This window comes from Neoarius graeffei, chromosome 21 (genome assembly GCF_027579695.1).
Source record: "Neoarius graeffei isolate fNeoGra1 chromosome 21, fNeoGra1.pri, whole genome shotgun sequence".
NCBI lineage: Eukaryota > Metazoa > Chordata > Actinopteri > Siluriformes > Ariidae > Neoarius > Neoarius graeffei.
Window position 1 is genome coordinate 40,539,970 of NC_083589.1, and position 144,179 is coordinate 40,684,148.

The following is a 144,179-nucleotide window of genomic DNA, read 5'->3' on the forward strand; positions in this document are numbered from 1 at the left end:
CTGATATATTACATAGCATATTTCACACACTCATAACTTGCTATAGCAGTGACAAAATAGCTATCAAAAATACATTCCTATATTTAATAAAATGAGAAATAGAATTTTGATAATAAAAAGTTTGCCTTCAGTCCTCCTTTAAAGGAAAAGGGGATTCACTTGTATGAACATAGAGTATGTAAACACACAGATTGCAACAGTTGCAACACACAGTATGCAAACAAAACACACCAGGCTCATGCAAACTTGTAAACTATATAGAAATAAATCAAAACCAGAATGTCCATCAGAACAAAAGACTTAGTATAGTTCCTATACAAGACTGTTCTCTGTCTTGGTTCCCCGTCGGTGGAATGACCTTCCAATCAAGGCCAGAACTGCCGACTCCCTGACCACCTTTAAGCGCAGACTGAAGACCCACCTCTTCAGGCTGCACCTCTCCCCTGCTTCCTTGGCCACTGTGTAATCACGTAACTATCTTGACCAACCCAGTCTGTGTACTGTTTAGCCTGGTCATGATGACTCAGTGTTAGTCGTTGGGGTTTTATTTTACTCTATTGAGTTGTAGTTTGTCAGCTCATTTGTATGGTTGAATTGTTTTCCTTGGCTGTTTGCTTATTGTCACTTTAACAGAATTACACTATGTGCTGTTCTGTCACTTGTTTATTCGGTACTAGAATTTCTTGTCAAGAAGTTCAGCACTTCTCATACCTGATTTTTGCACTATTCATACTGCATATAGTTCATATTCATACTATTCATACTACAGACAGTTGTACATCGTTCTGGATAAGAGTGTCTGCTAAATTCCTGTAATGTAATTTAATGTAATGTAATGTGTCACTGACAAAAAGTATGAATGAGATTTTGTGAAGATCTCTTAAGAACCTGGGTTATTTATAGTACATGTGTGATTGTGAACAGGTAAATGTGTGGGCTGCACAGTATTAGTTGGCTGAGGATCTTGGGGTGTGGAGTCTGTGTTTTTGACTAATGCAGATCGTGGTTATTTGCTGGGGATACTGCGAAACTGAATTTCTATTTTCATCTGTGGCTCATCATGATGATACAATGAGAAAGCTAGGCAAACAAACAAGGTTGTGCACAAGAACACCGGTGTATTTGATTAATTTGAAAAAAGATGCATCAAAGTTGTTTTTTTTTAATCCATTGCTTTAAACCAGGGTTGTTGTTAAGTGATGCCATTAGAATTGTATGAGTGGCAATAACATCAAGAACCCCACATCAGGCCAGTGGCGCCACCAGGGGGTGGCCAGGGGGGGCTGTGGCCACCCCTACAAATTTACTGGCCACCCCACTGGCCAGTATAGATTGTAGTAGCCTCAGTTATGCAGTTCATCCCAAATGCACAGCCAGCCAGGCAAGACGCTCTTGATCTTCGGTGAGTGAGGGAAGATCATCTTCCCTCACTCACAGCAGCCCCTCCCCTCCCCCCCGCCGCTTTTGCGCGCTCCTACAGCAACTGCTCAGCGTGTGCGCGTGACCGCCGCTTGTACCTACACAGGTAAATAATGACCTCAAAAGGAGTTAAGCGAGAAGACAGAGAAGACTACCAGTAAGTAAATAAGTCAAAATATTCTTTAGTAAAAGAAGAGGGGGAAGTATGCGTCGTAACGTGTGCTTTTTAAGTGCTAAATAGTGCTGTTACAGCAGCTTTTTGACGGATTTTTGACATGTATAACTGAGTTACGTAGCTAACGTTAGCTGCTGATTGTATGTTATGTCAGTCATTTTCAGACAATGAAGAGAAAGTCCACAGACATCTCTTCTTATTTTAAGAAGAATATTAGAACAGGAGAGAAAGAGACAGCAGGGGAGCAACAGAGGCTTAGTGAGGAGGAGAAGGAGGAGGAGGAGGACAGAGTAGAGGAAAAGACAGAGCAGGATACACAGCCAGCATCAATAACAGAGCCAGAAGCCAGGCAGGACTCAACAAAAGCAGCTGTTCGACCTGTTCCTGGACCAACAGGTGAAATTATGACTGTGTGGCCTTAATAATGAAATTGATGACTAACCTAGATAGTAACGCCATCTGAAGAAATGTATGTTTTGTTTAGTGTGTGTTTCCATTAAATTACAAATCATGACATAGTCATTTAAAGCTTTTTGATTCATGTTTATTGGTAGTTGAGTTTCATTTGTCTGAATAGAAATTCCTACAGGTTATTATTACAGCTATAATTGATAATTATAATTATGGCTGTCTGTTGTTGCCCAAATGAGGATTGGTTCCCTTTTGGGTCTGGTTCCTCTCGAGGTTTCTTCCTCATGTCGTCTGAGGGAGTTTTTCCTTGCCACCGTTGCCACAGGCTTGCTCATTGGGGATAGATTAGGGATAAAATTAGCTCATGTTTTAAGTCGTTCAAATTCTGTAAAGCTGCTTTGCGACAATGTTTATTGTTAAAAGTGCTATACAAATAAACTTGATTTGATTTGATAATTACAATGGAGAGGGGCTAAATATTATTATTATTATTATTACCACTATTATTATTATTGTAATGTCAGAATAACTGATTTTGCTTCTGGTTTATCATAGATATCTCCCAGTCAAGAGCAGAGCAGCCCAAGCAGCCACAACTAAAAATCTTCCCTCGAACCTATCAAGGGGACAGAAGACGTTGCTTCTCAAAAGACTGGTACAACACACATAAATGGCTGGAATACTCTCAGAGTAAAGACTCTGCCTACTGTTATGCCTGCCGGCACTTCGGTCTCCCCTCCTCAGGTGATACAGTATTTACATCTGAAGAGGGGTTCAAAAATTGGAAAAAGGCAACCTTCAAAGATGGGGGACTTTTAGGCCATGCCAAATCTGAAGCACATACTAATGCAATGTTAGCATGGGCAGAGTATGAAAAGTCCACTATTGATCCCTGTTGGGAAATTCCTGTTAAATAAAGCAAATATATGATTGTTTCTGTCTCCAGTAGTTGTTTTGTTTACAATAAATGTACACCTTATGCCTTATATATTCATTACACAATGAAACATAATTATTGTGGAACTCAAAATGTTAACTGTACTGTTATTAGTCTGTGCACATTAGATCATTAGTAACATTAAATATAACACAATAAACCAAAGTATATCAGTAGGCATTTCCTTAAGTCTTTCTGATAGTTTTCTACTGGCCGGTTTACTACAACAGTATAATGATATCCTGAAATTATGGCTTTTAGTTTTGGTGTGCCACCCCAAGATTTTAAGTGTCCCCATCTGGCCACCCCTATGAAATATTTCTGGAGGCGCCACTGCATCAGGCCTGACTAGCAATCATGATCACAGAATCGCTGTTGGTTGAGAATTTATACAATACCTGCTTATGTCCTGATACAAAAGTCAGAGAAGACTATAGAATGGGGGCAGCCATGACCTGAAGGTTAGAGAAGCAGCCTTGGGCCCAAAGGGTTGCTGGTTTGATTCCTGGGACTGGCAGGAAAAATGTGAGGGGAGTTGAGTGAATGAACAGTGCTTTCTCCTCCCTTTGTATCATGGCTGACGTGCCCTTGAGCAAGGCACCAAACCCTTAACTACTCCCCAGGCGCTGTAGCATAGCTGCCTACTGCTCTGGGTATGTGTGTGTGCTCATTGCTCACTTGTGTGTGCACGTGTGTGTTCACTGATTCAGATGGATTGAATGCAGAGGAGGAATTTCACTGTGCTTGAGTGTACGTGTGACAAATAAAGGCTTCTTCTCTCGAGAAGCTAATGGAGCCAACAGCTATAGACCCAAAATGGAAGATGGTTTCCTTTAGAACAGTCTTTCTGTAAACAAGTCGTACTTCACCATTTAGACACAACATCCTGCCTTTCAGTGCTCAGGAGTAGCCATAAACTTCACTGTGAATCCAATACTGCTCATCAGCTAAAGAGTCCTTTACAACCTGTGAAAAATTCAATCCACACTCAACGTGTTATGGGAGTTTTTGGAGGCATTCAATAAGGCCAAACCATGTGCTCATCACCCTTTCACAAATATTATGGCTGTGACATTGATTTCTACTCTGATACCACCCTTCCAATATTACTATCAGTAAGGACAAACATAAAGATTGAAAGCAAAGTAATGGAAGAGTACATTGGTAGCGAAAGATACAGCAGGCACACCAAATCTCCTGCATGATTTCCTGCAGGATTCTGCTTTGTTTAAAAGAAAAAGATAAGGTCCCAGACTGTGTATATATTTTATGGCCTTGACCAAATCATAGTCAAGTATCATTATTCACTCTCTCTCATGTCCTCAATCTTAGAACAGCTCAGATCTACTTTTCTAATTTTTTTTGTACTAAACCTGACATGGTGCATATAATTTCGTCATGATCAGAAAAGAAGGTAGAATTCATTATCACTTCTGGTCACTATGGCTTTTTAGTAATGCCACAAGGCTTGGTCAATGCCCCCCTCAGTGTTCCAGGCATTTGCAAATTATGTTCTCCAGGACTAATCTGGATATATTCCAATTCTCTGGAGAACCATACAAAACCACATGCCCAGAGATGGGGTCCACTATGACACACATTGTAAAACATCCACAATCAAGCTTGACCTTTATAGTCTACGTCAGGGGTCACCAAACTTTTTTCTCTGGGGGCCACATTGTCGTTCCTGACTGTGATGGGGGCCGGGGTCGGGTCAGCTATATCACATAGAATTGTATGACCCAGACAAATATGACCACCAGCAGGCCTCATTGTGTAGTAGAGATTACTAGCCTGGCACGGCCATCCCCACTACTATATCAACACTTGATTCCTGGCACATATTTGTTTATCTTTACTAGTGGTTTGCAAAAGTAGTAATCAAGTCTTCACACTTTGTTTTAATTTGAAATACCACTGATATTCCATTTATTTATTTTCTAATAAAAATAATATCAAAGCTGTCAAGGTAAGAAACATCTGCCTATTTGAGGTGATTGACACTGGCAAAGGTGAGTGGAAAATTATAAATTGTAGGTAGGCCTGTTGATATTATTAATAATATAAATAATAATTGTATGCAGCACTTAATAAAGGTCAAATAAATAGGCCTATAAAATAAATACATTTAAAAAAACAGTGAAATTATAATAATATGAGCAATAGATCAATAGATCACAGCAGTTGTGCTGTGTCCTGCACGTCATTGCTCTCATCCATGGCCAAAGCAAAAAAACTCGAATTCTGATGCTTTCTCATTCAGCTGGTCATACACGTTGTCCCCCAAATCTTCGGTTCGCCTGGTCATAGTAGGTGCGGAGAGACTCACCGCGTTGAGCGCATCCTTCTTGTCGGGACACGCCTCCTCGGCCACAGCAAGCATGCATACTTTAACAAAGTCCCCATCAGTAAACGGCTTTCCATGGGTAGCTAGTAGGTGAGCTACCTTATAGCTAGCTCGGACAGCAGCCTGGTTGATCTGGGTTTGGTGAAGGAATACATTCTGTTGTGCAGCCAGTCTGCATTTCATCCTCCGAATCCTGTCTTCTCTTGTTTGCCCTCGCAAACTAGCATACTCTTTGTGGCGGGTTTCATAGTGACGACACAGATTATATTCTTTGAAAACTGGCACACTTTCTTTACATACAAGATAAACTGCACGGTCCTTACACTGAACGAAAAAATAATTGGTGGTCCACTGTTCTTTAAAAACTCTGCACTCTCTGTCAGCTTTTCGCTTACCACTAGCCATTTTGCTGTCCTGAACACTGACAGTTCTCTGCGCATGCGCTGCCTGTCACTGCTTGATCGCGAGCATATGACGAAAATTCGGAAAATATGAATAGTTCATTTTATAACTAAATATCAATTTTAATTGATAAAATCAACAAAATACAAGATGCAGACACGTTATTATTTGCCAAAAAGCAATTTAAAAAAATAGGCCATGACCACTTTTGGGGATTGCCTCATAGGGCCGGTTCAAGTGATGGGGGGCAGAGGGGCTGGGGGGCCGGTCAAAGGGGGGTGGCGGGCCGGATCTGGCCCGCGGGCCGTAGTTTGGTGACCCCTGGTCTACGTAGATACCCCATAACAAGGGGTGGGGACTATTCTATATCAACATCATGGCTCTTCAAGATGCATCCCATTGCATTCATTTCTAAAAAGAAAAAAGCAGAAAGAGAGGAACTATGACACTGGCAACCCAGTGTATCTGTGAGTATAGCTGTGGATCACCTTGCATTATTGTACTGTATGACCATCAAATCAAGAACAAAAAACCCAAATTAAGATAATTTTATTATCAAAATAGACATATTCATTTTAACAACGTTGTTATGGGGTTTTCACTGGCTCAGAGGAACCGCTTGCAGCTCTTCGCTATTGCCATAACGTTGTTTTCATCATAGTATACAACAATACAGCATGATATTATGGAGAAACGATTTGATTATCTTGAATAATTATAACTATCAAAAGGAATATAAATAATCTGTCTGTTTCTGTCCTATTCGTTGCATGTATGAACACTGGCTTTATTTTGTAGTTAGCTTTCTTCAGGTACATTTTTCAACAAAGCAATGAAATATTTGTCCATTTTAGGCTTACTCAATTTCTTTTCAGACCTTTGCTGCCTTTGATGCACTGTATTTTGATCTTGTTGATGTTGGGATATTGAATCTACAATTTTATATTTTGGCCTTTTCTTTTCCACTTTACATTTCAGCATTAAAGGTGCTATGTGTAAGAATTTGAATTTAAAACATGCAGGACAATTTACAAAAATAATCAACAGAATGTGAAGATGTATCACCTTTGACCCTGTGTCAAAAATGTCTCCGTACTGCATTGCAGAGATATCTATTTAAGTTAGTATGCTAACCAGCTAGCCCCCTGACAGGATATACCATCTATCCTGTAATACCACTTTGTACCTCAAGAAGCAACAGTGAGTCACTGTTCAGTCTTCACTCAGCGCAAAATGAGAGGAAAAGAAGTCGTACATTATTGGCAACTACATACATGTTAGTCGCTGACCTTGGACTGCCGAAAATTAAAAGAAAGAAAAGCCAATATCTCATCTCATTATCTCTAGCCGCTTTATCCTGTTAAACAGGGTCGCAGGCAAGCTGGAGCCTATCCCAGCTGACTACGGGCGAAAGGCGGGGTACACCCTGGACAAGTCGCCAGGTCATCACAGGGCTGACACATAGACACAGACAACCATTCACACTCACATTCACACCTACGGTCAATTTAGAGTCACCAGTTAACCTAACCTGCATGTCTTTGGACTGTGGGGGAAACCGGAGCACCCGGAGGAAACCCACGCGGACATGGGGAGAACATGCAAACTCCGCACAGAAAGGCCCTCGCCGGCCACGGGGCTCGAACCCGGACCTTCTTGCTGTGAGGCGACAGCGCTAACCACTACATCACCGTGCCGCCAGAAAAGCCAATATGTTGCTGAAATTCACCGAAGCTACTGGAAATCAGGCACCAAAATATAGATTTGCAGTTACTATTTTGTGTGTAGGGATGTTATATTTTTGGTGCAGAGAAAAGAGAAAGAAAAGAGACCCGAATGAGAGAAACTGAATTACAATGCTAAACACTAAACAACAATGAAAGACTGGATTACAGCGCCTCCACTCAAATCCCTGTACCTTGACATTTTAATCTCATTGATGGGCCAAGTCCATACAACTTTGCATGAGTTTAAATGTTACAGATCCCTAGAAGCCTGTGAGCAGTTTTTTTTTATGGTTTTGTGGAAGATCTGCTAATTCACAAGTCAGTAACTGCAAGAGCACATTCTCATAAAGGTAAGGTGGCATTCCTCTTTTTGGCTCACTTATAAAACCAAACATAAAACACATTCAGCTATGTGGTTATTTTATTGAGTCATAGGCAGTGTGTTTAATCAATTGCATTATTAATAAAAAAGGTTACATATCTGCTGTTGTCGAGAGTCGTATGGTCTCAGACATTACTGATGCGCAAGTTGCTGTAGCTGTGTTCTTGCTAAAAACTAAGCTATTGCCCTACTGATGTGGGAGTTGATGTCGCTGTCTTGTAGCTATTCTTGTTGTGGATGTTTTCTTGCTTAAACTGAGCTAAGCAGGCTATGACATAAACTATAGCCTGATGTCACAGTTGAGGATTATAAGATAACAGTGTTATCTTGACTGGTTCTTAGAGTTTCAGCAAGTTGGTCAAACTCTGTCTTGTGTGTTTTTATCCTACTCTTAGTTAGTAGTTGTTTTTATATAACTGATGACTGCCCAGGTCAGACGGTAGAAAGACATATGCTGCGACCTGTGATCAGTCGGGTGGCGACTGATCGCAGGTGGATGCAGGTGTTTTGCGTCAAATCCTTCATTGTGGTCAGACGTATTGCAAAACGCAGAGTTTTTAAGCTGTTACAACAGGATGCAACCAGTCAGAAGTGGACACAGCTAGAAAACCTTTAAGGCCATAAGACTGTTTGCAGGTTGTTGTAAACTATTTGAAGGTGCAGTCTGCGTCTACCTGCGATGCATCGCAGCCATCTCTAAAGACTTGCCTTCCCCTGCGTCAGCCTGCATCTAACTGCCACTACCTGCTTCAATGTGCGATTGGTCGCTCAAGCGTTGCACGACCGCCTGCCTCTACATGCGTCAACCTGCTATTTGCACCGACTGGAAGTGAATCGCAGCTGAAATGCAAACAGATCGTGATCCACTTGCCTCAATCTGCCTCTACTAAAGACCCTCTGCAACACTCTGCCATTATCTGCATCGCCGTGCATCGACGCAAGACCAGTCTTGCATCTACCTGCGATTTTGTTATCGCAGGTAGACGCAAGTAGTTGAAAACTAGTTGCAGCCTGCCGTCTGACCTGGGCATTATTGTATGATCCCAGTAGTGGATCGATGAAAGAAATATATTTATCTTGAGTGAGTGATAATTCTATAAGAATGGTGGTGGTGTGTTTGAGGGGAAGAGGAGGAGGGACTGTGAATTTTTTTTCTTTCTTACAATAGGGGTGGACACTCCAACTTTCTGGTGATATACTGCCCCCTATTTGTTTGGAATGTGACGTATGAATTCACCAGGTAGCCAAATTCTTACACATTGCACCTTTAAATATTGCGACATTTGCAGCCGATATCTTTTCACCTATTCCAGTCTAACTCATCCTAGATTAATTGTACATAATTGCATTCTGTAATACCTTTAAAAAATATTTATTTATCTATTAAGGTGATTCTTTGAAAACAATGGCATTTTTAATCTTTCCAAACAACCTAAAAGATGACTCCTTAAAAGTAAAACAAAATTAAATAGTTTTTGAAGTTGTTCTGTTACCATAATTCGTGCTGAGGTAAAAACAGGAAGAAACCTAGAAAAAAAAATACATTTCAAAGGATTAAATTTGCAGTTTAGGTACTGGACTATCCATCTAGCCAAAGGTCTGTAGGGAGATATGGACATAAAATTAATTTACTTTTTCTTCTAAAGTCCATTTTTTATGAGCGTACCAGCCGCTCTGTGTTTTGAAGATTTTTATGTCCGTCACTTACAACTGTTACAACCATTTCTGCCATTGTGTTACTCTAAAGCAGTTCTGTCCATCTCACATGCAGAATTTCAGTATGGCAGAGGTGCTAGCTGTTATTTTCCGCAGTCATGTATTTAAGCGCAGCAAATCCATAGCGGCGGGACATGTTTTGCTGAAACTCCTCTTTAAGTGTCTTGAGGCAAACACGGTACTGCTCATTTGAGCGGAACTTGGTGATGTCAAAGCTCGGTGCATGAGGCATGTGTATCATATAGGCATTGGGAAGGACCACAAACTCGTATTCCTGCAAAGGAAAGATGAATGTAATAAAAATGGTAGAAATAAAACTATATAAGCCTTAGAAGACAGTATACTATCATACAATATGCCAAGTGTTATGCAAGAACTATTACTTCACAACAACAACAACAACAACAGTAAATATTGACTGTAGAAGCATAGAAAACAGAAATATATTAAACACTGTGTGGATTTTTGATTCACATTCAACATTTCTTGATTTCAATTAATTATATAAATAATTTCAGCCCACTTCATTCACCCACATGTTCTCATACAAGGAATGTAATTTCATTAAAGGAGAAGCTTCTTTTTTAGTAATTAATATTATTTGGCCTTTATATATAGGTATATAATGGGTTTACTGATACTTAATGTACAGTATTAGATGTGGGTGAAACCAGTAAAAGATCCTTAATATCAGTGCATTCTGTACACCATAATGTATTACATTAATCCATCACATGGCATCTGTTTTTACCCGTCCTTCAGTTCATTAAACATATCACATTAACACATCAAATTCAGGCCAGGTGGCTTCTTCAAGAGCATTAAATCTGTAGGGAAATTTCTAAATATACAGTATGTTTAGCGGGAACAGACAATTCATATTAGTCTGTTTACCTGTGCATCAAGCTCCATAATGTGAGCCACTTTGTTCCAGCCGAATCCCACAAACCTGCGGTCATATTCTGGACTGTCCCTCCTTACCATCACATAAGGCTCAAAGTCGGCCTCCCACTGCACTCTGTATGGTGTTGTGGCTGTCCGCCATTTTGCAAAGTTGGTCGGAGCATGACCTTTTGTCCAAACATGATATCTGAAGAATGGAAAGGCTTGTTGTGAAATTACAACAGACTTAATAATGCATGAATAAAAACAGAATTCAGACCCATTTAACCTTTTAAAGTTCAACACATTTAAAAATACACTAACTCAGCTAAGTTGTGTCAATTGTCTTTCATATGAAAACAGAGACCATAAATCACACTGTATGCTCATGAGAGATGATGTTCTGAGCCTGAGCCTTCAAGGACTTGCCCTAGATACAAACCTATAGATGGCTACTAAATTCATCATGCATCCATGTTATTCTTAGATCAGGAAACAGGGCACATATAAACTATTTGGGGAGTCTCGAGTCAAGCATCGAGAGAAATGAAGAGTAATAAACTTATCTTAGTGCACAGATGACCTGGTGACTCATCTCAAACTTTAATATTGTGACATATACAAGTCGCCTCATAGCAAGAAAGTTCTGGGTTCAAGCCCAGCAGCCGACAGGGGCCTTTCTGTGTGGAGTTTGCATGTTCTCCCTGTGTCTGTGTGGGCTTCCTCCGGGTGCTCTGGTTTCCCCCACAGTCCAAAGACACGCAGGTTAGGTTAATTGGTGGCTCTAAATTGACCGTAGATGTGAATGTGAGTGTGAATTGTTGTTTGTCTCTGTGTGTCAGCCCTGCGATGATCTGGCGACTTGTCCAGGGTGTACCCGGCCTCTCGCCCATAGTCAACTGGGATAGGCTCCAGCTTACCCGCGACCCTGTACAGGATAAGCGGTTATGGATAATGGATGGATGGATGGATGGATGGATATATACAAGTCATATTTCTAACTCATTCTGCCAGACCTACTGCTGAAATGCTGTTCACTAAGGGACATATTCAGATTCATACTCAATTAGTGACCAGTTAATATAGAAATTGCATACCTCAAACCAAAGACTTACTGTATGTGCTACTTGGATATTTGTGTGGAAGTTGCATGTGCAGGATGGAGTTTGCAGAAAACAGAAGTACCATGTCTCCTCTACATGACATTCTGACCTTCAACTTGAATAGATTTTAAGCAGCATGCAGTATTAATTCCAGTGCCACTGTCTGATAGATTGTTGTAACCACAATATATAACCATATATAATACATAAATGTCTCATCTCATCTCATTATCTGTAGCCACTTTATCCTGTTCTACAGGGTCGCAGGCAAGCCGGAGCCCATCCCAGCCAACTACAGGCGAAAGGCGGGGTACACCCTGGACAAGTCGCCAGGTCATCACAGGGCTGACACATAGACACAGACAACCATTCACACTCACATTCACACCTACGGTCAATTTAGAGTCACCAGTTAACCTAACCTGCATGTCTTTGGACTGTGGGGGAAACCGGAGCACCCGGAGGAAACCCACGCGGACATGGGGAGAAAATGCAAACTCCACACAGAAAGGCCCTCGTCGGCCACGGGGCTCGAACCCGGACCTTCTTGCTGTGAGGCGACAGCGCTAACCACTACACCACCGTGCCACCCATACATAAATGTAACATAATTAATTAAGCTTATCTTCCCTGCAAAGTCCACAGGAATGTTTTTTTTCCTCATAGGAGATCAGATGAGATACTTTATCAGAGACATTGTAAATCTTAAGGACTGAATTTTATATGAATATAATTATTAACTGAATTATTAACACTTATGTAAGTGTGGTTATATAAATTATATTATATTTAATTATATAATTTGTTATATAAATTATATGTTCCTTCACTTCTTAAGCTACCGACTCCTCCTTCACTATCCTCCCTGACTGGTGATGACTTTGTCATCTTTTTTTTTTTAATGGAAAGACTGAAAAAAAATCTGCCAGACCTTCTCTCCTACCCTGACTCCTACACTACATAAGATTACCCTTTTCTTTCTCTAGCACATTTTTCAACAGAAAAATCTTGTCATCTTATCTTGCAATCCCATCAGCTGCCATCCTATCCTATCCCATCCTATCCATACATAATACTCCAGACCATCTCACAAGACCTCCTCCCCTTCATCTCTCCAACAATGAATAACTCCATAACATCTGGTCATGTACCTATTGTATTCAAGACAGCAAGGATTATTCCCATCCTGAAGAAACCCACTCTGGATCTCTCAAACATCAGCAACTACTAACCAGTATCATTTCTCTTATTTATTTCTAAGGTTCTTAAATGCACTACCTACAATCTACTGTCTCTCTATCTCAACAAGAATTATCTCCAAGCTTCTAACCAGTCTGACTTCAAAGCAGCACATTCAACAACAACAAAAAAAAAACAGCGTTTGTGGCCATCATTGAGAAGCTCTATGCCGCTAGATCAGCCAAACTATCACCAATCCTGAGTCTTGGAATTTGTGGCACAGAATAGTAATAGTTTATTCCTACATGGAGGGACAGTCATATCAGCTGACATGGTGAGAATCCACATCTGCTCCATGCAGACTCTGCTATGCAGATGGCACTTAACTCATTCTCTCCTTTATTCCCTTAGACACTCATGTTTCTGCTGAGATCTCTGTATGTCTGGCAGATATTTCATCATGCATGGCGGCTCATCAGCTGAAACTTAACCACAGCAAAACTGAACTGCTGTTCATCCCAGGAGATACATCTCCATGTCAGAATCTTGATTACGCATGATCACCTTGGACAACTCTCAGATTTCACCTTCTGTCATGACACCTTGGGGTAACCATGGACAATCAAATGTTTTTCTCACCTCACATTGCTAAACTGACATGCTCATGCTGATTCCTCCTTTACAACATCAGAAAAATTCACCCATTTCTATTCACAGAAGTAACTCAGGCGGTGTTTTAGTCCCTTGTCATTTTGAGACTGGACTTTTGCAACTCTCTTCTGGCAGCTTTGCCTCTGAGCATGCTGAAACCTCTGCAACTGCTCCATAATGAAGCTTCATGACTTGTTTTCTACTTTCCCAAGTTCTCCCACACCACCACATTGCTTCTACCACTGGCTCCTGTAGCTGCCCACATCAGATTTGAAACACTGATTCTTGCCTTCAAAGCCAAAAATAGACCAGAACTCATCTACCTTAAGGACTTATCACCCCGCACTGCATCCCACTCCTTCTGACCCTCTAGCACTGCTCTAGCACCATCTCTCAGTGTACAATGGAGGCATACATCAATGCTATTCTCTGTTCTGGTGCCTAGGTGGTTGAAAGAATTTCCCCGAGATGTCAGAACACATTAGTATTCTTTTATTAATTCCTCAAATGAAAATAGTGGATTAAAGGTATAGTAAAATAGCCTACGTATATCGATATTCTCATCTCATTATCTCTAGCCGCTTTATCCTTCTACAGGGTCGCAGGCAAGCTGGAGCCTATCCCAGCTGACTACGGGCGAAAGGCGGGGTACACCCTGGACAAGTTGCCAGGTCATCACAGGGCTGACACATAGACACAGACAACCATTCACACTCACGGTCAATTTAGAGTCACCAGTTAACCTAACCTGCATGTCTTTGGACTGTGGGGGAAACCGGAGCACCCGGAGGAAACCCATGCGGACATGGGGAGAACATGCAAACTCCGCACAGAAAGGCCCTCGCCGGCCCCGGGGCTCGAACCCAGGACCTTCTTGCTGTGAGGCGACAGCGCTAACCACTACACCACCGTGCCACCCTATATTGATATTGATTGACTTAATATAGTTGAAACTATTTTCAGAGTAACAATTAAAGTGCACTTATCTGCTTTCTTTATTGTCATCTTCACTGTTTTTTTTCCACCTCCCACTAGCTGCCAGCTTCCCACAGCAGTAACTTGTGAATGTTTTAGTGGATTAGTCTATGCAACTGCTAGCACACCTAGAACCCCTGGGACAAACTTCTTCCTGCATGAAAATGCCCTTGTGTACAAAATGAGGTCCATGAAGAAAGACATGGATTGCCAATGTTTGTGTGGAAGAACAAGTGGCCTGCACAGAACCCTAACCTCAACCCCACAGAACACCTGAACTGGAACACTGACTGCACAGTCCAAAGTCAAGTGAAAAGCCTTCCCAGAAGTATAGAGGTTATTATAACAGCAAAAGGGAGACTAAATCTGGTATGGTATTTTCAAAAAGCACATATGGGTGTGATAGCATCCACAAAGTTCTGGCCATATAGTGTAAATTGTAAGAGTCTTTATTTTCATTTGCTTATTTGTAAATTGTCTCTTGCTTTTATATCAACTTAAACACCTGTACAGGCTAATTCTGAATAAAGAAAACCTTCCTCGTGGAAGTAAGTATTGATGTACCTTTTGAACATGATTTATGCTGACAACGGACTTCTGAATTGGCCCCAAATACTCAAACATTATTCACCTTCTTTGTTTAGTATTGACTAAAGTTTTTTCACCTGAAGGTGAAGAGAGTGCCCATGTCCAGTTGGGACAGAAGCTCAGCCTTGGATTTGGGAAATGACAGCCGGTAACGCAGTGTTTCAAATGCAGGCACCACTAGTGCCTTTTTAGCGTGTGCCATATCCAGCTGTACAACAGATTTCCTGCAAGACAAACATCATACTATCTGTCAGATTCTATCATGCCCACAAAAGAGTCTCATATATATATATATATATATATATATATATATATATATATATATATATATATATATATATATATATATATAAACAAAATGTGTGTGTGTGTGTGTGTGTGTGTGTGTGTATTTATGAGTATATACTACCCCAAATCAGAAAAGTTGGGACAGTAGGTGGTAGGGAAAATGCAAATAAAAAACCCCAAAGCAGTCATTTTTAAATCTACTTTGACTTGTACATGTTCCATAATGAAACTACCAAGGCATTCCTTCTTGGGGTCCGTGTGGACCCCACTGCTGCAATAAGCACAGGCTGCAAAACAAAAGCCCTAAATTATTTTACAATTACTTTTTTGTTTTAAATTCTGTAAGAAAAGACCTAAGTTGTAATCCAGAATGTTTTACAGCTGCATGAGCTGCAAAAATCATGTATATAATGCCAATTTTTTTTGTGGCGCTATAATTTGCTACATGTATGCTAGTTATTGCAATATTATTGCAATGTTATTGCATTTATAATACATCATTGATATTCAGCCATAGTGGATTTTGTTCTTCAATAAAGTTATGTCTGTTTGCTGCATTGAATTGGTTCTTACTGCATTGATTTCAAGGTATTCCCTCCTGGGGTCCATACGGACCCCGCCTGGTAGTTTGTGTATGTAAAATTGGCTGGTAGGATGAAGGTTAAGTGTGTTCTTTATGCCTTGGGCCCTTTAGTGTATTGCTGTTATTAATACAAGATGTTCTGAACAAAACTTATCTGGTGATTTTGTCTTTATAAGCTTTAATTTTAAAGAAAAGTATTGGGGTCCAAACGGACCCCACATGGTAAGATTAAGGTGTAAAATAGCATGGTAGGATGAGGGTTAAGGGTACTGTTATTGAGAGCTCTTGCTGTAAGAAGCATCTTACCTGAGGTATTCGTAGAGTCCATACATGGGCAGGAAGTCAATGTCAGACAGGAACATGTAGGGTGTGTTGACCTGTTTCATGGCAACATTGCGCAGCAGGTTGACGGGGTAGAACTGGCCCTCTTTGTAGACGATATGGTATCCCACATTGCTTCTGCTCATGAGCACTTCAGAACCCTGAGCATAGCGCAGGAACTGCTGGGCCTCAGCATCAGACAGGTAGAGAGCCAGACTGATTGGTCCTTCCCAGTGTTTACAGATGGCCTCTAACATCTGCAGCCTGAGGCATGCAAATAGCAAAAATACACTTGTGTAAAGGTATAAATGAAATACTTTGCTCTTCAGGGGTTTCTTCAACCACCAAGATTTAAGCAACATTGTACTACACATACATTGTTCTGACAGCTTTCAGCAGGTTTCTATTTTCCCGAGGTATAACAGTTGTTTTAATGTTAAACCTTCTTCCAAATATTGAAACAGTGTATATAAAAAACGAGAGCCATTTTTACAGCACTAAGTTTAGAGGACTGAAACTTCAGTGAAGTAAGGAAGCCACTTATCCCCTAAATGTATACGTTAAAGAAAACTCACTATGATCCTCACAGTATTCATATGATATTTCTTAAATATTACATAATGCACGTGTGTTTTCTGAAGCTCAATATTAAATTCTCATCTCATCTCATTATCTGTAGCCGCTTTATCCTTCTACAGGGTCGCAGGCAAGCTGGAGCCTATCCCAGCTGACTACGGGCGAAAGGCGGGGTACACCCTGGACAAGTCGCCAGGTCATCACAGGGCTGACACATAGACACAGACAACCATTCACACTCACATTCACACCTACGGTCAATTTAGAGTCACCAGTTAACCTAACCTGCATGTCTTTGGACTGTGGGGGAAACCGGAGCACCCGGAGGAAACCCATGCGAACACAGGGAGAACATGCAAACTCCGCACAGAAAGGCCCTCGCCGGCCACGGGGCTCGAACCCGGACCTTCTTGCTGTGAGGCGACAGCGCTAACCACTACACCAACCGTGCCGCCCCAATATTAAATTTACATACATATTAGCAACTTCAGTAGCTCAATCTATCTATCTATCTATCTATCTATCTATCTATCTATCTATCTATCTATCTATCTATCTATCTATCTATCTATCTATCTTTATTTATTTCCACAGCTCAATATGGTCATGGATGCCCCTGGTTACATACATTCAGCCACAATATCCTCACTGAACACCTTAATACAGAATGCCTAGCAGTCGAACAAATTTTCCTTCCAAGATATGTGCCAAAAGGCCCTGGAACAGAGAGTGCATGCTTCAAAATCACAAAACCAGCAGTTCCAAACAAACCAGAGCCACATTGCTTTAGGTTGCCACAAACAAGTTCTGCATTCCAACCAGGGTTGCATGAGGTCCTGTCCACCTCGTGCAAGCCCGACACAGGGAACATCACCGTCACACCCTCAGAGTACCTGAACTCTTCCTATGTACCCTGGAGGGTGGGCCCTAAGCAGCAACCCCGCAGCAAAGGGCCCCATACACCCAGAAACTACAACATATTAATAGGTCCTAATAATTTTGCTGTAGTAAAAGCTCCAGTTCTGCCATCAACCCTTAACATACTTGGGGCTCAGAGACTCATCAATATCAGACCCTAATAAGATTACTGCTGTGATCCAGTTTGCTCCCTCTTTGACAGAGGCAGGATTAATTTGAGAGGGCTGAACTGGTAAAAGCCCTCACCTTCAACATGTTAAACTTGTGCGATGTAATTCATGTCATGCAAACATTGGACTAGTTCATGTTTGTAGATTTGCGTGACATTTATATTTATAGTTTTTTATTATTATGAAACTTATTTCATCATTTCCTGTTGCTTTTTTTGAGATGTGCCAAAGGCAGGCATTCCAATACAAAGTTGTACCCTTTAGACTCTGTCTGGTGCCATGGTTGTTTTCAAGCTGTATGCAGGTGGCCCTGTCTCCTCTGGTGGCCAGCAGTGTCAGAATACTGCCATATTTGGACAGCTGACTCCTATGCATACCCATGAAGGGGAATTCAGGACATGTCCACCTTCTTGGCCCATGTTACTGCTGTGTGTGTCATGTTAAAACCTGAAAAGAGCTTGATTTATTGAGAATGTTACCTACTCTCTCACCACAACATGTGGTAGACATTGTTTCACTCACCAGTCAAACTTAACCAAGCTAATATATGTGATACCATCTCAGGCTGCAGATTCTAGGACTGTTAATGGCAACCACAATGGTAATTTCCTTGGGCCTGCTGAAACTAAGAGACTATCAGAAGTGTGCTATTGGCCTTCAGTTGGACGCCAAATATTGTACCAAAGGCAGAGACAAATCCTTGTCTCTATGAGAACGGCACAGACACTTATTTGCTGCTAACGCAAGACCTCCTTCACACTTGTTCTGAGATGGCCAGTAAGGCCTTTGATCCCACTGCTGCTTTCACTAGTGGATGGTACCCCCAGTTGTTTCCTTCCAAAGCAGAATATGGCTATCCTAACTGGATCTTCTGCAAACACATTGCCAAAAAGAATGGGAGAACTGTATGCTTTGGCAGCTGCCTTTCAGGTGAGTCATAAGGTGGTTCAGTTACTCATGTCATTGTTATTGCACTTTATCCATCCACTCATATCGTTAGAGTTTCACATTTTAAGCTGAGCATTTTAAAAGCTTGAATTATATTTGACACAGGTAAGAAATTATTTGACTGACTACCAGAAATATCAGAAATTCACAAAATAAAAACACTTCAGATATTCAAAATATGAATAGCTTGCTCATGCCTGTCCATGGAGAGCTGGGCCACAAGTGTAACATCAGTCTGGTCTGTACTGGGCTCGTACTCATAGTGCAGGAAGTAGAGGTGAGTGCGATGCACAGTGAAACGCTCTCTCCGGAACTCGTAACATGGGTCATCCTCATCAAGTTCCAGCAGAGTCTTCTGGAGCTGAAACACCACAAACACATAAATAAGACAGCACTGAAATATATTATATATCTCACACTATCCATGCAACAAACCCTAGACATTCCGGTGCCAATGTTATCAATATAGATAAAAACAGAGCAATTTACAACTTGAGGAACAGGCTAATGCTAGACATCCTGGCACCTTCCCAGCAGATGGACCCTGCGAGACAATGATTTACTTGAAAACTGACCGCACACCAAGACTGGGCATTTTGTTGAGAAACAGTGAGAAACCTCACATCTGTAAAGCCTGAGAACAATGAAGGATTTTATGAACTTTCCACCTAACTGTTTTTTTTTTTTTTTTTGCATTTTCCATACCGTCCCAACTTTGGGTTGTATTTTATAACAGGTAAACAAAACAAGATTTACTAAATAAGCAAACCACACACTTGGAGAAGAAGGCATGAAGCACATATCAAACAACAGAGACTTAGGCACCAAACAAAGAACAAGCAGGGTTTAAATAGAAGCACTAATTAAAGGTAAACACAAGCACACCAAAATATAATTTCAAGACACAGACAAAATAAAGCAGTTTCCTGGAAAAAGTTTACACTTCAGGTGCCAAATGCTTAGTCACTGGAGCAATGTGTGAGGCAATGGAAAGAGATGAGCATCCCTGGCTCAATTTAGATGGTATCTTCAGTTACTGATTTGGTAACGATTTGTATTTTGGTGGACGAATCGTCAAATCCAGGTGTTTTAATAATTCTGTGGTATCATTTAAAAGTCCTTGTTTGATCTTAATTTCCCTACACTTCATTAAGATCCTCTATGTTTCAAGTGTTCTACATCATTTTCAATCAGTCAGTCAATATCTATACACATAAACACGTGTCTATACACACACACACACACACACACACACACACACACACACACACCACTTTGGTGTAGCTTGCTGAGACAGACATACCCAAAATGAATCAAAATAGTTCCATAATTATTGGGTCAATATTCATAATCTTCGTCTCTGTGGATATGTCTAAAATGTATTCTAAATTAGACTTAGAATTAATATATATATATATATATATATATATATATATATATATATATATATATATATATATATATATATATAGTATAACACCATGATAGCAATGGTCCCATGCACAAAGATGCCACTTTTTTTATGTAGCAACTCCTTGACTATAACTGGACAAAAAGCATAGAAATACCACAAAATACATAGATACTACGAAAGTTTTAGTAAGTCCCAAACTTACTAAAACAGCATTTTTTGAACTTTTTACCGGAAGTCAATTATAGTCACATTCTATTGGACCCGATACCGGGTCTGCAGGGTTTATGAAATTAACGCAGTTCCATATATGTTCTATATTATTTCAGAGTTTTGATGTCTTCAGTCTTGTCATACAATGTAGAAAAATAGACACAATATAGAAAAACCTATGACTGAGTAGGTCTCTTCAAACTTTTGACTGGTGTATATATACACAGTAGATGTCATTCTTTTCTTGTGAGTTTTTTTTGTTGTTGCTCTATTTTCACTGCTGTGCCGTTTTTGTGTGTGCGTCTCTCACTCTCACTCTTGTGGCTTATTCGGTTTGTACCTACATTCTCACTATTGTGATCAGTTTCACTTGGACAGCCAAAGAGTTCCCTCCTCAGCAGGTTGCCATCATACTCCAGGAAGGTCAGATAAAGGTTCCTGAAAAACTCCACGTGCTTGTTCTTCACCCGTAGCTTCTTAGGAGAGTTCCAGTGGATCACCTAGACATTGAGACAGTGAAAAAAAATTATCACCAATATGTTTAGGCATAAACTTTAGAATTTTTCTTGCTGCCTGAAATGATGCTAGTGCCTATCCTGACACATTTCTAGCCCTGTGGATCCGTTCACCCTCCGGACCCACCTGATTCACCCTGATGCTATTATTGCCTGTAGCTTCTACATTTGTGACTCACCACTTGCTGTTGTGGCTCATCCCACATAGATACCCTAAAGATTTGCACTTTCCAAAAACAGTTTATGTCCACGTCTCACTCTTGTGGATATTCTCACCTGGATACGAAATATTTGCACCTTTTAGGAACTGCTGCTATAATTATCAAGCTCGCCCCAGGACTCTTATTAACACTATCCTTTCAACACACCTAGTACTGTTAGCCTTAACTGTTCTACAGCCAGATACTGTAATGATATATCATCTCACTAGTAGAACTAATGGAAAAGATGAAGTGTTGCATTTTGCATTTGCATTTATGCATTTCCTGCACAAACCTTCATTTTTACAAACACATTTTTTATCTCACTTGCTCCTCACCTTGAGGTCAGAGACATCTCTATAGCACTTCTCAGAGCGTGTGTGATCAGAAAGCTGAACATTCCAGAAACAGGGCAGCTGGTGCACCAGGAAAGGGTTTTGTTTGATCACAGCGTTGAAGATATCCTGCAAAGCACCAAACTACACTTAACATTCCATCAGCTACAAACAGCCCCAAACATCTGTGGACACTACTGAATTGGACTCATCTCTTTCAATATGAAAATCTGTTGTATAAAAGGCCCCCCAGACATCATATCACTTCGTCTCACACATTCAATTGGCTACATTAAAGGCTATAATCCAGATAATGTAGAAAGTGATAAAAGAGTGATGAATAGGGCTAGTGAAAGGCTATCCGATGAGATTTTGTAGGCAGAAGGAACATCGCGGAAGACTGACAGAACAGATTATAGGCTTTCAAAATCTATATAGTATTACACAGTCACAAATTATTTCTTTTTATTGAGTGAATAGATGAATTTGAATGCTTTATTAGCAAGCACTTAATTGATGTGTTTTGGTATTATAAACAAGCTTTAAATGGAAATGACGGACAGTGTGAAAGACACTCTAAGTACTAGTTGAATTCATGATGTAAATAATATGTTTAGCAGCATGAAGTGTCTGTGTATGTGTGTGCACCTGATCTGCTAGTGATGTCGACAGCATGCTCATCAGCTCTCTCTCTGCTGTCAGTCGCCACATCTGCTCCCATCTGAGCTTCCTCAAATGATCCAACAGCAGGAGAATCACACCTGTAACACATAAAAACACACAAACCATATTATATCCTAAATTCATCCATCCATTATCTGTAGCTGCTTATCCTGTGCAGGGTCGCAGGTAAGCTGGAGCCTATCCCAGCTGACTATGGGCGAGAGGTGAGGTAAACCCTGGACAAGTCACCAGATCATCGCAGGGCTGACACATAGAGACAAACAACCATTCATACTCACATTTACGGTCAATTTAGAGCCACCAATTAACCTAACCTGCATGTCTTTGGACTGTGGGGGAAACCGGAGCAACCAAAGGAAACCCACATGGGGAGAACATGCAAACTCCACACAGAAAGGCCCCCGTCAGCCACTGGGCTTGAACCCAGAACCTTCTTGCTGTGAGGTGACCGTGCTTACCACTGTGCCACCTCTGAAAAAATAATTTCATTATATATTTCATTATATGTACATGCACAATAAAAATTCATACCAATCCAAGTTTTTGTTTGTTTGTTTTTTTACATATATGAGCTCATACCAAACAAAATTGCTCCAGGACTTTAAAAATGCAGGACTACAGAGTTAAGAACAATCCAGCTTTTAGCAACTGCTGAAAGTTATTGAATGGTAGCTACATTAGATTCTCAAATAAACAGAGTGAAATGCGATGATACAAGCTATTTAAGTCTTGTAGGCATGTTCCATTGCTTGACTGGCCAACGATTAAACAATGTACTTTCACAGAAAGAGATCATTTTACTGACCTTAGACCATTGTTTTGAAGGGGAATGAGTTTGTGAAAATCTCATCTCATCTCATTATCTGTAGCCGCTTTATCCTGTTCTACAGGGTCGCAGGCAAGCTGGAGCCTATCCCAGCTGATGCCTATCCCAGCTGACTACGGGAAAAAGGCGGGGTACACCCTGGACAAGTCGCCAGGTCATCACAGGGCTGACACATAGACACACAACCATTCACACTCACATCTACGGTCAATTTAGAGTTACCAGTTAACCTAACCTGCATGTCTTTGGACTGTGGGGGAAACTGGAGCACCCGGAGGAAACCCACGCGGACACGGGGAGAACATGCAAACTCCACACAAAAAGGCCCTCGCTAGACCCGGGGCTCGAACCCAGGATCTTCTTGCTGTGAGGCGACAGCGCTAACCACTAGACCACCGTGCCGCCCAGTTTGTGAAAATGACACTATTAAAAAAAAAATTCCAGAAAGGCTGAGGTTTAGCATAGTCTTGCAAGCCAGACCTCTAAGATTGACACTGGGATGCTGTGAAACTCATAATCCAGTGTCCATATCTTTTTTTGTAACACTAATTGTTGTCACTGCATTTAAACTTTATTTTCCCCTTGGACTGATTAAATCAGTGCAGCAAAGTGTTAACACGTACCAGTATTGAAGCCTCTGCCTAGAGCTGGCCATGGTCGATGGTTCTTCCACAGGTTCCCTAAATACCAGTCACTCTGATTCTCTACTAACCCAAGCACCTGCTGACCTGAGAAAAAAGACATACACACGGAGAAACTTGAATCATCAAAGCTCTTATGCAATTTTAGTAACTGACACCTAATGAGGATCTGTTGAGTATTATGCAGGTCATGATTTTGCCTCCGGTCCTCAATGAAATTCTGTTCCATTGAAGCCTTCCATTAACTTTTACTGAGTATTCCCTTATATACCTCGTCATAAGTCAGTACTTATGACCTGCTAGCCATTAATACCAGACATTAAGCTATCTAACTACCAATAAATATATACAGTACAATCAAGGGTGAAATCACAGCTTTGTGTCGGTGTAATGTCTAGCATGGCTTCACTTATCGGGGGAAAAAGAAGCCCACTCTTACTGCGTATTTTTTGAGTTTTAACTTATAGCAGCATTCTCTGATATTTCAATGCAGAGCTCCTCAACAAAAGGTCTGTAACTATTGCTTCTTGACATTAGCATTCATGCTACTATTAACCAGAAAGCATAATTGAATAAAAAACAGCAACTCTGTTTTGATCTACTTTGAAGGCATTATTCATTGGGTATTTTTCCCCCTCTTCTACTGTGTTTGACAAGGGCTTGAAAAAAACATGCTCAAAGGCAATGCTCATATGGACAGACTTGTTTTATAGTCTGAGGAATGGGTTCAAAGTGTGTGCTCACAAAATTCAAAATGGATTATTTACTATCGGTGCCATTATTCACACCAATGACCTTTCTGCTTACTCTGTAGATTTATTAATTTCCATATGCTTTTGTCAAAGCACTCATGTGCTGATGAAACTGATGTACATCTGTAATTGTCCTTGGGAGAGAAAATCTGCTGAGACAATCAAAAATTCAGAGCTGTTACACTGAGAGCTACAGGAGGTGTAAAATCTCCAAGTACAGATTTCATACTGTACCTGGAGGCTGGTAGAGAAACATACTCATGATAGTGTTTCTCAAGGCCTCTTCTAAATTGTTTACCTGTTGTTGTTTTTTTTTTTATCTGCATGTGTAAGACTGACGCACTGGCCAGCCTACCACAATCTGACGAGTATTTTTAATGAGACATCTACTGTATGTGTAGAGGCTATGTGTATTAAGGGGTTGATATCCCAGTGGTTGAGAATTATCTAGAAATTAGAGTTTTTGTTTGTTTGTTTGTTTGTTTAGATTTTAATTGTCAGGGCTTCAAGGACACAAGGCAGGATTGTCAATTTCATAAAATATCTTTTACAAATCACTATTACTTTCTGCGGTAGCATGGTGGTGTAGTGGTTAGTGCTGTTGCCTTGCAATTGGTGACTCTAAAGTGAGTGTGAATGGTTGTTTGTCTTTATGTGTCAGCCCTGCAATCACCTGGCGACTTGTCCAGGGTGTACCCCGCCTCTCACCCATAGTTAGCTGAGATAGGCTCCAACTTGCCTGCGACCCTGTAGGACAGGATAAGTGGCTACAGATACTTTCTGCCTCATTTTTCACAACAAGGACAAATTTCCCAGTGGTAAGTACAAAGGAAGACCTCTATCTCCCTTTAATTTTTCAATGCATGGCCAGAATATATCCTTATAAGATGAGACAAATCTGCTGACTGTATAAATCCTCAAAGCAAATCTTCAGTGAATGTTGTATGGAAGTGTTTGACTGTCTGTGATGACCTTGTCATTGGATCATTAATGTGTGTCAGTGGCAGATATTCTGTATTAGAGTGACAGACTGATAGATGCTCCTCAGGCTTAGGCTCTGATAATTACATGCATATGATACAGTATGTTGCTTTTCAACATACATATATATAAATAGATGTTCCTAACAGGCAGAAACCTAAATATGGCTTCAGTTTGTACAGTATGTGCCTGTGAGGCAGTGTCAGTGGTGCATGGAAGGTTTTACTGTTTTGTGACTGTTATAAATCTCTAAATTGCCTGTATTGGTTTTAGTCTGAGAGGCCAGACCTCTAGTGAATACAGTGTTGATCTGAGGATCAATAAGCAGAGAAGCAAACAGAGAAAGTTAATTAGCCATTTCAAGGCCAGGGCAGTTACTGTTTGAGGTACAACCCCGATTCCAAAAAAGTTGGGACAAAGTACAAATTGTAAATAAAAATGGAATGCAATGATGTGGAAGTTTCAAAATTCCATATTTTATTCAGAATAGAACATAGATGACATATTAAATGTTTAAACTGAGAAAATGTATCATTTAAAGAGAAAAATTAGGTGATTTTAAATTTCATGACAACAACACATCTCAAAAAAGTTGGGACAAGGCCATGTTTACCACTGTGAGACATCCCCTTTTCTCTTTACAACAGTCTGTAAATGTCTGGGGACTGAGGAGACAAGTTGCTCAAGTTTAGGGATAGGAATGTTAACCCATTCTTGTCTAATGTAGGATTCTAGCTGCTCAACTGTCTTAGGTCTTTTTTGTCGTATCTTCCGTTTTATGATGCGCCAAATGTTTTCTATGGGTGAAAGATCTGGACTGCAGGCTGGCCAGTTCAGTACCCGGACCCTTCTTCTACGCAGCCATGATGCTGTAATTGATGCAGTATGTGGTTTGGCATTGTCATGTTGGAAAATGCAAGGTCTTCCCTGAAAGAGACGTCGTCTGGATGGGAGCATATGTTGCTCTAGAACCTGGATATACCTTTCAGCATTGATGGTGTCTTTCCAGATGTGTAAGCTGCCCATGCCACATGCACTAATGCAACCCCATACCATCAGAGATGCAGGCTTCTGAACTGAGCGCTGATAACAACTCGGGTCGTCCTTCTCCTCTTTAGTCCGAATGACACGGCATCCCTGATTTCCATAAAGAACTTCAAATTTTGATTCGTCTGACCACAGAACAGTTTTCCACTTTGCCACAGTCCATTTTAAATGAGCCTTGGCCCAGAGAAGACGTCTGCGCTTCTGGATCATGTTTAGATACGGCTTCTTCTTTGAACTATAGAGTTTTAGCTGGCAACGGCGGATGGCACGGTGAATTGTGTTCACAGATAATGTTCTCTGGAAATATTCCTGAGCCCATTTTGTGATTTCCAATACAGAAGCATGCCTGTATCTGATGCAGTGCCGTCTAAGGGCCCGAAGATCACGGGCACCCAGTATGGTTTTCCGGCCTTGACCCTTACGCACAGAGATTCTTCCAGATTCTCTGAATCTTTTGGTGATATTATGCACTGTAGATGATGATATGTTCAAACTCTTTGCAATTTTACACTGTCAAACTCCTTTCTGATATTGCTCCACTATTTGTCGGCGCAGAATTAGGGGGATTGGTGATCCTCTTCCCATCTTTACTTCTGAGAGCCGCTGCCACTCCAGGATGCTCTTTTTATACCCAGTCATGTTAATGACCTATTGCCAATTGACCTAATGAGTTGCAATTTGGTTCTCCAGCTGTTCCTTTTTTGTACCTTTAACTTTTCCAGCCTCTTATTGCCCCTGTCCCAACTTTTTTGAGATGTGTTGCTGTCATGAAATTTCAAATGAGCCAATATTTGGCATGAAATTTCAAAATGTCTCACTTTCGACATTTGATATGTTGTCTATGTTCTATTGTGAATACAATATCAGTTTTTGAGATTTATAAATTATTGCATTCCGTTTTTATTTACAATTTGTACTTTGTCCCAACTTTTTTGGAATCGGGGTTGTAGAATAAGTGACTCTGGGTTTGGTTTGAATTGGTTCAGAGGCATATGTTTATAACATGTGGCTTTACAACAAATTAAGAATTCTGAAAGACATGGCCTCATATGAACCAAAAACATTGAAAGGTTCACTACACTGAGCATAGCTGTACTATTATGACCATGTTAATTCTTGTAAACATAAGTGGGGCACCTAACCCCCAACTGCTTCCCGGGAGCTGTAACGTGGCTGCCCACTGCTCTGGGTATGTGTGTATGCTCATTGCTCACTTGTGTGTGCATGTGTGTGTTCACTGCTTCAGATGGATTAAATGGAGAGGAGGAATTTCACTGTGTGCTTAAGTCTGTGCTTGAGTGAACGTGTGACAAGTAAATAAAAGGTGTCAAAGGCTCATTCTTGTAGTTCAGACCATGTTTGGTCTGGTAGTTTAGATATTTTTGGTCTGATAGTTCACACTGTGTTTATTCTTGTAGTTCAGACAGTGTTTAGTCTGATAGTTCAGACCATGTTTGGTCTGAGAGTTCAGATGGTGTTTGGTCTGATAGTTCAGACAGTGTTTGGTCTGATACTTCAGATGGTGTTTGGTCTGGTAGTTCATACTGTGTTTATTGTTGTAGTTCAGACCATGTTTGGTCTGGTACTGCAGATTGTTTTTTATTCTTGTAGTTCAGACGGTGCTTGGTCGGGTAGTTCAGACAGTGTTGGAGGGAAGACGAAAGAGGGTCCTCCATAGCACTCAAGCTATTCCATAATAGCTTGGCCCTGGAGACTCAGGCGAATCAGGAGAACCAGGGGTAAAGCTGCTCTCTGATCTACTGAAGGATCCACACTGTAAACTGGAGACACTACATGGCACTGGATCTGTGAGGTGGCAGCTACACACTTCATTCAGCTCATTAATTAGAGGATAGGGTTTTTTTCTTGGCCAACCTATAGGCTTTTTTTTTTGGTCGACCTACACAATGTGTGGAATATAGTGCACAATGTGTTATGGAATATAGTTTAGAGTGCATTATAGAACATAGTGTAGGATATGTTATAGAATACAGTGTAGAATGTGTTGTGGAATATATTTGAGCATGTGTTATAGAAAATAGTGTTGAATGTGTTACAGAATATAGTGTAGCGTGTGTTGAAGAACATAATGTTAAATGTGTTCTTGAATATAGTGTGTGGAGTGTGTTACAGTATGCAGTGGATAGAATGTGTTACAAAATACAGTGTAGAATCTGTACTGAGGCAGTGGGCATATGCCGTCCTTGACCGCCATGCAATGGAGTAGTAAGGCATCTCCTTCCCTCCACTAGCCTGGGGTGGTGCCTTGAGCAAGCACTAGCAACCCCTCGCTCCCCCTGGTCAGGGTTATGACCAAAGACTGGACTTGGCAGACTGTGTGGAGGAGATCACCACCTGGTGGGTCAACGGCACAACTCTCCCTCACTCTAGTCTAAGTCATGTGCAAGTCATGACTTCAAATTCAAATTCAAGTTCTGTGGCAATGGGCAAGTTGTAAAGCAGCAGATGTGGAAACACTGGAAGCTGGAGTCATGAACCTGCACATAGGTGGCCCAGGGCATAGGGTCACTTTCTGCTGGAATGAAGCAGCAGCAAAGTTTGGCAGCCCCCTGGGCATCTGAGCAGCCCTGTTTAGGATTCGCTCTGCTCACCTCCATGGAGGAAGGGGCTAGAAAAGGTGCCCCAAACATAACCTGCTTCACCTCACCCTGATCAGCACACTGCGGTTGGCGGGAATCCCACTCAATGGTCGAAATACAACAAAAAGATAGTGAAGGTACTCAACCTTGGCATGTGGATTGTCGACATGTGGGTGTACCTACAAAGCCTGGATTGGCCTCATCAGTCACCTCTGGACCTACAACTGCCACCCACCAAATTGAAGTCATGGTCATCTTTGACCCCGAAGGACGAAGAGCAGACTATTATGAAAACTCTTTGCCAGTCTATTTTTATTAGACTTACTGTCAGTGCAAATAAAGGCTCCATGTATCATGGGCCATCACAAATATTCTGCATTTATTGTTTGTGAACATTTTATAGCATATTTCTTCTCTAATGAGGCATACATCACAGTGTGTAGATTAGAAATGTGGCACATCATGATTTTTCTCCAAATTGACATGTCTGTCTAGATGTGGCAGTAGAATATCATTTGTTGATTATGTGATGTTGGTACAGTAGGTCATACCGTATGCTACGTGCCATGCAGGAGGGTACATGTTAGTATACGTTAACCAAGCCATTTTCCATCCATCCATTAGCTATACTATTTATCCATCAGGATCGTGGGGGAGCCAATCCCAGCTGACTTTGGGCAAGAGATGGGGTACACCTTGGGCATGTAGCCAATCTATCACAGGGCTAGCACAGAGAAGAACAACCATTCACACTCACATTCACACCATTCACACTCGGATCTAAGCAATTTGGAATAGCTAGTTAACCTAATCTGCATGTCTTTGGACTGTAGGAGGAAACTGGATCACCTGGAGGAAACCCATGCAGGCACAGGAAAAACATGCAAACTCCACACAGAAAGGTCCTAGTCAGGTGTGAGGTTTGTATTGAGAATCTTCTTGCTGTGAGGCAACAGTGCTAACCACTGCGCCACCATGCTGCCCTACCAAGCTGTTTACAAAAGTAAAACAGAAACCTTTCAGTGCCACTTCATCATTGCTTTTACATCCTTGATTTCAAATACAGATGCAAGCTATAGTTTAAGTCCTATCTACACAGTATTTCACTGGATTCAGTTTCATTAGGTTATTAATGAGCTAAAATGCAGAGAAATGTGGCTGAAAATCCCTCTAGTCCCTCTAGTACCCACTGATTGTATTAATGGCTCCTCTGGAGAAATACCCATACACACAAGAGCTTGTTACTCTGTCAGAGGGTAAAAAGAGCAGGAGTAGAGCATTGATGGTTTGTGGAATGGCTGCTTAAACTCTAAACTCCCAGGTTCTTTTTGTTAGATCCAAGCTACTTACATTCCGCACTCTCATATATTCAGAAAAAGGGTACTAAACTGTACCTTTCTTTGTCACGAGGGATGGTATCTTTTGTACCTTTAAATTGTGTGTGACATGATTTCGAAAGTTTAAATAATTCCACATGGGATGGATGTTTATAAAGTCTGAGCATTACAATGGAGGAATTTGGTGCTTGTGTTGTGAAGAGAAAGGATAAAGTTCTGATAAAATTCCACATTTGTATAAGCCGCACTTGACCTGTGACACGATTCTTAGCCTGTGACCCAGTTATCGCGTTTGACGTCATTTTGCTAAGCCTAGTTCCATATCTGTGTGTAAACAAAGTGATTGGAAGCCAGAATAAAAGCTAACAGAAAAGGATCATTTCTCTTGTATAATCCGATATGTCTTCCCGCTGCGATTTTGCTGGATGTTCACAGTATCCTGGTGATATGGTGAAACTGTGACTCTATTCAAGTCCCAAAGAATCCTAAACTTCATGAACAGTGGACCAAACAAGTGAAAAAGACACAGGCAAATTTGTCACCGATGCCATTGCTTGTGTTGTGCAGTGGCCACGTCAAAGAGGTTTTGACTCAGGGCCTGTGATGAAAGACGCTTGGATTCAAGCTTCAACACAGACTGCTACTAAAGCCCAGATTGATTCCAACTATTTTTTGCAGGAAGCTGCAGTCAGCTTCCAGTCAGTTACGAAATAACAACTAACAAGAAAAGAAGCCTAGCCATTGTGAAGCTGGGGAATGTTTACTTTGGGATTTTATTATACAATAGCTCTGTTAGGGTGGCACAATGCTGTAGTGGTTAGCGCTGTCACCTCACAGCAAGAAGGTCCGGGTTCGAGCCCCGTGGCCGGCGAGGGCCTTTCTGTGTGGAGTTTGCATGTTCTCCCCGTGTCTGCGTGGGTTTCCTCCGGGTGCTCCGGTTTCCCCCACAGTCCAAAGACATGCAGGTTAGGTTAACTGGTGACTCTAAGGCCCTGTCCACACGAGTACGGTTTTGTCGAATCCGCATAAATACTTTATCGTTTCGGCCTCGCGTCCAGACGGAGCTGGCTTTTTCGAGGTGTGAAACCGGTATATTTTGAAAACGGGTCCCAGAGTGGGAAAATCCAAAAACGCCGGATAGCCTGGAGTCGTCTGGATGGCGAAGCGGATTTTTTCAGAAACGATGACGTATAAGCCCCGCCTCTCTAACCTTTAACCTCAGCCGCCGCCACTAGATGCGTCATAACAACAACAACGGCGGACTACAAGCTTGTGCTCGTACTGCAGAAACAACTCAGTCTATTACAGCTGCTACAACAAAACCTTCTGCTTTTATATTACTGTGAGGAGCAACAAAACTTCTTGTGTTATGAGCTTGTTTTGTAAACAGCGCGTGACCTTTATACGCATGCTCCATGGCTTCTCTTCCAGTTTTAGTGTATTGGTGTGGTGGCATCACAGCACCACATACAGGCCTGGCATATGTACTACAGCGTTTTGGGTCGTTTCCAGTGAATCGAAACGACGCCGTGTTTACGGAGATTTTTTTCAAAACGACAGCATATTGGGTGAGGCCGCGTACTCGTGTGGACGGGGCCTAAATTGACCGTAGGTGTGAATGTGAGTGTGAATGGTTGTCTGTGTCTATGTGTCAGCCCTGTGATGACCTGGCGATTTGTCCAGGGTGTACCCCACCTTTCGCCCATAGTCAGCTGGGATAGGCTCCAGCTTGCCTGCGACCCTAACAGTTCTGTTAGATCTTCATTAATATAGGCCTGCATATAGGAAAGTTGGTGTCGGTGTTAGTATGGTTCTGGTTATGTTATTTTAGCATGCTTCTATTCCAAGTTGCGAGAAATATTTGTGCAAACGTTGACTTACAGCATTGCAAAAACATTCAAGTTTACTTCAAGACATACATAGTGATTTGTCTCATGGCTAACGAGAAAACAATGACAATCCAACTGCAGAGTGTACATCCCTGCTGATGTTATTTATGAAAGATTGCAATGTAGCCTGTAACCTTATCTGTGTTGTCCCTGTCTCACTGAGATTTGTAGTTTTTCCAGATGACAAAAGTAATCGAACTTCAGTCCCATCTCAGGCTAGCATGCAAATGAGTAAATTAATCTCACGCCAAAACGTTTAGTCAGTCTTTCTCAATCTCACGCCAAATATGCCTTGAAAGCTTGCAAATTTGCAAACCTATCTCAGCCAGCTTGTAATAAATTACACTGCCCAATGTATATTATGTGCAATATGCGTCTTTATCATGTCACCAACAACATTTTATTTGATTACACACATACTCCACATTCAACTGCTTAGAAATGGAAAAGGTCCTGAAAATGCAACCACGGTATTTCAGCAAAATTAAAACTTTCTGTCTTTCTCTTTTGTTATTCTTCATGTTATGTTAGTGTTCATCTCTGACATCACAATAAATACAACTATGCCGTCATATTTGTGTAAAATCCTGCAATATTACTCTACCTTGTCAGCCAACATGGTTCTTTGGCTTCTGCCATTCCATATCTTTCAGCTTGTAAACAAAAGCATGTGTACATCTGTCCATGAGGGGTATTTATGACAGTGGCGTAAAACTGAATTACACTCTGCAACTGTAGGGGAGCCCAGGAGCAAAAATAACAATTCTCGCATGATGCTGTTTTAAGATAGGGAACATAAGATAAAATATTGTCTCTATCATCTTACAGCTTCAGTAGTGTTTGTTTCTTCATATATATTTTTCAGTGAAGTGTCTAATCATTTGGTGTTCTGTAGACATCATTGTTGATGTCATTGTTTCATTCCTTGCTGTGTGATCTGTATCTATATATCTACCCCTTCTTTCTCAGATATCTATGGCTCGAACATATATGGTTCCAGCATTTTTTTCTTTTTTTTGCTTTTACTAGATTTCCTTTTCTTTTCTGAATCTAAATCTTCACCTTCTTCTTCAGTACCAGTCAGACTGATGCAAAAATCATTCTTCCTCTTCCTTGAACAAATACTCACTGGTCACCACTGGTGCTGTTTACAAGCCGGTTACCATGAAGACATCACAACAGGGAGGTACACAATTGGTATCATGAAAATATCATGTCTGCATGAATATAGTTTAAAAAATTATTGTGGGGCAAATATATAGTGCAGCCCGATAATTTCAGTACTAAATGGTAGCATATCCAAATATTTATTTAAGGGAAAAACCATTGAAAATTACAGTCAGGTCCATAAATATTTGGACAGAGGCAACATTTTTTCTAATTTTGGTTCTGTACATTACCACAATGAATTGTGAAAAAAAAATTCAGATGCAGTTGAAGTTCAGACTTTCAGCTTTAATTCAGTGGGTTGAACAAAATGATTGCATAAGAATGTGAGGAACTAAAGTATTTTTTAAACATAATCCCTTCATTTCAGGGGCTCAAAAGTAATTGGACAAATTAAATAATTGTAAATAAAATGTTCATTTCTAATACTTGGTTGAAAACCCTTTGTTGGCAATGACTGCCTGAAGTCTTGAACTCATGGACATCACCAGACGCTGTGTTTCCTCCTTTTTAATGCTCTGCCAGGCCTTTACTGCAGCGGTTTTCAGTTGCTGTCTGCTTGTGGGCCTTTCTGTCTGAAGTTTAATCTTTAACAAGTGAAATGCATGCTCAATTGGGTTGAGAACAGGTGACTGACTTGGCCATTCAAGAATATTCCACTTCTTTGCTTTAATAAACTCCTGGGTTGCTTTGGCTTTATGTTTTGGGTCATTGTCCATCTGTATTATGAAACGCCGACCAATCAGTTTGGCTGGATTTGGGCACACAGTATGTCTCTGAATACCTCAGAATTCATCCGGCTGCTTCTGTCCTGTGTCACATCATCAATAAACACTAGTAACCCAGTGCCACTGGCAGCCATGCATGCCCAAGCCATCACACTGCCTCTGCCGTGTTTTACAGATGATGTGGTATGCTTTGGATCATGAGCTGTACCACACCTTCACCATACTTTTTTCTTTCCATCATTCTGGTAGAGGTTGATCTTGGTTTCATCTGTCCAAAGAATGTTCTTCCAGAACTGTGCTGGCTTTTTTAGATGTTTTTTAGCAAAGCCCAATCTAGCCTTTTTATTCTTGAGGCTTATGAGTGGCTTGCACCGTGCGGTGAACCTTCTGTATTTACTTTCATGCAGTCTTCTCTTTATGGTAGATTTGGATATTGATACGCCTACTTCCTGGAGAGTGTTGTTCACTTGGTTGGCTGTTGTGAAGGGGTTTCTCTTCACCATGGAAATTATTCTGCGATCATCCACCACTGTTGTCTTCTGTGGGCGTCCAGGTCTTTTTGCATTGATGAGTTCACCAGTGCTCTCTTTCTTTCTTGCTCAGGATGTACCAAACTGTAGATTTTGCCACTCCTAATATTGTAGCAATTTCTCGGATGTTTTTTTTTTTTCTGTTTTCGCAGCTTAAGGATGGCTTGTTTCACCTGCATGGAGAGCTCCTTTGACCGCATGTTTTCTTCACAGCAAAATCTTCCAAATGCAAGCACCACATCTCAAATCAACTCCAGGCCTTTTATCTGCTTAATTGAGAATGACATAACGAAGGAATTGCCCACATCTGCCCATGAAACAGCCTTTGAGTCCATTGTCCAATTACTTTTGGTCCCTTTAAAAACAGGGTGGCACATGTTAAGGAGCTGAAACTCCTAAACCCTTCATCCAATTTTAATGTGGATACCCTCAAATGAAAGCTGAAAGTCTGGACTTTATGTCCATGTCCATTATATAACTATAACTTGAATATGTTTCAGTAAACAGGTAAAAAAACAAAATTTGTGTCAGTGTCCAAATATATATGGACCTAACTGTATGTCGTTTACACTTTAATACATATATTTCTCCTGTAAATGTGGATACCTTTAAAAAAAGACTTAAGGTACATAACTGGACTATAAGTGCCTTTTGGAGTACAGTTTAATATGCACATTTTAGTTAAAAAAAAACAGAACAAACAAAATAAAATAAAAACTCCCCAGCAACAAGGAAAATTACATTTTAGTATCCTTCTTGAGAGTGCAGCTTGATATATTTACTATTATGTTGATTGTACATGCTATATATTTAACAATTATTCGCCTAAGTGAATATCGGTGAATAATAACCGAGACGAAATTGAGGTTATTATTCACAGGTATTCACTGAGCCTGAGGTGGATAATTGTTTTAGTATAAATACCCCGGTGATTATTTTTAAAAAATCATATTTAAAAAAATAATTTATTTCAAACTTCAAAAGCAGCATGCAAATGTAATAACGGTGCATGCAGGCTTGTGTCACTTATCCACACCGTGTCACATAAAATCCTTTGTTTTGAAATAGATAAAATAAATCACAATTCCACCTTACCTTTGAATAGTTTTAGACCAAACTTCATAGCATCTTTACTGCTTTTTAGGAGCAGCATTTTCTTTCATAATTTGTAATTCTTCCTCATGGTGACGAAGCGATTGGCCGCCATTTTGCCGAGTTGCTGGACGTGATTATCAAGAAATAGTCCGAATTTCTCGACCAATCAGCGTGCGCGATTTTCTATAATCACCTGCATATTTATACTAATTAATAATAGTTACTGACAATATACTTTAACAAGAATGACTAAATAATTAGCTGAGAACTTAAGAGGTTAATAAAGACTAATCCAGACACCAGAAACAATATTACCCTTAAACAATGCCTCATACATATCTTTTTTCTTCTACTTTTCCTTTCCTTCATTTTTTCCATCTTCTTTGTTTTGTTTACACACTGACCTGTCAGTCTTTCCTCTGTATTAGGGAAGAAAATTTTGCAGAATTAAGTGCTGTAAGGTTCCTATATGCTGTATGAAGATGTATGCAAATGGCCAAGGGGGTAATAGCATTAGAGAAGTGCTTGAAGAACTGCCAGGCTGATCCCAGTTCTCTCCATGATTTCTCTCCATAATCCTGCCAGGCTCTACATGGTTTCCTGAATGCCAGCTTAACCCTCTGAGCTGCTTGGCATGAAGTGTAAAACTACTTTTCCCTACAATGTTTAAGGGACAAAAAATAACAGAACATTTTTCATTCATGTTTTGAATGTACCATACATTTGGAGTAAGGGGGTTTTATAATAATCTCAGTGATAAGAAACAGACCTTCATCTTCTGGAAAGGTTTTGTTTTTTAATCCAGTCAAACACAGAACAGGTCTAATGATGCAGCTAATGAGTGTAGAATGCTTAAAAATCTAGATGAATAGATAAAAGTGACAAAAAAAAACCCAACAAACCTTTGAATTTGTGAAAGACAGCCCACAGCTCAGCAATGTCTGTGGCGAAGGTGATGTCAGTATCTAGAACGATGACTTTCTGCAGGTTTGATGGCAATGTCTTGGTCAGAACCAGCTTCATCAGGCCATAGATACCCGAGTAATGTTTGTTGGGGATCCATGACACCTCAGACTAACACAGATATAGAGAGAAAATGTTTATACTTTATGCATATAACATCCCAATTTAAAAAAAATGCCAAGAAAATGCTAGCATACCAGGTTTTTCATATTTTTAGAATTAGTAAAGCATTAAATTAGTGGTATTTAGCAGACGCTCTTATCCAGAGCAACGTACAACATACCCAGAGCAGCCTGGGAAGCAATTGGGGGTTAGGGGCTTTGCTCAAGGGCACTTCAGCCATTCCTGCTGGTCCAGGGAATCAAACCAGTGACCTTTTGAGCCCAAAGCTGCTTCTCTAACCATTAGACCATGACTTCCTCCTTCATCAGGCTTCTCCTGATGAAGCTGGCTTTTAATTATTTTTTTTCTAATTCATGGCAGGGAGTATCCAGAGCTCATCCTGAAAACTCAGGATGCAAGTTGGGAGTAATAAAATCTAAAGCATCTCACACATATACAGTACACTCCTGTACGTAATACATCTAAGAATGTGTTTGGGAGGTTGGTGGATACCGGAAGACCCAGAGAAGAAATATAGATATGACAAGAACATGCAAAACTCCACACAGAGAATATCTGGAGGATTGAACCTTGGATCTATGAGGCAGCAACACCACTATCTGCCACATCTCCATGTAATCAATCATTAATAGAGTATGTTCCTTTAATATTTAACAAAAAAAGTATCAATGGACAGACTCACCTTCAATTCGTCAGCATCATAAAAGTCCACTTGGACAGCCGGCACCATCCAGGTATGGAAGAGGGAGGCCAGGATTTGCTGGGCGATAGAGTCTGTAATGAAGTGGAAGTGGAGTGGGTTCCGTCTGTCTCACACACACACACACACACACACACACACACACACACAAGTTAATCACACTCTGGAATACAGCAAGGTTGTGTACTACTGTCTGCTTTCCAAATATAATTCACTCAGAAATGCCCCTAAAATAAAAAAAAAAGGTGTTTTAGGGCTACGCATGTGTATCTTGGCATTATGACAAGTAAGTGTATTGCTTCTGGGAAACCTATAAAAATGTTGATGTACACCTCCAATTTTCATCCAATCAAATGTCTCTATTCATACAATGGCCATGATAGTTTGTGCACGATGACGAACAGTTAGTATACACACAGGGGCGTATCACCCACGGGGGATGCGTACGTTTCATCCCCCCCACTTTTGTTGAAACACAATTTCATCCCCCGCACTTTTGTCAGATTAAAATGACATCATTATGAAAATTATACAGCTACTATAAAATGTGTAACAAGGAAGTAAACTATTGCCATAACGTTAGACAAAAAACAGCCACGCAACGGACTCAAAACAGTTTTTCTCATCCGACCAATCAGCAGTTGCATGAATATAATAGCCAGTTTGCGTAGCGTGCCGAAAGCGCTCAATAATACAGTATCTGTCTGCAGAGCTGCAGAGCCAACACCAGTTTTACCACTCCTGATTCACCGTTCCAGGTTTGACGTCGCATGCGGTGCTTACTGTGCCTGGCTCTGCGGCTCTGCAGACAGACCCTTCTCAAAGCGCTTGCGATGCCGTCGTTCAAACAGCTGTCCCAGGCGCCATGCCCTAAAAGATTGTGTTAATAGTAGTTACTAGTTGTAAAGTCAGTTGAGGCAAGTTTTTTTATTACGAGTGTGTGTGTTTGTACCAAGTCTACTTTTCATGCATTATAACTGCTTATCACTTTTTAGAAGAGTTTTTCAATTGAGATTTAAAGGCATTTCAAATCGAATGAATGCTCAATAATTGTTGTACAGTAATGTTATTTGGCCATTAAGTGTTTGTTGTATGTGTAGTCTATTGCATCATTTTCAAATTTTATGCATTAAACCTGATGTAATGCATGATGCAAACAAGTTTTGTACACGAGTTTGAATAATTAAAGACATTAAAAGGAGGAACTGCCCCGTCTTATTTGAATGCTATACTAAAGAGGTCCTTCCAGGATGCTGCGCTTCTCCAACATGAACTGATTAGCCATGCCTCCTGCTCACACAAAGCGATCCCAGTCCAAACTGTTATGCATGATGGTGTATGATCTATACACTGTGTATGACTTCTTGGGCTATGTGAAGTTTTTGGTTTTGTTTATATCAGTGTATACCTAGAATTATCACTCAATACGTTTTGCCTTCACTTACTGAATAATTACATAGCCCTGGCAGTAACAACACCAAAACCCAACATGATAGATCTCTGCATGAAATGCAGAACTTGGCTGGAGTCAACTGGATTTATAGGCTTTCTGCTGTCCTCCCTTTCATTTGCATCCATGGACCATGGGTATGAAAAAGTTCCATATCGGTCATTGACAGTACATCACAGTGTACACGCCGGGCGTGTACGGTATATAGCCATAAACCGATTTCTAATGATATGGCTTCCCCATTCCAGAACACCCCCACTTTTGGAAAGCTCGATATGCCCCTGTATACACACCACTAATGTGTATGATATGGTGAGCATTTGAAGATACTGAGGCGTGTGTGTGTGTGTGTGTGTGTGTGTGCGGTCCAGAAATCTTATTTCTCTTTACACTTTTATTTCACTGTAAATGGAAGCAAATTGTCAGTGTTATGAGCTTCCATGTTATTAACTGTGTTTTGAAAGACCTTCATGCCAGTCAGATGCAGTGCATTTTAACCTGAGGGATGTTTATTTATATGAAATGAAAGATCCTTCAGTAAGAGGGCAGAATTAGCTTGTTTACACTTTGGCTATATGGACCATAAATACAGCAAACGTAGGCCAGTGTTTGATGCCACTAGGATTTTTTGCTGCTCAGTGCAAAATAGGAATTTGAATTTGAAAACTGGGGAAAAAAAAAAAGACACTTCAGATGTCGGTCATCTACAATCTTCCAGTGCAATGTTTTAAACAGAGTGCACATCTCCATCAGCTGTCGTATCAAATAAAGCTATGTCGGGAGACATTTAATTAGACTGTCATGATGCTATGAAGACATGGAAGCCAGTGCAAGGTCATGATTCGGGCTGAAGTGTTATGCTACTGTCATTATAGTGCAGCTCGAGGCTAAAGAAAAGGACTCTTGCTGTCAGTTGAAGCAGGGTATGCTTTTCACCACAGAGCATTCTAACCAGTTAAAAAGCACTCATAGAGGAAAATTACATTTTTAGGCAATTCTTATGCCTTTAGTGATCTTTAGAAAGGTAAGCTTCAGAGACAGTGTAGGGAAAAAATACAATTTTTAGAGAATCTGTGCCTCTCAGATTCTTCGAAGGTCAGACACTGTGTCTCGTGTTTATATAAGATGAAGAATGCTGTTTTGTGTCGCACTGTTTTATTTTGCAAGGTCATTGGAAACATATGTACGTGTGAAGATAGCGAGGTAGTGATAGAGAGGATGCCAAGGCTGAACACCCTGAGATTAAAAAAGATATCTGATATGTAAGTTATGTTATTGTTATTTTGGCAAGAAAAAAAAAAACAGGGTCTATGGAAATGGAGAATACTTCTCTGGGTTCGGAGAAGTCCTCTTGCAAGAAGTACTATAATAAACTCATATTTCTGTCTGCTTTCTTCCTAACAGCCTCGAGTCTTATTAAGCTTTTACCACACACTTCAGCTTGGGCGCAACAGCAGTGGAACACACTGGATTCAGGAGAAGGTTTTGGATGCAGGAAGGCTTTACTGACAGTATCAATACCCCAAATACAAAACAGCAGAGCAGACATGAGTCAAACATATTCAGACATCAAAGGACCGAACCAGTGGATAACCCAAGAGTAGTCTAATGAACAGATAAATGGTCTATACACATTTATGGCTAACAGGGATAAACAAGGCTCAGAATATATGCAACTAAAGAACTGGCAAGACTTTACAATGATACAGAAAACCATGCACTAATACTTATACATGCACTAATACATTATTGTGAAATAAGGAAATAAACAGTAAATTAGTTGTCAGAGATAATATTAGAACTCAGCTCTACTATAAGATCCTGAGCTGGTGTTACAGTGGGGCAAAAAAGTATTTAGTCAGCCACCAATTGTGCAAGTTCTCCCACTTAAAAAGATGAGAGAGGCCTGTAATTTTCATCATAGGTACACTTCAACTATGAGAGACAGAATGGGGGGAAAGAATCCAGGAAATCACATTGTAGGATTTTTAATGAATTAATTGGTAAATTCCTCAGTAAAATAAGTATTTGGTCACCTACAAACAAGCAAGATTTCTGGCTCTCACAGACCTGTAACTTCTTCTTTAAGAGGCTCCTCTGTCCTCCACTCGTTACCTGTATTAATGGCACCTGTTTGAACTCGTTATCAGTATAAAAGACACCTGTCCACAACCTCAAACAGTCACACTCCAAACTCCACTATGGCCAAGACCAAAGAGCTGTCAAAGGACACCAGAAACAAAATTGTAGACCTGTACCAGGCTGGGAAGACTGAATCTGCAATAGGTAAGCAGCTTGGTGTGAAGAAATCAACTGTGGGAGCAATTATTAGAAAATGGAAGACATACAAGACCACTGATAATCTCCCTCGATCTGGGGCTCCACGCAAGATCTCACCCCGTGGGGTCAAAATGATCACAAGAACGGTGAGCAAAAATCCCAGAACCACATGGGGGGACCTAGTGAATGACCTGCAGAGAGCTGGGACCAAAGTAACAAAGGCTACCATCAAGTAACACACTACGCCGCCAGGGACTCAAATCCTGCAGTGCCAGACGTGTCCCCCTGCTTAAGCCAGTACATGTTCAGGCCCGTCTGAAGTTTGCTAGAGAGCATTTGGATGATCCACAAGAGGATTGGGAGAATGTCATATGGTCAGGTGAAACCAAAATAGAACTTTTTGGTAAAAACTCAACTTGTTGTGTTTGGAGGAGAAAGAATGCTGAGTTGCATCCAAAGAACACCATACCTACTGTGAAGCATGGGGGTGGAAACATCATGCTTTGGGGCTGTTTTTCTGCAAAGGGACCAGGACGACTGATCCGTGTAAAGGAAAGAATGAATGGGGCCATGTATCGTGAGATTTTGAATGAAAACCTCCTTCCATCAGCAAGGGCATTGAAGATGAAACGTGGCTGGGTCTTTCAGCATGACAATGATCCCAAACACACCGCCCGGGCAACAAAGGAGTGGCTTCGTAAGAAGCATTTCAAGGTCCTGGAGTGGCCTAGCCAGTCTCCAGATCTCAACCCCATAGAAAATCTTTGGAGGGAGTTGAAAGTCCGTGTTGCCCAGCGACAGCCCCAAAACATCACCGCTCTAGAGGAGATCTGCATGGAGGAATGGGCCAAAATACCAGCAACAGTGTGTGAAAACCTTGTGAAGACTTACAGAAAATGTTTGACCTCTGTCATTGCCAACAAAGGGTATATAACAAAGTATTGATTTGAACTTTTGTTATTGACCAAATACTTATTTTCCACCATAATTTGCAAATAAATTATTTAAAAATCAGACAATGTGATTTTCTGGATTTTTTTTCCTCATTTTGTCTCTCATAGTTGAGGTATACCTATGATGAAAATTACAGGCCTCTCTCATCTTTTTAAGTGGGAGAACTTGCACAATTGGTGACTGACTAAATACTTTTTTGCCCCACTGTATATACACATAACAGCTTGCTGCAAACTAGAAAACTACCTAAAGTTTTTGGGTTTTGCTTTTTTTTCCAAAATTACATGAATACTTTAGTATGTTCCTCTCTTAGTAAGAAACCACATAAATATAGCAGACTTTTAGAAGGACCTATCACAGGCAAATTAAATGCCAATGCTTTGGGCACTTTTCAAAAAACCTTAGGCAAAGTAAAATGCTATTAAATTTGAACTAATTTTAGAATGTGCAATCACATAATACTTTCATATCCTGAAATATGCCTTCAGTGCTTTACTTTCAGATGGAGAAATTACCAGAGGCTAATTTCATTAAGGTTGTGTCATGCACTAATCATACGGTAAGTAGAAGGACTCAAGAACCTGGAAGAAGACGTCAAGTTATCTGCAAATTCTTCATCATTCAACCCAAATTAATATACCATATGTTGTAGACATATTTTGTGGGTATTAGAGTGCATATAGCACTATCGTACTGGGATTAAAGCTACTTGTTCTATATTAAAGTATAAAACGTATCCTATAAAATTGCTATAATTGTATAGCTATTTTAATAGTAATGTTAATCAACATAATATTAGATCATATTGAATGTACAGCCAGTATCTTTAATCTAAAGCTAGGACTGTGAAATATTTGATCTCTTACATCTGAAGCACTTATTGTTTATGAATTTTTTTAAACATATTTATTGGGCATATTAAAAAAATGATTACAAAAGCTATCTATACTACCCAATAGGAAAAGTGCGAACGGGACTCTGAGTCCCATGCTGGGCACTTCCCTTTAGAATAACAATGAAAAGAATATAAAATAAAATCTAAAACTGATGATACAAATCTAAATAACACTAAAACTAACCTAGAAAAGTTCTAACTTAAGAAAGAATACTAACATCATCTGTGACAAGGACACTGGCGTACTAGAGACCATGTGCATGTTAGATCTATGAATGAATGAATTTATTTTTATTTCAAACATGTATAAAAAAATGTATGTAACTATTTGTACATACAAAAGAAAGAAAATGAGAAATTGACAAAAAAATAAATAAAATAACATAAAGAGCTAAGACATTACAAAACACCGCACATTGTTTGAAAAAGGAGTGGGAAGAAGTACAATACTTTTTTTAATTTCCCACCCCTTTTTAACTACCCCGAAATCCAAACTACATTAATACACCTATAAAAATATATACCATATATACACTTCATGAATATCTATATAAATATATAATTACAAAAATAAATATATACTATATACCATATATACACTTCATAAATATCTATATAAATATATAATTACAAAATGCATATGTACTATATACCATATATACACTTCATAAATATCTATATAAATATATAATTACAAAAATAAATATCTACTACATACCTATCCCTGTAAATATGAAGATATAAACTATCCCCATAAATAAATATATACCATATATACCATATACTAAGTTAGTTCTAATATAACAATCAACCCTATTCTATTTATCCCTCATCATCCTCCGTTAACATACTTCCTCTTCTATATACTTGTTTAAAAATATTTTTTGTACCTTTTTTTAAACAGATTTATATTTGCACTTTGTTTTATTTATCTACATCAAATATGTCATTAAGAAGTGAATTAAGAAATTATTACTGGTCAGGAGTTTAATGTACTGTAACAGAAATGTGGATTAAACCAAATGAGTACGTAGCATTAAATGAAGCTAGTCCTCTTGGATATGGTTATATACACCAGCTTCGTCTAACTGTCAGAGGAGGCGGCGTCACAATTATTTGTAATGATAATCTAGGTGACACACAAAAACCTAGACATAAATTCAATACGTTTGAAGTTCTTTGTACTAACATCACATATGTAGCCAAAAAATATAAGTCTACCGTGTTGATTCTGCTAATTATTATTTACAGACCCCCAGGGCCATATTCTGAATTTCTTTCTGAATTTGTAGATTTCATCTCAAACCTGGTTATTTCCTTAGACAAAGCTTTAGTTGTTGGAGACTTTAATATTCACTTTGATACAGAGGTGGACAGTAACGAAGTATATTTACTTGAGTACTGTACTTAAGTACACCTTTTGAGTGTCTGTACTTTACTTGAGTATTTTTTGGGTAACTTATAACTTATAACTTCATTACATTTGAAAGACAAATATTGTACTTTTCACTCCACTACATTTCTGTCAAGGACCTCATTGCTCGTTACTATGAAGCAGCTTTGAAAGTGGATGTTTTTTTCTTTTCTAAAACGTGGTCTTTTTTTTGCAGGTGACACTGAGACAGTCTATCAGTAATCACTAGGGTCATGTCATGTCCATAGACTGTATAAAATCAAGTTCAATGATTTCTCAGCAGCATTATTTGAACGTGATCAGTTGATGGCAGAATGGAAGGAGATGGTTCTTCTGGGGAACGTACATGCACCCATGGCCATACCTAGAACCCATGTTTCAGTTTTCTGAAAGGATTAAAGATTCATTTAATTTTAAACATTTGCTTTGTTTGCCTAAAACAAACCACATCACGGCCTACAAAAACTTGCTGTCCAACCTGCGGAAGCATATTGAGGTATGTAAACGTTTTATTCCAAGAGAAAGCTTGTAATGAAGTTGTCTGTGCTTTTAGAGCTAGTGATAACATTGCAATAGCTATGGAGTCTGGTTAGTCAAATGACTTTCTATGGATTTGTCCGCCAAGTTGCCATAGCCTTGTCCACAGCTAACGTTAACACATAGCTAGTTAACTTGGACACTGTTAGCTAGCATGTAAAAAAGGAGTTACGCTAACATGAATAACGTTAACTTATCTGAATTCCTTTCAGAAATATGTTTTAGAATAATCTTGCCAAATAAACAAAATGTAGAAATCTTTCTTTTTTAGTAATGTTAGCTACCCAATATGATTTCGAGTTTGAAAACAGTTTGCTAGCATGTCAGGTGGAGCTTCATTGACTAGCTAGCTTGACATTAAACCACCATGATTCCACAGGCAGATTCATATGTGCATGAATACATACAATTACACACACACACACACACACACGACCTGTGAGATGGACAGTATTGTACTAGTCAGTCACAACAAATTGTTGGAATTTTTTATTTTGATGCCAGATGATGGTCTTGCTTTTTTTTTCTTGCTTAAAGCAGTGTTGCTGTTGGGCAGTAATTAAGCTCGAGGTGTGGACCTGGGGCCGCATTACAGAAAGTTCCTAACTTGAGAATCTCATCTTATCTGTCTAGTTCCCGTGGCAACGGCACTTTAGGATCATATTTAGGAAAAGGCGATTACAGAACAGCCGTTCCTAACTCTGTTGTCCTATCCTATCTCAAGTTAAGAAAAGTGTATTACAGAAGCATTCTAACTTCTAAAAAAACTAAAAAATTCTTAAATACCCGTCCTAACTTTAGGATATCCCCACCGCTGTCCTAACTGTCATTTTTACTGTATAAATCAGCTAGTAGTGATGTGGGCATTTAAAGATAACTTTATTAACTGTGTTCACTCTGAGCATATTAGCCTATATTATATTATATTAGGCTATATATTGGCTATTATATTTTCTATTTCATACAATTACAATAATATTGTTTATATTTATTTATCATCCGATACTGACAGTCCTCGAGCAATCAATGAAGTCGCTGGGACTACCGAAAAGAGACAGTTCTTACCTTCATAGTTTACGGGGCTGACAAGACCCAAGACGTGCGTTTCCGCGGGCGTTAACGGAGTTGCTGAGGCCGAACCACCTCCCGTTTTCCTTTGCTCCTTCCCAACCATGACAGCCTTTTTTTTGGTTTGGCTAGTTAGGGTGCTGACTTTTTTTTTAACTGCCTCGGCGTCCCGGTGCACACCAGACACCGCTGACACGGCACTGGCTATCCTCTGCCATTCCCTTTCCTTAGATTCTTTAGTTAACGAAGAACTAAATCTCCCGAACAATATATCCTTGGACCCCTCCACTAACGCTACTAACGTTTCAATTTCATCCGGTTTAAAATTTAAAGCCCGTCGTTGTTTGTCCATACTGTTTACGTCTCTTGCTGTCTCGTGTCAAGTCGTCACTTGTAGCAGGGTATTGTTTCTGTTGTAGCAGCTAGCCAGAGATCACTGGATGTTACTTCACGAGACACAGTGTAGCTTTCGTTGCTAGGTAACAGACATTAAAGGCGATCATAGATGTTTCGATCGGTTATTTAGGAATCCTAACTCGAGATAAGATAAGAATCCTAAATGAAGTTAGGATTTGCTTCTGTAATACCAAACTGAAAAGAATCCTATCTCACAGCTGTCCCATCTTAACTTTTGACTTAAGATAGGAACTTTCTGTAATGCCGTCCCTGGGTTTTAATCAAGTTGGATTGTCACTTTTATTTTCTGAGCAAGCTGCATTTACAGCTATTCCATTGTCTTAATGATTAACATCAGGGTGTCTACAGGTTTGTCCAAGTTAAATTTAAGACTTTTTAAGACTTTTTAAGACCATGTTCCAAAAAAAATTAAGACCAAATCTAAAGTCACGCAAAAACATACTCTTTTGAAAAAAATATATATATATCAAGTCAAGTTTATTTGTATAGCGCTTTTAACAATAAACATTGTCGCAAAGCAGCTTTACAGAATTTGAACGACTTAAAACATGAGCTAATTTTATCCCTAATCTATCCCCAATGATCAAGCCTGTGGTGACGGTGGCAAGGAAAAACTCCCTCAGACGACATGAGGAAGAAACCTCAAGAGGAACCAGACTCAAAAGGGAACCCATCCTCATTTGGGCAACAACAGACAGCATGACTATAATATTAACAGTTTTAACATGAAGTCAGTTTCGTTGATGTTGTAACTCTTCATTGATGGAAACTTGAGTGCAAAACTGTTCATGATAACTGCAGTCCTAAAGTTAGCAAGTCAACTGTCATCCTCAGCCATAAAAGCATTACTGTAAGAGTCCAGAGCGTCCTCCAGGTATAACCCTCAACTGTCCTTATGGGGCCGTCCTTCACAGGAGCGATGCAATAAAACTCCGACCAGACACAGGGCACTATATAATTTAATGTAACTTATTGTTCTTGTAAATATTCACCAGAAAACACTATTCTAGTAGAAGTACTTCATTTCTTTTCCTTGACAGGCATTCACACACTCAGAACACAATATAAGGATCGGATAAACTTGTAACTATGTGACAATCAGAATGCAGTCACAATGTTTGAATCCAAGGCCATCCTTAAAAAAAAAATCCGTTTCCTGTCCACCGGGTGAGCAAAAAAATTCAGTAGGGAGGGAGGGATTTTTTTTTAATGGATGGATAAAAAAATCGCAATGCTGTGTTTGCTTTTTCTTTCAGTACTTTTTTTATTACAAAAGCAGACATTCAATAAAATGACAGTTTAATCAACTGAAACTTGTACAAAAACTTTAAGTTAGCATTTTAAATGCTGACTGCAACATTTGCAAAACTTTTACAAAGGTACTTAAAATGTCCGACACACGGACTTTTTGTAGTTCTAAATCGACCGTTAGGCCTAGTTCGGATGAAATTACACTATTAAAATGATCACTGAATGATTTGTTTTTCTGAATCTTTACTATTTTGTTGTTTGCTAGAATACCATTTTGCGATTTCACACTTAAGCAAATGTTTGAAAACTCCGGATCTCCTTCCTTCATGGTGGCTGCCATTTTTTTGTGCCGCACGGCGCATGTGCAGAGCTGATTCGACAGGGCTTTCCACAAGCGCCGGCTGCCGGCCATACAGCCGACTACACAATTAAGTCCAGCCGGCTACTTTAATGACTATTATTTTTGTAGCCCACAGGCTCTAAATATTAATTTTCGATTTTAATAAAATTAAATGTTTATCTAACGGACTGACAATAATGTCAAACTGAACTGCACTCATTTAAGTTGTGATTTGTGCTGTTTGTACCGATAATAACCACAAATTCCCCGCCGACTTCGTTGATCAGGGAAGAGTCAGGGAGCAGAGAGGGGCGGGGCTCCACTCAGGGAGCAGAGAGGGGAGGGGCTGCTCTCTCTCTCAAACGATAGGACAACAGATCAGGCACTGAGTGGTGGTCAAGCACGCGTGTGTCTAGCAACCGGTGGATTCGGAGCCTGCGCGGTATAATTGTGAGCATCAGAAACGATTAAACTTTTTCCCCATCCAAAGTGTACCACATTTTAACGATATGACTGAGTAAAATCTCCATAAATTTAAGATTGAAAATTTAAGACCACGGGGTTTGAAATTTAAGACAATTTAAGACTTTTTAATGGCCTTATTTTAGGAAAATTAAATTTAAGACTTTTTAAGGATCCGCGGCCACCCTGAACATACACATCCATGTGTGCACACACTGCCAGAGCTGGGTCAGAACCATAGATTTACATAGAAGACTAGATGCCTCGTCCCCGTTGCCCGTCAACAAAGTCGAACGTCTGCACATGGCGGCCATCTTACCTCAGACAGCTGGCTTACCCATTACATTGTGTTGGTAGCGATATGTACTTTTCAGATGACTAACTTCCTCAAATTTCAATCGATATTCAAACGGTTTGGTAAGGTTTGTTATATAAAAAAAACAAATGGAAGTATGTATTTATGATATTAATGATGAATAATCATTTTATGTTTTAAAAAAATACGCATAGCTTGGCGAAAATATTTCAGTATACTACAGACTGTAAGACAGGATGCATGCTGAAATTCCTATGCTGTGAGAAGCCTAACACTGCATACTTATGGATAACTGCGGCCTTAGGACAAATAACCATACAATTTATTTCCAATTTTTAGTGAAAATATTTTTACATGTGATAGGGCCGTAGGGGAAGCTAAAGTTAAATAAACAGCTTACTCACTTCTGAAACTTCAGAAATACTTCATCCACCTCAAAAACCTAATGCACTCACATCATAGCATAATAACAAATGTAAACTCACATCATAGCATAATAACAAATGCACTGCCCAAGTAAATAATAGTATAAAACAGTGACAGCGACTCACGGTAGTTTGTGACAAAAAAAAGCATTTAATTAATCACGTGGTTATACTTCCAAGGATAAAAAGATATCTTTACATTTACAAAAAGAACATTCAAAGCTGATTATCATGTCAAAGTCAATATATGTTAGCACAGAAGATTGAAATTTCATTTGACTAGGCTCCAGTGTGCAGTTAAAATAAAACTAAACATACTGATATAATTTATATGACAAGATGATGTGTGTGTCTGTGTGTGTTTTAATTGTAGATGTTTATATCATATAAACATCTACAATTAAAACACACACAGACACACACATCATCTTGTCATCAAAGTCAGTACTTTGATTTCCTGTAAATCATAATGTGAGTGCTGGGCTGTGCTGTGCTTGCGTAAGTCTTCATACCCCTTGTCTGTGGTAAGATGGCCGCCCTGTGCGGACGTTCTGGAATACGCGGTGAGGAATCTAGTCTTCTATGTAAATCTATGGTCAGAACACCACCATGCTGCTTTGTGGGGGTGGGGAGGAGTGTTACATTTTTTTTTTTTAAATGACAATGGCTCTTTTTCAGTTCAGTTGTGTTTCCTTTTGTAACATTCTACCAGTTGTTTATTCTACAGGTTCTAAATTAGTCAGTGAATCCAGTCAGTTGTTTCAGAGGCATTAGGTATTATAAGCGTTGTGGCAATAATACAACAATGCGTTGAGAGAAAATGTACTTTTAATACTCAAGTATTTTTAAAAGCAAATACTTCAGTACTTTAATTTGAGTAAAAGTTTGACTGTACAACTTTCACTTGTATTGGAGTAACATCATTTCCGTTTCCGGTTGAGAGTATGTCATGAGCATTCTGGCTGCCGCTTCTCACCGGAGCTTTTTATTTTATTTTATTTTATTTTATTTTCTCTCTTTTTGTGTGTGTGTGTGTGTGTGTGTGTGTGTGTGTGTGTGTGTGTGTGTAGTTTGATGTTTTTGATGTTTGTTTTTGTTTGAGTGTTTTTGTCTGCCGGTTATGGTGTAGCTCTGGACCCAGTTTTGGGCGTCAGTTCCCTCCAGGCCTTGGTCTGCCATGGGTGACGCCTGTGCTCCTAACTATGGACTGCAGTGAGCTTGTTGCTCATTTTAACATTGTGGTTGTCCAGCACTTTGTGCAGCAGTGCTTTAGTGCTTGGCGGGATGTTCCGAGCGATGTTGCTCGGTGGCATCGCGGCGGCTGTGCAGAGGAGTTTGGGACATACCAGCGCTCTGCATGGTGGTGTGTCTGTGCTCGCTTTGTGGGCCCATGGCGTGGTGTTCTGAGTGATGTTGCCTGGCGGTGTCGCGGTGGCTGTGCTGGCGGTGTGGGACTTGTTTTCATGTGCCTTTTGGTGGGACTGTGGCTGCTACACTATTGGAATGACATCCTGACCTCTATTTGGTGGACTTTTTTTTCCCCTATAATTTTAAAACGACCTTGGGTTTTGAGAAAGGTGCTATATAAATTGAAATTATTATTATTATTATTATTATTATTTGACCAGTCAGATCTGTACTTTGACTTGAGTAATGAAGTTGGGTCCTTTGTCCACCTCTGCTTTGATAACCAGGAAGACCCTCTGAAAACAGCATTCGTGTCCATTCTAGATTCAGTAGGGGTTAATCAGAGCATCATAACACCCACTCATAATGGTGGTCACACTCTTCATCTAATACTAACATTTGGATTAAATATAAAAAATACAGTCACAATTCCACAGTCTGAAGCTACCACAGATCATCTCATATCATTTGAAATATGTCTTAGCAATAATATATGCACCTTGCCATGCTATCGCATCAAACATATATTCATGTCACTTACTGCACAAAGTTTTATCAGTAGACTTCCAGAAATATCAACTTTGATTGGATCACCGTCAGATCCCACAGAACTTGATCAGGCAACCGAATGCTTTGAGTCATTGCTCCACTATACCCTAGATAATGCAGCTACATTTAAAAGAAAAATAATTACAGAGAAAAAGCTAGCATCCTGGTATAACAATCTCACCCACCCACTCACCCACACACCTTTAAACAGACTACTCAAAAATTCGAACATAAATGGTGTCAAATAAAATGGGTTGTATTCCAATTTGCATGCAAAAAAGAGCCTCTTGAACTATAGAAAAGCTCTGAGAAGAACACATCTCTCCATTCTTAAGATAACAAAAATAATCCTGGATTCTTTTTTAATACTGTAGTAAAAATTAATGAGGAATAAGGCCACCACAGAAACATCCACACCTTCAATACGTAGTAGTGATGACTTCATGAAATTTTCAATAATAAAATTGAAAATACTAGGCAAAAAATTCAAACTATTAATTTAAAGTCAGACAATTTGATAAGTAACCCTATAGATAACAATATAACTATATCAGAACAATGATTGGAATGTTTTACTCCCTTTGGAGAAACTGAACTAATTTCATTAATTTCCTCATCAAAATCATCAACTTGTGTTCTAAATCCCTTACCTACACAATTCTTCGAACAAATATTACCAGAAGTAATTAAACCTCATCTAAAAAATAATCCGTTCTTCCCTGAGCATTGGCTATGTACTTAAATCCCTTAAACTAGCAGTTATCAAACCCCTGATTAAAAAGCCTGACCTTGACCCCTGTCAGCTGGCCAATTACAGGCCAAAATCATACCTCCCCATTATCTCCAAAATCCTAGAAAAAGCTGCAGTATGGGAGTTATGTTCATATCTACATAGGAATAACATTTGTGTATCAGTTGGGATTTACACCTCATCGTAGCACAGAGACGTTGTCATCGTCATCACTGCCGAACCTGATCGGGGCTTGAGGCAATCCATGTTTGGTTGACTTTTTTGCAGCAGTAAGTTGGCCAGTTCCTGTCTGCGCACGCGCGCACACACACACACGCACACATGCACACGCACACCTATAAGCAATTTAGAGTAGCCAGTTAACCTAACTGCATGTCTTTGGACTGTGGGGGAAACTGGAGCACCCGGAGGAAACCCATGCAGACATGGGGAGAACATGCAAACTCCACACAGAAAAGCCCCTTCGGCCATGAGGATCAAACATGGAAACTTCTTACTGTGAAGCAACAGTGCTAACCACTGCACCACCGTGCCGCCCAGCACAGAGACAGCACTGGTTAAAGTAGTAAATGACCGACTACTGGCCTCTGATTAGGGTTGTATCTCCTTGCTTTTGTTGCTTGATCCTAGTGCAGCTTTTTAAACCATTGATCATACTACTCTTCTTGATAGACTAATTTTGGTGAAATTAAAAGAATGGCCCTCTCCTGGCTCAGGTCTTGTTTAGCTGATTGTTATGAGTTTGTTGATGTAAATGGTGACTTTAATATGCATACTAATGTAAAGTTAGGTGTCCCTCAAGGTTCTATCTTAGGTAGGCCCACTTGTTTTTTCTTCATATATGCTACCTCTAGGTAATATTATTGGTAAGCATGGTATTAGCTTCCACTGTTATGCTTATGACATACAGTTGTATATTTCAGCAAAGCCAGATGAGAGACACCAGCTTAATGAAACTCAGAAATGTGTAAAGGATATTAGACAGTGGGTGTTTATTAACTTCCTTCTATGTAATTCTGGCAACACAGAAGTACTTGTACTAGGACCCCATGCAGCTAGATATAAGCTTTCTTATTACATGGTATCTCTCTGGATGGCCTTTCTGTTTCATCTTGTGCAGCAGTAAAAGATTTTGATATGATTATTGACTCCAGTCTTTCATTTGAAGCTCATGTAGATAATATTACGAGATCCTTTCATCTCAGAAATATTGCTAAGATAAGAAATATTATTTCACTACACGATGCAGAAAAACTACTTCTGGATAGTTTTTTTTTTTTAAAACAAACATGCCTTTGTTACCTCTAGGTTAGATTATTGTAATGCCTAATTGTCTGGATGTTCCAGTAGGTGCATAAACAAGCTCCAGTTAGTCTAGAATACAGAAGCAAAAGTCTTGACTAGAACCAGAAGATATGACTCCATCACCCCTATTTTATTTATCTTATTTATATAATCAATCAAATTTTGTATTGATTATAAAATACCACTATTGACCTCTAAAGCACTGAATGGTCTTGCACCACAGTACCTGAGTGAACTTTTGATCTTTTGTGACCCGCCACACCTACTAAGATCAAATTGGTATTTGTTGGCACCTAAAATAGTGAAGGCTACAGCAGGGGGCAGAGCATTTTCTTACAAAGCCCCACACTTATGGAACAATCTTCTAAGTAGTGTTCGGGACTGAGACACAGTCTCAGTGTTTAAGTCTATATTGGAAAACAAATCTGTTTAGTCAAGACTTTTGTTAATAGCTTTTTATTAGGTAAAGAAGCAGATCTTGAGGGTTCTTGCCTCAAGATAGAGTGTTCTGGTAAAGTGGGATGTTTGGATGTTGTCGCCCCAACACTCTCACACATTCACTCAGGTTTATTGTCAGTGGAGTGGCTGGCTGCTTTATATCCCAGGTCCCTCATGTCTGTGTTACCTTCTGGCTCTTCCTTTTAGTTATGCTGTCATAGTTATGTTATGATGTCTCTCTCTCTCTCTCTCTCTCTCTCTGCTGAGCTACCAGTGATCCTGGCTTCTCCTGCTCTGCAGACCTGCCTAATCCATCCTGATGCTGTACTTCTAGCTAGGGTTCTCATCGCTACATACAGTTCTTTGAACTGTAGCAAAAACTACTGAAAAAGTTAATGCTGGCTAAAACAGAAAGGTGTCAGCATGAACTTTTTTCAGCAGTGTGTGCTACAGAAGCTGTTCTACATATGGGATTGGACCATATGGGCTAGCCTTTGTGCCCCATGCGAATCAATAATGGTGATGATACACGGGGCAACTTTTTGGGCAATGTTGCCGAGCAATGTTGCTGGGCAATTGCATTTTGACTCTTTTCTATTGAGATTGGGCAACATTGTTTCTTTCTGAATGGTTTTGATAATCTCTGGCAACTTTTTGAGATAAGCCAATCAGAACGCGAGTATCGAGTCATGTGACCTCCGGTGAGGTTCGGATCAGAAATTTCAAACAAATATGGCGGCCGCTCAGTGTCAGTGGAGTGAAGAGATGGAGAGACTCCTCATCTGTTTTTACGCCGGTAAATTGTTATTTTAATATTCTATATGGAGGAATTTACCTCACCAAAGCTCTAAAAAACAACAGACAGCTTGATTAAATGGTCACAGCAAAAATTAAGACATCGATTTTTTTTAGCTAACTGTAAACTGCCGTTGCTAACTGTTGTTGCCCATTGTTAGTTGCCCTGAAAAGTTGCCCTGTGTCTCACCTAGTTGCCCGTTGCCAGCAACATTGCTCGGCAACACTGCCCAAAAAGTTGCCCCGTGTATCATCACCATAACCCTTTGACACCATGACCCTGTCATCAGTTCACTGGTTGTCCTTCCTTGGACCACTTTTGGTAGGTACTAACCACTGCATACCAGGAACACCCCACAAGATGTGCCATTTTGGAGATGCTCAGACCCAGCCATCCAGCCATCACAATTTGGCCCTTGTCAAAATCACTCAGATCCTTACACTTGCCCATTTTTCCTGCTTCCAACACATCAACTTAGAGAACTGACTGTTCGCTTGCTGCCTAATATACCCCATCCCTTGACTGGTGCCATTGTAATGAGATAATCAATGCAATTTACTTTACCTGTCAGTGTTTTTAATTTTATGGCTGATCGGTGTGTGTATGTTTATATATGGATGGAAGGCTGACAGAAACAGTAAGCACAGAGGACTATAAGAAAGGGCAAACAACATACAGAGGGACAGCCTTTTCAACCACAATGTCACATATTTAAAGTCACCATTAAGTCAGAGAATGTGAACAACAGAATGTAGTAAGTGTGCAGGAAAATGCGGGAAAAGGTGATTCCATAACCGTTAGCTTATAAAAAAAAAGTTAAAATTCCTCAAGTTCATGAAAGAGAAGCTACTAAACTGTATCAGCAGATGTGTGTTTTAAAGTAAATGGTTTATCTGCAGTAATCTCCAGATTTTTCAAGTCTCTTGTAAGCTTGGCATTTGCTATGGCACATTAAGCAACCTTAACCCATAATCACAGCGTTGTTTGAAACGATAATGGCCAGCGTTCACCATCCTGGAAATTCCACAGAAGAGCATTTTTACTTTCAAACCGTAGACTGTCTAATTACACACCACTCTACAGTTGCCTGTTTTCTTCTCACAACCATGCACCATCTTTGCCTCTCTCTGAATTTTATTTTCTCTGTGTTTCTCTCTTTACACTATAGGACTTGGTTTGGGAGAAGAGGAGGAGAAATTGGATAAGAGCTGAAGTTCATGGAGGTTACGTTGCCAGGCAACAGTCTGCCATCGTGAGAGAAGCATATTCAGATTTGTAAGCAAAGGACAACAACAAGGCTGGCACAGAGAGAAACAGAGAATGAAAGAAAGAGCAGGAGATAGAGCCTGTGTGTGTGTGTGTGTGTGTGTGTGTGTGTGTGTGTGTGTGTGTGTGTGTGTGTGTGTGTGTGTGTTGGAAATGGGAACTTGCTGACTTGACAAAAAAGCTGAGACGCTGGAGTGGTCCACAGCTCATAGCATGATATCACCTTTGGATTTGGCTACAGGAGTTAAAAATAAGCCAAAGGATACTTCTATATAATTCTTGGAAGGTGCATTGTGTACCAAAGCATGATGAAATCCTTACCTGTGAAACAGGACAGACTTCACCAGCGTCACCACGTCTCTACTAGCATTATACCCAGCACACACTATGGCCATGTGAATTGTCTGGAGAAATCAAGAACAAGAGTGATTACAAAAATTAATAATAGAGAAAGATAGTTTCACGGTTGCACAAGTAAAAGTCGGTAAAATAGTTTCTCTCAAGCAGCACTGTATTATACTGTAGGAGATCTCACGGCACTAAACACCAATTTGTTTCTACAAAGTTCTGCTAAGGGAACACTGATGACTCTTAATCTAAATTTCAATGAGCTTTTTTGGCTTGAATCCTCCTCTTGAACTCTTCTTAAATTTCCAGTGCATACATTAAACTCTCATTACTCAGATTTGCCAGTAGTTCACATGACATGGATTTTTATTATATTGCTGATAGATGATTACAGAATTGATAAATGTATTATGGAAACTCCTACTTTGATATTATTTCACAAACAGTACTGTAAGACAGTAGTATTTAATAGGTAAGTAAGCTGCAACTACAAGTAATTTGAAATATGTAGCTGTTAAATTGCATCATAACTTGTGTTAAAACTACCAGATTTGTACTGTTGTGTCTGGTACAACAATGCAAACATAATTCTGAGTTTAATATGTAACAGTGTAATCAGTTTTAGACAAGTAAAGCTTTATTTCATTGTTTGGCAAGGTAAACTGTAGGTACCAGGTATACAGTAGTACATAATTCAACGTGACTAAAAAGATGAAGTAACAAATATGTAATAATGTCTATAACATTAAATAAGTGAACAGAATTTAACTGAGAGCTAATACGTCCAGCCACGTACCCACAATTTTTCATGGTAGTTATTATGTACTTAAAGTGCATATCACGGGTAAATTCAGGAGCAAGATCAATGTACTGGTAATTCTCCGATTTTATATTAAACTTTGGTCAAATATCTGTGACATTTTGCATTTTGTGCAATTTTTTTTTACCTTGCGCAATACCAGAAAAATTCAGCTGAAATCAAGCCATTTGAGGCGAATTGGTCTGCCTCTATCCCAACTGACTACGGGCGAAAGGCAGGGTACACCCTGGACAAGTCGCCAGGTCATCACAGGGCTGACACATAGACACAGACAACCATAGGCTCCAGCTTGCCTGCGACCCTGTAGAAGGATAAAGCGGCTAGAGATAATGAGATGAGATGAGAGATGGTCTGCCTCTGAAAAACTTGGCATTTGGATTTCCCAGCAAACATTGATTTTCGTGACGTCACATGTGGGACGCCTCCCTCTGAATCCTACGTCAGCGCTGGTTTGTTTATGAGAAAACGATCTGGTGGTTTTCTGCAAATTTCTTCACCGTTATCGCCTAATTATTAAAATGGTTAACAGATGTATCGTAGGAGGGTGTAGTAACACCAATCTTGATGGGATTAGTACTCATCGTTTCCCAAAAGAGAAATGGGAGCGCTTGGTCTACACAGGCTGTGCACTGAAACCGTGCAAAGCTCTCGCAGCCTGCTGGCACTTCTGCAGATAACATCACGAATCTGGCTCAAGACTCCCTTGGAATTTTTCCAGACGTGTTTTGTTATTTTATTTTTTTTCTGCTGTAGACAGATGGCCTTGTGCAAAATTACCCTTCTGGATGAGTGTGTAAAGGGACATTCTTTCATATAAAAAAATCCGAAATTGGTCCAGAATATGCACTTTAAGATTTCACAACCTTATATAAGTAGTACATGTGAGGACTATGCTTCTATCAATACTAAATAATCATCTAATATGTGAGCTGATAAGAATTATTGGAAGTAATTAGTTAATTGATAGACTGCACAGCAAAGTTTCAGCCTGGTTAGCCCTACTTTGTATATCTCATCTCATCTCATTATCTGTAGCCACTTTATCCTTCTACAGGGTCGCAGGCAAGCTGGAGCCTATCCCAGCTGACTACGGGTGTAAGGCGGGGTACATCCTGGACAAGTCGCCAGGTAGTCCGGGAGCCAAAGGCCCAAATTTGGCTGAACCTGGCTTCGTCGGTTAAAGTTTTTTTTTTTTTTTGCTGTTTGTTGTTGTCCAAGGTCTACTCATTAAGATAAGAGAGGGTGCCCGGTGATATCCCTTGGGCAATTCCGGATATTGGCCCTTTATTGTTGGATGTGCTGCAGTCATAGCCTAAATTCTGACATTTTGACATTCTTCACTTTATGTTCACCAAAGTCTATATATCATACTTATTTTTGTGTTTGTTAACATAATAGGATGAGTTTAAGGCCTGGGGGTGGGGTTCCAGCCATGGTTGGGGGTGTGGCCATGCAATTGGGGGTGGGGCTTATACCAAAAAGCCCTTTATTACTCTATTACTTTGGTTGTTAATGCGAGCCTTAAATTATTAGGCATACACTCCATTGTCATCCTTGTGTTTACTTCTGCAGGGGCATATGAGGGACACAATTAGCTAATTCAAGCCAACTTGTGTAGCTATCTTGCTAACTCTGTCAATCACACTGCCCCCAAAAGATCACAGCACGCATAAGCTAAGCAGAGAAACTACTTGACTGTAATCATGAAAGAGCAGTGACATGTACTCACTGCTCACCAGTGAACTAGACCCATAGTTTCACAACACTGGCTAGCACACCCAACTCTCACCTAGTAAATGCTAGTCACTGATTTTTTTAAGCTAATACATTAAGCTAATAGATTGCTTATTTTTACGATATTGACTGTTGAAATAGTAATGTTCCTGGTTCCCTAGTAAAATTCAGGGCATTGTCCCCGATTCACCCCCACTCCAAACCACACTGCTCTTCCACTGACTAGCACGACTTTTAAAACGTTGGGGAGTAAGGTTTACTTAACATTCTCCTCTGTACTAGCTGGCATCCAGTACATAAGCATATTTTTACAGACACTAAGCAATGGCAAAGGGTTTAGAGGGTTTTTTTTTCATCTGAACTCTTAGTTCTTTCCTTAAATAGTTTTTGTGTTTTGTGTGTGTGTTTGCATACTGTATGTAATTATTTTACATAATTATTGCTCATTAGTGTGTGTGCATGTGTATGTGTGTGCGTGTGCATGCATGCATGCACGTACATGCTTTATGTACTGTAGTTCTTGTATCAAAATTGTTAATTTTGCAAATTTATGAAAGGGTCAATTACACGTTTGACTAATTTGAATGACAGTAAAGCATGAATACTGTACAGCCAATTTGGTTAATTGAAAATCAGTATCTTTTGCTATTCTTGTGTGTGTGCGCATGCTGTATATGCCATTTTGCATGCTTGATATATTGCATACTGTAGTTTTACATAGTGGATCACTGGTGTGAGTGTATATGCATGCTGTATATAGTTCTATTGCATGCTGTATATAGTTCTTTTACATAGTGGATCACTGGTGTGAATGTATATGCATGCTGTATATATTTCTATTTCATGCTGTATATACAGTAGTTCTTTTACATAGTGGATCACTGGTGTGAGTGTATGCATGCTGTATATAGTTCTATTGCATGCTGTAGTTCTTTTACATAGTGAATCACTGGTGTGAGTGTATACATGCTGTATATAGTTCGTTTACATAGTGGATCATTGGTGTGAGTGTATGCATGCTGTATATAGTTCTTTTACATAGTTATTGGTCATTAGTGTGTGTGTGTGCATGCTGTATATAGTTCTTTTGCATGCTGTATAGTTCTTACATAGATATTGATCATTATTTTGTATTAACTGTAGAGTTTATGTAATCCTTGTATAAAAATCGCTAATTTGGAAAAGTTATGAAAGGGTTAATTAATCCACATTTGATGTATTTGAATGACAAATATAGAGAAAAATGTGAATACCTATCAGATACAGCCAACTTGGTGCATTTAATATCAGTATTTACACTGATATTATTTTTTTTGTATTTTCTTCCATTATTTGGGCATATAGGGCATTAAAGGGTTAATATATTAAATTGCCCAAGGGATATCACCGGGCACCCTCTTAAATCTTGAAGAGCTACCTCAAATCTATAAGATAAAGCAAAAAAAAAAACTTTAACCAAAAATTCCGGGTCCGACCCCATGGCTCCCGGACTAAGGTCATCACAGGGCTGACACAAACAACCATTCACACTCACATTCACACCTACGGTCAATTTAGAGTCACCAGTTAACCTAACCTGCATGTCTTTGGGGGAAACTGGAGCACCCAGAGGAAACCCACGCGGACACGGGGAGAACATGCAAACTCCACACAGAAAGGCCCTCGCCAGCCATGGGGCTCGAACCCGGACCTTCTTGCTGTGAGGCGACAGCGCTAACCACTACACCACCGTGCCGCCCTTACTTTGTATATACTTTAACTTAAAAAAAATTTTAAAAAAGAAGGCTGCATTAAACATTTGAAATAGATATTTTTTTATTTAAAATTGGAATTCTGAAAATTTTAAAACAAAGAAAGTAAATCTTCAACATACTGAATATATATAAGGTTCAAGATTCTGTGCTATTTCCAGGTCCATATTTAAGCCAAAGCAAATTTTTCATATTGACCAGGTTAACTACTTTGTATAAACGGTTAGATTTTTGTCATGTCGCATATCTTCCGTTGAAGCATGTGTTCAGAGAACACTGCAGTAGATTTGAGCTAAAATGGGTCATAAGTTTTCTGCAGTAACTTTGTGGAGTCCATGCCAGCGTTCATTCACACGTGTGCAAAAACGTCCCATGTTATGAAACTATGAAACGGTTATAACATGCAAAATCAAGCCCTGCAAATATAAACTTTTTTTATAACATAAAATGGATAGTGTTAAAAAGTCTGTTATTATCAATAGTATTGAGTATGGTGGTCCTACACGGCTTGAGAGAGGATGCTGATATTCATCATATATAAGGTTATACTGTATGCGTAAGGGAAATGTGAACTTTTTATCTGAAACTGGAGGATAATATAGAAATTCAATAGGAAAGTTGACATGAATCACGGGCGATTGCTCTAAGACAACGAGGGAGGCTCAGCCTCCTCTAAAAATGACGAACATCGTGTAGGATGAATTGCGCTAGGCTTATGTTATAGCCGACCTTATAACATTGCTATTTCAGATCCAGAATCATAGAAATATATGTGCTCAACCCAACTACAGTGCGAAATCATTCCGTTATAATTTTCCCCAGTTCGCCTAATGTGTGCGTGAGTTTTTCCCCCTCGTGACAGCGCGATGCAGCCCAGCCTCAGTGGATTGGGAGCTATGGGCTTGTCAATCTCAAAATGCAAGACGATTTTTGGACAAATACTGCGAAAACGCCCGCCCACGGAGTCTCACGGACTCCCAGCCTCAATGGACTTCAATGGCATTTGGGAGCTCTGCGCTTTTCAATCTCAAAATGCAAGACGGTTATTGGACAAATACTGCGAAAATGCCCGCCCACGGACTCCGAGCCTCACATGGGAGGGACATGGCAGTTTCCGCAAGGAGACTGGTGATTGGTGAAAGCGGCCGGATATTTTCATTGATTGACAGCTCGTTTCAACTATAGACAGGCAGCGGTACAGTGTTGCCAGATTGGGCGGTTTTAAGTGCATTTTGGTGGGTTTTGAACATATTTTGGGCTGGATAACGTCAGCAGTATCTGGCAACATCAGTTCAGTCCCATGCGGATTCGCAAGTGCTGTGGTGTATTGTAAGAGATCAGCTTACATTTCGATTTCATTCATTACATACGGTTTCTACCAGCTTTTTTAGTTTGTATATATTTTCATTGTAAATAAAGTGTAAATATAGTGTTGTTAAGTTTGCTATCTTAGTTCCAGAAATTTCGTTTATTTGAGTGACTGAACTTGAACTTGAGGGGGCAAGTCAGCTAGCAAGAAAGCTGCGCACGGATGCCAAGCATTGCTGATTTAATTTTGGCGAAGCCATTTGCCAGTCTTCCTTTCGACGAAAAAATTAAAATTAAAGAGCAGGGTAGACCAATGCCTCAAATTGACTTGGTGAAAAAGGTAGGGAATAATACTCGTTCCTTTTAGCTCTCCTGGTACGAGAAAGTGAATTGGCTAACAGCAAGTGACCCACATCAACAACAGTAAATAGGCTACTTTAGTAATATGTCATGGATGGACCAAAAATATAGAATCTATTTAAAATGTTTATGCTGAGTATATTATATTGGAATATATATTTATCTGGATATGAATTAAACACAGCTACAATTTGGAAAACATTTTTAAACAAAAACACAGCCGAGAACATTTCACACTACAGACCTGGATTAAAAGTGAAGGGTTATCAAAATTGTCAATAAAACATTTCTCAGTCAAAATAAGTAAAATATAGGGAAAGTGTCATTGAATGAAATGTGTGGCACCCAGCTCTACTGCTGAGGTTCCTGACAAAGAGCTGCTTTCAATAATGATCAATTTTTAAACAACATGCCACAATTTTAAAATATAAAATGTTAAAATATACCCCCCCCAACACCACCATCATGTATATTGGACAGTAGGCTAATGGGCCAAAAGAACCTGTTATTTCACAGTTTGTGACCCTGCCAACAATCAGCCAGATCAGAGGCAAGAGTATGGGCAAAATTGATGTGTTTTTTCTTTTAAAATCTGGAAATATCGTAACCGACCAGCCTCCCCTGTTTGAAAGACTACCAGCCGCGACTGACATGAATGCAGTCCCAATAGGAACCTAAACATGAATACGTGCTACGCAAGTCTGATGTAGGTCAAAATAATGGAACGGGAACAAAATCAAAACTAGAATGATAGAATATAAAATGCTTTATACAGCATAAACTACAATATACATAATACATTCTAAACACTATGGATTGTGCTGGAGAAATGAATTGTCCTAGAGAAAAGAATAGATGTTTTGTTGAAACACAATGTGTTTTTCATAATTCATAATATGCTTCTGTTCATTCATACTTACTGTACGATCCCATATAGAATGTGTATGACATTATAAATCACAAGTAGAATTCGTACAAGTGTTACAGATATGCTGGATGGTCATTTAGTACTGTATGTACAATTTTTTGTTGAATTGTCAACTTACTTAATCAAGACAGACCTACATATTTACATATCATCCATCCATCCATCCATTATACTGCTTATCCATCAGGGTTGCAGGTGAGCTGAAGGAAATCCCCGCTGACTTTAGGTGAGAGCCACATACACAATCAGTTCCATTTTTTTTTTTTTTTGTAACAACATCTCATCTCTCATCTCATTATCTGTAGCCGCTTTATCCTGTTCTACAGGGTCGCAGGCAAGCTGGAGCCTATCCCAGCTGACTACGGGCGAAGGCGGGGTACACCCTGGACAAGTCACCAGGTCATCACAGGGCTGACACACAGACACAGACAACCATTCACACTCACATTCACACCTACGGTCAATTTAGAGTCACCAGTTAACCTAACCTGCATGTCTTTGGACTGTGGGGGAACCCGGAGTACCCGGAGGAAACCCACGCGGACATGGGGAGAACATGCAAACTCCACACAGAAAGGCCCTCGCCGGCCACGGGGCTCGAACCCGGACCTTCTTGCTGTGAGGCGGCAGCGCTAACCACCGTACCGCCTTGCGACAACATATAAAAATGAATAAAAATTAAAACATCTCATCTCATCTCATTATCTCTAGCCGCTTTATCCTTCTACAGGGTCGCAGGCAAGCTGGAGCCTATCCCAGCTGACTATGGGCGAAAGGCGGGGTACACCCTGGACAAGTCGCCAGGTCATCACAGGGCTGACACATAGACACAGACAACCATTCACACTCACATTCACACCTACGGTCAATTTAGAGTCACCAGTTAACCTAACCTGCATGTCTTTGGACTGTGGGGGAACCCGGAGTACCCGGAGGAAACCCACGCGGACATGGGGAGAACATGCAAACTCCACACAGAAAGGCCCTCGCCGGCCACGGGGCTCGAACCCGGACCTTCTTGCTGTGAGGCGGCAGCGCTAACCACCGTACCGCCTTGCGACAACATATAAAAATGAATAAAAATTAAAACATGAAGGAAAGAATAAACATACTGGTGTTTGTAAATATGAAACAAAAAGGTGATTTTACACCCAATCACGTTCTCTTCATGTCTTATATACATTGTCAGCAGAACATGCGGGTTAAGAGTTAAATCCTGAAGGTCTTGCCTTCCATGCCTTACCTCACACTTGTCCACCACAGGCTGAGACACACAGTCAGAGCTGTTTCCTGATGTAATGCTTCTGTGAGCCTCTGCATGCCTCGAACCGTCTCTGCCAATGTGGGACTGGTTGCCATGGCGTCCACTGTTATGCTGGTTGCTGTGGGTGGGGTTCTTGGGTGGCTGACTGAGCTCTTTTCTGAGCACTCGGTTTTCCTCTTCCACCTCCCGTACCCGTAGTTCCAAGGCCAGCGTTGAAGACTGATGCTCCAGTGGCGACAGAGGCAGTGGCTTCACTGCGGGCGAGGGAAAAAAAAGGTATTCATTTTGCAGTTCGTGTTTTTTAAATGCCTTTTTCAAACTATTTAAATCATATAATTTCAAAGACATGTTAGATGAACAGTGATTTACAGTATTGTTATTCAATGCATCTCTGTAGTTAAAGTCTCCTGTTTATGTTTTTCTGAACTGGAAATCATCTCCACATTCAGCCAGAAGAGGACTGATCAACTCTACTCTTTCTCTTTTAAATGCAAATCACAAGGTATGTGTAGTTAGAACTGACTGAGTAGGTACAGTTGGTTGATGTTTCTACATAGAACATTTAAGGGTTCCAGAAGAGGCACAAACAAAGGAATGAAGGAGAAGAAGAAGCCTTTATTTGTCACATGCACACACTGGATTTAACCCATCTGAAGCAGTGAACATACACAAGTGAGCACTGAGCACACACACATACCCAGAGCAGTGGGCAGCTATGCTACAGCACCCGGGGAGCAGTTGGGAGTTAGGTGCCTTGCTCAAGGGCACTTCAGCCCAAGGCCACCCCATGTTAACCTAAACGCATGTCTTTGAACTGTGGAGGAAACCAGAGCACCCGAAGGAAACCCACGCAGACACGGGGAGAACATGCAAACTCCACACAGAAAGGCCCCCGTCAGCTACTGCTCAAACCCAGAACCTTCTCGCTGTGAGGCGACAGTGCTAACCACTACACCACCATGCCGCCCTATGCTTGAACATTTTGTACAATGTAAATCACATCAAAGTATTAAAAAAATTTTCAAAGAACAGTCTTCATGCTCCAGCAATGAACCATAAAATTCACTCACACTGCAATGGTAAATAAAAGCCAGAGGACCCATGTTCTTGTCTTTCACTTTTACACCAAAACACCCACACACACACTATTGCATTCGTACAGCAGCAAAGTAAATTGGGGTGTAAGCTGTTATTGCTCTTATTGATCATGGTCAGAAGACAGATAGCTTTACCGGTGGCATCATCACTCTTTTCAGCACTAAATCCTGTGTGTAGCCTTCCCCAGGGACTGAACAGAGTGTACAGAATATAGAGAAAAAAAAAAGGAGACTGTGGCTAAAGCCATTTAATACTCCAAGAACATTTTCAATAAACTCCTAATCTACTATTCTTTAGCCTGAGGAATGCCTAAATAAAGGTCTCCTTTTCAGCCTTCCCTCATGGAAAGTCTTAATACAGAGAGGAGATTGCAGAATTGCGAGAAAATATGAAGTTTATCTTTGAGTGGGGGGCGGCACGGTGGTGTAGTGGTTAGCGCTGTCGCCTCACAGCAAGAAGGTCCGGGTTCGAGCCCCGTGGCTGGCGAGGGCCTTTCTGTGCGGAGTTTGCATGTTCTCCCCGTGTCCGCGTGGGTTTCCTCCGGGTGCTCCGGTTTCCCCCACAGTCCAAAGACATGCAGGTTAGGTTAACTGGTGACTCTAAATTGACCGTAGGTGTGAATGTGAGTGTGAATGGTTGTCTGTGTCTATGTGTCAGCCCTGTGATGACCTGGCGACTTGTCCAGGGTGTACCCCGCCTTTCGCCCGTAGTCAGCTGGGATGGGCTCCAGCTTGCCTGCGACCCTGTAGAACAGGATAAAGCGGCTAGAGATGATGAGATGAGATCTTTGAGTGGTGAACATATTCACAAGTGAGCAAAGCAAACAAGTGGGAATATTTTCAACATGAGAAGATAAACTTCATATCTTTGTGCCACCGTTGAATGTTCTTTATATTATATGGACACATCCACAAAAAATAAGCAAGTTAATCAAAAGAATTTTCATTTTGAACCAGTTTGCCATTTTGACTCTAAATTGACCGAATGTGAGTGTGAATGGTTGTCTGTGTCTATGTGTCAGCCCTGTGATGACCTGGCGACTTGTCCAGGGTGTACCCCGCCTTTCGCCCGTAGTCAGCTGGGATAGGCTCGCTCCAGCTTGCCTGCGACCCTGTAGAACAGGATAAAGCGGCTACAGATAATGAGATGAGATGAGATGTGTTTGCCATTTTGACAATGTGCATCTAGCCAGCGGAAAAACACTGGGAGTGACGTCATCAGAGTGAAATATCAGGAAATATGTCACTCAGATCCGCGATGTATTTTGTATGAAAAATGTGAGTTTTTCAGCATGAGAAGATAAACGTCATATCTTCAAACCAACATGTGATTTTTTTTATTACATAGACACATTCACAAATAAAAAGTGCCCAAATTTATCAAAACAATTCATTGATTTCCTCATGAGTGACATATAGAGATTTATGTCACGATTTTGGTTCTCCATGTCCTGGATGTAGCACGTATGAAGAATACTAGTGTCATATTTCCCAGTAAAACACTCGTGTCCATATAATGTACTTAGATACTGTATGTAAGCAGCATAACAGCATATCAAGAGGCTGCTTTGGCTGTAATGTAAAGTCTAAATTAGATCCATTTACAAATCTAACACCAGAGATCATCTGGGTAGGATAGAGCCATTAAAGAAAAAAGCATGAGAGACACATGAGAAACAATGCGTAGCAGGACAAATGAACTAAAAGTCCTCTCACTGGGCGAATGCATGCTGATAAGTGACGTGATTGATTTTTGTGTCTCCTTCTTTTGTGGTTGAGCTTGTAGTCAAGGCAGTTAAGGGTTTTAGAGTAGTACTAATAATACTTATAGTCCCTTTAGTCAACAGAGTGGACGATTCATTCTGAACAGCTCTTACCCACTTGGCCTCGGACACCCACTTTTAATTAAAAACAGATTACTGTTGGTTTGGGTTTTTTTGATGCACACAATTAATTTCACATCACAATGAGAGAGGAAGAATTATAACCGGGGCCATGTCGTGAGAGGTGAAATGGATGCAGTAGTAAATTGCTTTGGAGCAACGCATTGGCTAAATGATCCTTGTCTGTTATCACTTTTAGAGGCTCTAATCAAGTTGCTGAAGGATTGAGTCGGTGGCTTATGTCCAGTCACAGTGAAGTGTGTTATCATACGTATAAGTTGGGGTATAATGCGATGTCAGTATCTGCAGTTGTATCTGTAAGCTCAAACTACAACCCCGATTCCAGAAAAGTTGGGACAAAGTACAAATTGTAAATAAAAACGGAATGCAATGATGTGGAAGTTTCAAAATTCCATATTTTATTCAGAATAGAACATAGATGACATATCAAATGTTTAAACTGAGAAAATGCATCATTTAAAGAGAAAAATTAGGTGATTTTAAATTTCATGACAACAACACATCTCAAAAAAGTTGGGACAAGGCCATGTTTCCCACTGTGAGACATCCCCTTTTCTCTTTACAACAGTCTGTAAACGTCTGGGGACTGAGGAGACAAGTTGCTCAAGTTTAGGGATAGGAATGTTAACCCATTCTTGTCTAATGTAGAATTCTAGTTGCTCAACTGTCTTAGGTCTTGTTTGTCATATCTTCCGTTTTATGATGCGCCAAATGTTTTCTATGGGTGAAAGATCTGGACTGCAGGCTGGCCAGTTCAGTACCCGGACCCTTCTTCTACACAGCCATGATGCTGTAATTGATGCAGTATGTGGTTTGGCATTGTCATGTTGGAAAATGCAAGGTCTTCCCTGAAAGAGACGTCGTCTGGATGGGAGCATATGTTGCTCTAGAACCTGGATATACCTTTCAGCATTGATGGTGTCTTTCCAGATGTGTAAGCTGCCCATGCCACATGCACTAATGCAACCCCATACCATCAGAGATGCAGGCTTCTGAACTGAGCACTGATAACAACTTGGGTCGTCCTTCTCCTCTTTAGTCCGAATGACACGGCGTCCCTGATTTCCATAAAGAACTTCAAAATTTGATTCGTCTGACCACAGAACAGTTTTCCACTTTGCCACAGTCCATTTTAAATGAGCCTTGGCCCAGAGAAGACATCTGCGCTTCTGGATCATGTTTAGATATGGCTTCTTCTTTGAACTATAGAGTTTTAGCTGGTAACGGCGGATGGCACGGTGAATTGTGTTCACAGATAATGTTCTCTGGAAATATTCCTGAGCCCATTTTGTGATTTCCAATACAGAAGCATGCCTGTATGTGACGCAGTGCCGTCTAAGGGCCCGAAGATCACGGGCACCCAGTATGGTTTTCCGGCCTTGACCCTTACGCACAGAGATTCTTCCAGATTCTCTGAATCTTTTGATGATATTATGCACTGTAGATGATGATATGTTCAAACTCTTTGCAATTTTACACTGTCGAACTCCTTTCTGATATTGCTCCACTATTTGTCGGCGCAGAATTAGGAGGATTGGTGATCCTCTTCCCATCTTTACTTCTGAGAGCCGCTGCCACTCCAAGATGCTCTTTTTATATCCAGTCATGTTAATGACCTATTGCCAATTGACCTAATGAGTTGCAATTTGGTCCTCCAGCTGTTCCTTTTTTGTACCTTTAACTTTTCCAGCCTCTTATTGCCCCTGTCCCAACTTTTTTGAGATGTGTTGCTGTCATGAAATTTCAAATGAGCCAATATTTGGCATGAAATTTCAAAATGTCTCACTTTCGACATTTGATATGTTGTCTATGTTCTATTGTGAATACAGTATCAGTTTTTGAGATTTGTAAATTATTGCATTCTGTTTTTATTTACAATTTGTACTTTGTCCCAACTTTTTTGGAATCGGGGTTGTATTCATATTTGTTTTTTTTGCATTCAGACTTAAAATGGAAGGGGGCATGGTCTATACCACAGACTGTCTGTCTATCTATCTATCTATCTATCTATCTATCTATCTATCTATCTATCTATCTATCTATCTATCTATTTGGTAAGTACACTGCCTGGCCAAAAACCCCCGCACCATATGGATTTAAATAAACAAATACTTAAGGGCTTTTGATTGGATAATTCCTGCAGTGATTACTGTGTTTCATCCGACAGCAATTCATTTAACCTGAACTGATGCAGTGAGTAGCTTCTCATTTTTTAAACAGCCATGTCACAAGAATTACTGTGGAAAAGATGTTACTGTGTTTCAGAAGGGTCAAATTATTGGCATCCAGACAACATCTTCCTGAAAAATTAAAGGTAGACTGTCTTTCAGATTTTTCAAGTGTAGGTCATAAAAAGCATTTTCCCTGACACCCACTTATTTCTGTTTAGTGGACTGAAAGCTACTGAATTTGAATCACAGACTTCCAATTTTATTAGGTTTTTTTTTTCTAATAGAACAATGAATGAATATAGGGCAATGTGGCCCTAAATTCTCTGCTAATTTTTCTTGCTTCACCGTGACCCAATTCAAGATACTACATCATGCATCACGTGGTGGGCTTTCCCTGTTCGTACAAGGCATTGTGGGATACAAATTTGAAACAGGAGAGAAAATGGAGGACGTGAGTGTGCAAATGAAATGTGAAAGACCGATTACAGTAACAGAAAGCGAGAAGAAAAGACGTTATGTTGTGAAGGAAAGGAAATGCAGGACCAAACTAATAAATATCGGCAGTCAGTGAGCACCTCGGTGTGATCAGCTGTTCGTTTAGCGATAGAATGATGTAACTGTCAGTGCATGATCAAGGTAAACCTGTGCATGCACACACTGGACTTCCTCTGTCTGCGTGACTGCGCAAAGTGAGCGATTTCATGCACATTATTTGCTTGGGAATCTTCTCAAATTAAATAACTTCCCAGCCACAGAATGGCCTGATATTTTGAGATATTACAGAAATAAACATACAGTATATCACAATGACCAAATTTCAGAGGGAACTAAATTTCACTGATTTTATGAAATCGAAAGGCCGTCTACCTTCTGGCTTGCCCACACCTTTGTGCAATTCTGGATGGAAATACATTCTGTGACTTTGCATAAGTTCGTTGAAACAATGTCAATGCAATGTGAATTGTAATCAAAGATAAAGGAGGTCCAACAAAATATTCTTGCATAACTTTTTGGGGGGACAGTGTATATTATTATTATTTTTGTTTTATTTTATTTTATTTACTCTACCTACCTCAGTTACAGTGGCATTTCATTATAATGATTTTCTTTTAAAATATGATGGAGAATGATAATTTTATTAATAATGAAAAACACCAACAACGTACAGACAGGCTGTACAAAATTTTTTTAGATTAATTTTTGCAGAGACATGCTTCCTGTGCACAGCATATAGTCTGCATGAGCTATTTGAGAGAGAGAGAGAGAGAGAGAGAGAGAGAGAGAGAGAAGTGGGATATTACATGGTAGCACGAAGATATGACGTTTATCTTTGAGAGGTGAAGGTATATTTCACAAGAGAATGAAATGCGTGAAATATTTTTCACCAGGAGAAGATAAACTTCCTATCTTCGTACCACCATATTATATTCTTTTTATTATTTAGTCGTCCTCACTGCCAAACCCGATCCAGGCTTGAGGCCAACCATGTTTGGTTGACTTGGTCAGAATTGTTGCAGTAGGGTGGCCGGTTTCTTTCTGCACACTCACGGGAAATTTAGAGTAGCCAATTAGCCTAACCTGCATGTCTTTGGACTGTGGGGGAAACCAGAACACCCGGAGGAAACCCATACAGATACGGGGAGAATATGCAAACTCCACGCAGAAAGGCCCCCGTCAGCCACTGGGTTCGAACCCAGAACCTTCTTGCTGTGAGGCAAGAGTGCTAACCACTGCCTTGGCAACTGATATGTTCTGATAATGTCTTCCTCTGGCCTTCCAAATAAATGAACACAAGTGGAGAAAATTCTCTCCTTTCTACCACACAGTCTTTTTTTGTACTTCATTCCTGAACATGCATTGAATTATATTTTGAAGAGAAAATATTAATGTAAGCAAGCAAAAATATTTTCTTGGTGCTCTCTCCTTTCCATGTACAACTGTAACACCACAGAAGCAATTGCACGGCACAGACAAATGTGTTTCACTTAACTGGTATTTACTAAATGCCGAAAGACGAAACGGTTGATGTAATATCTTCACATTACATTTCCTGGAAGGGGCTTGATAGTTTTTGTAAAATATGTGCAGCAATTTCATATAATTAATGGAGTCCGTTAAGCTTAATCTGTTTACTTTTGTCTTATTAAGATTAATGATTATAAATGTCTACATGATTTAAGAGAATTAAGATAAAATCATAAAAAGAAAGATCAATTTAATTTCACAAATTGCAAGGTTCCTTTTTTTTTTGAAAAACAAAAACTAATGCTGGAAGACATTAAAGCTAGACTGCCTTTCAGATTTTTCAAGTGTAGGTCATAAAAAGAATTTTCCCTGACACCCAATTATTTTTGTTTAGTGGACTGAAAGCTACTGAATTCGAATCACAGACTTCCAATTTTATTAGTTTTTTTTTTTTAAATAGAACAATTAATGAATTTAGGGCCACATAGCCCTAAATTCTCTGCTATTTTTTCCTGCTTCACCATGACCCAATTCAAGATACTACATCATGCATCACGTGGTGGGCTTTCCCCGTTCATGCAAGGCATTGTGGGATACAAAATTGAAACGGGAGAGAAAAATGGAGGATGTGAGTGTGCGAATGACATGTGAAAGACCGACTACAATAACGGAAAACGAGAAGAAAAGACGTTATGTTGCGAAGGAAAGGAAATGCAGGACCAAACTAATAAATATCAGCGGTCAGTGAGCACCTCGGTGTGATCAGCTGTTCATTTAGTGACAGAATGATGTAACTGTCAGTGCATGATCAAAGGACTTCCTCTGTCTGCTTCACTGCGTGAAGTGAACGATTTCATGCATATTATTTGCTCTGGAACGCCCTCAAATTAAATAACTTCCCAGCCACAGAATGGCCTGTTTTTTATGAGATATTATAGAAATAAACATATATCACAATGACCACATTTCAGAGGGAACTAAATTTCACCGATTTTATGAAATCGAAAGGACATCTAGCTTTAAGTAGTTCATAATGTCAATCGGAAAAATGAGCAGGTCATTTTCGATTCCATTGCATTTACAAAAAATGTTTTGTTTTTGTTTTTTAATATGGTTATAATTCTTTATTTATCTTTAGTTGTACACATGGGGGAACTCATAATACCATTTCAGGTCCTTTCAATATGTGTTCATTTGTATTGAGACATATTATTTACCCTGAGTTTTAGGGAGAGGACAGGAGGAAAAGAACCATGACCTTGGCATAGCATTACATCACACTTATCTCAATATTATTTCAATATCAAGTCAATGTTCCTCCATGGAAGGGTAGCGCAATTACTTTTTGGCTGTGAGCCAAGATTAAAATGTCTCAGAAAAGGGCAGGGGAAACGATTTTGCATTCTTGTCATGCTGCCAGAGGGTAAACTGACTAAGCAACTGAGACTGATGACAGCAGACATAAATAAATTGAGTCATGTGTCAAAACACAAAGAGATAGATGTATTCTGACCTGTGTCCTACCAAATGATAAGACTCTGTCCTGTCTTATCATTTGCTAGAACAGAAGATAAACTAGAGAGGAGTGTCATTCAAACACATGCTGCTCCTTTAGAGGTAATATACAGTACTTTTCTCTTTCAAAGCTTGTCTCATTTTTTATTCTTTATATTAGCCAAATAAGCAGCCAGACTGTTGATCTTGAGGATCAGTTGCTGCTGAGATGATGGACAATGTTTTTCTTAGGCTGAAACAGCTAGCTTGAACTCCAAGCGGTATATAAATAAATATTCTAAAAAGTTTGTACCCCCTACGCTACTCATATCATCATCTCTAGCCGCTTTATCCTGTTCTACAGGGTCGCAGGAGCCTATCCCAGCTGACTACGGGCGAAAGGCGGGGTACACCCTGGACAAGTCACCAGGTCATCACAGGGCTGACAGATAGACACAGACAACCATTCACACTCACATTCACACCTACGCTCAATTTAGAGTCACCAGTTAACCTAACCTGCATGTCTTTGGACTGTGGGGGAAACCGGAGCACCCGGAGGAAACCCACACGGACACGGGGAGAACATGCAAACTCCGCACAGAAAGGCCCTCGCCGGCCACGGGACTCAAACCCGGACCTTATGGAACATATATGGGATTATGGGGTAAACAAAAGAGTGTTAAAAAACAAAACATGTTTCATATTTTAGATTCTTCAAAGTAGCCACCGTTTACCTTGATGCTGTTTTGCACGCTACTGGCATTATCTTAACCAGCTTCATGAGGTAGTTACCTGGAATGCTTTTCAATTAAAAGGTGTGTCTTGTCAAAAGTTAATTAGTGCAATTTTTTGCCTTTTTAATGTGTTCGAGATCAAACAGTAAATAGTAAATAATAAAAATACAGTAAATAGTCCAATTCCACAACTGTAGTAATCCATATTATGTCAAGAACCGCTCAACTAAGTAAAGACAAATGACATCCATCATTACTTTAAGACGTGTCTTAAAAGCCATTGAATTAAAACATCTGTCCAAATACTTCCACACACTGAAAAAAGTTCCTACACACTCCAATCAACCCAAAAATGTACTATTTGTGTCAATGGGAAACATGCTTTCAGTTACATTGTATTCACTATAATTTCCAGGGATGCCAATAATAGTGGCACATGCGTTTTTGTTGAAAATAATTATTTCTTGATGAGGGATCTGTTTTTCACTGAATACTTTTATTTCAATTAAAGGTTGGATTTTCAGTGTGAGGTAAAGCTATGTCACCAAAAGATTGATTTTTCTAAACCTTTTTACTAATCTTTACAATCCAACACATCAAGAACTGACCGTTCTCTTGCTGCCTAATAGTATATCCCACCCCTTGACAGGTGCCACTGTAATGATATAATCAATGTTATTCACGTCACCTGTCAGTGGTCATAATATTATGGCTCATCGGTGTATATATGCTCTCCGGCCACTTTATTAAGTACACCCATCCACCTGCCCTTTTATGCAGTTATCTATTCAGCCAGTCCTTTGACAGTGGCACAGTGCATAAAATCATGCAGATACAAATCAAAAGCTTCAGTTAATGTTCACTTCAAACATCAGAATGGGAAAAACTGTGATCTCAAAGTGTGACTTTCACTGTGGCTTGGGTGTTGGTTTGAGCCAGATGGACTGGTTTGAGTATTTCAGAAACTGCTGATCTCCTGGGGTTTTCACACACAACAGTTTCTAGAGTTTACACAGAATGGTGTGAAAAACAAAAAACATTGAGTTCTGTGGGTGGAAACTCCTTGTTGATAAGAGAAGTCACAGGAAAATGGACAGATTGGTTCGAGCTGCCAGGAAGGATATAGCAACTCATAGCAACTCTTTACAACCGTGGTGAACAGAAAAGCATCTCAGTATGCAACAGCAGAAGACCACATTGGGTTCCACTCCTGCAGCCAAGAACAGGAATCGTAGAATCAAGAATATATATTCCATCTAATTCAACGCATCAGTTTTAGCAAAAGTACAAAAAATTATTACTCCAACCCTCTGGGACAACAGATACTGATTTAAATCCTCATTATAACATACAGCATAATGTATGACATAATGTACTATATTTTTGCTTTGAGACTTTTTTAAGCACACACACAGAACTTCAACAACACAAGGTTCACGACCAAAATGCACGTCCAAAAGACACAAGGTCCATGTGGGTTTGTTAGCTACGTATTTTTATGACCAACAAGAGTTCAGAATGCAGTATCGTTGTCATTATAAGGAACATACAGTCAGAATATTTTACACCAATCGACACTGATTCCCTACACTCAAAAAAATAACTTGAAATAACTTGCTCAGTGAACATAATAAAATTATGGAAAGTATTTCCACCCAAGTAAAATGCGTTAACTTAGCCAGAAACAATTTTGTTGAGTGACCTAAATGTCAACCGTGACGTTAGACTTAGGCTACATCCACACAACAACGGCAACGAGATGTTATTTAAAAATATATCGCGTCCAAATGGGCAACAATCAGTAAAATATCAGGTCCATATGGCAACGCAACGCTTGCTGAAAACGATGCAATACACATGCCACACCTCTAGGGGCGCTGTAAGACAGTCCCTTCGGAGACACCAGAACAATAGAAGAAGTAAGGACGCATGCGCATAAACTATTATGCGTGAGACTTCATATTAGCCACAAAGTCAGGAAAATCTGTTCGTAAAATTACATTATAATGACCAAATACAATGAAAAGTATTTTTCCAGTCTCACCTGTGAAAGGTAATCCCATGTGATCTCGTTTGGACGGCAAACCTGTTGGTACAGTTAAATGCAGCTAATCTTTATTCTCCGCTTTGACCTATCCAATATGGCGGCGAGGATGACGTATGATTCTACGCGGAAGGCGGCGTCTTTAATGGTCCGGAATAAATTGAATACTACACGTTGATGGATTAATTTGTTGTTTCTCACCTGTGAAAGGTAATCCCATGTGATCTCGTTTGGACGGTAAACCTGTTGGTACAGTTAAAGGCAGCACATGAATCTTTATTCTCCGCTTTGACCTATCCAATATGGTGGCGAGGATGACGTATGATTCTACGCGGAAGGCGGCGTCTTTAATGGTCCGGAATAAATTGAATGCTACACGTTGATGGATTAATTTGCTCCTCTACGCCCTTTTTGAGGAATGTATTGTCGGACTTAAACCAGCATCTGAAGAGGTGAGATCGCTCCTTTTTTTCCCTATTTTTGCTGGCGGGATTGACTCTGCCCTAAGGGCAGAGTCTCTCTCTCTCTCACTTTGCACCATTACACAATAAATATTCACAGTGAAAATATTTTGTAAGCGCGTTTCATGAACCAAGTTATAGGATTTGTTGACAACTCGCATCGCATCGCAATGAGAAGATCATTGGCACTACTGGTGTTAAGAATCAGACCATTTTATAAATGAATATTTTGCTGTAGAGCTGCAGTGTTTGTACAATTGCATGTTTTTGCTTCACTATTACTGTCACTGTTCTGCTTCTTGCATTACTACTGTGAACTAACACTGAACATAATAATAATAATAATAATAATAATAATAATAATATCCAAGCTCGTGTTTCACTCTCACTAGTGCTCTGTAAGGCTTTTTCCTGGTGATATCCTGGTGATATTCGTTACACTTCTACCCGGCGTGAAGCACTCACAGTCATGTGGTTGTGACATCATCGTAAACAAATCCGTTCTACTCATCCAGACGACTTCACAACGGCAACGTTGCCAGATCTTTCCACTCTGGAACCCGTTCTCAAAAAGATTGCGTTTTGGGCACCCCAAACGCCAGTGCCGTGTGGACGCCAGGCCTAAACGATAAGCAATTGTATCGGAGTCACCTGAATCCGTTGCCGTGTGGACAGGGCCTTAGGTTCATGTAACAAACACCCATGTTGGTTTTTTTGAGTGTATAAAGTTCTGCTTTAACTAAAAAGTCCTGCTTTTAAAGCTTGTTTATAGCTCAAAATAGTTTACAAGAGTATATTGCTGGTCTCCTGAAACATTACAAACAACCCATTCTGACCATTTTGCTCAGCTCAGAAAGTGAGATTGTTAATCTTGAAGATCAGTCTCTGCTCTACTGATGGAAGATGTTTCTCTTGCCTCTAAACACACTAGCTTGAACTCAAAGTGCTATATGAGTGATAATTATGATGATCCATCCATTATCTTTAGCCGCTTATCCTGTTCTACAAGGTCGCAGGCAAGCTGGAGCCTATCCCAGCTGACTATGGGCGAGAGGTAGGGTACACCCTGGACAAGTCACCAGGTCATTGCAGGGCTGACACAGACACCCATTCACACTCACTTTAGAGCCATCAGTTAACCTAACCTACATGTCTTTGGACTGTGGGGGAAACCCACATGGGCAATATGCAAACTCCACACAGAAAGGCCCCTGTCAGCCGCTGAGCTCGAACCCAGAACCTTCTTGCTGTGAGGCAACAGTGCTAACCACTACACCACCGTGCCACCCCATGATGAGTATTATTATTATTATTATTATTATGATTATAGTAGTAGTAGTGAAATGTGTTGGGAAATGGGGACAAGGACTTCTCTTGAAATCAGGAAAATACTATTCCTGTACTGTAATGGGCTCTCTTATGTCTGCCTTTAGAGGGGGTCCCAAGAGATGGTATCATAAGTATAATTTCTGACCAAAGTAGGGACAAAAATACCACTATGTTGATATATTTTGCTCCGCCCACATTAGCACAAGCACTTAGATTTCTAGAAATAGCAGCTAGGCAAGAACAGAAAAGCACTGGCTTATGCCCAAACACATAAAAAATGCTGCAGTGGTCGGCCATTTAAACTTGCACAAGTACAAAAATAGAGCCCACAAAAGCTTTCTTAAAGTAGTGAGTTTTCATCACAAGCAGCAAATTCTTTTCCATCTGCTCCAAAAACTTTATTTTTTTATGCATTTATTTATTTATAACTGATGCAGGATCCCATCCCAGCAGAGTAGTAAGCAATTGGATTTATAGAAATCTTGGAATTTGATCATTTTATAAGGTTTCACAGTAATGTTTAATGGACCGTTTTTCAGGAATCATAAGGTTCAGAAAAGAGCAGAGCAGGAGAGAGAGAGAGAGAGAGAGAGAGAGAGAGATACAGCACAGACTTCCTACCTGTGAAGTTGGTAGCAGACAGGTAGAGCCATGTGAGGGCTGGGATAAAGAGCAGGATGATGGAGGCAGCCAGGAACTTCCTGCGCCCACGACACATTCCCAGCATCCTCTGCGCTGAAGAGAGGGGACGTTCAGGAGGCTGAGAGACCTCTATTGGGCCAGCAGGTGTTAGCCAGGGGGTGCATGGTATTGACTGAATAAAAAAAGGGCAAAAGGAAAAAGAATGAGCAAAGTTGTGTCCGAAATCACTCACTCATTTATTACTCCTTACTCGCTATCTGGGGAATTCTATATAGAGGACTATATAGTGAGCTCATTGGTAAAATGAAAGCAAACAAACAAACAAACAAACAAACCACTTTCGGCGGACACTACTCCGCTGCGCCATTATTTATGTCATTACTGTCACACAATTAACCCTTTGATGCAAAACATATGCACACCCCTTCTAATGCACAACATGGGTCAAAAATGACCCGCATTCATTTTCCAGGTTATTTCATGCTGACTGAGTTTTTCTTTGCTCTATCTTTTGAAATCAATTTATTTTATGATTGAATATTCCAAGTATTCTTTAAATATCTTGTTTATAATTACCACAAATCATTAATTTAATTTTTTCTTTCCTACTTTATGAACAAAAATACTTTTTATATTACTACACATGGGTCATCCAAGTGTGATTTAAAATTCATCTCATCTCATTATCTCTAGCCGCTTTATCCTTCTACAGGGTCGCAGGCAAGCTGGAGCCTATCCCAGCTGACTACGGGCGAAAGGCGGGGTACACCCTGGACAAGTCGCCAGGTCATCGCAGGGCTGACACATAGACACAGACAACCATTCACATTCACACCTACGGTCAATTTAGAGTCACCAGTTAACCTAACCTGCATGTCTTTGGACTGTGGGGGAAACCGGAGCACCCGGAGGAAACCCACGCGGACACGGGGAGAACATGCAAACTCCACACAGAAAGGCCCTCGCCGGCCCCGGGGCTCGAACCCAGGACCTTCTTGCTGTGAGGCGACAGCGCTAACCACTACACCACCGTGCCGCCCCTGATTTAAAATTAAATGTCTTAATAGTATAATAATAATAATTTGTTTCAAGTAATTACTTTAGCAGTGAATGGGGCCAGTTATTTATTTATTAACTATGTCATTAGCTAAGCCAACTACAATAAAATTAGCTAACTAAAGTAGAATATGTCAACAGCTAGGTAGCTAATAGTAATTACTTGTAACTTTCTGACGAGTAATCTACTCACTCTCAAGGGAACCTAAACATAATCAATTTTTTTCTAAGGTAATGTTAGAACAACTGAAAAACATTACTTACATGTATTAGATGGGCAAAGGGCGCTGTGCTGAGCTGTGAAATGTCTGACACAAGCACAATTCACAGTTCCCACCAAACGCTGGAGTAAATGCATGCGGGTCGGTTCTGACCCATGTGTGTAAACTTGATGTAGAATTACAAAAGCTGTGCTTGTTCATAACTTAAGAAAGGAAAAATAAAAATGATGATTTGTGCTAAACAAAAACAAGATATTTACTGCATATTTGGAAAAGTAAATGACAAAATGAATTTATTTCAAAAGTATATCATAGAAACACTCAGCCATACATGAAATAACCTGGAAAATGAACGCAGGTCGTTTTTGACCCATGTTGTGCATTAGAAGGGTAGTGATACAAAAAGGGTTTTTATTCAAAAAGTAAGAAAGGAAAAAATAAAATAAGGATGTATGATGATCACAAACAAGTTAATTGAGGAACACCTTGAATACTGAATGATGTGCAAAGATATAGAAGATAAAAACTCAGCCAGGTCACTTTTGACCCATGTTTTGCATCAAAGGGTTAAAATGTGCCAGATCAGTCGGCTGGTTAGTTTTCAAAATAATAAATACATATTATACTGAGCATATTTCCCACATTAATAAATACAAAGTACTTTGTGTCTGCTGCATCTTTCAGTTCTTTTAAATCAAGGCTGAATACTTTCTTCTTTGCCGCTGCCTTTTATTAAATCAAATTTGAGGCTTTTGATTAATTCCTCGCTCTGCAGTGTAACTTTTAATCTTGTATTTTATCCATCTTATTCTATTTTAGCTTATTTTCTATTCTCTTACTATTTTTAATTGTACTTGAATGCCCGTTTCTTCCTCCGTCCATTCCCCCAACACACTACAGTATTATTGCCATTTTGCGTCACAACTTCCAAATTTGTCTCATACCCGTTGTCATAAGGAAAAACAACTACTGCTATACTCAGTCTAAAATACTTAACGGTCCTTATGAAACAGCTTTTACAGCTTTTTTTTCCAGTGCAATGCATGGTGGTATACTGTATATTGCTTGGTTAGGGACCATCAGTTGTACACTACTTTTCACGATGCATTGTGAGATACTATGAGTCCACTATTATTATAGGGTGTAATAATTCTCACTATACATCCGGACAGCACTACAAAATGGCGAACTCACTATATAATCCACTATATAATGAGTAGTGAGTGATTTCAGACACAGGGTAAATATTAGATGAAGTATACTGGAGGCATATGTGATCAAGTCTCCTGTTCCTGTCATCTTTTTAAATAGAATTTCCATAGAGCAGCTCAGTACTTTTCCCAGCTCATTTTGTTAACATGCCTGAGTGCCTACTTGTGTGTTTTCTCTCTCTTTTTTCCTGTTTGATGTCTCTCCATAGGTGCATCATGGTACCATTATTGTAGATTTTGCAAAAATTGCAGGATTATTGTGACCTGGCTAATTAGAACACAGAGAAAATGGGACCTAACAAATTGTAGTAAATAGGCAGAGCTTTGAACTTAAAAGCTGCACACTGGAAACTGTGCATTAACCAATGAATCACGTGTTTGCTTGCTGACCTCTTTGTAAATACTGGCATTTGCTGCTTTGTTAATCTGCTTTCACGATGGTGAGATGTAAGTAACCATGGAAGGAAGCATTTAAGTTTTCTAGCCAACTGTGTTGAAAAATGGTGAGGTTGTGGAGACGTTTTCAGATGACAGTGCTGCATGGGTAAGATTTGGAGCAAATCTAAGAAATAAATGACTGATATAACCCATGTCAAATAAATGAAGTCTATAATGTTCACCATGGCCTAGACATAGACATGATACAGTTGTGTTCAAAATTATTCAACCCCCAATGCTGTAAAGGGTTTTAGGGAATTCAGTGTACATTTGTAATTGTGCTCATAATGACATCTTACAAGGACTTGTTAAAGAACCAAATGCAACTAAAATGACATCAATTGCTTTTGTAATAAAGTATTAAATGGCCTTTTTGTGATTTCTTCATTGACACAATTATTCAACCCCTTTAAGACTACCACTCTTAAGAACAGAGGTTCATTCAAGTGTTTTCAATCAGGTATCGAAAACACCTGTGGATGTCAACGAGCATCAATCAAGCATAATAAGCACCAATTAGGCAGATTTAAAAGGACTGTGATACTCAGCTCCTTCTAGACATTTACTGGTGTGTTGACAAACATGGTGAAGGCAAGAGAATGGTCCCAGAAGACAAGAGAAGAGGTTATTTCTCTTCACAAGAATGGCAATGGATATAAGAAGATTTCCAAAATGTTAAACATTCCAAGAGATACTATCGGAAGCATCATCTGTAAATTCAAGGCAAAGGGCACAGTGGAAACGCTACCTGGTCGTGGCAGAAAGAAGATCCTGACGGCGACTGCTGTGCGCTACCTGAAGCGCCAGGTGGATAAAAATCCCCGTGTGACTGGTGAGGAACTGAAAAAAGATCTGTCAGATGTGGGCATTGAGGTTTCAGCACAGACAATAAGGCGCACACTGCGTAATGACGGCCTCTATGCCAGAACTCCCAGGCGCACCCCCTTGCTGACTCCAAAGAATAAGAAAAGTCGACTGCAGTATGCCAAAAGTCATGTGGACAAACCACAAAAGTTTTGGGAAAGTGTTCTGTGGACTGATGAAACTAAATTAGAACTGTTTGGGCCCATGGACCAGCGCTATGTTTGGAGGAGGAAGAACCAGGCCTATGAAGAAAAGAACACCTTGCCTACTGTGAAGCATGGCGGGGGGTCAATTATGCTTTGGGGCTGTTTTGCTTCTAATGGTACAGGGAAGCTTCATCGTGTGCAGGGTACCATGAATTCTCTTCAGTACCAGGAAATCTTGGAAGAAAATGTGATGGAGTCTGTCACAAACCTGTGGCTTGGGAGACGTTGGACCTTTCAACAGGACAATGATCCTAAGCACACATCCAAGTCCACTAGAGCATGGTTGAAGATGAAGGGCTGGAACATTCTGGAGTGGCCATCGCAGTCACCAGACTTAAATCCGATTGAGAACCTCTGGTGGGACCTAAAGAAGGCAGTTGCAGCACGCAAGCCTAAGAATGTGACTGAACTGGAGGCTTTTGCCCATGAAGAAATGGCTAAGATACCCGTTGGTCGCTGCAAGACACTTGTGTCAAGCTATGCTTCACGCTTGAAAGATGTTATAACTGGAAAAGGATGTTGTACTAAGTACTAAGAATGAATGTCACTTGGGGGTTGAATAAAACTGATAATGATGTGAGCACAGAAAAGACATTTGTGGTCATTTTATTATAAATGTTATGTTATATTTGTCTAATTTACAAGTGCCTCTTTGATTTAATTGTAAATAAGATGACTGAAATGATCAAAATCAATGTCAAACTGGCCAAAACACTTAATTTCAGTGGGGGTTGAATAATTGTGAACACAACTGTATATGTATGCAGAGATATTGTTCTCAATGTTGATAGAGCTTATAATGTTGTGATTTTTTTGGGTCCCCTAGCCCCTTCCCCAGCCTCTGTTCTCTTGATAACTGATGCGTGTCATGGTTATCCTATACTAAGCCTAGAGCACATTACACAGCGACTCAGCAACTACACCCACCCACCCTCAAGCTCAGTGACTACTTACTGTGCACTTCTGTGGCAAACGCTCACGTAATGTGAAAGGTTCAGGAATGCAGTTTTCTCAGTCTGCATTTGGTCACTGAGACGTTTTTTTAACATGTTCTCATAGTGTGAAACTCTCTGTGACTAGTTGCAAGTACAGCAATGGAAAAGAGCCAGTAAAAGTCTGAGAAGAAATCAGATTCATCTGCTAAAATGCACAGCAGATCCTTGATCCCAGTTAATCATCTGTTTATTTGTGTGGGAGGGTGAGGGCAAACCGTAAGCCCAATAATATTCTTTCAGTCAGAAATTATTTGGCATGTCACATCTAAATGGTTGTTAGGAACAGCAAAAAAAAATAAAAACAAACAGTACATGATTCCTAGTAATACACATTATACAAATATATACCGCTAGTTCTCTTTGCAGAACAGACAATTATCATTGCCTGCATTTCCCCAATTAATCCTTCCTCCACAATTTATCATATTTCTTTTTTCTGTACAAAATAGACACAAAACCACATGACAGACAGCTCTTTCAATTACTCATGAGAAAGCAGGATTTAGGGATCTGGTAAACTCATCTGCAGTCAAAGACTGTGTAGTGTGTATGCTTCATCTGCAATCACTCATGCAATGTGTAAACCACTGCATCCACTAAACAACTGATCACAAGCATTTAAGGCATGTAGTGTGAGCTGGTCAGTGATTATACGATTTTTAAAGTCAGCTAGTGTTCACTATGTCTTAGTGTGCTTAGTGTTTTCATCAGTGATAAGTTTACCTGTTTTCAGTGAGGAAGCCATGGTCTAATGGTTAGTGAAACAGCTTTGGGACCAAAAGGTTGCTGGTTTGATTCCTTGGGCCAGCAGGACTAGTTTAAGTGCCCTTGAGCAAAGCACCCAAGTGCTCTGGCAAGAGTGGTGGTGTACCTTGTGTCTGATTAGCCAGTGAAAAACTGATGATGTTATTATCAGTTTGGGCACTGAATCTGACTGTTCTCAGTTTCTTTTTTTTTTTGTCCATTTGCAGGTCTTTGTCTCATCTCATCTTATTATCTGTAGCCGCTTTATGCTGTTCTACAGGGTCGCAGGCAAGCTGGAGTCTATCCCAGCTGACTACGGGCGAAAGGCAGGGTACACCCTGGACAAGTCACCAGGTCATCACAGGGCTTTTTAAATTTTTGTCTTGAGCCATACTTCCTATCTCCTACCACACTTTTAACCTCCATCAGTCCATACCATCCTTCCAGGCCTTAATCTTTGCATTTTAATTGTTATCACTTGCAGCCTAGACCTTAGCCCCATTTGTGAGATCATGACATATTGTTATTAAGTGGTTTTTATTGCATCGAAATGATATCAAGGTCTGAAGCCAGTGGTAGTAATAGTGAACACACAATCAGCAGCACAGATATAGACTATGAACAAAGAACACACTCCTCGGCTCAAGAATGAAGAATTAAGTCCTTGACTCATATAAGAGGAGAGTGTTCAGGCCGCCACCACCAGTACTTCTGAGCTGACAGAGGTAAGAGCACGAAAATCAAAGAAATGTATAATTCATTTTAACTATTAAAAATTCTTTCCATAAGATAAAACAGCAAAATCCATTTCACTGACTGACATGTAAGTGGGGAAAAAAAGATGAAAAGATTATTGCTTTGGTACACAACAAGCCCACTGAAAATCAAGTAGATACTGTAGCGTCACAGTTTACTACCACAGTATTTCTGCATAGGTGTGTAACCCTACAAAAGGTACCTGAAGCAAAGTGAGAACACAAACTGCTTGGCAGGCAGCTATAGGTTTCATCTTTTCACCTCTAATTTAAGGGACTCACGTTTACCCTCAGCCTCAGGCAAACTACTGTGACCTGACAAAATGACAAATAAGTATATGGCTGCAGCTGCTGTGTTCCTAAGGTTCAAACATTCATTCAACGGCTCCTCGAGAATCATCAGCCATATCAGCTGCATCATTTTTATCTGGAAGAAGTCTAAGTAATTCCACTGACCAAGGTGCATTGGGGAGATAGTGGAGGGCTATAAAAGTGAATGACATGGCTATTAATTTTAAAGTAGATGATGAGATGGATGGCAGAAACTAGGCTGACCCAGAAACAGGTGCTCAGGGAATGTAGGGAGATAAATTAAGAAGTGCAGTCAGAGCCCAGAGCATCATGAGCAGAGAGTAAAAGTAGCACAACACTTATTCTACATACCGGAAGTGGCAAAACTCCATTAAAGCATATTGCATTTTGATATCTGTCCATCCATCCATCCAGTCAGATTTGTCCTTCTCTTAAACAGGCTGGCAACCAAGGCTCGTGAGGCCAATCTGCCATTTGACCAGTTATACCTTTGGGCACTTGATCATACCAAGACATAGTAAACTCTGTAAGAACAGGGGCACCACTTGAAGGTGTTGCTATGAGCACAGTAATGGAGGAGACGCCATATACTAGTGGCCTCCTGCCTGGTAAACCAAACAGTGATCCAGTGGCTGCATTACTTTCCTATCTGAGTTGGATATCTGGACCAGACCACATAACCCCCTGACTACATTTTCAACATTTATAAGCATGAAAGAAATATGGCAACAAATACATGTTTATAACCTAGACAAAGTGCAAATTCCAATACCAATGACATCCAAAACTTAACTGCCAATTTAAAGACACACATAAAGGTGGGTAGCTTGTTCTGGTTTTGTTTTTTGTTGTTTTCACCAAGCTGATTAAGTTTAGAGGGTGATCACTGCATTCAGCATTGAGTATTTTCTGTTAAATTAATGAATTAATGCAATGGAGCCATGAATTAGCAAAATAGCTAACTTTTTTATTTTTTATTGACAGTTAAGTAATGTTACTTGCCTGTTACTAAGAGTGGCTTACAACTAGAAAATCAAATGGCGTACCATGTACAAAGCATGTAATTTTTTGTGCAAAATAAAGTATTATGGTATTTATCTATCTATTTATCTATTAGCGATCACAGAATTAATGGTCAACCCTGCCTGTAAAAAAGCCCAGGATCTCTACATTCATGAAACCACTGAAAAATGTATTCGAGGATTCTAGTCTCAGTGAAAACATCCCAGTACTTATTAGCAATAAATTCCAGTAAATTTGGTGTTTTTTGCAAGTCACTTTATAAGCCTGATCACGTTCTTGAGAGCATTGAATGGTTCTCCCTTTTGCTTAATTAGCTCTTAAAACAAGGCCACATGGAAACAGCACGGACTGTATAAGTAGGTCATGCTGTTCTGTTGTGTCCTAACCAGCATATTAAGCCTGTCACATTTACTCCAATACAGCACTTCCACCTTCTGAGGTAATTGGAGAAGTCTATTAATCTCTTTCACAGTAGATAGAAGGAAGGACTGTGTGGGTTTCCTGGCTTCAGTATAGTTCTGTCAGGCAGCTAGAAAGAGAATCTCAGGGATGAAGAGCCTCCTCTCAAGATCTTCTCCAGCAGCAGAGGATGAGACTCCTCTCCCTCCATCTCATGCTGGTGCTCTTTTTCTATTTCTCTCTCTGGCCCCTAATCTGCAAATCCCCCCCCCCCCCCCCCCATCTTCATCTCGCTTCATCAAGTGGAGCCAATTATGTTGAGAAGAACTCTCTGATACCTACGTATACTGGGGGGAAATGGAACCTGGTTTGTCCAGAGAAAACATGTTGATTAGAGATGTAAAGTGATCCATTTTCCATTGTCTTACTTAGGCTTTTATTAACATGCTATAGGATGTTTTTAATCAACATCCTGTTGGCATAAAGGCGATAAGGATACTCATCCACCCAAATCAGCAAAATGTAGGTTATTAAAATAGTACTTCATTAAAAAAAAACTGATCTGTGTCAATATAAAATATTTTCAGGTTATGAATGCAAATGTAATTAGCCATTGCATATTAAGTTGTACTACCTATAACCATTAATTGGCAAAAATGTTGACTGAAATAGCTGGTTATCCCATCCAACCAGCATGCATTCTATCTTCCAATTCAACACCCCTCAATTACAACCCCAAATCAGAAAACATTAGGATAATATGGATAATGCAAATTAAAAAAAAAATCAAAGCTTGGCCAAGGACCTCCTGTTTGTTAACAAATGTGTAAGAAACGTATTGAAATGTTTAAAAAACGTATTTATCAAAGTAAGATAGGGAGGGATTTGGATATTTCACTTTCTATGGCGCATGATATTGTTAAGCGATTCAAAGAACCTGGAGGAATTTCCGTGTGTAAGGGGCAAGGGCCTTGATCTCTGATTCCTCAGACAGCACTGCATCAAGAACCATCATTCATCTAGAGCTGGTATAACCATATGGGCTTGGGATTACTTTGCCAAACCTTTGTCAAGCTCTACAATACAGAGTTACATCTACAAATGCCAGTTAAGACTTTACTGTGCAAAAAAGAAGCCTTATGTTAACTACGGTACATCCAGAAGTGTTGTGGATTTCTCTGGGCTCGGAGGCATCCGGGATGGACCATCACACAGTGGAAAAATATATATTGTGGTCAGATGTATCAGTATTTCAGATCTGTTTTGGAAGAAATGGACACCGTCTGCTACAGACCAAAGACGAAACGGACCATTCAGACTTACCAGCAACAAGTCCAAAAGACAGACAGGGTGTGTCATGGTATGGGGTTGTGTCAGTGCCCTTGGCAAAGGTAACTTACACTTCTGTGATGGCAGGATTAATGCAGAAAAATGCCTTAAGATTTTGGAGCAATATATGCTGCCTTCATGATGACAACTTTTCCAGGGATACCCATGACAATATGAAAGCACATTCTGCACACATTACAAAAGCATGGCTGTGGAAGAAGAGGGTGTGTGTGCAGAACCGGTCTGCTTGCAGTCCTGACCTATCCTCAATAGAGAATATGTGGCAAATTTTGAAACAAACAATGCGACAATGATGACCCCGTAACCACCGTACGCCTCAAGACCTGTTTGCAGGAAGAATGGGACAAAATAACACCTGAAATGCTTCATCACTTGGTGTCTTCAGTACCTAAACATCTTTTAAGTGTTGTGAAAAAGAATGCCAACATTAAAAAGTAGTAAATGCATTATAGTCCCAACTTTTTTTTTTTTACGTGTTGCAAGAATCAAAATTGAAATATGTTTATTTAAAAAAAATTCTTGAGGTAAAACATCAAATAATGTGCTCTTGTATTGTTTTGAGTGTAACATCTCATCTCATCTCATTATCTGTAGCCGCTTTATCCTGTTCTACAGGGTCGCAGGCAAGCTGGAGCCTATCCCAGCTGACTACTGGCGAAAGGCGGGGTACACCCTGGACAAGTCGCCAGGTCATCACAGGGCTGACACATAGACACAGACAACCATTCACACTCACATTCACACCTACGCTCAATTTAGAGTCACCAGTTAACCTAACCTGCATGTCTTTGGACTGTGGGGGAAACCGGAGCACCCGGAGGAAACCCACGCGGACACGGGGAGAACATGCAAACTCCACACAGAAAGGCCCTCGCCGGCCACGGGGCTCGAACCCGGACCTTCTTGCTGTGAGGCGACAGCGCTAACCACTACACCACCGTGCCGCCCTGAGTGTAACATAGGTCAGATATTATTTACAAGTTATTGTTTTCAGTTTTAATTTCAGTTTAAATATACTATTCCAACTTTTTTCTGATTTGAGATTATATTTCTCCCTCATGTAGGATTGTAATGAAATTATTACACATTTACAAGGGCCCATCAAGCTAAAAATAAGAGTTTTGAAAGCATAAGGGAAACATTAACAACATACAGAAGATAAATTGATGAAAAATATCTACATATTATAAATAGACAGGCAAGTGCTACACTGCAAAACCCGATAAGGTCACTGAGCTCAAAAATTTTATTGAAACCGATTAGGTAAAAATTTTTGAGGTAAGTAACTTAAATTTTTTAAGGTAAGATTTCTTAAAAATTACACTATAGTTACACTTAATTGTAATTTCTAAGAAATCTTACCTTAAAAAATTTAAGTTACTTACCTCAAAAATTTTTACCTAATCGGTTTCAATAAAATTTTTGAGCTCAGTGACCTTATCGGGTTTTGCAGTGTAGCAAGGAATGTAGAATGAGTTCCCTAATTAACACTACCATTAATTCATTGAGAACTGTTGAGGAAAAGAATCCAAAATGGTGTATAACTATAAACATAATGTAAACACTGGGGTGATGTCCTCCCCAGTCTGTGAAATCCCTGCTTGTGTCCCCACCACTTTGTGAAAATGTAGTTTATGCAAAATCATGCTTTTATAATATGGTGACAACAGAAATCAATTCAAACACTTAAAAAAAAAGAAGAAAAAGGGCATTATTGCCTTATTTGGATGGCCTTCATTTTCCAAAGCTGACATCTATAATAATATATTTGCATGTCTCCTCCGCAATAAAATTCATGCATCCAGATGGTTAGGAATTAATGAGCGAGTTTCTAGCTGTTTTCTTTATAAATGAACCTGTATGTTTGTGTAACACATGGTGATATGATCACATTATTGGATGACAAAATTATTCACTGGAACACACAATCATCATATTGTAGCATATGCAAATATAAAGTGAGGCTGTTGTTATGATAGCCCATTAAATCTGATCGCAAGATTGCAATCTTTTAATGATTTTTTTTTCTATTTCGTGGTAATCTGAATGGAGGCAAAGTGATTTGACAATCACAGATGTCTTTCTGCATGAGGTGAACGTGTGAACAGAAGGAGAAAGAGCGAGAGAGCTCTGCCTCTGTCCCAAAAGCAGGTTAAAGGGAGTAAGCATTTATCACCCCAGTAAAATTAAATTTCATTTTCAACATCAGCTCTAATTTAGAATCTATTGTAGAAAATGCTGCTATAAAAACCCATGCCTCCAGTTTTATTCGCACCATTTGCAACAGTACGACCACAGAGAATGATCCATATGACTCTGTGTTAATGGCAAAAATAACGAACTGGAGAACATGTATTCATTTCTGGAGCACATGTAGATCTATACACATGCGTTTGTTTTCCTTTAAATTCCTTAAATTAACAATAGAATCATTTCATAAAATAGTTCTATAACGATGTATAAATGTCAGGAATTGTTAATGGCTGAATATTTTACTAATGGCATTTTAGAAATGGTGCTAAAATATTCCTACATATGCAAATAGAATTATTATTAATATTGGCATGTTATTATTTGGTAAGTACCTACTGTTTTCTTTCTTTTCTCTATTTAACATGCACCTGCATGACATGCAAAGCAATAACAACCCTCAATGCAACTGATGAGAAGTGTCCATGAAAGGACACGCTACCAAATTCATGACGAATCCATGAACACTCACGCATGCAAACAGTTTGGCAGGCTTGAAAATTGATGCAATGTGAAACATCAGAACTAAATGAAAAATGTCACAAAATATTAAACTCTGGTACAGAGCAATGAAATAGGTGTGAAAACAGCCCTAGAGTAGCTATTAATATCATAAGCAAGAAGGGGCAAAATAATCCAAATGCTTTTTTTTTTTACTTCCCTCTTGAGCATCTACTTCCTTCTCCTACATTTAAAAAAAAAACAACTTAAGTCTTCAAATACAGTTTTAAAAATTTTTTGACAAGTTGAACTGAGGATTCTACAGACTTAGGGACTGTAAGAACAGTAACTATTATTAAACCTGAATCACATAAGCCACATAAACAGCTCAAATAATGAATTAAAAAGCTTTGACACCATCAAAATTCAAATCAATTTCAAATCCTTCAGCCATCTGTTGAACAGTCTGTATCTCCTCTGCTTCTGTTTCAGACAATAAAATCCAAGCACAGAGAAGCAAATCCTGCCAGATCTCAGTTACTATGAAGAAAGCTGGAAATGAGACACCCTGATTACCAAATAAAAATCACTTGATTAATCAAGACTTTAATCAAGTTCAGAATATTACAACTATATCCTCCACTCCGTACCAAATTGGGAAAGGTGCACTCATTTACCATAAATCCTGAGTCATGTGCCATCTCAGCAGGGCTATTGATATGTACTGTATGTACAGTATGTCAAATTTGTAATCACTGTAGAACCCTCCTATGAGCGACGAGTAGCTGTCAGTCATAAAGAGATAAAGAGTCACTCTATCTTTAAACAAGGTCTACAAAGCCTTCGCAACACCATCATTGCATACAGTCTGTCAACAGAAGTCTGATCAAATATGCATTGGTGCTGAAACATCTCTCTCTCTCTCTCTCTCTCTCTCTCACGCGCACACACACACACACACACACACCACAAGACAACACAAGGCTTATCTAGCCTTGTGAGGACAAAATAAATCCATTAAGAGCTTGTGAGTATGCTGTGCATGTTTTAGCTGCTACTGCTTTTTTGTGTGATTAGAATTTTTTTTATTGCAATGTTCTTTTCCCAACATAAAGCATGTGTACAGACGAATGCTAAGAGACAGTATTGCTCTAATAGGATAACTGAAAAAGGGTGGGGGGTTGGGGGCAGATCATATTCATACAGAAAGGTAAAAGGGCATATCATTTACACAAATTGCTCATCTGTTGGGTGGTGTGGTGGTGTAGTGCTTAGCACTGTCGCCTCACAGCAAGAAGGTTCTGGGTTCAAGCCCAGCAGCTGATGGGGGCCTTTCTGTGTGGAGTTTGCATGTTCTCCCCGTGTCTGTGTGGGTTTCCTCCAGGTGCTCTGGTTTCCCCCACAGTCCAAAAACATGCAGGTTAGCTTAACTGGCGGCTCTAAATTGACTGTAAGTGTGAATGGTTGTTTGTGTCTATGTGTCAGCCCTGCGATGACCTGGTGACTTGTTCAAGGTATACCCCGCCTCTCGCCCATAGTCAGCTGGGATAGGCTCCAGCTTGTCCATGACCCTGCACAGGATAAGCGGTTACAGATAATGGATGGATGTTCATCTGTTGGAAATAATTATTTTAATCTTATCATAATGACTCATTTTGGAGTAATGCAAGCCAAAAAAATGTTAAATTTGTATCTGGTTTAAACCATATATTATGGCTCTTTTTTTTTTCAGCTGTAAACTTAGCTAGTTGGCTTCTGCTTCTTAACAAAGCTTTTTTCTGAGCTTTTTTTTTTTTTTTTGTATGTTTGATGTCTGTTTTCTGTTGTAATGTTTTGCTGTTTTTGTCCCTTTGTCTGCTGGGCGCCAGTTGTGGTGGTGGGTTTCCCCAGGCCTTGAATCACCATGTGTTATTACCTCCACTCATTTGTTTTGGACCAAAGTGTGCCTGTTGTTCTTGTCAATGGTAGAGGGTTTGCATGAGTGGTTTCAGTGCTGCTACGTAAGTGCTCTGTGGGGTGCTGTGTCTGTGATCACTTTGTGGATCCATAGAACAGGTTGTACAGGCTGTATGGGACATACCTTTGTAGGCCTTCAGTGGGACTATGAGCAGCTACAGTATGCCACTGAAATTAGATCCCGACAGCTTTTTGAGGACTTTGTTTTTTTTTCTGTGTTGTGTGTTTGTTGTAATTGTAAAGTTACTTTGGCTGTGATAAAGGCATTCTATAAATTAAACGTATTATTAACCTCACACTGTAAAAAAAAATCTGTCATTTTAACAGGAGGCGGCACGGTGGTGTAGTGGTTAGCGCTGTCGCCTCACAGCAAGAAGGTCCTGGGTTTGAGCCCCGTGGCCGGCGAGGGCCTTTCTGTGTGGAGTTTGCATGTTCTCCCCGTGTCCGCGTGGGTTTCCTCTGGGTGCTCCGGTTTCCCCCACAGTCCAAAGACATGCAGGTTAGGTTAACTGGTGACTCTAAATTGACCGTAGGTGTGAGTGTGAATGGTTGTCTGTGTCTATGTGTCAGCCCTGTGATGACCTGGCGACTTGTCCAGGGTGTACCCCGCCTTTCGCCCGTAGTCAGCTGGGATAGGCTCCAGCTTGCCTGCGACCCTGTAGAAGGATAAAGTGGCTAGAGATAATGAGATGAGATTTTAACAGGAAAACCCTGGCAGCTGGGGTGACCAGAAAATCCCTGTAAAAAATACAGCACCCCAGTGTAAACTTTACTGGTTTACAAAATGTAACAGTGATTTGAACAACAAATATATGTTTCGGGGTTTACAGTGCTGTTCTGTATGCATTTCACATAGTTTTACTGTAAATTTCACAGTCATTTTTTACAGTGCAGTAACTAAAGTTATAACAAAGTATATAAACTAAATAAGGTTTCTTTGTGAGGATATACAACCCTGTTTCCAAAAAGAAGATGGGACATTGTGTAAAATGTAAATAAAACAGAATGCTATGATTTGCAAATCGTTGAAACCCTATATTTAAATTGTAAAAAGATAACAAAAAGTACAAAGACAACATATCAAATGTTGAAACTGAGAAATTTGATTGTTTTTTGAAAAATATATGATCATTTTGAATTTAGTGCCATGTTTCAAAAATACTGGAACAAGAACAACAAAAGAATGGAAAAGTTGTTTAAAAAAAATAATTCCGTTCAGTGGCAACAGGTCAATAACATGATTGGGTATAAAAAGAGCATCCCAGAGAGAGTCTCTCAGAAGTAAAGATGGGGAGGGGTTCACTGCTCTGTGAAAGACTGTGTGGGCAAACAGTGCAACAATTTAAGAATAACATTCCTTAGAATTGCAAAGAATTTGAGCATCACATCATCTACAGTACATAATTTTATTAAAATATTCATAGAATCCATAGAAATATCTGTATACCGTACAAGAGACAAGGCTGAAAACCAATATTGTATGCCTGTGACCTTCGGGCCCTCTGGAGACACTGCATTAAAAGCAGACATGTCTGCAGTGGAAATCACTGTATGGGCTCAGGAACACTTCAGAAAACCATCGTCCGTGAAAAAAGTTCATTACTGCATCCACAAATGCCAGTTAAAACCAGATATAAGCAATATCCAGAAATGCCGCCACCTTCTCTGGACCTGAGCTCTTTTACAATGGACTGAGGCAAAGTGGAAAACTGTCCTGTGGTCTGACGAATCAAAAGTAGAAATTATTTTTGGAAATCATGGACACCACGTCCTCCAGGCTAAAGAGGAGAGGGACCATCCAGCTTGTTATCAGTGCACAGTTCAAAAGCCAGCATCTGTGATGGTATGAGGGTGCATTAGTGCACATGGTAGCTTGCACATTTGGGAAGACATCATTAATGCTGAATAATATATACAGGTTTTGGAGCAACATGCTGCCATCCAGACGACAACATTTTCAGGGAAGGCCTTGATTATTTCAGCAAGACCATGCCAAACCACATTCTGCAAGTATTACACCTGCGTGGCTCCACAGGAAAAGAGGCCGGTTGCTAAACTGGTCTGCCTGCAGTCCAGACCTGATTCCCACTGAAAATATTTTGTGCATTATGAAGTGCAAAATACAACAAAAGAGACCCCAAACTGTTGAGCAACTAATCTGGTATATCAGGCAAGAATAGGACAACATTTCACTTTCAAGACTGCAGCAATTGGTCTCCTCAGTTCCCAAACATTTACTTTGTTGTTAAAAGTAGAGGTGATGCAACCCAGTGGTAAACAAGTCCCTGTCCCAAATGTTTTTAAATGTGTTACTCGCATCTTTCTTCCATGCTTCACAACTTAGCGTCATATATATATATATTATATTATATATACACACACAAGCACACCAAACACCAACCTGGAAAAAATTTAACTAATACCATCAGTGACCTTTCCATTCAGCTGGCTTGTTCTTTGCAAAACCAAACATCTCCATTGTAAAATCCCACTATATTCATGGTTTTGTTTCAGAAACTGACATTTGCCATATCCCATTTTCTGCAGATGCCAACAACTCCATTTCAGCAAATCAGCACTCCAATGCTAGTGATGTCAACTATCATCATTGCTCGCTAAATTGACATTTATTTCACCAAATAATGTATTAAAGCATGGAAAACTTTGATGATACTGATGAACAGGTGACTGTATCGCAGGTTCGGCATATAAAAAAAACCCACCTTAATCCAGCCAGTTTGGCTCACACAAAAACATGTCATAGCGATGTGAGAAAAATCGCCTACATTTCTTATAGACACAATGCAAGTACCCTGTGCATGCCAACTTACCTGTCCAATGAAGAACTCATATTTGCCTGTGATCAGCTCTACTCATCTACTGATAAGGTTAAATAAGATGCTACACTACTGTCATACATGGACATCATGGTGGTGTAGTGGTTAGCACTGTCGCCTCACAGCAAGAAGGTTCTGGGTACGAGCCCAGCTGCTGGCAGGGGTCTTTCTGTGTGGAGTTTGCATGTTCTCCCCGTGTCTGTTTCCTCCAGGTGCTCCGGTTTCCCCCACAGTTCAAAGACATGCAGTTAGGTTAATGTGGGGCGGCCTTGGGCTGAAGTGCCCTTGAGCAAGGTACCTGACTGCTCCCTGGGCACTGTAGTATGGCTGCCCACTGCTCTGGGTGTGTGTGTGTTCACTGCTTCAGATGGGTTAAATGCAGAGGATGAATCTCACTGAGTTTGAAGTGTGCATGTGAGAAATAAAGGTTTCTTCTTCTTCTCATCAGGACAGTCAGACAATGGAGAAAAGAATCAATCACCGTTAAAAGGATGTGCATTTCTTTTTTATACATGTGATGGATATTCCTCATCTCATCTCATTATCTCTAGCCATTTTATCCTGTTCTACAGGGTCGCAGGCAAGCTGGAGCCTATCCCAGCTGACTACGGGCGAAAGGCGGGGTTCACCCTGGACAAGTCGCCAGGTCATCACAGGGCTGACACAGACACAGACAACCATTCACACTCACATTCACACCTACGGTCAATTTAGAGTCACCAGTTAACCTAACCTGCATGTCTTTGGACTGTGGGGGAAACCGGAGCACCCGGAGGAAACCAACGCAGACACGGGGAGAACATGCAAACCCCACACAGAAAGGCCCTCGCCGGCCACGGGGCTCAAACCCGGACCTTCTTGCTGTGAGGCGACAGCGCTAACCACTACACCATTGTGCCACCCATGGATATTCCTCATCTCATCTCATTATCTCTAGCCGCTTTATCCTTCTACAGGGTCGCAGGCAAGCTGGAGCCTATCCCAGCTGACTACGGGCGAAAGGCGGGGTACACCCTGGACAAGTCGCAGGTCATCACAGGGCTGACACATAGACACAGACAATCATTCACTCACATTCACACCTACGGTCAATTTAGAGTCACCAGTTAACCTAACCTGCATGTCTTTGGACTGTGGGGGAAACCGGAGCACCTGGAGGAAACCCACGCAGACACGGGGAGAACATGCAAACTCCACACAGAAAGGCCCTCGCTGGCCACGGGGCTCGAACCCAGACCTTCTTGCTGTGAGGCGACAGCGCTAACCACTACACCATCGTGCCGCCCATGGATATTCCTGTCAATCGAAATTTAAGTTGGTTGTTGTGAAAAAAAAAAGTATTCACTTTACAAATAGTCCAGGGACACTTTTTTGGGGACACCCTAGAGAAGTCAAGTTGTAAAATCTGTGAACCACTGTCATTCTGTTTCCCTTTAATGATAGGTGACTTTCTGTGAAGGAATCCAACTTGGAGATGGACAGAACGCAATGCTACATGACATGCTATGTACCTCAGATACAATCCTGAATGATTACATTATTTGTTGGTTGGCTCATGGCTTTATTATGGGGAAATCAAACTCATTTTTCTTGAATCATTAATCATCAGTCATAATAACTGCCATTTAATTGCATTTTGAAGTTACATACATTGGACTAAATTCAGATTTGTCTGTTTTTGAAAATAAATAAATAAAATAAAATATTGTGAAATTGTCTGTTTTTGCCACCAAAGGTGATCAAAAAACAAACTTTGTTTGGGCGGGGGATATAGAAACAGGTTCCGTCCGTCCATCCGGTTATGTTTTCGTTTCTGGGCCATATCTTGAAGATATCGTCATGAAACTTTATATACATATCAAGCAACATGTGACCTGGTGCCTTTTGCTATTTTGGATTTTTGAAAAAAAGTACTTTTCAAATTTTTACACAGAAGATAGATTTTGACTTAGTTTCTAAGAGCAATGTTCATTTCCAGAGCATATATCCAAAACTATTCATGATATGGATTTGAAACTTGGTATACATGTTAACAAGGTGATGTAGATGTGCCTTTTCATACTAAGAAACTTGAGAAATTTAAATTTTTCATGTTTCCATGGAAACAATTTCAGACTTAGTCTCTCAGGTTAGTCTTAGGGGTAGGTTTTGTTTCCGGAGCAGAACTTGAAAACTATGAGTGGTATGGGCTTGAAAGTTGGTATATGTGTTGATTAAGTAATGTGTATATGTGCCTTTTGATACTAAGAAGTTTGAGAAATTTTAATTTTTAGCTCACCTGGACCAAAGGTCCGATGGGTTTATGCCATGGGCTGCTGAGGTCAGTGTACAGAGGTAGGGTTGGTTTCCTGCAGCAGAGCTTGAAAAATGTGACAAATAATATCTTGAAACTTGGTATATAGTTGGTATATAGGGCGGGGATATAGATGACTCTGTCTTCTTGTTAGTTTTCTTTTAATAAAGTTTAATATTTCAGATCATTACAATGAATTACTTATTGCATATCACTTCAGATTATCCCTGTATGACATGGCCAGTTCTATCAGGTAACATTTCCAAAAGCAGACATTTCCAAATGCAGGATTCACACAGCTGCTAAAAAGTCTAAATAGTCAACTTTCAAGCTCTTGATTTGTTGTGTTTTTAAGGTTTAAATGTGTTTATTTTTGAATGAAGGTTTAATTTTTCTATTATAAATCGACTAAATAACATTTAGTAGGAAAATTTAGCATGTCATTTTTTCCCTTATTTTGCATCTTGTTAAGTTTGATTTATTTGTCCAGCCAAAAACATTCTCTTGATGGTCTAACTATAAGATTAGCAGTTCGCAGTCTCTTCTACAAGAAAAGAGTCCAGAGTGCTTTATAGCACTGTAAAAAAACTGGAGCATTGTAATAAAGCAACAGGAATTAGCTAACTACCTCATTGCATTTCAACATTCAGGAACAAACATTGTATTGTTACATCCAGTTAAATTTATTTCTTACTTTTTCGAAGGTTCTTGAATTTCACTCAATTCCACTGTAGGAAAATTCCACTTTCACGTTGAGTTCCTGCACAGGGATTACAAAGTATTTTTCCTCATAACTGTACCTAAGTGATAAAAGGAAACCAAGTGTGGTGATGGAACAAACTAATCAATTTGTAGCTGTATTACAGTGCAGTGAGCCACAGCAACAGCAGAGCCCATTATGATTTATAGGCCATCAAATGCCACATTAAAACTCATTCCACTTATGCAAATCATTCTCTTGGAAATGACACATAGGTCTACTTAACTCCTTAATAATAAATAAATAAATAAAATTAAAAAATATCACATGACACATTGGCAGCCTACAACCAGTGAATGACCCATCCTATCATCTTAATATTTCTAATGTATACTTAGACATGCAGGCTGAAATATGTGGTCATGCTTTTTTAATGAGCTAAATAAATCAGATTATGGCCTGTAAGAGTCTTTGATATGTTACTGTACTTATATAGTATGTAACATTTCTTATAGCAATAAATGACTGCTTACCAATGAGCCACATGACCACCGGGGTGGGAACAGTAATTTAGCCATGGAAGAAACAGAAATAAATGCAAAGAAATGTCGATAGGTAACAGAAGAAAGTAAGAAGATAAAAGGAATTACATAGATCAGTTCGGGAAAAAAGGAAAACATCTGAACAGCTAAAGGCAGTTTCTAAAAAGAGAGGTTTTGTTATTATCCTGACTTGCAGAAGGTTTCTATCTGTGCTCAGTTCGATATAAGCTCAAAAAAATCCACAACAGGCGATGAAGTCTCATCTCATTATCTCTAGCTGCTTTATCCTGTTCCACAGGGTCGCAGACAAGCTGGAGCCTATCCCAGCTGACTACAGGCGAAAGGTGGGGTACACCCTGGACAAGTCGCCAGGTCATCACAGGGCTGACACATAGACACAGACAACCATTCACACTCACATTCACACCTACGGTCAATTTAGAGTCACCAGTTAACCTAACCTGCATGTCTTTGGACTGTGGGGGAAACCGGAGGAAACCCATGCAGACAACATGCAAACTCCGCACAGAAAGGCCCTCGCCAGCCACAGGGCTCGAACCTGGACCTTCTTGCTGTGAGGCGACAGCGCTAACCACTACACCACCGTGATGCCCTGCGATGAAGTCCTTTTTTAAAATATTTTATAAGACCAGTGAAACAGAGAGGTGAACATCTAGCAAGTTCTAAGGCACTAACTTGTCCAAGATCATTCAGTTCCAGCTTTAATGAATTGCAGAAGCTGTGTCAGTGGACATTTCTCAATCAAAGAAATTGCTGGAAGAAACTGCTGAAGTGTCCCTGAGTGAAAATGACTCTAATTTGGTGGAAAGATGGAAACAGTTTCTCTAGCCTTGCTTACAACAGTAATATATTCGCAGTCAGTTCTAACTCACATATGCTCATCTCACATAGTACTAACCTATTTTGTCATAAGGTGAGCAAGTAGTCTTCAAACATACTGAGCTCTTTGCAGTGGTTGGCTTTCCATGCTTCAGACAAAGGTGTCTTTGTGCTCTCATGACTATAAAGAGGATAGACGATAAAGAGGAAAATAACAAACAACAATTGATTCCTTCTTCACCTAAAACTGAAAGAGAAAATGGCCAAAACTTGAAATCACAGCTGCTGCTACCTTCTAGGTGCCGTAAACTGTGATTTACTGAAAGGTCACACACATGGAGAAATTACATTTGTGACACTGAATGCCCCACTAGCATAATAACATCAGACACATCTGATTCATTCAGCTAGGGGGGAAAAACAGATCTTTTTTTTTTTTTTGCACTGCCTTTGTAGTTTTGTTCCAATTTTGATTCATTCTTTGTGTTTCTCTAAAATAATAAACATAATTATTTTTTGCTAAATAATGTAGTCACAATTATTTTCAATCATTCATCTTCCATTACTGTTTTATCAGGATAAGCACATAATAGGTTTACTGCATTTAAAATCAAGAGAAAACAGCCTTTTTTTAATTGCACATAATAAGCCTATATTCCATTAAATCTATAAATCTTTATATCAGAACAAGACAGGATCCTAATCAGATTTTAATGAATTAGCCAGGTCTTTTAAATATACAATAAATAGACACAATTAATCTAGATAGATAATTGGCTCGCTGGCTAGATGGATGGACGGATGGATAGATAGATAGATAGATAGATAGATAGATAGATAGATAGATAGATAGATAGATAGATAGATAGATAGATAGATAGATAGATAGATAGATGGGAAGGAGTGGTGAAATTAGTTTGTTACCCAGTTAAAACATGAAAGACAAGCTTGTGATTTAATACACCAACATCTAAAGGCCGATATCTAACATTAACCAATAAACTATATTTTTTAAGCTCATCAACTTCACAGTCAGAAGGATTGAATTAATTGAAGACATCAAAAAGTGGGATCAAAATACAATTAATTTAACAAAATCACTTGAAAAATTTGCATGAATTCAAATGAGCAAAGATGAGTCAATTCAATTTAGGAAAGAAAAAAAAAGAGATACAAATACTGGCTCTACACAGAACCCCGAACCATGACTTCATTCATTGATTCATTCATTGATCTTCAGTAATGACTTCATTCTGGTCAAGGTTACGGTAGAACCAGAACCTGTCCCAGGAACACTAGGTGCAAGGCAATCATTGACGGTTTTCCAGTTCATTTCAGGGCGTTCAATTTAGAGAGCCAAACCACCTACAAGCATCTATCATGTTTTTAGTAGGTTTGAGGATACTGGAGTACCCAGAGGATGCACATATGATCACAGGATAGAACAAGCTAAATGCCACACAGTAACTCAACTTCAGGATCAAACCCAAGACCCTGCAGCTCTATGTTGCAATGCTACCCACTGCGCCAACAAGTCCTCACCTTAATAACTTTTGAATACACATTGTGCTGCGTTATTGCTTATCATGAAGGCCTAGACCTTAGTGCATTTATGGCAAGAGAAGGTTATATAAGTCCTATACATAAAACAAGGTTTATATTATCAAGATGAGGATGTAGTTTTCAGTGTATTCAACTCCTATACGAAGGAGACTACTGTGCAACATCCTGAAAGACATGTTGTCTGAAATAGCTTGCATGGTGCAAATTGTGAAAAGATTTAATCATGAATAAACCCACAAAGAAAGTTAGTGTTCTGCTGAGACTGAGTGTGTGTACCTTGTCTCCTCAGTTCTCTGAATGACTCATGTGGGGTCACAGTTAGATTAAAATGCATGTGCCTACTGCGCCTGCATTAAATTTATTTAGCTACAAGTGGATCTCTTATTGCTTTTATCTTCTATTCTGCACTGACTTCATGATCTTTTCCACAGCACTGAATAGAAGCTAATGTAATGAATAACTGAGATGGAGAAAGGAAAGTATTTGGAAAGAAAAAGTGTAGTAAGAAAAGAAGAAAGAAAACAGAATATTGCACATACAGTGAATATAAAAAGTCTACACATCCTGGTTCAAATTGGAGATTTTTGTGATGCAAAAAAAATGAAACTAAAATAAATCATGTCAGATCTTTCTTAACTTTTATTATGATATAGCAACCAAGAAAAAAACAAGTAGAAATGTTTTTGAGGGGGGAAAAAAGGAAAAGAAAAAATTGTACGATAATCTGATTGCATAAGTATGCACACCCAATCGTAATGGGGAATGTGACTGTGCTCAGAAAAAATCAATCACATTCAAATTCAGGTTCAAAAGAACAAGACGTCACAGGCTGTGGGGTAGGCAAGACAGACATCCTTTCCCACAAAAAAAAAATTCAATGAATAAAAATCAAGGCCCATCTAAAATGTGGCAAAATGTGTTATGGTCTGGTGAGATTTTTTTTAGGCACAATTCTAAAATATATATTTTGTGGGAAAAACAAAAAACAAAAAAACAGACAGCTTATGACCCAAAGAACACCGTAGCCACGGTGAAGCATGGTGGTGGCAGCATGCTCCACCGGGCTCTATAGGGCTGCTTCTCTTCAGCTGCCACTGAGAGAGGGAATCATGGATAATTCCAAATACTGATCTATTTTGGCACAAAACTTGCAGGCCTCTGTTAGACAGCTGGAGATGAAGACAATTTATGGACTGACTTGAAGAAGACTGTGCACAGGAGATCTCCTCACAATTTGATAGATTATGGAGCATTATTGCAAGGAATGGTGGAATAAAATTAACAAATCAAGATGTGCCAAGGTGGTAGACTCTTACCAAAAATGATTGAGTGCTGTATTACAAGCAAAAGGTGTTTTAACAAAGTAATAGTTGAGGTGTGTGCATACTTATGCAACTAGGTTATTGTAAATTTTTGTATTTTTTTCCCTGTAAAAACTTTGCTACTTTTGTCGTTGTTGTTGCTGCTGCTGCTGCTATATCACATATACCATATGTGAAAATGATCTGAAATGGTTTATCTTGGTTTCATTATTTTACATCACAGAAAACTCAATTTTAATAGGGTGTATTGACAATATCCTCTGCATGGTATTTGAAAACGAACAAGTGTCAGTGTTAATGCCTAGTGCATTTGAAAACAGAGTGAAGAAAACCACTTTCATGTGTTAAAGGTCAAATCTTTAGGTGTTGGGAACTTATTTATCACACTGCAAAGACACAATGAATTTCTTACTGCCTGTTGCTCAGAGATTCCCATCTCCATGAGTCACTATTGTACGAGACTTGGGGAAACCTAAACACACATTTGGAGAGTCAAGGCCTACATAACAGTGTAAAACAGCAGGTAATCATGCAGCACAACTGAAGAAAAAAAAAACTGGGACAGAAGTACTTGAATGCTTGCCTATGTGTCTGAGAATGTGAGAGTCTGTTCCTGTGCAGTGGAGTCAGCACTGTATAAATGTAACACTAAGGCAAAAACTCAAATGCAGCACAGACAAAATAATATCAGGAGAAAGAGGTATAAACCAGCATAGACACACAAAACAACTTTGTCAGCTGTTTCATCTGAATAAATTACAACTAAAACTCAGCAGCGTAGAACATGGGATTTCACATCTATGTTGGTGGTTTCCTTTTACCCAAAAGTCTCTGGTACAATTTTACTTTATCTCTCATCTCATTATCTCTAGCCGCTTTATCCTTCTACAGGGTCGCAGGCAAGCTGGAGCCTATCCCAGCTGACTACGGGCGAAAGGCGGGGTACACCCTGGACAAGTCGCCAGGTCATCACAGGGCTGACATATAGACACAGACAACCATTCACACTCACATTCACACCTACGGTCAATTTAGAGTCACCAGTTAACCTAACCTGCATGTCTTTGGACTGTGGGGGAAACCGGAGCACCCGGAGGAAACCCACGCGGACACGGGGAGAACATGCAAACTCCACACAGAAAGGCCCTCGCCGGCCCCGGGGCTCGAACCCAGGACCTTCTTGCTGTGAGGCGACAGCGCTAACCACTACACCACCGTGCCGCCCAATTTTACTTTATTATTTATATAATTATTAATCTTCAGTAATATATTTTTCCTGGTTAGGATCATAGTGGATGCAGAGTTTATCTCAATATACTAGGTACAAGCAGAAATGCACCCTTGATGGGATGTCAATCCATCACTGACCGCTATGTGCGCGCACGCACACACACACACACACACGGGAGGAAACCCGAGAACCTGAAGTAAACCTATGCAGCTTGGTTAGAACATGCAAGACAGTAAATAAACAGGAGACCCGGATGAGCTGTGAAGTGACAACACGACAAAATTTCACCTTAATTACCAAAATGAAGCCTATTATTCAATCAAAGTTCATGGAAAAATAGCTCAACCAGAGAACAGGAATAAGGTCATGGAAGTAGAACATTCATTAAATTCCTCAACTACAAATAGTCTTTAAGGAGCACGATGACTCCCTATTTTTATTCTCAGAGAGAGGGAAAAGAGCACAGAGAAGGTTTAGCTGCATGGATGATGTTCATTTTGACCGTGCACACAGGCACCGGCTCATCTTCAGGGTCTACTTAATCACCTTAATTGCCCATGCAAAGCACCTGACCTCGTTCTGGCCATTTTGATCTTGAACATGAAAGGAATAGCAAGCTGATTTTTGTATGGTCTGGAAATAAGTCTATGAATGTGTTAAAGCACTCACAGAGAATAGATTTTATACAAAACATCAGTTTGGTTTCCCTCAAATTGACTAGTTCAACAATTTTCAAAGCCAACATTCTGGAAACATACTGAAACATCTGCATATGGCAAATTTAGTTTATCTGATTTTTTTCTCATTATAACTTTAATGAGCTACAGCTTATTTAGATTTTGGAATGGCAGACCTATCATATGGCACGGTGGTGTAGTGGTTAGCACTGCTGCCTCACAGCAAGAGGGTCCAGGTTCGAGCCCCATGGGTGGCAAGGGCCTTTCTGTGCAGAGTTTGCATATTCTCCCCGTGTCCGCGTGGGTTTCCTCCGGGTGCTCCGGTTTCCCCCACAGTCCAAAGACATGCAGGTTAGGTTAACTGGTGACTCTAAATTGACCGTAGGTGTGAATGGTTGTCTGTGTCTATGTGTCAGCCCTGTGATGACCTGGCGACTTGTCCAGGGTGTGACCCTGTAGGACAGGATAAAGAGGCTAGAGATAATGAGATGAGATAATGTATATAGTGTGTGTGTATATATATATATATATGAAGACTTTCAGTCATCAAAAATGTTGTATGCTTGACTTTTGCAACTTGGCTCACGATTCCATAATATTCTTCAGCTGTATTTAAATACAGTCATATGTATATTCATGCATACATTCAAGCAAATATATTGATAAAAAAAATTTATATCTGCATAAGAATTTTTTTTACCAAAATATATTTAGACAAAATGTACTTTAAATAAAACGTGATCCAAAATCAGTTAAACATCTTATGTATATACAGAATTATATATATATATATATATATATATATATATATATATATATATATATATATATATATATATCAGTGCTGTTAGGATACCTGTAGCTTTCTGACTGAGACATCATATGTCTGATTTTTCTTTCGAAAGTGATCCTGAACTTAAGCATTATTGGAAAGAAGGTCATGTAAGAGGAAAAGTGAAAGGAACCTAACTCACTAGAGGTCATCCATGAAAAGTGCAAACACAAACAAAAACCCAATTCACCAATTTCATTTTTTTCCCCTTTTAATTCACTCAGAAAGCTTCTGCCATCCTGGATGTTGTTGACTGTTCTGTATATACGAAAGATGTTTGTAAGATTACGTTATATCCTTTTACTGATTTTGAATCCTAGCCATTTTTTTCTCAGACGTATTGCCAATTAAAGATACCCATTAGTTTATCGTAAAACCCAATAGACGTTTCAGTGGCATACAATTGCTGTTTCTAAAGGAAATATCATCCATATCTTGCATTTAAGCATATAGGCTAGAGAAAATCTCTTTACCTTGTGAGCCGACACTCTCTGTTTGGCGGTCTCAGCAACCCGTTGCACTGGACGTGTGTGTGTGTGTGTGTGTGTGTGTGTGTGTGTGTGTGTGTGTGTGTGTGTGTGTGTTGTCAGTAATGGGTGAAGCTCTGTGTCAGCACCCGCGGTGGTGGACAGCTCCGCTCCGGCTCTGGTTCAGCGTGTGTGTGTGTTTGTGTGTGTGTGTGTGTGTGTGTGTGTGTGTGTGTGTGTGTGTGTGTGTGTGTGTGTGTGTCAGTAATGGGTGAAGCTCTATGTCAGCACCCGCGGTGGTGGACAGCTCCGCTCCGGCTCTGGTTCAGCGCGCAGACAGGCGACGCGTCGTGGTTTCAGTCAACAAAACAGCTCTGGGGGGAAACCCTGTCATGGGGCTGAACACACACCAAAATCCAGCATCTTGGTTTCCAAGTCCCAAATAAATGTCCCAGATTGCCGGGGAACCTTTGTCACTGTTTGCAGCTAAAGTGAGATGATGCTGAGTGATCTTGTGAGCGTTGCCTGTGGTGTGTGTGCGTTGCCCCGTAATTTCGTTCTTAAATTGCACAGTGTGTGTGTGTGTGTGTGTGTGTGTGTGTGTGCGCGCGCGCACTTTAAAAGTGACAGAGTCCCGAAATTTTAAAAGTCCTTTAGAATTTAATCGTCAATAAATGTGGCCGTGTTTAAACTTAGACAATACTGGAGTCCGAATTGGCCCAGTTTAAACCTGTTTGCGAAGAAATCGGACCCGATCTTATGACTCGCTCTGGACCCTTGAAAAAGATCTCAAACTAGCACATCATCTCGTCCCACCCAGAATGTCTTCCAGAGCGATTTCCAGCTGAAAATGCAGTCGACAGGAGGCGAAATTCGAGTTCAGAAGACGCGTTCAAAACCACGCATGTCTTATTTGACATCAGCTACATCCGCCATCCTGGAGAGTCCAAAAATAATAATAAAGCCATGACAGAGTTCTCCTAACTTCCCTACAGTCGTGTATCAGACACTGGCGGACTATCAGACACTTCCTGACATGTTTATCAGGATAATGAACTCGATTAGCCTAAATAAACAAAGGCATTCCTAACAGTTTATTCTCTTTATAGGCTGCATTACAACATCAGGACCCAATCAGGACGCTGTTTGACTGAGCATCGGTGTTAAATAAAGCTCATTCATGCCTTAGCCTTGTGCTTTTCCTCCTGCTGAGCTCCTTTCTCAAACACACACTGACAGATCAAACACATATCGCCGGCAAAGTTGCACAAATTCCGCATTAAAGCAAGAAATGCGATCATTGAAATTCCGCTCTCGTTCCGCTTGTCATTCACAGTCCCAACACAGAAAGCGTGTGTGTGTTCATTTTAAAGACTGAGATCCAATCTCGGTTCGTCCACAGCGCCACAAATCAGTCAAGTGCGATATTTCAGTTCTGCATCACGTTTCCTTGTTCATAAATCATCATCAGTCTTGTTCTGACCGGCAGAAATCGCCGGCTGCATGTGCTGTCTGCCTGAACACAACAGCGCCTTCATCCTCCCAGCATCCTCCCGGTAACGGAAAGCACGGAGGATCCGATCCTCACCGCGCCACTGCGCGCGCGGTAAAACCCGGTACAGCCGTTCGGATCGGACTGCAGTCACAAAATCTTCCACACTTCTTCCCAACATGTGAATCGACACAATAATAAATCTCTTACTCGGATTTGGGTTTGGTGTAGTGGTTAGCACTGTCGCTTCACAACAAGAAGGTTCTGGGTTCGAGCCCAGTGGCCTTTCTGTGCGGAGTTTGCATGTTCTCCCCGTGTCCGCGTGGGTTTCCTCCGGGTGCTCCGGTTTCCCCCACAGTCCAAAGACATGCAGGTTAGGTTAACTGGTGACTCTAAATTGACCGTGAGTGTGAATGGTTGTCTGTAATATCCCTTTTCCACCAAATCAGTTCCAGGGCTGGTTCGGGGCTGGTGCTGGTTCACAACTCATTCAACTTGCGAGCCAGCTGAGAACCAGTTTGCTTTTCCATAGCTCGCGGTGCTAAGAGAAGCCACGTCATTACATTGCTGTATACGTCAGTTAAGTCGTTGTATACGTCATTACGTCGCTGTATACATCAGTTACGTCGCTATGTTTACATAAACCTTGGCACGAATATCGAAGCAAAAACAACATGGAAGAAGCAGCAGCAACAACAATAATAATAATGGATGACTTCGCGTTTGTACAGCTGCTGCTTCTCGTCGCTTAAAAATGGCGATCTTTCGCGGTCTTGTTATTGTTGTTGGTCTTAACAACTCCGCCCCCCCGCTGACGTAAGCAGTTCTTTCCTCTGGCCCAGCAGAGAGTTGGTGCTAGCCTGGAACCGTTTTTTCTGGCCCCAGAGCCAGTTCTTTGTCAGTGGAAGCAGAAAACTTGGTTCCAAACTAAGCACTGGCCCCGAACCAGCCCTGGAACTGCTTTGGTGGAAAAGGGGCATGTGTCTATGTGTCAGCCCTGTGATGACCTGGCGACTTGTCCAGGGTGTACCCCGCCTCTCACCCATAGTCAGCTGGGATAGGCTCCAGCTTGCCTATGACCCTGTAGAACAAAGCGGCTAGAGATAATGGATGGATTTGGTTTTACATTTGGTAAACCTGAATGTTTGTGTTGTGTTTTGAAATTGCATATCAAGTTAAATCTGCCTTCAATCAAATAGATTTTGCATTCAAGAACTTGAATTTGAATATAAGCCTTTAAAATATCTACTTCATTCATTCATTCATTCATTCATTCATTCGCGGGGTGGACAGTAAAGAAGTACATTTACTTGAGTACTATACTTAAGTACACTTTTTGAGTATCTGTACTTTACTTGAATATTATTTTTTCTGGAAACCCATGACTTTAACTTCACTACATTTGAAAGACAAATATTGTACTTTTCACTCCACTACATTTCTATCAAGGTCCTCATTATTCGCTATTATGAAGCAGCTTTGAAAGTGGAGTTTTTTTCTTTTCTCTTCCAAAATGTGATTTTTTTTTCCCAGGTGACACAGAGACAGACTATCAGTAATCACTAGGGTCACGTCACGTCCATAGACTGGATAAAATCAAGTTCAATTATTTTTCCGCAGCATTATTTGAGCATGATCAATTGATGGCAGAATGGAAGGAGGTGGTTCTTCTGGGGAATGCACACACACATGGCTATAGCTAGAACCCATATTTCAGTTTTCTGAAAGGATTAAAGATTTCATTTTAAACGTTTGCTTTGTTTGCCTAAAACGAACCATATCACAGCCTATAAAAACTCACTGTCCAACCTGCGGAAGCATATTGAGGGATGTAAATGTTTTATTCCAAGAGAAAGCTTGCAATGAAGTTGTCTGTGCTTTTAGAGCTAGCGATAATGTTGTAATAGCTATGCAGTCTGGTTAGTCAAAGGACTTTCTATGGATTTGCCTGCCAAGTTGCCGTAGCCTTGTCCACGGCCAACATTAACACATAGCTAGTTAACTTGGACACTGTTAGTTAGCATGTAAAAACGGAGTTACGCTAACATGAATAATGTTAACTTATCTGAAGTCCTTTCAGAAATGTTTTAGCATAATCTTGCCAAATAGACACAGTGTGGAAATCTTTCTTTTCTAGTAATGTTAGCTACCCAATATGATTTTGAGTTTGAAAAGAGTTTGCTAGCATGTCAGATGGCTCTTCACTGACTGGCTAGCTTAATGTTAAAACACCATGATGGCACAGCATGTGTTCATTTTGTAAAGCCAGTAGGTTGCTTCAGAGGCATTCGGTATTGTTGTGGCAATAATACAACAATGCTGTTACGTCCCCGAGGATTAAGTCCAGGGAATGGGGGAGGTAACAAAGTACGTCAACCGAGAGAAGAAGAAAAAAACAAAATAGAGGGGAAACGGAAATACGTGAGTGAGTGAGTTTATTTATAAAAAAATTAAAAAATAAAGGGGCACAACAAAACGGAAAGCAAAACCCAAAACCACTCCCTATGAAGTCAAGGTTGCGCACCTAGGCACACCGTGACACCACTATTAACACACACACAGCGTAATCGCTGTTATCAGAAATCAGATTTCAGTTATCCACACAGCATAACTGCTGTAATCCAACAACACCAAAAAACACACACAGAGTGATCTCTGTAATACAGGGTTAAATTGCGCACGCACGCACACACACAGCATCCACACTGCTGTCTGGCCAACGGCCCTGTCCGTAGGTTTCCTCAGGTCTTTTAAAACAGCCGCTTCCGGTGAACAATTAAGCGCTGGTGCAGATAATCACTCACAGCAACAGTGGAGGGTGGTACCTGGAGAGAGACATTAAAAAACACACACCCAACACCACAGCCGTAACAAATGCACTGACAGAAAATGTACTTTTAATACTTAAGTACTTTTTAAAAGCAAGTACTTCAGTACTTTAACTTAAGTAAAAATTTGACTGGACAACTTTCACTTGTATCAGAGTAACATTTGACCAGTGGGATCTGTACTTTGACTTAAGTAATGAAGTTGGGTACTTTGTCCACATCTGTTCATTTATCTTCAGTAAGAGCTTTATCCTGGTCAGGTCTGTGGTGGATACCTATCCCAGGAACACAAGGTGGGAATACACACTGAATGAGACACAGCTCATTGTGTACCACACACACACACACACATTCACATCTAGGGGCAATTTAAAGTCACAAATCCACCTACTGGAATATTTTTAGGAGATGGAACAAGGCCATGCAGAAACCTTTCAAGAGGCAGATGCTCAAGTGTAAAAAGGGACACATTGATCAAAATGTTAGAAAACCAACAGCATAACCTGCCAAAATGTGGCCTTCAGAATCAGACCTACTTTCATTATCGTGATGAGAGAATTTCTCGAACTCTCCTGACTCTTGCTCTCTATTCATCTTGATCTCCCATTAAAGTTGGTATGCCTTCAACTAAGCACCTGGCATCATCTGCTAACTGATCAATTTACATCTTCTTATGGCAACCAGCTGGTTTTTGGCCATGCAAGGGTCTCCATAGAAGGACATCACTAACAACCTCATCTTTTTGACACCATGAATGACCAGCTAGGTGCAGTCTTCATTCTCGAAGAACACAGGTTACTCTTGGAAGGTTTCCATTGAGCTCTTCAATTGTAGGATGTGTTCTCCAGTCAGCATTTAATATGGCCCTTAGACCCATTATATTCCTGGCTAAACTTACTATCTCTCAACGTCGAAGTAGCCATCTCTGTGTGAAGTGTGCAAATAGCTACTTGTTGTGTCACATCAGATATTATAATGGTTTAGATTTTAATTTAAACTGGCAGTTATGGAGAACAAGAAATTACTTACCTTACTGTTGGCTGTGTGCTTGATTTCTATTGACTAATAGGCCCTTCATTGTAAGAGGAAGAGGAACGCACAAACAGATAACATAACAAACCCATGGCTACTGGCAACTTCACCCGTCAGCTTATGGATGGCAAGCAGACAGGCATTTTTTATTTATAGTTTAAATATTATTAATTCTTAAAATTCATCTTGATAAGGACCATAGGCAAGCAAAACAACAATAAAGAAGAAGAACAACTTTATTCATCCCACATACACTTGTGAAATTCCTCTCTGCATTTAACCCATCTGAATTCAGTGAACACACACATGAGCAATAAGCACACACACATACCCAGAGCAGTGGGCAGCCATGCTAGCAGCATCTGGGGAGCAGTTGGGGGATAAGTGCCTCGCTCAAGGGCACCTCAGCCTAAGGCCACCCCATGTTAACCTAACCTGCATGTCTTTGGACTGTGGGGGAAACCAAAACACCCAGAGGAAACCCACACAGACACAGGGAGAACATGCAAACTCCATACAGAAAGGCCCCCGTCAGCCGCTGGGCTTGAACCCAGAACCTTCTTGCTGTGAGGCAATACACTGTAATCACTACACCACCATGCTACCCAAAAACCCCACTCCAAAAAGGGCACCATGACCATGGAAGGGAAAAGGGGCAGGTGCTTGAGCACCTAAAGCCCCCACCTCCGATTCTGCCCCCAGACCCCGCATGTGCATCAGGTGGAAGGAGCCCGGAGGAAAGCCACATGACAGACAGAACACAACAACATGACAGTAACCTGAGCTAGGATTGAACTGCAGACCCTGGAGCTATAAGGCAGAAACACTACACTTTAAAACTAAATTAAACTTATTAAACTGATTCAATAAAATTTGGTCAGATGTAAAACAAAATTCACATGTAAATGTTTCAACTACAAAAAATTTACATGACTACATCTAAGAGCTTGAAATAGAAATAAACTTACCCAGATTCAGTCAATAAGCCATTTCAGCCTATCAGATTTTTTTAAATTGAAAACATTTTAATTCTGTACATCAAAATCTTTTAAAATGTAACTTTATATTGAAATTCACTTTGATTTTTTTTATTTGACTAAAAAACATGATATATAGTTTCAGAATAAGGCATACAACTTCTCATTTACAAGATTCAAATCCAAATCCCAGTCACGCAAATAATATTCCTTAGTGATTTAGTTATTTATACTAAAGTTACTTAGCTATATGTTTATAACTATAGTTATATAATGCTAATTAGTTATATATACTTAGTTATTCAGTATTACAAAATGCAAGTGTGGAATATTTAGAACAGATTATATTGCAATAACTCGATAAAAACAATCCCCCCATTCATCTCTGATCTTTAGAAATCCTGCAAGCTGCTAAAATGTCCTGAATGCTTCCTTTCGTTTGGCAGTGCTGAGTCATCTTCTTATGTAATAATCTCATGTTAGACGAGGAAATAGTTCTTACAACTTACTACTGGTCCTCTTTGCTAGGATTAACAGCTGTGTGACATCATCATCCGGAGCATAAGATACTTTATTTTTTTCGCGGCCCGGTTTCCATCAAATCCTGCGCTCTGATTGGCTGGCGAGCGAGTCCATATCCAACGATATGGACCCCAGTTACGGACCTCTGGCGACTCGCTCGTTCACAACAACAACAAACATAGTAGCATTTTTTGTCAACATTTAGCTTTTTTTTATAAGCTTTATTTATAAGATTATCAAAAATCTTATAAATTTTTGCCAGCATTTCTCAGGAGAATAGCATTAATTTTACAGCATGGATAGCGATAACGACAGTGTTCACAGTGAAAGCGAGTTTTACTACCCTGAGGAAGAAGAAATAAAAGAAAACATTTCAGGAGAAAGCTAAAACCCTCTAACTGTTGCCAACGCCGAGCAAAATGCCCTTTTTGGGCGCTCCCCTTTTCTGTTAGAATTTGGTAAAGAAAAAAATAATAAAAAATAAAAATATTATTTACCAGCTTAAGGTCGGTCCGTATGGTGAAATACCGTGACCTCGGCCTTGAATACTGACCTCGGCCCAGAGGGCCTCAGTCAGTACTTTCAAGACCTCGGTCACGGTATTTCACAATACAGACCTCCCAGCTGGTAAATAACATATATGTATGGTAGGTTCAGCTGTAGAATGCACTGATCAGATGAGTGTGCATAGCAGAAATCATCACAGAAGCCAACAATTATGGAGGTTAATGAAGGTGTGAGGAGGTTGTGGGGAAGGTCACCACTACACAGAGCATTGCTACCAGCAACAGACCTTTTGCTCACAGCATTAATTTTTTCCTTCAAGAAAAACAACATTACTGGTGTTCACATTCATCCATCCATCCATCCATCCATCCATCCATCCATCCATCCATTATCCATAATCGCTTATCCTGTACAGGGTCGAGGGCAAGTTGGAGTCTATCCCAGCTGACTATGGGCTAGAGGCGGGGTACACCCTGGAAAAGTCGCCAGATCATCGCAGAGCTGACACATAGAGACAAACAACCATTCACACTCACATTCACACCTACGGTCAATTTAGAGCCACCAATTAACCTAACCTGCATGTCTTTGGACTGTGGGGGGAACCGGAGCACCCGGAGGAAACCCACACAGATATGGGGAGAACATGCAAACTCCACACAGAAAGGCCCCCGTCGGGCACTGGGCTCAAACCCAGAACCTTCTTTCTGTGAGGCAGCAGTGCTAACCACTACACCACCATGCCACCCTCACATTCATATTATGCAGGGCAATTTCTTTTAGATTTATTTCACAAGCTCCTAATACTTGCCTCTGTACACCACATTTGATTATTAATGATACTACTTAAAAGCTGTGGCACAAAAAAACATGAAAACGTGACTTCATTATATCCTGGAGGGGAAGGGCAGCTCAACAGTAATGAACTACAGTGATAGATTTGATATAGTGGAAATAGCTTGCATAAGTTGGAGTGAAAATATATACAAGCTTAAAGTTCAGATGACATTTTATTGTGTGATTGTGCATAATAACTCAAATTAAATACCTACTTGAAGAGGTTAATCACTGCTCTTGACTAATAACTCTGTGAAGAAGTGTTATGTAGAAGCAACGTATGCCCCATGAATAGTCATATTAGATATATAGTATATATCTATGACTATAATGTCAGTGATAAACTGGTGCTGTGTTTCTTATACACCTTTTTTAGTCACAAAAGAGATACTGAGTAACTGGAAAAAATAATCCCACATTCAAGTTGCCAGTGGCAAACCATTACTATTAGAGCTGGGACTTGAGCTCAGCCAAAACTTAGCCAGACACACCAAAAAAGCAACAGGGCAAAGGATTTTGCAAGGGATTAGCGTCAGGCTGCCAGGTCGGTCCGTTATGTGTAGCTGTCGACGTTGATTTTAAAAGTAACTAAGTAAATTACACAGGGAAATGAATACTTAAGTCTGAGTGAAAAATTCCGTGGCGAGTGCGTGTGGAAGAAGAGTCTGGAAACAGAAATCTTAGTTTCTCGGTCGTTAGCCTGTGCTATTTGCTCTCGATAGCACTGGCTTGACGACTTTATTAGCATTCGCTAACACTGCTGATGAACATTACACTGACTGGAAGGTGACTTCACTGCTGCGCTGACAGCGCTGACTAGTGGTTAAGCTCACACTGGCCTTTGAGAAGGCCTCAGGCGATACATTTCTGGTCCCTCCCACTATAAATCAAAATCTGATTGGTTCATTCATCTGTCACTTCCTACATACACATACACTGACATGGCCTTCTGTCCCAGCAATGAAGTCCTAACCAATGAGTGAGCCAGCTCTAAACTCTTCTCAGCCTAAAGACAACAAACAAAAAAAAACCTCATTGGATAAATCGATTTGAATGTTTTCAGGACAGTAACCTTTTCAATTCTGAAACGAATTTGATAGAAAATGAGGCCAAATTAGAATTAGAAGAGAATAATTATGATGAAATTATGAAAGAAATTAAAGAATGAAAGAAATTAAATCTAACATTTGAAATGCTGATATGTTTGGGCCTTCTCTGAAGGCCTAGAAGGCCCTGATGGTTCCCCTCTGCAAGTTGCAAATGTAACCCATTTTTAAAATGATTGGTACCATTTGGGGGAAAATATTCAAGTAGGTACTTAATTTCAGTCGTTATGCACAATCACACACAAAGAAAAGTAATTTGAAATTCTAACTTGTAAATATTTGCTGCTTTGAGCTCACATACTAATTCAGTTGTTGAAAATGATCTAAATTTAAGCACCACATTGTTGGTGTGCACAAGTGAGAAAAGGTTATCAGTTATGATGCTTGGGGAAACATAAAGAAAAGCACTTGAATGTAGCCAAATTAATATAGACCTAACAGAGTAAGGACATATGCCGCTTTTCCACTACCAACGTGGCTGAGTTGGGCTGAGCCGTGCCGTGCTGAGTTGGGCTGAGTCGAGCTGAGTGGGGCTCTTGGAGTTGCATTTCGACTACAACCGCACATTGGGTGGAGTTAGCGAAAGTGGGTGGACGTCATGTGATGTCGTTAGGCGGCGCAAACAGTGACATCAGTGACCTTTTAAGCGGTAGTCTCACGCCCCGGAGAGTAAACAATAAACATGGAGGACATGGAGTCGTTAGTGTTGCTGGTCTTGGTGCTGTGGCTTGTTGTCACCGACAACGGCAACAGATACTGGCAAGAGCGTATAGATGAGGCGAGGCGCATAAGGCTTCAGAAATTCTCGTAATTCGTAATTCTTCTTCTTCCGGGTTTACGGTGTTTACAGATCCCAACGTGCTCACGGGGCGTGTGTGGGCATGTGAGGACACGCCTCCTCACCAATCAGTGCACAGGGGAGTGTCTCCTCACGCCCCTAGCCCCACTCGGCTCGGTTTGGCTCGCTTCAGCCCTACTCCAAAACCGTGCGAGTTTTGGGTGCTGAGCAGGGCTGAAGCGAGCTGAGTCGTGCTGTTCTGAGGTAGTCGAAACGCGAGCCGTGTCGGGCTGAAGTGAGCTGAAGCGAGCTGAAGTGAGCTGAAAAAGGGTAGTGGAAAAGGACCAATACAGTACCAGTCAGAAGTTTGGACACACCTTATACACTACCGTTCAAAAGTTTGGGGTCACCCAGACAATTTTGTGTTTTCCATGAAAAGTCACACTTTTATTTACCACCATAAATTGTAAAATGAATAGAAAATATAGTCAAGACATTTTTCTGGCCATTTTGAGCATTTAATCGACCCCACAAATGTGATGCTCCAGAAACTCAATCTGCTCAAAGGAAGGTCAGTTTTATAGCTTCTCTAAAGAGCTCAACTGTTTTCAGCTGTGCTAACATGATTGTACAAGGGTTTTCTAATCATCCATTAGCCTTCTGAGGCAATGAGCAAACACATTGTACCATTAGAACACTGGAGTGAGAGTTGCTGGAAATGGGCCTCTATACACCTATGGAGATATTGCACCAAAAACCAGGCATTTGCAGCTAGAATAGTCATTTACCACATTAGCAATGTATAGAGTGGATTTCTGATTAGTTTAAAGTGATCTTCATTGAAAAGAACAGTGCTTTTCTTTCAAAAATAAGGACATTTCAAAGTGACCCCAAACTTTTGAACGGTAGTGTAATTCAATGGTTTCTTTATTTTAATTAATTAAAAGACACTTCATGTGTTAAAGTAATGATGGATGTAGTTTCTCTTTACTTAATTGAGCGGTTCTTGACATAATATGGATTACTACAGTTGTGGAATAGAACTATTTACTGTATTTTTTATTATGAAGAATCTAAAATGTGAAACATATTTTTAAACAATCTTTTGTTTACCACATAATTCCATATATGTTCCATGTGTTATTTCATAGTTTTGCTGTCTTCAGTATTGTTGTTCTACAACAGAAAAAATAGTAACACACAACCAAATAAATACATACCAATGAATGAGTAGCTGTGTCCAAACTTTTGACTGGTACTGTCGTCCTTCTTGCTTGTTCAGATTACTCTGCTCCAGTCTGCCTCCTCTTCATGTAATTCACCTGTGTGTCTTGTTAGACATGTAATTACTGTTTCTATACATAGCCCTTGTGGTTCCTAGTTGCCATGCTTGTAGACTGGCTGTGGTATTTGCACCTAGACATCCTAATCAGTATATGTGTTTTGTCAGCTATTGTATTTTATGTGTTCTATGCATCACAATTGTCACGAGTAAACACCACAAAGCACTGGTATGCTACTGTATCTTCGGTGTTGCAATTTCTTCCTGATGATTGATAATAATATACAGTATATTTGTATATATTGCCACTAGATGTGTTGCTGATAATGGACACTTGTACTGGCATAAAAAATTCTTTGGAAACCTGGGTCAGTCAATCAAACTGGTTGGTTTTTCTGCACACCATTGGTGGTTTTGCTCCTACAGGTTCAAGAAATAGGCAGTGTTCTCAGAAGCTAAATGAGAGGTGTCTATGTACATACATATACACAATACCACAAGCCAAACATGTTACAAAATGATATACTGCCTCTTTCACAATTTCCTACAACTATGTAATTATTTTATGATAACCATGTTATTGTCACAGTGAGTTACAGTTGCATCATTTTTGTTTAAAAATACCGTATTTCACAAAGAATTTAGATTCAATTTACATAAAAGTATCTTAACTTTTCAAGTTTATTTCTATAGCGCTTTTAACAATAAACATTGTCGCAAAGCAGCTTTACAGAATTTGAATGACTTTAAACAAGAGCTAATTTTATCCCTAATCTACCCCCAATGAGCAAGCCTGTGGTGACGGTGGCAAGGAAAAACTCCCTCAGACGACATGAGGAAGAAGCCTCGAGAGGAACCAGACTCAAAAGGGAACCCATCCTCATTTGGGTGATAACAGACAACATGATTATAGCATTAACAGTTTTAACATGAAGTCAGTTTCGTTGATGTTATAAACGCTTCATTGATGGAAACTTGAGTGCAAAACTGTTCATGACAACTGCAGTCCTAAAGTTAGCAAGTCAACTATAGTCCTCAGACATAAAAGCATTACTGTAAGAGTCCAGAGCATCTTCCAAGTGTGACTTTCAACTGTCCATCTGGGGCCGTCCTCCACAGGAGCAATGCGATGAGACTCCGACCAGACACAGGGCACCAGGATGGATCAGGCAGGTCCAAGGAGCAGAAGAGGTCAGCATCTCGATCCCAGGACCGACATGTAACTCAGAAGGACAGAACGGGGGGGGGAGGACAGGTTGTTAGGTATGCCCAATGTCACCTGAATAAGTAGAAACAGTATACATTTTGCGCTGAGTGCAAGCAGGGACTCCGGCAACTAACTATGACAGCATACCGGTAACTAAAAGGGGAGAGCTGGAAGGTAACACGGGCATGAGGGAGCCCCGGGACATAAAGCAGCAGTCACTACACCGTCAACAAACTCAAGTGAGCAAGCAAGTGGGCGACTGACAGCATCCATACATCCCAGTTTACCAAAACACACTATGTCTGAGGACCCTCCAGATCTACACCTTTACCTCATAAACACCATTAACAAAAGGCTTGACTAAACAGATATGTTTTCAGCCTAGACTTAAACACTGAGACGGTGTCTGATTCCCGAACATTACTTGGAAGGCTGTTCCATAACTATGGGGCATAACTTTTGTTCAGCATAAGCTACTAAAATCTCTCTTGCTCTCTTTCTTTCTATTGTATACTGTGTGACATGTAGGAATAAAACTGGACAAGCCATGCTATTACAGGAAAATAATCCACACTGATGTGGTGTGAGCAAAACAGAGTTACTGTTACCTCCCAGATGTAGATTACTTTCAGACTTGGGCAGTAACAGAGTACATGGAATGGTGTTACAGTACATAATTAGGATACAAAAAAGGTAAAAGGTCTTCCATTAAAGATACAGGGGGGAAAACAATAAAATGATCGATAAATTTTGTAAAAATGTGGATTATTAGCAGGAGTACAAAAAAGCTATATTGCTACCATGCACATGTGCATATATTGTAACACTTCATGAGTTTCCCATGAAACCATAGCTAGCTAACCTTACCTTTACCTTATGGTTCCTTTAATATTGTGGTACTTGGATGAAATTATTGACTGCATTTTTTACCAGGTAATTAATAATTGCAACGAGATGCATTTTTAAAGTAAACCTCCCAACCCTGATTATTTTCCAATAACAGTACATCCCTAAGTATTTTATGTCTCTTAAACCACAGTGATTATTACAGTTGCAACTTTTTGATTTAATAAAGAACATTAAGTAGAGTGTTAAAAAGGCCACTTTTTAACTGTTTATAGTTACATGAAACATCCATGAGATGAGTTAGTTCATGTTATCAATTAAGTTATAGCAGCTATCAACTTTTCTTCTCTCACCAGCTTCTCTCTCTCGAAGGTAATAAGACAAAAATGCAGCTTGTCATGTAACTCCTGTATCCTGATGACTCTCATGACAGAAAACATATTAAGTGTTCCAAAGCAGTAACACTGGAGCCTCTTTCCATAAATGTTAAATAAGCATGTGCTAACTGAAGGCTTTACCATATCAACAGATATACAGTACAACCCCGATTCCAAAAAAGTTGGGGCAAAGTACAAATTGTAAATAAAAATGGAATGAAATAATTTACAAATCTTAAAAACTGATATTGTATTCACAATAGAACATAGACAACATATCAAATGTCGAAAGTGAGACATTTTGAAATTTCATGCCAAATATTGGTTCATTTGAAATTTCATGACAGCAACACATCTCAAAAAAGTTGGGACAGGGGCAATAAGAGGCTGGAAAAGTTAAAGGTACAAAAAAGGAACAGCTGGAGGACCAAATTGCAACTCATTAGGTCAATTGGCAATAGGTCATTAACATGACTGGGTATAAAAAGAGCATCTTGGAGTGGCAGCAGCTCTCAGAAGTAAAGATGGGAAGAGGATCACCAATCCCCCTAATTCTGCGCCGACAAATAGTGGAGCAATATCAGAAAGGAGTTCGACAGTGTAAAATTGCAAAGAGTTTGAACATATCATCATCTACAGTGCATAATATCATCAAAAGATTCAGAGAATCTGGAAGAATCTCTGTGCGTAAGGGTCAAGGCCAGAAAACCATACTGGGTGCCCGTGATCTTCGGGCCCTTAGACGGCACTGCATCACATACAGGCATGCTTCTGTATTGGAAATCACAAAATGGGCTCAGAAATATTTCCAGAGAACATTATCTGTGAACACAATTCACCGTGCCATCCGCCGTTGCCAGCTAAAACTCTATAGTTCAAAGAAGAAGCCGTATCTAAACATGATCCAGAAGCGCAGACGTCTTCTCTGGGCCAAGGCTCATTTAAAATGGACTGTGGCAAAGTGGAAAACTGTTCTGTGGTCAGACGAATCAAAATTTGAAGTTCTTTACGGAAATCAGGGATGCCGTGTCATTCGGACTAAAGAGGAAAAGAACAACCCAAGTTGTTATCAGCGCTCAGTTCAGAAGCCTGCATCTCTGATGGTATGGGGTTGCATTAGTGAGTGTGGCATGGGCAGCTTACACATCTGGAAAGACACCATCAATGCTGAAAGGTATATCCAGGTTCTAGAGCAACATATGCTCCCATCCAGACGACATCTCTTTCAGGGAAGACCTTGCATTTTCCAACATGACAATGCCAAACCACATACTGCATCAATTACAGCATCATGGCTGCGTAGAAGAAGGGTCCGGGTACTGAACTGGCCAGCCTGCAATCCAGATCTTTCACCCATAGAAAACATTTGGCGCATCATAAAATGGAAGATATGACAAAAAAGACCGAAGACAGTTGAGCAACTAGAATCCTACATTAGACAAGAATGGGTTAACATTCCTATCCCTAAACTTGAGCAACTTGTCTCCTCAGTCCCCAGACGTTTACAGACTGTTGTAAAGAGAAAAGGGGATGTCTCACAGTGGTAAACATGGCCTTGTCCCAACTTTTTTGAGATGTGTTGTTGTCATGAAATTTAAAATCACCTAATTTTTCTCTTTAAATGATACATTTTCTCAGTTTAAACATTTGATATGTCATCTATGTTCTATTCTGAATAAAATATGGAATTTTGAAACTTCCACATCATTGCATTCCATTTTTATTTACAATTTGTTCTTTGTCCCAACTTTTTGGAATCCGGGTTGTACAATAAATTTTCTTTGTTAAATAATAATTTTAATTCCATTTTTTATTGTGCTTCATTTATGCAGAGTAATCTACAAGTCCCTGTAAATGACCTATAACTATAGAAATGGTCATATTGGAAGAAGAATATTAAAGTATACCTGTCATTTGAATTATCATACTGTTCTAGAAAATTAATGCATACCTTCAGATTTGAGAATTCGACAGCACAGAGGTGTAACATAAAATTAATTCACCCTCTTTTTTTTATTTTTTGAAGCTCATAGTTGGAAGGTTAAAAGATCAAGTAAAAATGCTGAAGTTTAATCTGTTGCCATTGTGAAAGAGCAGAAAATAATCTTCCCACTATCAGCAACAACCCATTTATCATAGGCTATAATTACAACCCCAAATCAGACAAAGTTGTGACAGTATGGAAAATGCAAATAAAAAAAGAAAGCAATGACTTTGAAATTGACTTTGACTTGTATTTCATTGCAAACAGAATGAACCCAAGATATTTCATGTTTTGTCTGGTCAACTTCATTTCATTTGTTAATATACATTTCATTCCCTTTCAGGCAACACATTTGGAAAAAAATGTTGTGATGGGGGAAATTTAGGGCTAGTAATGAGGTAAAACAATTTAATAATGATGTGATATGAAACAGGTAATGTCAACAGGTGACTGTAATCATGATTTGGTACAAAAGCAGTATCCAGGAAAGGCCGAGTCTTTGAAGAGCAAAGATGGGCCGAGGATCTCCAGTTTGCCAACAAATGAATTAGGGAATCTGGAGGAATTTCGGCGTGTAAAAGCTGTGATCTCCGGTCCCACAGACGGCACTGCATTAAGAACTGTCATTCATCTATAGCTGGTATAACCACATGGGCTCAGGATTACTTAGCAAAATTTTGTCAAGCTCTACAATACAGAGTTACATCCACAAATACCAGTTAAAACTTTACTGTGCAAAAAGGAAGCCTTATGTTAACTGTGTCCATAAACACTGTCGACGTCTCTGGGCTCGGAGGTATCTGGGATGGCCCATCACACAGTGGAAACTTGTACTGTGTTCAGATGAATCAATATTCCAGGTATTTTTTTGTAAGAAATGGCTGCTGTGTGCTCTGGACCAAAGACAAAAAGGACCATCCAGACTGTTACCATGAACAAGTCCAAAACCTGGGGTCTGTTATTGTATGGCGTTGTGTCAGTGCCCTTGGCAAAGGTAACTTACACTTCTGTGATGGCAGAATTAATGCAGAAAAGTACATTGAAATTTTGGAGCAACATATGCTGCCTTCAAGACGACATCTTTTCCAGAAAGATTTCAACAAGACAACGCAATGCAAAACCACATTCTGTACACATTACAAAGGCATGGCTGTGGACGGAGAGGGTGTCTGTGCCCTCTGTCCCCAATAGAGAATGTGTGGTGAATTTTGAAATGAAAAACATGACAACGACAACCCCATACTATTGCATACCTTAAGACCTGTTTTCAGGAAGAATGGGACAAAATAACACCTGAAACACTTCATCACATGGTGTCTTTAGTCTCTAAACATATTTTAAGTGCCGTGAGAAGAATGGCAACATTATAATGTGGTAAATGCTTTAACGCCCCAACTTTTTTTTTAATGTGCTTTTGAAGAAAACAATAAAATCATGAAGCAAAACATCAAATAATGTGATGTTGTATTGCTTTGAGTACAATACAGGTAAAGATTGCTTACAAATCATTGTTTTAATTTCAATTTCAATATACCATCCCAACCTTTTCTGATTTGGGGTTGTAGAAATCAGTAATAGAGGTCAGAAACACTGGGAAGCAGTGGATCAAGCTGGGGAAAGTCTCAGTGGACTTTCCTGGCTGATGCAGTCAGAAGGAACAGACCAGGCTTGACAAGACATGAGAAGAGATTCAACTGGGATATGAAATCCCATTCTTGAGTTAATCATTGTTATAGAATCATGCCAGGATACTTTGCAAGCCAACACGTGATATGGTTAATCCATGGCTGTACTATTAAGTGCAATCTCAGATTCCTGATGTCACTAGTTAGCCTTGGGGCAAGAAAGTTAATTACCTGCTTCCAACTAGACAGCATGGTGGATGACAGTGTTGTAAACTCTCAACTGCCTATTATGGAGTGACTAAAAAATCATTAGATAGTAGCCTATAGCATAAGTCAACTCTGATAGACCCTCAACTTCATTTTGTTTGAAGCTATGTTGTTATTGATGCCTGTCAGAATGCAAGCACTTACGGATGCAATTGCAGGGGAGAACGAGTATGGCGCAAACTGCAAATGGAGCCAAATCGTAGAGCAGGAATCGTAGTCAAGAAAATGGGTGGAGGTCAGTCGATCAGCAAACAGAGTAGCATAGGGCAGATGAGAAGATGAAGTCGGGAATAAACGTAAACAGAGGTCTTAACTGGAAGTCAGGCAGAAAACAAACTTGGTAAAGTCAGGTATAGGACACAGAATGATACTTTGCACTGAGTGATTGAGCATGGTTTAGGTAGACGGAGTAATTAGCAGGTGAATTGGTGACAGGTGATGCAGTTAGTATTCTGGTGACAGGGGGCGCTGTGATTCTTGGGAAGTGTAGCCCAGAGCAGCCATGTTTGGAGGCTGCTCCGAACTCAAGCTTTCTGCGTTGTTACTGACAATGCCCTGCCCCACCAATATCTATGGTCATGAGCCGCTAGTAATCAGGAGCAGCATGTTTTTAAGTTTATTATGTCTTATAATCTGTCTCTTATTTGGGTTTTTTGTCAAACAAGTGCCACTGTGCCACTGTTTGAAAAGTATCACAATAAGGACTGGAAAGAAAGGGGGGGAAAACCCACAAGTGTCTATAACATCACTGCTAACCTCAACTATTATGGCTGCAAAACATAATTAGAGATGTTTCTTTCAGCAATTTTTGTTGAAAATTTCAGTCAATGAGCATTTTGGGACTGCAAAAGCATGATAGTGTCAGTGGAGAATAACAGAATAATGACAGAATTTGCCCCAAGCATATTTTTCCACACACATCATTTATCCATTGCTATGCATTCATGCTACTCTGAGTACCTGGATTATCTACATGATTTGCTTTGCCTGTCACATCCTATAACATATAAATAATTGCTCTGTGTGAAACAACAGGACAGAACAGAAAGCACATCTGTGTGAATTCCTCCCCAGAGGCCAGCCTGACAGCTCGCTCCAGGATGAAGATCTGAATGGAGGTCTCTCCTGCTTCACTCTATCTATTTGTTAATGAGGCTCACATAGAAAAATACTCCCTGTGCTAAGAAGAATTCATTGCAAGCAAATGAGACAACATCTTATACTTTGCCAACTACAATGACTTTCAATCGGAAAGCAGACAGAATCACTAAATTAAAGATATGGTGAATATCAGCAGATCTTAATAATGCCAAAGACTGTCTCCACACAGGAGATTAAGGGAGCTAAACCACCAAACATATGACAATTACTTTCAGCTAATTTATATGCTCAACTGCACTTTCAGAACTTCAGAGCCACAAACCACAGGTAAATTGCAGCACCTTGCACCAGGCTCTTCGAGGGAACAATAGACACATTAGATTAATAGTCTATATACTAGTCAATATTGCTTTTTGCTTGCTTAAGGCTGTCCATCGATATCGATGATGATGTCACTCCATGCCGTCTCTCTCTTGATGAGTTCTTTGATGGCTGATCAGTCCAATTCGGGCAACAAGGACTTGGCCGCACACATCACATACATGCTCGCCCTGTGGTTGGACTGGCTGATGGCATTTTACTTTTCTGGCCTCTGCCTTCTGGTTGTAGACGGTTGTGTAGGAGGCAGTTTTTGTCGAACACAGCTGTCTCCACCTGCACCTATTTGCTGCTAATTCTTCTAGTTTTTGTGGCTCAATGCCGCAGTCCTTCAGGTTGGCCTTTAGATGGTCCTTGTACCTCTTCTGTTGCCCTCCCACAGAGCGTTTACCTTTGGAAAGTTCACCATGCAACACATGTCTTGGTAAACGATTGGAGGGCATGCGGATGGTGTGTCCGACCCATCTGAGCTGCCTGTGCAGGAGTATGGTCTCTAGCGGCTCAATGTTGGCCCTATGTCAGATCTCTATATGAGGGACCTTGTGCCACCACTTGAGGCCCAGTATTCTCTGGAGGCAATGGGTATGGAAGTGTTCGAGGGTACAAATGTGGTGTCTGTATGGAGTCCACGTTTTGCTGGCGTACAGCAAGATTGAGAGGTAGACTGCCCTGTAGACAGCAACCTTGGTCTTGATTGTCAGGTTTCTGTTCAGGAAGACTTTACTTGCAAGTTTACCAAAGGAGGCAGATGCTAGTCCTATACGCCATTGTACCTCATCTGTTATGTCGCAGTTGGCATTCAGCATTGATCCAAGGTAGGTGAAGGAGTGCACATTCTTCAGTGTGGTGTTCTTGATCTGGAAGTTTGTTGGGGCTGTGTGGGATGCTCTTTGACTCATGACTTCAGTCTTCCCCATGTTGATACTGAGCCCAGCCCATGTGTAAGTGTTGTCCAGGACATTGAGGCTCCTCTGCAGTCCTTCAGCTGTGCAACTGGCAACAGCAGCATCGTCTGCATACTGCAGTTCGAGAATAGCCTCTTGTTGGACTTTTGTTGGCACTCTGAGTCTGCGCAGGTTGAACAGGTTGCCGTCAAGTCTGTAGGTTAATGGGACGCAGTCCTCTGGGTTTATGTTGTTCTTTGCTGCCAGCATCACTGCAGCAAGGAACAAGTTGAAGATCACAGGTGCAATCACACAGCCTTGCCTGACACCGGTGCATACAGCAAATGCATCAGACTTTTCTCCTCCGCCCAAGACCCTTACCATGGCTCCGTCGTGCAGTGACTTCAGTACAGCTAAGAACTTGCTGGGGCAGCCAAAGCGCTTAAGCACTTTCCACAACAGAGGTCTATTCACTGTGTCAAAGGCCTTAGTAAGGCCAATGAAGACCATATAAAGGTCTTGATGTTGTTCCCTGCATTTTTCCTGGATCTGCCTCGCTACAAATATCATATCCATGGTGCATCGGTCTTTTCTAAACCCGCACTGGCTTTCTGGTAGTACATCTTCAGCTACAGTATTGATTAGTCTCAGCAGCAGTATCCTTGTGAGTACTTTCCCAGCACATGATAGAAGAGAGATGCCTCTGCTGTTACTACAGTCTGCTCTATCTCCCTTCTTCTTGTAGATGCTCACAAGATCAGAGTCTTTCCATTGTTGAGGGACATATCCAGAATTCCAGGCAGCAGTGATGAATGAGTGGAGGCAGTGAACAACTGGCTCACCCCCAGCTCTCAGGATTTCTCCAGGCACTCCATCAGGTCCTGCGGCTTTGTTGTTCTTGAGAGAGTTCACTGCCCCTCATACTTCACTAACTGTTGGCAGATCATCCATCTCTGTCATTGTTGGGAGCTCTGGGATGTCCTCCAGAATGCTGTTGTCCACGTCTGTATGTCTGTTTAAGAGCTGTTTATAGTGCTCTGCCCAGCGAGCGAGAATGACAGTTTTTTTCAGTAATAAGCGTTGAACCATCAGCAGTCCGAACAGGGAAGTATGACCCATGTCTTGGTCCATATGCCGCTTTGAGAGCACTGTAGAAGCCCTGCTGGTTGCCACTATCTGCAAATCCCTGAATCTCTTTGGCTAAGTTTGACCACCAGTCATTTTTCATCTTTCTAAGCTCGCGTTGAGTGTGGGGCAGCAGTGCTGTTAGTTTGGCATGGTTAGCTGGGGTTGGGTCTCTGAGTACGGTGACGTGGGCTTTGTGCTGTTCTGTAAGGAGGGTACGGATGTCTGTTCTCTGTTCGTCAAACCAATCCCTATTACGCTTGGTACTTGTACCAAGGACTCTGTGGGCAGTCAATATACTTTACTGGTCAATATACAGACTTTGAGAAATAAAGGCATCATACTGTACTTTCATTGTCACTGGTATAGTACCATCAAGTCAAAAGTCAAAGTCCTTCCAGTGCCAGGACCTGGTCTTCCCAGGTAGTCTCCCTTCCCAGTACTAACCAGGCCCTTCGGCACATTGAGCGGCACCGATCTCCACTTCTGTAGTGCTCAGTCTCTTGCCTATACAGCTAGGGTTCCACTGGGGAGCTAGTCCTCTGGTAACCACGAGACTTTGACTCCCCACTCACATCTGTATTGCAACGTGCCTTGCCAGATGGCAGTGTGTGCCATTTTTATAATGGTCTTTGGTATGACCTGACCACAAGTAGAACTTGTATAGTACCACACAGCAAAATCCCCAGTGTTGAATTAACACTCAGAGTGTTGATTTAACACCCTATTGTGTTTATATATGTCCAATTAGACTCAAATTAACTCTGAAAGTGTTAATTCAACACTGAGGAAACTGCTGTGCTTCAAGGGTACACATTTTATATTCTAAGAAGGAGCTGGTAATATGTCTGAATCTTAATACAACAATATCCATGAACATTTTTATCCCATATGGAAAGTCAGTGTTGTTTGCCAGTTACAAATTATCCTTCATATTTATGTTTGTTTTGTTTGTTTTATTTATTTTTTTGTTTGTTTGGGTTTTTTTTTTTTTTTGGGGGGGGGGGTGTAATGTGACTGATAAACTGATGTGATTAATGATTGTGTCCTTTTGCATTCAGAAGTACTTCTATTTCCTTTTTGTTTGCACATTACACATTCTTATCAGGCCCTGAGGCTTTTTAAGGGTAAAACTATAAACACTCCTTTGCTGTGATTAAAGACGTACAAACTCCTTCTAGCTAATGGCATTTTGTTGCCATTATCAATAGTCTTGATTATGCTGGTTAACTATCTGTTGTAAAATATCACCCTAAAGCTATCATTGTTTGCAAAATATAGCCACTGGAAATATTGTTCGTTCCCCACTTAATGAGAGCTGTGAGCCCTGATTAATTATTGATTCAATATTAATTAAATAATCTCATCTCATCTCATTATCTCTAGCCACTTTATCCTTCTACAGGGTCGCAGGCAAGCTGGAGCCTATCCCAGCTGACTACGGGCGAAAGGCGGGGTACACCCTGGACAAGTCGCCAGGTCATCACAGGGCTGACACATAGACACAGACAACCATTCACACTCACATTCACACCTACAGTCAATTTAGAGTCACCAGTTAACCTAACCTGCATGTCTTTGGACTGTGGGGGAAACCGGAGCACCCGGAGGAAACCCACGCGGACACGGGGAGAACATGCAAACTCCACACAGAAAGGCCCTCGCCGGCCCCGGGGCTCGAACCCAGGACCTTCTTGCTGTGAGGTGACAGCGCTAACCACTACACCACCGTGCCGCCCTAAATAATTAGAAGTTAAATTAAATATTAATATTAATTACAAGCCCTGCGATAACCTGGCGACTTGTCCAGGGTGTACCCCGCCTTTCGCCCATAGTCAGCTGGGATAGGCTCCAGCTTGCCTGTGACCCTGTAGGACACAGGATGGATATTAATTACATTGCAAATCACTGTCACTGCCTCTGCCTTTAGTAGTAATAATTTTCATGTGATCATTAGTCTAACTGCTAAAAAGTAAATAAACATGGATCTTTAATACAATAAATAAGGCTACACAGCAAAATCCCAAGTGTTGAATTAACACCCAGAGTGTTTATATAGGTCCAACTGGACACAAATTAACTCTGAAAGTGTTAATTCAACACTGAGGAATTTGCTGTGTAAGGGGTGTGTAAGGTGTGTGTGTGTGTGTGAGAGAGAGAGAGAGAGAGAGAGAGAGAGAGAGAGAGAGAAATCCAATTTAAATAAGAAAATCAGTTTACGAGCCTGCATCTGATTGATAAGGCAGCATATTGCTGCCATGCCAAAAAAAAAAGTCAGCATCATGTTACATATATGAAGGGTGGCATGGTGGCATAGTGGTTAGTGCTGTTGCCTCACAGCAAGAAGGTTCTGGGTTTGAACCCCACAGCCTTTCTGTGTGGAGTTTGCATGTTCTCCCCGTGTCTGTGTGGGTTTCCTCTGGGTGGTCCAGTTTCCCCCACAGTCCAAAGACATGCAGGTTAGGTAAAATACTCAGCCACTGGGGCTGTACAAGACAGTGCATACTTAGTGCCAGTCCCAAGCCCCAATAGATTGGGGAGGGTTGCATCAGGAAGGGCATCCGGTGTGAAATCTATGCCAAATCAAGTATGCAGAACAGATCTGCTGTTGTGACCCCTAACAGGAGTAGCCAGAAGAAGAAGCGCATCATGTTATAAGATGAAAAAGTTATTGTGAAAACAGTATGTTTTTTCATATTTTAACAAGCTATTTTCATGTTATTATGGCATAAAACCTTATCACTTTATGACAATAAACTTTTCTTACATAAGGAATAATATAATAAATATCATATATCATCCACCATGCCCAGTAACAGCAGAATCTCATCATCTCTCAACCCAAGCATTAAGTGGAACTCCTCCATACACTTTTTCTTCATTTAAACATGGGTTTATGCTATAGCCTTACAATATACATTATCTTGTTATAACAGCTTGTTGTAACAATAATTTATCATGTAATAACAAGATAAATAATATATTCAGGTCAGGTTGAGAAGGCAAGAAAAAAAAATGCCAGATGGCTAGCTTTTATTGTTTTTGCAGCGATTGTAGCTCTCTTCCATTATTGTTGTTGTTTTGCTGCAGTGATAGTGCTGGCTGATGAAGACAGTGCTAAGCATATAGGCAAAAAGCCACATGAACCAGAGGTGTGACCAGAATGGCATGTGTGGGTGGGCAGTTAGCTCATCTGGGGGGGCAGAAAACAATACCTGAAAAATCGGTGGAAAACCACTACTACAATTACTAGGCCTAATAGTCCAATAATAATAATAATAATAATAATAATAATTCAATTCGGTAATCAAAATATGGTCACACTAGCATAAATCATGACCGTCAATTTTGTTAACAGTGTGGAATTTTTTTATGAAGTTTTTTTTTTGTTTTGCTTTTTTGTTTGTTTTTTTGTAAAGAAAAAAAAACTAAACTAACTTTTTTTGAAAAGCCTGGCTATGCTGAATGGAAATTTAAATGTTGACATTGAAAATGTTGGGATGCACCATCTACTGGTCTTCATGAATAGCTGACCTTTGACCTGGACCATTATCTACAGTACAAGTCTGCGGTTACACTTAGCAAATTCTGAAACAAATTCATTCATGTCTAGATTTTCTGTGATTTCCTTCTCATGTGCCAGAATGACTAAATTTTTCTTCCTTGAATGCAGCATTGTTCTGCGTAGTGGAGTGAGGATGCGGTTCAAGGTGGAGAAAGAGCTTTCGCATGCAGCTGAAGACACGCCAATGGCAAGTGCTGTGACATATATAGAATGCAATATGGGGAAGGCCTCTTTGTACTGCTGAATGCATTTGCATGCTTCAGAGAGGTTAGCATCAGTTGACAATTTATTGAGCAACATTGCTTTTGCCACAGAAATTTCATTTTGCAAGCTTATGCTGTTAAGCTCTGTGCCTGCAAGCACCTGAAGTGGTTTCAGGAGAGAGGGCTCAAGAAAGGACTTTGATTTTGGCAGGAGAAATGATGTGGACCTCATCAGTTCAACATTTCTCTGAGAGAATCTTGTCTCCATCTCTACAATAGCTCTGTCAAGAATGTTTAACATGGCCCTTTTAAAAGTTTGATTAGGAGCTATGTGGTCATCAGAATGCCCAAGTGTTGACAAGACAATGCTATCACCAAGCTGTGAATTAACTTTGCGTTTTCTTTTAGGTGGCGGCGAATTGGTAGGCCTACTTCCACCCTGAGAGAAATGCTCCTGCCAGAATGAGTCACTCCTCATCTTCTTCAGAGTAGCCAGTGAAGCTGTCACCACCTCCCCAGCAGTGCACATATCCACTGCTTGGGCCTGCAGAATGGCATTAGCTGGTTTCAGTGCACCAAGGACCTGAAGGAGGAACTTTCCTGTGTTAAAGAAACACTGTCGTTTTAATTGGGTCGAAAGACCCAATGCCTCTGTGCTGATGTCAAAAGGAGCAGTGTCATCCTCTGCTACATCTGAGAGAAGCCCTCTGATTGTGTCCTCATTGGTGACAATGGACTTCGTGACCTCATAATGACTGGTCCACCGTATTTCCAGTAGTCGTTTCAGTGTAGGTGTGTTGTATGTGTGTGCAACATAATGTCTGTGACAAAATGTGTTTAAAGAATTTGACCAGTCAAAGAACTTCTTTGCCAGGGGTTCTGCTTCCATTGCGTGAACCACTGCCAAATGGAGCTGGTGGTTGTAGCAGTGCACGTATGGAATGTACTTCCCCACTTTGTTTTGCAACAAAGCTTGGACACCACCCCTTCCCCCAAACATGACAGACGCACCATCATAGCACTGACACACTAAATTGTCTGGTCTGTAACCCAGGTCAGTCAAATGTGAAAGAATGTGGTCGGAAATGTACTCAGCATCAAGCTGATGTAGTTCAATTAATCCAATTAGGTGTTCCTTGGGGACAGAGTTTTGGACAAATCTAATTACTACAGACAAATTCTCTATGTTACAGCGATCTCTGGTACCATCACTTTTAATGCAAAGTCCAGGAGAGTCTGCTTTCTCGTATCTGGCTTGGATATTGTTTAGCACCATTTTGGTGAGGGTTTCAATTATTTCATTTTGTATTACGTTTGACGTGTATTTTGCATTGTCTGGGATATGTTTTACAATTTCTGCCAATTTCTCATCTTTTTTGACTGTATATTCAAAAAACTTCAGGAAAAGTCCCTCCTCCCCACCCCCGTGATTGTGACCACGCAGAGCCAGTTCATTGACAGCCAGGAACTGAACGGCCTCCCCAATGCTCTTCACATAGTACCTGTTTTTTTCTATCTGCGTTTGACCCAGCAAGTGAGCTATGCTTTCACCCGTCTCCGCCCGACGCTGGTGTTCCTGCCACGCAGACATTGATCTGACGTGCGGGAGACTCGACGCATGTTTTTGGAAGCCGGCGTCTTTTTCAAGGGCTTTTTTCCAATTTGTGAAGCCACGTTTGGTAAATATATCCTCGCGGTCTGAATGTGAAATGTTAAATTTGCGGCAGGCAAAGCAAAAGCTGGCATCGCGGATAACGGAATACTCGAGCCCCGGGGCGTGGCCACGGGGGGGGGGGGGGGGGGGGGGGGGGGAGCAGCAGGACTGCGCAAATGTGCGCAGCTTCCCGATTTAAACTGTTTTTTCCTCATCCTTATACTTCCTGTTTCATGGACTGTAACGGATTTGCTTATTTAGTAATTTTAATACAGAATTTACTTTGAAATCATAATCAGACACTCCAACGCCCGCCCCCCAAAAAAAAAATTCGGATCTGCGCGATTCAGCCGTGAAAAAGGCGCCATCCGCCAAAAGGCGCGCTGTTTGCATCCCTGTAATAATAGCAGGCTAGCACAGGCAGACTGCTGTAACTAGCTGACTTATCTACACAAATCAACAAGTAAATGAAACGAACAAGCTCACCTCAACAAAAACTACTACCACTACTTTGTGAAAAGATGACAGAGAAGAACGAAATAGGAACTGTATGGGCGCAAAGTAAACTCCCGCACAGCGTTGTGCTTGCTAGTTGAATGGAGGACTGACACGCCCCCTATTCAAACGAACCAACTGGAAAGCAGTTTTGACGATTGTTCTGCCCCTTAAGGTTACGGAGGGGGGAAACACGATAACAAAAAATAATTAAAGCTATAAACTTTGCAGATATATGCTGTTTTTAAATCAACACCAGCATTTATTCTACCAATAAAAGACACAAACAGAGATCATAAATCGTGGCCTTTTTTCTGGCCAGTTTTCTTTGGATGGACAGGGCATTTCTCAGGGGGGCAGGACTTGTCCCTGGGGGGGCAGTGCCCACCCCAGCCCCCCCGTGGCCATGCCCCAGACATGAACACCGTTCTCATTCATGTTGCATAGCCACAAATCAGACACTTATCAGATCCAGGACCACATCTGAAAGTGACTCAAATCTGATTTGAAAAGATCATATTTCTGTGTCTACACAACCCTGAAAACATCAGCTCTGTGTCACATTCAGGCAATAAGTCAGATTTGAGTCACTTTAGCCTGGTAATGTGAACAAAGCCAAAGAACCATCAGGAACTCTCCACAAAAGTTCTGTTATGGACAAAAATGGCACAACTGCCTTATTAAACAGACCTACATGCTGTACAAAATATTTAAATTAAATAAAGCAAATAAAGACAGTAAAGAAATGTTTCAAAATTGTTGTTCCTGACAGAGTGAAGAGTAGGATACATCAGTGCATGTTCAATTTAACTAAACTGTGCCGAGTTTCCCAAAAGCATCATAGCAAAAAGATCATCGTTAAATGGTCGAGCAAGCAGCACAAGGAACACTCTCTCCTAGTTAAGATGCTCTTAGCGTTAAGAGGCTTTTGAGAAACCCACCACTGAATGTTATTTGTTCAGAACTGAATCAAATCACAACATTGAAACATACAGTATCAGATCAATAGTGAGTTGAACTGTATGGATGTGGTATTTGTTTGACTGTATCATTTTTATATTGTCAAGTAAAGTTTATTTGTAAAGTGCTTTTAACAATAAACATTGTTGCAAAGCAGCTTTACAGAATTTGAACGACTTAAAACAAGAGCTAATTTTATCCCTAATCTATCCCCAATGATCAAGCCTGTGGTGATGGTGGCAAGGAAAAACTCCCTCAGACCACATGAGGAAGAAACCTCGAGAGGAACCAGACTCAAAAGGGAACCCATCCTCATTTGGGCAACAACAGACAACATGACTATAACATTAACAGTTTTAACATTAAGTCAGTTTCGTTCCATCTTCATTGATGGAAACTTGAGTGCAAAACTGTTCATGACAACTGCAGTCCTAAAGTTAGCAAGTCAACTGTAGTCCTCAGCCATAAAAGCATTACTGTAAGAGTCCAGAGCGTCTTCCAAGTGTGGCTTTCAACTGTCCATATGGGGCCGTCCTCCACAGGAGCGATGCGATGAGACTCCAACTAGACACAGGGCACCAGGATGGATCAGGCAGGTCCGAGGAGCAGAGGAGGTCAGCATCTCGATCCCAGGACCGACATGCAACTCAGAGGGACAGATGGGGGGGGAGAGAGAGAGAGAAAACACAGGTTGTTAGGTATGCCCAATGTCACCTGAATAAGTAGGAACAGTATACATATTGCACTGAGTACAAGCAGGGACTCCGGCAAAACTAACTATGAGGCATGAGGGAGCCCTGGGACATAAAGCAGCCAGCCACTACACCATCAACAAACTCGAGTGAGCAAGCGAGTGGGGGACTGACAGCATCCATACATCCCAGTTTACCAAAACACTATGTCTGAGGACCCTCCAGATCTACTCCTTTACCTCATGAACACCATTAACAAAAGGCTTGACTAAACAGATACGTTTTCAGCCTAGATGCCCTGCTCTGTATCTCCAACCTTATAAAAGACTCAGTGCTGTTTTAGTGGCAAAGGGATGCTGTACAAAGTATTAAATGCAGGGGTGCTGATAATACACTGTAAAAAATAGAATTACGCTTTGTTCAAGTAATTCCATATTCACAATTGAATGGACAAGAAAATATGAATAATTATTAACGAACAGAAAAATCCACATCAAACTGATAGGGTGCACCTCAATGATGTGTAAATATGCAATAGTGAATAATCTGAATTGAAAATACATAATTGCCACAGGTGTTTATTCAGCGCATGCTCTTAATGACCAAGACACGGGGTTTCCTCTCCCAAATGCAAGGGCTGGGCAATGTGGTTCTCTCTCCGGATGAAGTTCATGTTGTCGTGGCTCAGGTGGATAAGGCGCCATACCATAAATCCAGGGACCAGGGTTTGATTCCGACCTGAGGTCATTTCCCGATCCCTCCCTGTCTCTCCCGCTCATTTCCTGTCTCTACACTGTCCTATCCAAATAAAGGTGAAAAAAGCCTAAAAAATAATTGTGATAACCTTGATTGCCTTTTTGTACTACTGTGAATGCCACTGTTCAGCAAAAAGAGAAATCTATGTTGGCAGAATGAGGAATTGAAAATTGACTTAATTAAGAATTCTTAATAAAGATAACAGTGTTATCATAGTTTGGATTATCATGGGCACATCGTTGGCAAAACATAAAATTCTTAATGCAGACGGTTGCCTTGAAATTTCAAGTATTCTCAACTATTCTTTTTTTACAGTGTAATGCCAGATGTAATTTTCCATCCATCCATTATCTGTAGCTGCTTATCCTGTTCTACAGGGTCGCAGGCAAGCTGGAGCCCATCCCATCTGACTATCTGACCATCTGACTAACTGAACAAGTTGCCAGGTTATCGCAGGGCTGAGACAGAGACAAATAACCATTCACACCTACAGTCAATTTAGAGCCACCAATTAACCTAACCTGCATGTCTTTGGACTGTGGGGGAAACTGGAGCACCCAGAGGAAACCCACACGGACACGGGGAGAACATGCAAACCCCACACAGAAAGGCCCTCCCCGGCCGCTAGGCTTGAACCCAGGACCTTCTAGCTGTGAGGCGACAACGCTAACCACTACACCACCGTGCCGCCCCACATGTAATTTTATTGAAAATAATTATTTCTTGATGAGAGATTTGTTTTCCTCTGAATAAATTTATTTTAATTAAAGGTTGGGTTTTTCTCATTTTTTCAGCATGAGATGAAGCGACTTCACCAAAAGATGGATTTTTTCTAAAGCTTTTTTTTTTTTACTGATCTTTACAAGGGGGTCAATAATTGTGGAAGGCACTGTATATTAATGGTACTTTTTTGCGAATCTTTCAACAGAATTACACATTGACTAGTAAATTGTCGTACATTACACTGTAAAAAAAAATCCGTTGTTTTTACGGAAAAATACTGGCAGCTGTGGTTGCCAGAATAATCTTGTTAAAAATACAGTGAAATGTAAACATTACAGAATAACTTGTACATTTCACTGGGATTCCATGTACAATTAATGATAACTAAATGTAAATTTACAGGTATTCATTGTACAATAATCAATACATAACTGTTAATTTTACGGATATTCATTGTACAATAAAAAAGCATCTAGGAATGAATTGCGAGTGTTCTCGATTATTGGTTTTTGTGGCTCCAAAATGATGGTTACAAGCAATGATCTACTAGACAGATATTTTATTTGATTTAGAGTTTTACGAAATGTGCCGGAGAGCCTCTACTGACATTTTTTTAAAAATTTTTAACAGGGCAATGATGTAATTTTAACTATCACATTCTGTTTTAGTATTACAGTTTGTTATTTGGTTAGGAGTTTTACAGTATATTGTTGTAAATTACACACTGCTTCATTGTTTTTGTATTTACAGTTTTTTTATGTCATGATTTTACATAAATTCACTGTTAATTCTACGGACATTTTTTACAGTGTATCCACTGTAATATACCAGAAGAATTAATGACAGGTATAGTATAAATATGCAGTAACATGCCAGTAGGACTAATAATTTTAATCTGTAAATTACTTTGTTAAGTGCAGTAAAGTTCCTGTAACAGACTACATTTTCTCGACCTTGTACTGTATGTACCGGTATATGTTGGCTATTATACAGTATCATTTCGACCAAAGCGCATATTTTATATGGTTACAAAAATCTGTTTAGTTTTCAGATCCATGCTGGTTCATGTTGCTGAAAAATTCATCACAGTAGCTGATTTTGTGAGAGCAGATGGTCTTTCTGGGCTCTCCTGAGTTCCCTGTGACAGAATGAAAAATCAGGTTATTGTTTATGGCTGTGAAGATGGAGCACCTCTGTTTAGCATAACAAATTAAACTCAAGCTGATAGGCACTGGTTCATAATTACACAAGGGGCCAATGCATTGGACACTGCAACATTCACCACCACAATAGAACATGTAGTTCAATTCAGCCCTCAATATGAAAAAACATGAATTGGAGGCTACAGTTGTAATAATAATGGAGTCAGGTGTATAGACATGTCATGCTACATGTTATATAAGCTGCACATGTAAACTAACAGCAATAATGACCAGTGCCTTAAAGGACATGGGACATGGATTTTTTTCTGGGTATAATTATGTATAAAGGACATAAGAAATGCCATCTAAATCACTGCAGGGCGTCAAAAATGTGAAAATCATCACATTATTCAACTTTTTTATACATCAGCATAAAACAATGATTCGTTAATTAGCTAGGTGGTCACGTGACCCGTGACGTCACAAAAACTTTCCAAGGAGCCAGCGCTTGGGAATCTAATGTAAACAGGTTACCGAAATGGACACCATCGACAGTGACATTCCCGATGTTTCACAGAGATGTGAAGTTAGACCCTATCAATTCGAACCGATAGCTGGAAATTCACATGAACATGGATCTTGTCTTTATTCTGCCGGGTCAGATGATTCTGAGAGTGAGAGTTCATTCAATCCCCATGAAACTGAAAGCGGTCGGCTCGATAACACTTCCTGGTAAGTTAAAAACAATTCTGCTCAAAGGCTAATGATCTGTTGAAAGAAGTATTATTTTTGTATCATACATTGAAAGTTCATCATAGATCTAGCTAAAGTCCGTTGCAAGCTAGTTTTTTTTTGCTGATATTTTTCGAGATTGATTGAGATACAATGCTTCCAGAGTCCGAGATGAAAACATTCAAAATGGCGAAACGAGTCAGAATTATGATAATCAATAATTGATACACCCAAAATTATAATACTAATCCTTACCTCGGCTTTCAGTCGCTTAGCGAATGCACCTCGGCATTTTTCCATATGAGGCCCATGGTAAAACCACACTTCCAGGAGGGGCTGCCGTCTGCCTCCCAAGCCGGCCGAGAGCGCTCCTCGTCGGGCACGGCCAGGCGGGCGAATGCCCTGGTCCATCCGCCCTGTCTAAAAAATAATGGTACAACTCCGAGTGAAGGTATCAATGCGCTGCCGAAGCGCGCAGAAGGTGTTAGTACGCCTGTCATTATAGTGCGGACTTTCCATAGCATAGAAAATCGCCACGTTTCAATTTGTGTAACTGAACTTTGTTTCATGTCACTGGTCATATAAACCTATGTAAACAGGAAAAACGCGGAAGAGTTTGGTCGCATCTAACTACAGCCCCAAAAAATACCATTGGCCATACTGAGCCTAGCTACATTGCTAACAGGAGTAACAGCGCGTCTGACTGACTGGGAGGTTGCAATACACCATGATGTTCAATGTACATTAAACACACTAAAAACGAAACAATTTTCTTGTCATCCAAGACACAAAAACTATTTTGTCGCATTCGTCATCATCACGATTCACACTTCTCCATATTCATCTACCCGCTTGTGCTGTACCCGAAAGTTTTTGTGACGTATGATCGCGTGACAGCGGCTCTTCCGGTTGTAAAATATGCATAGCGGAGCTCAAGCAGAAATGCCATATAATCATCACGAATATAACGATTTTGCTGAATTTAATAGATAATTTTGTATTTGTTGATGCAATTATTTCATATTTTTAATGGAAATAAACTGATATAGCGTGCATTTATGTTTCATGTCCCATGTCCTTTAAAAGTACTTTAGTGAGCAGTCAGTATTCATGCTATGAGCTATGACACTTGATAAAGGTTAATGTAGCTCTTTTTTTTTTGTGGAGACAAAAAAGGACGAAAAGAGTTTTACATTAAAAGGATAAAGGTGAGAGTGAAGTAGTGTGGAACTTAAGTCTAAGTGGGAATCATTTGGGAGGTCATCACTTGCAGGCTACAATAAGCTACTAAATTGATTTAATTAATCACTTGATTTAACATGTCATTTGCTATTAAATAGGTGATCAGTTATAAAGATTATTCTATAAATGAACATTCAAGCATTACCAAGAGTACTTTGTATGAAGAGAGAAATTATATGAATAGCAAAACCTAATAAGCCATAGAAATACTATTGGGCTTCCAATAATAGACAACACAGTAACCAGGTCTCAGTGAAGCTGTCGAAAGAACATGCCAGTTTCACAACTAACACAAAGAAACTGTATAGGACTGTGTATCCATATTGAATTTTTTTTAAAACAAATAGTTATCTGTATGTCTCATCTCATCATCTCTAGCCACTTTATCCTGTTCTACAGGGTCACAGGCAAGCTGGAGCCTATCCCAGCTGACTACGGGCGAAAGGCGGGGTGCACCCTGGACAAGTCGCCAGGTCATCACAGGGCTGACACATAGACACAGACAACCATTCACACTCACACCTACAGTCAATTTAGAGTCACCAGTTAACCTAACCTGCATGTCTTTGGACTGTGGGGGAAACCGGAGCACCCGGAGGAAACCCACGCGGACACGGGGAGAACATGCAAACTCCGCACAGAAAGGCCCTCGCCGGCCACGGGGCTCGAACCCGGATCTTCTTGCTGTGAGGCGACAGCGCTAACCACTACACCACCGTGCCGCCTAGCTGTATGTCAGTTTTGAAATAAAAAATGTTTTCTAGATTTATTGCCATGGCTATACATGGAGTTTGCAGGTTCTTCCCGTTTCTGTGTGGGTTTCCTCCAGGTGCTCCGGTTTCCCCCACAGTCCAAAGACATGCAGTTAGGTAAACTGGCTACTCTAAATTGTCCATAGGTGTGAATGTGTGTGTGTGTGAATTCTTGTTTTCCCAAGCCTGGAAATGGGAGGGTTGTGGCAGGAAGGGTATCCGGTGTAAAACTATGCTCCAATTAATATGACATGTCAAGGACATGGCAACGAGCCCACACACACGAGTGGGACAAGCTGGAAGAAGAAGAAGACTGCCATAGATATACATCTTTTTTAAGCATTTTTCTATTTTAGCAAACAAATATGACTCTGAATAAGATCTTTTGGCTTGTATATTGAATTGTAACTGTATATTTTGATAGTTCAGCTGTTTTGACCTGGAAGGAAAGACAAGTGCAAGACAACCTCTTAAAAATCACAGTGGCTAAGTTGAGAAATTACCTGTAGGTAAATTTGCTGAGCTCACAATATTGTTGTGCTTAGTAGATACTTGAGTTGCAAATAAAAAGCATTGCCTAACTTAGACTACATCAAACACAGTGATATGGTGGGCTTGACAAATTTGCCTCATGTACTGACCTGGCTACTGCTGTTTCTAACAGATTGATATCCACTGGCCATTTTCTTCTCAGGTTGTGGTCTTGGCAAATTTCTCTCCAACATTTTGATCCAGATTGGTAGATGCATGTCATTCCTCACTGAAGATTTTTAACTATAATCATATAAGGTCATCCATATATAGCTCCAGTGATGCCTTTTTTTTTTTTTTACCTGCATGTGGATAAAATTAGTTTTAAAAAGTTACAGGTATTTCTCATTTTGTTAAGAACAGAAAATTGGAACTAGAAAATGAGAAAAAAACTGAGAATTCATGATTTGAATGCTTGTTTGTTTTTTGGAAATAAAATGAAATGTTATTTTTTCTTTTATTTTTTGGTTGAATATGGATATGGATTAAATGAATGAGTCAGTAGAGATATGAGTCAATTTCAGATGTGTTAGTAATGGGAGACATGGTGGTGCAGTGGGTAGCACTGCTGTCTCACAGCTCCAGAGTCCCCTAAGCTCAGGTTACTGAACAAGTTTCACATATTCTCCATAGTGTCTCCATAGGACACATATGCCGCTTTTCCACTACAAACGCGGCTGAGTTGGGCTGAGCCGTGCCGTGCTGAGTTGGGCTGAGTTGAGCTGAGTGGGGCTGTTGGAGTTGCATTTCGACTACAACTGCGCTGAACCGTGCTGGCTGGAAGTGGGTGGACACATTGGGTGGAGTTAGCGAAAGTGGGTGGACGTCACGTGATGTCGTTAAGCAGCGCAAACAGTGACATCAGTGATCTTTTAAGCGGTAGTCTCACGACCCGGATAGTAAACAATAAACGTGGAGGACATGGAGTCGTTAGTGTTGCTGGTCTTGGTTCTGTGGCTTGTTGTCACCGACAACGCCAACAGATACTGGCAAGAGCGTATAGATGAGGCGAGGCGCATAAGGCTTCAGAAATTCTCGTAATTCGTAATTCTTCTTCTTCCGGGTTTACGGTGTTTACAGATCCCAGCGTGCTCGCGGGGCGTGTGTGGGCATGTGAGGACACTCCTCCTCACCAATCAGTGCACAGGGGAGTGTCTGCTCACGCCCCTAGCCCCACTCAGCTCGGTTTGGCTCGCTTCAGCCCCACTCCAAAACCGTGCGAGTTTTGGGTGCTGAGTAGGGCTGAAGCGAGCTGAGTCGTGCTGTTCTGAGGTAGTCGAAACGCGAGCCGTGTCGGGCTGAAGTGAGCTGAAGCGAGCTGAAGTGAGCTGAAAAAGGGTAGTGGAAAAGGGCCAATAGTATCCATGTGGGTTTTCTCCACATTCTATGGTTTCCAATTTAAAAAAAGGCACTAGGTGTATTCCTGATAGTATAATGCTAGACGTGAATGAGTATGTGAATGCATTTGCATAGTGTTCTCCAATCCAGAATGTATTCCCTCCTCATGTCCAGTGTTTCAGGGATAGCTTCAGGATACCTTCCACTGTGACCATAACCAGGATAAAGTGGTTACCAAAACTGAATGAAATAATCATAGAATGCTTTAGTAATGCACTTATAAAGGAAAAAACATGGCGTTGCTGCATTTATTAGCTTAGATCTTAGAAGAAGAAAAAAAGATTTAATCTATATTACTTAACATTTGGTTTGTCCAGGGGTGGCATGGTGGTGCAGTGGTTAGCACTGTCGCTTCACAACAAGAAGGTTCTGGGTTTGAGCCCAGTGGCTGACGAGGGCCTTTCTGCATGGAGTTTGCATGTTCTCCCCGTGTCTGTGTGGGTTTCCTCCGGGTGCTCCGGTTTCCCCCACAGTCCAAAGACATGCAGGTTAGGCTAATTGGTGGCTCTAAATTGACCGTAGGTGTGAATGTGAGTGTAAATGGTTGTTTGTCTCTGTGTGTCAGCCCTGTGATGACCTGGTGACTTGTCCAGGGTGTACCCTGCCTCTCACCCAGCTGGTCAGCTGGTATTGAGGTTTTTCACGTGACTCCCCGGTGTCCACCATTTTGAAGGTCAAGCTAGCTAATGTCAACAACATCATAGCTGGTATGTTACTGTAGCAATGTTTACATTCAGTCATTTGGATGACTGTTAAAACCTTTCAGTCTCAAGTTTTTCCTTTACTGTATTTACTAGTTTACTGTAATTATGATCCGGCAGCTATTTACACCAGATCCAGTGTAAATAGCTGCCGGAGCACGCTCCAGCTTGCTCCCCCTCAAATTAAGCAGCGCGCTCCGGAACCTCGGCCGGAGCACTCTGGGAGCAAGCCGGAGCGCGCTGCTTAATTTGAGGGGGAGCAAGCCGGAGCGTGCTCCGGCAGCTATTTACACTGGATCCGGTGTAAATAGCTGCTGGATCATAATTACAGTAAACTAGTAAATACAGTAAAGGAAAAACTTGAGACTGAAAGGTTTTAACAGTCATCCAAATGACTGAACGTAAACATTGCTACAGTAACATACCAGCTATGATGTTGTTGACATTAGCTAGTGCTAACAGCTAGCTGCTAGTGCACTGCTACAACACAGACACCGACCCTAATAATACAGTTCTTGGTCATTGCCTGGTAACAGCAAATTTATAACGGGCCATGTCTCAACAGACTAAGAAGTTATTTCAATGACATTTAAAAACCAGGGCCGGTTCTGGAGGGGTAGCAACGGTAGCATTTGCACCCGGGACTGGTGTGGAGAGGGGCCCCAAAAAATAAAATAAAATAAAAAATAAAGAGTTCTCTCTGTTCCTGAATAAGTGCATTACTGAGTGTCTCTGAGCAAAGGAGAGCCTGAACGTTGTAACCTCCCTATTGGCTGTTTATTGGTTGTTTGTAAAAATGTATCAATTGTTGCCCTTCCCACGGGAATCATCGTGGGCTTGAGAGACGAGACCTGACGAGTTAGTTCGTTGGTAGCAGAACAAAATGTCTGGACACAAATCGGGTTTTCAGAAAAGGAAAGAAAATAAACGCAGGGTCGAAAATACAAAAAAGGAGGCAGAAAATGCAAAACGAGTATATACTTCTTGGCTTAGTAGACGAACAGAAGAAATCGAGGACACAGGGATGGTTACTTTTTAAGGCAGCCCGCCGTGGCTGCGCAAGCTGTCAGTTGTGTCATTGAATGGTTACTTTTTAAGGCAGCCCGCCATGGCTGCAGGCTTATTTATTATAGCCCATTTAGTTAAAATTGTTGATATAAAATGTTTATAGTTATAGTTATGTGATGGTTGTCCTGATTTAGACTGGTGTGTGTGTGTGTGTGTGTGTGTGTGTGTGTGTGTGTGTGTGTGTGTGTGTGTGTGTTTTTTGGGGGGGGGGTTGCGCGATGTTGCACCTGGGTCCAGATTAGGGCAGAACCGGCCCTGTTAAAAACATTTTGTTTATCCTGAGGACCGAAAGTAAATGAAAATGTGAACAAACCTTAGCTGTAATAAGATGGCGACCACCGGCTCCAGGGACGACCCGCTGATGTAGGCATGTTACCCAGCCTGACACAAAATATTTGTACGCATCCAAACTCTTATACGCTTTCAGATCAATACCTGTGTATGGCGATGGGTTTTTAACGACATAGGTATACAGATCATGTGGGCCGAAGTCAGGTAAAAACGAGGGCTTCGTGTACTTCCATACATCAGTGAACAATCCTGGTGGAAGCAGGTAAACGTCGCTCTCTAAGCCTGCTAACCTCAATTTTTGCAAATACCTCTCCCTCTGCTCGCCCTGTAAATGCCCTATGTCGCTGGATAGTGAAGGTGTTTTCTGCATCTCGCTCCTTTTTCTTTTATGTTTTTCATTTGTCGCCTTCCTCGCATTCAAACTGATTCGAGCCGTGACATCCAAAATGGCAGCGTCACATGACTTGGTCACGTGGGTGAA

General features: G+C 40.3%; 1 protein-coding gene across 5 annotated transcripts; it reads right to left on the minus strand.

The window, feature by feature from the left end:
• Positions 1–9,592: 9,592 nt before the first annotated feature.
• LOC132870088 (xylosyl- and glucuronyltransferase LARGE1-like) lies at positions 9,593–78,198 on the minus strand. 5 transcript variants are annotated; one of them, XM_060903633.1, is made up of 16 exons: positions 78,093–78,198; positions 68,269–68,298; positions 65,430–65,464; positions 64,249–64,494; positions 56,078–56,160; positions 37,418–37,541; positions 36,552–36,723; positions 23,506–23,610; positions 22,021–22,133; positions 21,376–21,501; positions 20,667–20,822; positions 18,896–19,059; positions 16,072–16,350; positions 14,972–15,118; positions 10,411–10,606; positions 9,593–9,790 (listed from the first exon to the last, which is right to left on the minus strand). In XM_060903633.1, the coding sequence occupies exons 1-16, from the start codon at positions 78,196–78,198 to the stop codon at positions 9,593–9,595; spliced, it is 2,280 nt and encodes a 759-aa protein (XP_060759616.1). The 5 variants fall into 5 exon arrangements, with proteins under 5 accessions (XP_060759616.1, XP_060759617.1, XP_060759618.1 ...); XM_060903634.1 differs by lacking the exon at positions 20,667–20,822; XM_060903635.1 differs by lacking the exon at positions 14,972–15,118.
• Between the last annotated feature and the right edge of the window lie 65,981 nt (positions 78,199–144,179).

Coding starts and splice junctions, on each gene's coding strand:
- LOC132870088 (XM_060903633.1), bottom strand. CDS start 78,198: ATGCTGGGAATGTGTCGTGGGCGCAGGAAGTTCCTGGCTGCCTCCATC. Junction 68,299..78,092: donor GTCTGCTACCAACTTCACAG/GTAGGAAGTCTG, acceptor ACTAAAGAGGAG/AAGGACGACCCAAGTTGTTA. Junction 16,351..18,895: donor GCCCAGCTCTCCATGGACAG/GCATGAGCAAGC, acceptor TGCATGCCTCAG/GCTGCAGATGTTAGAGGCCA.